At 42.3% G+C, this 144179-nt stretch overlaps 2 protein-coding genes and 1 long non-coding RNA gene across 5 annotated transcripts in view; 1 reads left to right on the plus strand and 2 right to left on the minus strand.

Annotated features, from left to right (window-relative positions):
• Nucleotides 1–1827: 1827 nt before the first annotated feature.
• Nucleotides 1828–62429, minus strand: ift57 (intraflagellar transport 57 homolog (Chlamydomonas)). Its single transcript, XM_039753988.1, has 11 exons — nt 61984–62429; nt 58237–58399; nt 46153–46271; nt 34671–34761; nt 28612–28686; nt 26108–26230; nt 19313–19384; nt 13807–13938; nt 12634–12696; nt 8872–8938; nt 1828–2578 (listed from the first exon to the last, which is right to left on the minus strand). The coding sequence occupies exons 1-11, from the start codon at nt 62136–62138 to the stop codon at nt 2409–2411; spliced, it is 1230 nt and encodes a 409-aa protein (XP_039609922.1). The 5' UTR covers nt 62139–62429; the 3' UTR covers nt 1828–2408.
• Nucleotides 62430–74104: 11675 nt separating this feature from the next.
• On the plus strand, nt 74105–77953 carry LOC120529816. Of its 3 annotated transcripts, XR_005633817.1 has the most exons (6): nt 74105–74338; nt 76563–76734; nt 77148–77199; nt 77292–77345; nt 77734–77794; nt 77885–77953. It is a non-coding gene; the product is annotated as an uncharacterized LOC120529816 (long non-coding RNA). The 3 variants fall into 3 exon arrangements; XR_005633815.1 differs by lacking the exon at nt 76563–76734 and having other exon boundaries at nt 74109–74338; XR_005633816.1 differs by lacking the exon at nt 74105–74338 and having other exon boundaries at nt 75968–76734.
• A 7494-nt stretch (nt 77954–85447) lies between these two features.
• The window catches only part of LOC120529938 (dynein heavy chain 5, axonemal-like), a 331615-nt gene continuing 272883 nt past the window's right edge, over nt 85448–144179 (minus strand). The window contains exons 61-74 of the mRNA XM_039754147.1: nt 143834–143989; nt 140543–140725; nt 134133–134303; nt 132850–133228; nt 130947–131218; nt 130287–130451; nt 122910–123177; nt 122681–122802; nt 114380–114727; nt 108461–108649; nt 95007–95139; nt 91335–91543; nt 89167–89388; nt 85448–85666 (exon numbers count right to left, since the gene is read on the minus strand). Of these exons, the coding sequence (XP_039610081.1) occupies nt 85448–85666; nt 89167–89388; nt 91335–91543; nt 95007–95139; nt 108461–108649; nt 114380–114727; nt 122681–122802; nt 122910–123177; nt 130287–130451; nt 130947–131218; nt 132850–133228; nt 134133–134303; nt 140543–140725; nt 143834–143989 (3036 nt within the window). The remainder of the gene's footprint in view (nt 85667–89166; nt 89389–91334; nt 91544–95006; nt 95140–108460; nt 108650–114379; nt 114728–122680; nt 122803–122909; nt 123178–130286; nt 130452–130946; nt 131219–132849; nt 133229–134132; nt 134304–140542; nt 140726–143833; nt 143990–144179) is intronic.

Consider the following 144179-nt stretch of genomic DNA (forward strand, 5'->3'; position numbering starts at 1 on the left):
CACATCAGATCTCAATGGGAAAAAGAAATCCTCCTGGATATCTATACTGATATAGACTGGGTAATGTGTTAGGAACGAAAGGATGCCACATCGTTTGATGGAAATGAAAATGATCAACCTACAGAGCCCTGAATTCAAAGACGCCCCAAAAATCAGAGTGAGAAAATGATGTGGCAGGCTAGTCCATTTTGCTAAAATTTAATTGCAGCAACTCCAAATTGTACGCAGCACTTTGTATGGCCCCTGTGTTCTTGTATACATGCCTGACAACATCGGTGCATGCTTCTAATGAGATGACAGATGGATCTCCTCCCAGATCTGGACCAGGGCATCACTGAGCTCCTGGACAGTCTGAGGTGCAACCTGGTGGCATTGGATGGACCAAAACATAATGTCCCAGAGGTGTTCTATTGGATTTAGGTCAGGAAAGTGTGGTGGCCAGTCAATGGTATCAATTCCTTCATCCTCCAGGAACTGCCTGCATACTCTCACCACATGAGGCCAGGAATTGTCGTGCACCAGGAGCCACTGTACCAGCATAGGGTCTGACAATGGGTCCAAGGATTTCATCCTGATACCTAATGGCAGCCAAGGTGCCTTTGTCAAGCCTGTAGCGGTCTGTGAGTCGCTCCATGGATATGCCTCCCCAGACAATCATTAACCCACCACCAAACTGCTCATGCTGAATGATGTTACAGGCAGCATAATGTTCTCCATGGCTTCTCCAGACCCTTTCACTTCTGTCACGTGCTCAGGGTGAACCTGCTCTCATCTGTAAAAAGCACAGGGCACCAGTGGTGCATCTGCCAATTCTGGTATTCTATGGCGAATGCCAATCGAGCTGCATGCTGCTGGGCAGTGAGCTCAGGGCCCATTAGAGGACATGGGGCCCTTGGGTCACCCTCATGAAGTCTTTCTGGTTGTTTGGTCAGAGACATTCACACCAGTGGCCTGCTGGAGGTCATTTTGTAGGGCTCTGGCAGTGCTCATCCTGTTCCTCCTTGCCCAAAGGAGCAGATACTGGTCCTGCTGATGGGTTATGGACCTTCTATGGCCCTCTCCAGCTCTCCTAGAGTAACTGCTTGTCTCCTAGAATCTCCTTCATGCCCTTGAGACTGTGCAGGGAGACACAGCAAACCTTCTGGCAATGACACGTATTGATGTGCCATCCTGGAGAAGTTGGACTACCTGTGCAACCTCTGTAGGGTCCAGGTATCGCCTCATGCTACCAGTAGTGACACTGACTGTAGCCAAATGCAAAACTAGTGAAGAAACAGTCAGAAAAGATGAGGAGGGAAAAATGTCAGTGGCCTCCACCTGTTAAACCATTCCTGTTTTGGGGGTCATCTCATTGTTGCCCCTCTAGTGCATCTGTTGTTAATTTCATTAACACCACAGCAGCTGAAACTGATTAACAACCCCCTGTGCTACTTAACTGACCAGATTAACATCCCATAAGTTTCATTGACTTCATGCTATACTCTGATTAAAAAGTGTTCCTTTAATTCTTTTGAGCAGTATAGTTTGCGGTATACGATTTAAACTTCCTCTGGGCTGTCTTTGCTCAATGGTCACTTCTACCACATCAGGTTGTGGACTCATCCCTGGCCATTATCAGCTGAAGTGGTGCCATTGCTGTAGTAAGGATGGTTTGGGGCTGTCACATGCATAGAGCACAATGAACTTCTTAATTGCCTGTGATGATCAACGTGGCATTGTGTTGCCACTCTCTGGCGCCATCAGTAAGAAGAATCAGCTTCCCTCCAAACGTCGGTCTTCCCATCCTGAAGCATCTCCGGTGGAGGGAACACCATTACGCTAAACTACGAAATGAAAGAGCATCATGTTTATTGTAGTTGTATACATTTACATAAAACACTTTGAATTAGGACATTACAGGCTCATATTTGATATTATGGAGGAAAAGCAGTCGTCACCTTGGAGGTTTTCAGTGATTTGATTTGAACACACAGGTGACATTGGATACTCAGGACAGCAGAAGAATCGCCGATTAACTCCAATCACTGATTTTTTCAATTGTTCTGAAAATCACTTGATCCATTTGGGGGCTGCAGGGGCTCACAACCTACCCAGCAGCATTCATTGCAAGGCAGGACCCAAACACTGGACAGGATGCCAGTCCGTCACAAAGGGGGGCACTTCTGATTTGTTGTTTCGCTCAGGGTCGCACTTGATTGTTTTATCACAATGATTTATCTTTATGGTAAAAATGAATAATTTATCCAGGTAATATTTACATGATGGGAGTAAAAATTCACATAAACAGGAACAACCATTCAGTCTATATGTCCACTGCAGAAATACCTTGCATGACCATGATATGAGGGGTCTTTTGTGAAGGTGTACCTCTTTTCCCAAGCACAGTAAACTAAGGAAAGTTTTTTCTGTTAATAAGTCGAATCCAACATAAAGGTGGCATGCATGTCTCTGGTCATGTCGGACCTTTCCTTCAGATTGGCTTGAAGAAGAGTGTGCTCCACTACTCCAATCCGAATGTCCATCTGAACGATTTCTTGTTTCAGCTTTGTTAAACTCTGCTTGATCCTCACCAATGGAGCTGTGAATAACAAATTTAGAAAAGGAGTGCAGAATTAATGCCCGTCAATACACACATACGGTGCCCTCAGGAAGTATACAGAACCCTTCACTTCTGTCACATTTTGCTGTGTTGCACCCTTATGGTAAAACAGTTTAACGCACTTTTTTTCTCCCCTCATCAAACCACACTCAGTACCCCCGAATGACAAAGCAAAAGAATTTCAGAAATTTTTACAAATATCTCTCATATATATATTATATATACACACACTCATATATAGTTAGGTCCATAAATATTTAGACAGAGACAACTTTTTTCTAGTTTTGGTTCTGTACATTAATCACCACAATGAATTTTAAATGCAACAACTCAGATGACATTGAAGTGCAGACTTTCAGCTTTAATTCAGTGGGTGAACAAAACGATTGCATAAAAATGTGAGGCAACTAAAGTATTTTTTAACACAATCCCTTCATTTCAGGGGCTCAAAAGTAATTGGACAAATTAAATAACTGGAAATAAAATGTTCATTTCTAATACTTGGTTGAAAACCCTTTGCTGGCAATGCCAGCCTGAAGTCTTGAACTCCTGGACATCACCAGATGCTGGGTTTCCTCCTTTTTAATGCTCTGCCAGGCCTTTACTTTCAGTTGCTGTTTGTTTTTGGGCCTTTCTGTCCGAAGTTTAGTCTTCAACAAGTGAAATGCCTGCTCAGTTGGGTGAAGATCAGGTGACTGACTTGGCCATTCAAGAATTTTCCACTTCTTTGCTTTAATAAACTCCTGGGTTGCTTTGGCTGTATGTTTTGGGTCATTGTCCATCTGTATCATGAAACGCCGCCCAATCAATTTGACTGTATTTAGCTGGATTTGAGCAGACAGTATGTCTCTGAACACCTCAGAATTCATTCGGCTGCTTCTGTCCTGTGTCACATCATCAATAAACACTAGTGTCCCAGTGCCACTGGCAGCCATCACACTGCCTGACTCCACCGTGTTTTACAGATGATGTGCTATGCTTTGGATAATGAGCTGTTCCACGCCTTCTCCATACTTTTTTCTTGCCATCATTCTGGTAGAGGTTGATCTTGGTTTCATCTGTCCAAAGAATGTTTTCCAGAACTGTGCTGGCTTTTTTAGATGTTCTTTAGCAAAGTCCAATCCAGCCTTTCTATTCTTGAGGCTTATGAGTGGCTTGCACCTTGCAGTGCACCCTCTGATTTACTTTCATGCAGTCTTCTCTTTATGGTAGACTTGGATATCGATACGCCGACCAAGCCCTGGAGAGTGTTGTTCACTTGGTGGGCTGTTGTGAAGGGGTTTCTCTTCACCATGGAAATGATTCTGCGATCATCCACCACTGTTGTCTTCCGTGGACGTCCAGGTCTTTGTGTGTTGCTGAGTTCACCAGTTCTTGCTTTCTTTCTCAGGATGTACCAAACTGGAGATTTTGCCACTCGTAATATTGTAGCAATTTCTCGGATGAGTTTTTTCTGTTTTCGCAGCTTAAGGATGGCTTCTTCACCTGCATGGAGAGCTCCTTTGACCGCATGTTGTCTGTTCACAGCAAAATCTTCCACATGAAGCACCACACCTCAGATCAACTCCAGGCCTTTTATCTGCTTAATTGATAAGACATAACGACGGACTTGAACACACCTGCCATGAAATAGCCTTTGAGTCAATTGTCCAATTACTTTTGAGCCCCTGAAATGAAGGGATTGTGTTGTTAAAATACTTTAGTTACCTCACATCTTTTTGTTCACTCCACTGAATTAAAGCTGATATTCTGCACTTCAACTGCATCGGAGTTGTTTCATTTAAAATTCATTGTGGTAATTAATGTACTGAACAAAAATGAGAAAAAAGTTGTCTCTGTCCAAATATTTATGGACCTAACTGTATCCACACACACACACAAACACACACACACTAGGGGGCTCTGCCCCTTGCTTGCCAACCCCCGGGTGGGCGTGATGTGCCAGACACTTTGTGTCTTTGCCGCTCGCGTATGTGAATTTTATTTTCACCGCACAACAAATCTTTTAATTCTCGTGGATACACCTCTTCATTAGGAAGAAACACTACTTTTCCCTGTTGGCAACACCAATTAGATGATCTACAAGTCTCCGATTTAAAGTTTTATTCTGAAAAGTATATTTGATCTCTTTTCGCTGTTCCATTATCTCACAGAGTAATAATTTCCATTTGTTTGCGCCACTGCGATCTTTTTGGAGATTTTCGAATTTTTATACTTTCATTCCACACTTTGCTCTCGCCATCACTCTGATGAGGTTCATCTTTGTCTCGTTTGTCCACAAGACCTTTTCCCAGAATTCTGCAGGCTCTTTGAAGTCCTTTTTTCACAAACTGTAATCTGGCCATTCTGTTTTGGTGGTCTTCATCTTGTAGTGTCCTCCTCAGTGTTTCTGTTCATTAAGTCTTCTGCTGATAGTCGTCTCTGACACGTCCACATCAGCCCTCTGAAGTCCGTTTCTGGTCTGTCAGACAGGTGTGGGGGGGCTTTTTCTTGACCATAGTAAGGATTGTTCCGTCATCAGCACTGGAGGTCTTCCTTGGCCCACCAGTCCCTTTGCGATTACTGAGCCCATGAGTGTCTTCTTTCTACTTCCCGATATTCCAAACAGATGATTTCAGTCATCCTAAGGTTTTACTGAAGTCTCCAATGTTTTTTTTTCTTGTGTTTCAGCCTCATGATGGCTTCTTTGACTTTTCATTGGCACATCTCTTGTCCTCGTGTCGAACAATAGCAACTACAGACTAAAGAGTTGAAGTAAGCCGAGGTCTTTTATCAAGCCATGAAACCCACCTAAGGAATCACAAACACCTGGGAAGAAAATTGCCCCAAACACTATGATGCCCTGAAATGAGGGGACGAAATGTTCAAAAGTGTTACGTGTCCAAAATGCAAGCACATCCCCTTAAATGAAAGTCTGCCAGGTGCGCTTTAATGACGTCTGAATAGTTAGATTATTACTTTTATATTGTGGAGCAGACGGGTAAATTAAGGACAAATGGGTCTTTGTCTCAAACATTATGGAGGGCACCATACAATTAATTAGTCCCTTAGGTTAAACACCGTGTTACAGGTAACTTTGTAGCGGTGCTACTGGGGAATGAAACTTCAACTCCCAGCAGTCCCTGCAGTGGCTCTGATTGGTGATCTGCTGAGGGTGCAGGGGCTGCTGGGGACAAGGAGGCCGGCGTGAGATTTAAAAGGAGGCCAGTTCTACAGGAAAAAAAAGTGAAGTCTTTTGTTGTTTCGTGTCTGGAGTTGCCTGTCTGTTTGCCTTCCCATTTTACTACCTGTGGATTCTTGTTTTGTCCCGGATCATCTCCTACGTGTGTCTATGGACTGTCTGGTGTCTGCCTGCTGCGTGAGGACCGATTTGGATTCTGTGTCGACCTTCAAAGAAAAGGAGCGCACCGGTCTCCACCATTCGTGAAATTCAGGAAATACTGGGAGGACTGATCTTTACATTTATATACAGCGAGCTGATCTCTGGACTATCTACCTTCATCATTTCATTTCATCAGTTGCTGTTTTCATGGACTTCACTGTGTGTGGTTTTTGTTAGTGGTTTGTTATTGCTGAATTAGTTTTTATTGCATTTCACCGTAAAGGGAACTGGGGTGGGATCGTTGTAGTTTGTATAGTTATATTTTGTTTATTATCGTTTAATACAGTCTTCTACAAACCAGATTCCAAAAAAGTTGGGACACTAAACAAATTGTGAATAAAAACTGAATGCAATGATGTGGAGATGGCAAATGTCAATATTTTATTTGTAATAGAACGTAGATGACAGATCAAACGTTTAATCCGAGTAAATGTATCATTTTAAAGGAAAAATATGTTGATTCAAAATTTCACGGTGTCAACAAATCCCAAAAAGTTGGGACAAGTAGCAATAAGAGGCTGTAAAAAGTAAATTTGAGCATAACGAAGAGCTGGAAGACCAATAAACACTAATTAGGTCAATTGGCAACATGATTGGGTATAAAAAGAGCTTCTCAGAGTGGCAGTGTCTCTCAGAAGCCAAGATGGGTAGAGGATCACCAATTCCCACAATGTTGCACAGAAAGATAGTGGAGCAATATCAGAAAGGTGTTACCCAGCGAAAAATTGCAAAGACTTTGCATCTATCATCATCAACTGTGCATAACATCATCCGAAGATTCAGAGAATCTGGAACAATCTCTGTGCGTAAGGGTCAAGGCCGTAAAACCATACTGGATGCCCGTGATCTCCGGGCCCTTAAACGACACTGCACCACAAACAGGAATGCTACTGTAAAGGAAAACACAGAATGGGCTCAGGAATACTTCCAGAAACCATTGTCAGTGAACACAATCCACCGTGCCATCCGCCGTTGCCAGCTGAAACTCTACAGTGCAAAGAAGAAGCCATTTCTAAGCAAGATCCACAAGCTCAGGCGTTGTCACTGGGCCAGGGATCATTTAAAATGGAGTGTGGCAAAATGGAAGACTGTTCTGTGGTCAGACGAGTCACGATTCAAAGTTCTTTTGGAAATCTGGGACGCCATGTCATCCGGACCAAAGAGGACAAGGACAACCCAAGTTGTTATCAACGCTCAGTTCAGAAGCCTGCATCTCTGATGGTATGGGGTTGCATGAGTGCGTGTGGCATGGGCAGCTTGCATGTCTGGAAAGGCACCATCAATGCAGAAAAATATATTCAGGTTCTAGAACAACATATGCTCCCATCCAGACGTCATCTCTTTCAGGGAAGACCCTGCATTTTTCAACAAGATAATGCCAGACCACATTCTGCATCAATCACAACATCATGGCTGCGTAGGAGAAGGATCCGGTACTGAAATGGCCAGTCTGCAGTCCAGATCTTTCACCTATAGAGAACATTTGGCGCATCATAAAGAGGAAGGTGCGACAAAGAAGGCCCAAGACGATTGAACAGTTAGAGGCCTGTATTAGACAAGAATGGGAGAGCACTCCTATTTCTAAACTTGAGAAACTGGTCTCCTCGGTCCCCAGACGTCTGTTGAGTGTTGTAAGAAGAAGGGGAGATGCCACACAGTGTGGAAAATGGCCTTGTCCCAACTTTTTTGGGATTTGTTGACACCATGAAATTCTGAATCAACATATTTTTCCCTTAAAATGATACATTTTCTCAGTTTCAACTTTTGTTCCGTGATTTATGTTCTATTCTGAATAAAATATTAGAAGTTGGCACCTCCACATCATTGCATTCAGTTTTTATTTACGATTTGTATAGTGTCCGGTTTGTATTTCTGTTTTATTACCAGTTGCTTTTTTTTTTTGTTGTCTCAGTGAGGGAGTGTGTGCGAGTTGGGCCAAGGCTGGGTGCGTTCCTGGGATTCCCACTGAAAAAATAAATAAATCACCATCAAAGGTGGAGTGAATCTTAGCTGCTACAGATTTTGTTCAACCGTACGCAACAGCCAGAGGGTGGGGAATGTAGCAGTGCTACCATGGGAAGAACTCCATTTCCCAGCATTGTTATGTTAAAATTGTATCGACGCAGGAGAAAGGGGAGGTTTGTCTCATTGTATTGGGTTTTCCCCATCTAATATATTATTTATTCATTCGTTGGTTTTGTGTTTCTGCCTGTGAGTGTGTGCGGGTCAGGCCAAGGCTGGGTGCGTTCCTGGAATCCTCACCGGAAAAAATAAATAAATCACAGTCTTATTGACGGTGTGAATCTTAGCGGCACTGGACCACAGCAACTTGCTACTGAATGGTGCGACATAGAATTTAAGATTTGCTGGATCAGTCCCCCACCATTAAGCCCCTGAGTAGCCCCACACAAGTCATATATCCTCATTGAGCTCTGATTGCAAGATTAACTTTAATGCACATGTAATATGCTGTACTTCTACAATTTCACTTTTCCGTGGGGCAGAGCTGACAGTTGTAAGGCACTATATAACAACTTTGGTTTGTGCATTTAAATCAGGGCAAGCCGTTTCAAAGCAGTATGCTAACCACTGCCCCAAACCCACACCGAACCATATTATCATTATGGAGGACACAGTAGAAGCCATCAGGACATACGCCTACAGCTCCCCCTATTGGCCCCAAACCCAGGTGTGAGGTCTAGAGGTCGGAAATGATTTTCCATAAGGAGCAGTAGTTGGCTGCTAAGTAATAAAGTGGCTGGAATGAAAACCTGCAGCCATTCAAAATTGGATTTTGAGAACCCCTGGCAGAGAGCGCCCATGATACGCACCAGACATGCTGGATAAGTGGCTTATGTGCTGAAGGGACGGAAGAGTCAGGCTGGCTTACCTCCATCAGACATGCTGCTTCCCTTTTCTTCCATTTCCTGTTTAATTTTTTCAAGATCTTCTGAAATCTGACAATGAAAGACATGAATAATTAAAAAAAAAAAAATAAAGAAATTCAATTAAATGACCCGCAGCTGGACTGTCTCTCTGTTCTTCTGACTCTACAGCATATTTCATATATAAAAATACTGAAAGCATCACCATTTTGTATTGCGTTTGGACTGTCCAATGAATTAACTCCTATAATTTGTTATTTCCCAGCATCTCAATACGCTTTATAAGAACTTGACTCGTCATTCATTTAGGGCTTTTAAGGCACAAATTAAAGGATCACTCCACGCATTTTTTTTTTAATCTGTTATTTATTTACGCTGTGTTGTTTGTAGTAATGACAGCAGTGGGTGCGTACCCTGTGGCCTGTGGGTTGATGCCAATGTCCCAGTGCAGTGATGGGGAAGACTGCGCTGTAAAAACTGATGCCATAGTTCAGATGAGACATAAAACTGAAGTCTGGACTCCCTGGGCATCCTTCATAAAGAAAAGGGTGTCCTGGCTAAATTGCCCACCGTCTGTTCTAACCTCTAATCATCCCCTGCCTCTAACTGGCTAACAATCTCTCTCGCCGCCACATAGCTAATGTGTGCTGACTGGACTGCTGCAGGAATGGCTGCCGTTGCATTTTCCAGGTAGATGCTACAGGATGGTGGTGGCTCTCACCTGTCCATGTAAAGCACTCTGAGACTTAGTTAGAAAAGCATCATATACATGTAATTATATACCACTGTACTATTTGATGACTAAGAAAAAATGTTAAAATCTTATGGTTCACTAACAGAATACCAATACCTGACAGTGCCTCCCCTTTTGCTCTCAAAGCAGCCTCGATTCTCCATGGAGTGGATTTCACAAGACCCTGTGCTTAGCCGTTTTCCCATGTGGTGTTGGCATGTTCTTCTTGTACCTATCTGTTATTTTCCTGCCACATCGTTAAAAATGTTGGGGTTAGATAAACCTGGGAATTCTAAATTGTTCTGTAGCCATTAAGAAGGCTCACAGAATGTCAGGTTATATAGCACCTTGATGTGTGGAGCACAAGTCACAGGAGGTTCTGCTCAAGCTTTATAACACACTGGTGAGGCCTCATCTGGAGTCCTGAGTGCAGATTTGGCCTCCAGGCTATAAAAAGGACATCACAGCACTAGAGAAGGTCCAGAGAAGAGTGACTAGGCTGATTCAGGGCTATAGGGGATGAGTTATGAGGAAAGATTAAAAGAGCGGAGTCCATCTCTTGCATTAAGTTTAGGTCTTGTTAGGACTGAATACATAATGGGAGGTCTGAAAATCAAAAGTACACCCCATGAGAAGGACTTAGGAGTCATAGTGGACTCGACAATGTCAGCTGGCAGACAGTGTTTAGAAGCTAACAGAATGTCTGGTTATATAGCGCCTTGACGTGTGGAGTACAAGTCACAGGAGGTTCTGCTCAAGTCTTTATAACACACTGGTGAGGCCACATCTGGAGTCCTGGGTGCAGTTTTGGTCTCCAGGCTACAAAAAGGACATAACAGCACAAGAGAAGGTCCAGAGAAGAGCGACTAGGCTGATTCAGGGCTACAGGGGATTAAAAGAGCTGATGAAACATACAAATACACACAACTTTGACCAAATGCATAACAATAGTGCACTATTCGACACCGTACTGCCAGCTCCCAGAATTAAAATATACAGTATCTCACAAAAGTGAATACACTCCTCACATTTTTGTAAATATTTTATTCTATCTTTTCATGGGACAACACTGAAGACATGACACTTTGATCCAATGTCAAGTAGTGCGTGTACAGCTTGTATAAAATTGTAAGTTTGCTGTCCACTCAAAATAACTCAACACACAGCCATTAATGTCTAAACCGCTGGCAACAAAAGTGAGTACACCCCTAAGTAAAAAATGTCCAGATTGTGCCCAATTAGCCATTTTCCCTCCCCGGTGTCATGTGACTCGTTAGTGTCACAAGGTCTCGTGTGTTAAATTTGGTGTTATCGCTCTCATACTCTCTCATACTGGTCACTGGAAGTTCAACATGACACCTCATGGCAAAGAACTTTCTAAAGAGCTGAATAAAAGAATTGTTGCTCTACATAAAGATGGCGAGGCTATAAGAAGATTGTCAACACCCTGAAACTAAGGAGCAGCACGGTGGCCAAGACCATACAGCGACAGGTTTAACAGGACAGGCTCCACTCAGAACACGCCTCGCCATGGTCGACCAAAGAAGTTGAGTGCCACGTACTCTGTGTCATATCCAGAGGTTGTCTTTTGACAATAGATGTAGGAGTGCTGCCAGCATTGCTGCAGAGGTTGAAGGGGTGGGGGGGTCAGCCTGGCAGTGCTCAGACCATACACCCGCCGCACATGGCATCAAAATGGTCTGCATGGCTGTCGCCCCAGAAGGAAGACTCTTCTAAAGATGATGCACAAGAAAGCCCGCAAACAGTTTGCTGAAGACAAGTAGACTAAGGACATGGATTACTGGAACCACGTCCTGTGGTCTGATGAGACCAAGATAAACTTATTTGGTTCAGATGGTGTCAAGCGTGAGTGGCAGCAACCAGGTGAGGAGTACAAAGACAAGTGTGTCTTGCCTACAGTCAAGTATGGTGGTGGGAGTGTCATGGTTTGGGGCTGCATGAGTGCTGTCGGCACTGAGGAGCTACAGTTCATTAAGGGAACCACGAATGCCAACATGTACTGTGACATACTGAAGCAGAGCAGGATCCCATCCCTTCGGAAACTGAACATGATAACGACCGCAAACACACCTCCAAGACGACCACTGAGGGTAAAGGTGCTGGACTGGCCAAGCATGTCTCAAGACCTGAACCCTATTGAGCATCCATGGGGCATCCTCAAAGGGAAGGTGGAGGACCACAAGGTCTCTAACATCCACCATCTCCGTGATGTCGTCATGGAGGAGTGGAAGAGGATTCCAGTGGCAACCTGTGAAGCTCTAGTGAACTCCATGCCCAAGAGAGTTAAGGCAGTGCTGGACAATAATGGTGGCCACACAAAACACTGACACTTTGGGCACAATTTGGACATTTGTCACTTAGGGGTGAACTCACTTTTGTGGCAAGCGGTTTAGACATTAATGGCTGTGTGTTGAGTTATTTTGAGGGGCCGGCAAATTTACACCGTTATACAAGCTGAACACGGACTACTTGACATTGGATCAAAGTGTCACATCACCAGTGTTGTACCATGAAAAGAAATAAAATGATTTACAAAAATGTGAGGGGTGTACTCACTTTTGTGAGATACTGTAAATTTGGTCCAAAGGGGTGTCTCAATCTCTTACTATAAAGAATCTGAAAAAAACCCCTACATTTATCGAGGTGCAACAAGGTCATTATATACCATTTCCATTGATTCTTCTCCTTGGAGTTCTTCTCATGTGACAAGCACGTAGGACATTCAGGGCAGGTTGACCAGTTATCCTAAATTGGCCTGCTATGAGTGTACGAGTGGCTGTGTGACTTTCACTTGAATAGACTCCTGTATAGACCCTTTTAAGCAGGTTCAGCAAATGGGTCGATGGGTTTAGAACATTAATGAATAAATTTACATTTTTTCAACTGTCTGTTTGTTCATCCTCTGATTCCAATTTTAAAATCTGCTGTTTCCTTCATAAAGCGCCATATATTATCATCATTACATAAAAAAACAGAAATGTACACTTATAGAAAAATACCCAGCATGCCTTACCTCAGCTAATGCCCGGGTTCTTTCTGTTACTCCACCACTCACTTGCTGGTAACGATCCTTTGCCTGTTACAAGAAAACACACAAAATGAATCAAGGATTTGAATTAATGCAGCATGGCGTCCGAGTGGTTAGCACAGCTGCTTGAAATTTCTGGTGTCCTAGGTCAAAATTCTGCACCTGGTTGTCGTCTGTGGGTGCGTTTACATGTGCTTTAATAACCCGGTTATACACAGAAAACCTGCTTTCTAAAATGCCATGGAAACCCCCTATTCCAGTTGGAGAGACCATGTAGATCTCTCCGCAAGTAACTCGGCTCTGTGGCCATACACTGGACATAAAAATACCAAACGCTAAACTTTAGCCTGTTTTGAGATGACGATGTGCTGATTAATTTTTGAGCCAAATCGTGCAAGAGAAAGAGGCACTCTAGAGGAACCCTCAGATTAATTTCTGATAATATCTCGATAATTATGGCAAATACCATAACTTTGCAATCAATTATGAATTCTTCTCCCCAATTGCTATTACAATGAGCTATTTTACGTTCAGAAAGATTAGCATCAGAGCGGTAAATAATTGGTTCATAGGGCGCAAAGCTGACGCTCGCGTCCAAATTTTTATATAGAATATAAAAAAATATTATAACTCCAAATCCTTCCCACAATAGTACAACACAAAATATTCTGGTCTCCTTCCACAAACACAAAATCTTTTTGCTTTATCCAGTCTACTCCCCACTCTGACATCCAGGAAACTTGGCATCTTCAATGCTAGACCCAGCAGTACTTCCAGTGCCACGTAGTTGCACACTAGAAGAATTTACTTCCGGGTCAGGTGGACGTTCTTTAAAGCGGCGACAGTCTGTTCCTTCAGCTCCCTCTGGTGGCACAGATGGACCACCACAGAGCTGTCCAACGGTACTGCAATTCCCACCCTGCCCTATAGGTGTCCATACAGGCACCGTAGCCCAAGAAGACTGCCACCTATTGTATTGGGGGAACAAATAGTCCATGTGATTAGTCTCCCACTGTCATTTTTAATCTGGCCTCCCCACCAGGTAAGGAGCCTTAAACCATCCCCAGTCAGAATGCCTCTTAAAATAAAAAAATAAAATAAGATAACAAAAGAAAATGATATATCAAAAAAAAGGCTGTTCTTTAGAAATGCGAGTACCTCGCTGAGATAGGACTGGGCCCCACGGTACTCCTGGATCAGATCCTTCACCTGGTTGTTAATGTACTTTTCCCGACTTGCTACCTTTTCCAGAGTCTTGCTGATTTCATCTTGGAGTTTATTAAGGTAAGTCTGTTAAACACAAAAAAATGCAGAGTGAAAATGATTTTGTTTCCACCAATAATAAACTGTATTATGGATAATAAATGAAAACTGAAAGTACCCTGGTGGCAAGGTGGCGCAGTGGTAGTGCTGCTGCCTCGCAGTTAATGGCGCTTTTCCACTGCATAGTACGGCACGACACGGTTCAGTTCAGCTCACTTTTGGGGGGTTTTCCACTGGGAACAGTACCTGGTACCTGGTCCTTTTTTTAGTACCACCTCAGCCAAAGTTCCAAGCGCGCCGAACCGTTACCAAAACGTGACGTGTAAACTTTGCTGTTCACTGATTGGCCGGAGAAACTCGTCATTACTGCGTCACTGGCTATTCTTTTCTTTAAAGGTACACACACGCGGAAGTTTGTGTCCCGTCTCGCCATCGCTGGACGCAGTTTGTTGCATAAGTGGATGAATGTTTCTTCAAACATTCGAAAGTTCTCCAGCCACTGAGTGTTTGTAAAACCGGGAACAATCACATCCCACCACTCTGAAGCACGGTTAAATGTCCAAACAGATGGTCTGTTGCGCGACTTTTTGCAAAATGTGGAAGATCTGTAATATACAGAATCAGCATTTTAATGTTACACTGGCAGTTAAGTTCATTTTATGCTTTGCAACAGTGATAAAAGTTAGCTAGTGATGTGCTTTTTAGATGCTTACCCTTGCGCGTCGTCGAGCTAAAGTGTTGTCGTTGTCTGCGTGTTGTTGTAAAAGTTCCACGGTGTCACGGCAGAAGAGGCGGCGCAACTATAACGACACGTGAATAATCCCGCCCACTCTAAAGCGGTACTAAACTGCAGTCGAAACGCAAACCGAGCCGAACCAAGGTGAGCTGTACTGAACCGTGCTGTGCCGTACTATGCAGTGGAAAAGCGCCTTAAGAGACCCAGGTTCACTTCCCGAGTCCTTCCTGCGTGGAGTTTGCATGTTCTCCCCGTGTCTGCGTGGGCTTACTCTGGGTACTCCATTTTCCTCCCATAGTCTAAAGACATGCCGTTTAGGTGGATTGGTGATTCTAAATTGTCCCTAGTGTGCGAGTGTGTGCGCCCTGCCCGGGGTTTGTTTCCTGTCTTGCGCCCTGTGTAGGCTGGGATTGGCTCCAGCAGACCCCCGTGACCCTGCAGTTAGGACATAGCGGGTTGGTTGATGGATGGTTGGAAAATTTTTCCTTCAAAATTTATTTAAAATTACTTTTCGGGTAACTTGTCCATCATTGGCTGCATTAATAACGATGGCAAGTCAGGGAACAGGAAGGTTCTGAAGGGCTTTTGTCGTATGGTGCAGGTCTCGATGTCAGCAAGACAAAAGAAATGGTGGTGGACTTCCGGACATGCCAAGAAGCTTCTGAGACCAGTCACCATTCAGTGTATGTTATTACAAAGACACACCTACACCATGACCAAAGTAACACTCAGGCCTAATGCTTATGTAACACACGCCTATACTGTCGACCGAGTAAGACTCGGAATTAATGCTGTTAGCACTTTCATAGCCCGAGTAATCTTTGGATCGAACGCTTATGCAAAACGCATCTACACCTTTGCCCAAGTGACACAATGAACTAACACTAGGGAGGTTCATTTATATGGACATCTGTCTCTTGACTATATGGACATTGATTTAAATCATTTAAGTTGTATGTTGTTTTCTTCTCCTTCTAACTTCTAGTATTTGATTCTTGGTTTCTGGGACCATTCAGGGGGAAGATTTGGAAGTGGTGCAGAGCTACAAGTACCAGCAAACTGGACTGGTCTTTCAACATAGTGGCACTGGACAAGAAGGGCCAGAGCAGACTGGACTTGCTAAGGAGGCTCAGGTCTTTTGATGTGTGCAGCAAGCTGCTGGAAAGGTTCTAACCAGTCCATAATAGCCACTGTGGTGCTCATACACTGCGGTCACCTGGGGTTTAGTACAGTGGTGTGAAAAACTATTTGCCCCCTTCCTGATTTCTTATTCTTTTGCATGTTTGTCACACAAATTGTTTCTGATCATCAAACACATTTAACCATTAGTCAAATATAACACAAGTAAACACAACATGCAGTTTTTAAATGATGGTTTTTATTATTTAGGGAGAAAAAAAAATCCAAACTTACTTTTTCACACAGGGCCATGTAGGTTTGGATTTTTTTTTCTCCCTAAATAATAAAAACCATCATTTAAAACCTGCATTTTGTGTTTACTTGTGTTATATTTGACTAATGGTTAAATGTGTTTGATGATCAGAAACATTTTGTGCGACAAACATGCAAAAGAATAAGAAATCAGGAAGGGGGCAAATAGTTTTTCACACCACTGTACCTTGCGTTCAAAAGGAGCACAATTCCTTAACATCATAATCAGGAAAACCTACTCCATCACAGTATGAACAGTGGACACACTGGAAGCTGTTGTGGAAAAAGAGTATAATGGAAATATCACATGCCATGCCATCGTGAAAAATCCCTTTCAGGATGCGCTCTCTTGGAGTATTTTTAGCCACAGGCTCATTCCACCACAGTGTGCTATAAAGAGCCTCTGCGGGTTCTTTTCTGCCCACTGCTATCTGGAAATTCAATGCTCATATGCAATGTACTCATTAATTTATTCAATTATTGAATCATTGATTGAACGATTGATTGATTGGCTGTATTACCTGTCCTGTGAATCTGTATTTGTGTTTTTTATGTTTCTACTGCTGTATGCCTTAAATAAAGTTTATCTAATCTAACAGATTTTGCACTAATATTATTTACCCGCATTGGCGCAAATACACTTGACTTGAGCATTCACAGTTTTCCTATTCTTTCTCTGTACATTTATCATTCAATTGCTCAGAGGTTAATGTGCTTGCTGCTTCCGGAGCAGCTCTTCTTTTCTCCACCCTATTTACCAAGCTTCTTCTCTCCTTAAGTCGGCATCTTTTTGCGTTAAAACTGATTAAGTCAGTGTTTGTGTTGCAATTACTTAGTACGTTTTCTTTAATTTTTCACTGAAGCTGGCAGTTAAGTCTTTAATCGGCCTCAAGAATGATTTAAGATATGAAGAGTTAGAGGAAGTGACGGTGAAGGTGGTAGGGAATGAGAACGGTGCCCGTACGCATGCACCACACGGCTGCCCTGCTGGCCGCTGCCGAGAGTTGATTCTACAATAAAATAAAATAAAAAAGATGAATAACCTTGGAGGTCAATCATCACTACGAAAGCGGATAGTAGACGTCATGTAGTATATGTGTACCAAATTTCAGGTCAATAGGTCAAACGGGTGATTTAACTCTTTGAGGGCTAATATTTTTTTCAAAAAATAAATCTTTCTGAAAAAGCACACAAAGCAATGATTTCACACATAAATCAACATAAAACGTCTGTTGCTACATGCTGTGGATGCTGTTGGTGCCCGTTCGGCGTCTCGATGGACAACAGGACTGGCTGCCTGGCTGTTTTCATGTGGCAGGTGGGCGACGTTGGAGTAGCAGTGAGATGCAATCTGGTTTGTACATCATTGTCGTAAGTGATGATCCTACCAGGCAAATGTTACCGTAGGCCCATCAGCTACATGATCAGCTCATGCGAGTACCTCACTTTCATTTTCGATCTTCACCTCCAGATCACTTGCATCAAAATCGGGGTCCATGAAGTCAGAATCCAATTCAGCGATAATACACAAAATGTTTTGCACTGAGTATTTTGGTTTGAGCGTTCGCTTCGGTCTCTCGCCAGGTGTCGATGCCGTATAGGTTGTTTGCTCTTCGCTACTCCTGCATGCACAGGGAATCGAGGTTCAATTAATAAAGCTATCTTTCCTCCTAGCAAAGAGAATCAAACTTAAACGGTGAGTTTTTGCGCAGTTTACAGCTAATTACCGTCTTCTAACCCTGAATTTCGAGAAAAGTCGACATTGGCCCTGAAAGAGTTAAAATCCTGGACAGACAAATGAACAGCCACGGTAGCGTACTACATACAAAGATTACTCTTTTCTATGGTGCTTGTATATGCTAAATAATCAGTACAGCAAACATAACAAAATGTATCAGAGTTGTCTAATCAAGAAAGTCACCAAGCAGCGTAATATTAAGACATATAGCAACCAACTGAGGGCCTGCACTGGCAGTTTCCAAAGGAGGCTAATGGGACCTGGGGAACAACCCGAAAATAAAAACCTCAAAACTTACAGATGAAGTGGCAAAAGTTTCGATATAAGAGAACATGCCTTCTGAGTTTGCAAAAGCAAAAGAGATCTGCAAATAATCATTATGTCGAATATTCCTAGTATTAGTTTTCTCCGCTAAGGATTCGTTTGTGTGAGCTCTCACATAAATATGGAAGAAAATCAAAACAAAATCAAGCAAGGGGCATGAAAAGTTTACTGTAATTTGGTCTTCTGAGAAGAAGCCACGTCCTGGTGGGGTTAAAGATTATTGCGGAAGAAGACCAACCCTGAGGTGCCGTGCACAGCTGGTCTCATAATATTTCTTTTTACCCCCAACCATGACAAGTGGGCAGCACATGGTGGCGCAGTGGTAGCGCTGCTGCCTCCCAGTAAGGAGACCTGGGTTCGCTTCCTGGGTCCTCCCTGCGTGGAGTTTGCATGTTCTCCCCGTGTCTACGTGGGTTTCCTCCCACAGTCCAAAGACATGCAGGTAAGGTGCATTGGCGATCCTAAATTGTACCTAGTGTGTGCTTGGTGTGTGTGTGCGTGCCCTGCGGTGGGCTGGCGCCCTGCCCGGAGTTTGTTCCTGCCTTGCGCCCTGTATTGGCTGGGATTGGCTCCGGCAGACCCCCCCGTGACCCTGTGTTAGGATATAGCGGGTTGGATAATGACTAACTAATTGACAAACATGACATGTATAAACTATTTTGCAATGTGTGTGTAATCACAAGATGAGGATCAATACTCGACAACTGTCTTGGATGTATTCTGTAAGTTTTTATGCTTTTATTGCCTGGTGGTGTCCCATACCCCATTATCCTCCATTGTAAAGCGCCACTGCGGGCAAGATTTATTTTTTTTAATTATTGAAAATGCTTAACTTTAGAATACAATTTTGCATGGCAAATGCATATATACCATATTCAGGAAAAAGTAACTTTGACTTGAAAAATACCAAGCCCCAGGGGACAAATAAAGTTCTGTCTATCTATCTATTTTTTTCCTTTATTGCACAGACAGCACTGTTAACTCTCTGTGAAGATGAGATTCCTAGCTTCATTTTTAAATACAGTGCCCCTTAATTTCCACTGGCATCTGTGTGTTTGTGATTCATTCTGTATTTAAATAAAATATGAATCTGTTCATGGCCTGGACACAAATCCATTTAGCTTTGTGTTCAGATGAAGAATAATGATGCATTCTGGGGAAGAACAACACACCTTTGTATCCTTCAGAGATGATTCAATCCCGTCTTTGTGCTGATGCATTTGGTCTACGTGGATTCTCCAGTCCTGTAAAAATTGAAATAGAAATTAAAAATATAACAAATAATTAATTGAATTAAATTTGGTGCACTCACAGGTTGGCGATAACACACCAAGCCGAGAGGGGGCGCTGCCTCCACTAACTACCTTGTTTTCTCTTTATACCATAGCACAGAAAGACCATCCATTCTGCTCCATTGACTGTAAATTTAAGACCACACTGAGGCAAGTTTGACCAATAGAGTCATATACAAAGAAGCCCAATACCAGACTGCTGAGGGACTTGCTTATTTTGTTAATATTGTTCGCTATTTCATATAGCCCTTAACATACCAAGCCTAAGTCGTCAACGTTGATTACCAAGCTGGGGTCTTCTGAGGACCCCATTTTTTTTTATTTCTCAACTGTTTGTTGTGGAAGGTTACTCAAATTAGGTTTTTTGGGTGCTTGAAAATATATTTCAGTTATACAAGCATTTTGAGCATCAAATCTTTTGTTTATTTCAACAGTAGTCAGCTAACAGTAGTTAGTTCTTCATAAAATTGTATACTTTTGCGTTTGTATATCTGAATGCGTAATTTTAACAATACAGTGTGTACATTTTCATTTCTGATTACAGTGGAACCTCGGGTCACGAACGTCTCTGAAAACGTACAAATCGGGTTACGACCAAAAAGTTTGCCAAACTTTTGCATCTGTTCACGACTACACACTCAGGTGACGAACAAGCCAGTTTTCCTTCCAGTTCGTACACGATGATGATTTCCGCATGTGTTCAGTCTCTCCCTGTGTAGCGAGAGAGAGAGCGTGAGAGAGAAACAGAGAGCGCGAAAAGGCAGTTAAAGAAGGCACCGGGCTTGTTTTTAAAGAGACTGCTTCGAGCATTGTTTTAATCTCGTTGTATTTAATGAAGGCTTTTTTTATTGGATTTTAACCTCCACTTCACTTCTGTTTTTATGGGATCATTTATTTATTGAAGGATTCTGTAAGTACTGCACTTTATTTAATTTGAACCTTACAGTATTTTTGATTGTTGTTTTATTGATTTTAATAAAAGCACTTGGCACTTTTTGCACCATCCGATTGCTCCATTGTAGTGCCTCACTGTCGTGCTCATCGGTAACATTACCGACGGTGACGGGTTTAAGGGCTCCTGGAAGCGAGATGGGAGCGTGCAGCGATCCCGCATCGTTACAGACTTTTACCTCACAACTATAATCTCCTCCTCACTTCCTTCAGTTTTCTTGGTTGTTTATGGTTAGTTTTTGTATAAGTTACGGATTTCTCAAATGATCATTGTTTTCCATGTGTTTAAAACTCATTAAAAAAAAGTGTTTACAGCGAGCAGTTCGTAAGGCTGTAGCATCAACTCTTGCAGTGTTAGTTTTCTCTGTTCAAGGTTTTCTCAGTGTTATTGAGTGTTTTTACATTTAGTTTACTATTACATTGTGCATTATATGGTATACAGTAATCCCTCGCTATATCGCGCTTTGACTTTCGCGGTTTCGCTCTATCGCAAATTTTATATGAAAGCATAACTAAATATATAACGCGGATTTTTCGCTGCTTCGCGGGTTCTGCGGACAATGTGTCTTTTTACTTCCTGTACATGCTTCCTTAGTTGGTTTGCCCAGTTGATTTCATACAAGGGACGCTATTGGCGGATGACTGAGAAGCTAACCAATCAGAGCACGCAGTTAAGTTCTCCTGACTGAGAAGCTAACCAATCAGAGCACGCAGTTAAGTTTCTGCTTGCTGAATGCAGTGTGAACCAGGAAGTCTCGTCTCGCTCATTCAGCATCAACGTGTTTCGCTGTGTAAAGAGTTGTGCTCTTTGTGTTTATCTTTGTGCGTAGTCAAGCCCTTCATTATGGCTCCAAAACGATCTGCTACTGCTTCAGGGGGCCGTGCCCAAGCGCATAAGCGGAAGATGTTAACAATTGCGGAAAAGGTAAACGTTTTGGATTTGTTGAAGGCTACGATTCTTTTTATTTAAAAAGTAGGAAAGGAATATAAGATCCACGGCCGCAGTGTCCTTTTAACCAGGGTGCAAAACAAGTTGTAAGTGGATGTAATAAGGCAGTAGTCTGGATGGAATCTGCTTTAGGGATATGGATTGAAGAAGAACAACGGCAGTGCTACACAATCGCCTGAAGTGGCTCCTTTAAGGGCTGTAACGCTCTCCTTTGTTGTGCAGTAAAATAAAACTCATTGTTATCGGACAAGTCATCGTGTCATTGTTGGTGAGTAACCATAATTAATTTTCTACTTATAGTACTTAGTATATGTACGTACGTTTAGTGTCACTGTACACACACATTTACTGTATACTATTTTTGTTGCATTGTACGTATTTATTGCTGGTGGCCTGTCTATCGTAATGGCTGTAACATATGTGATATCGGAGACACTCAATATCTTTAAAATAATATTTAGGTTTTACTGTATATAAACAGTGTGTTTATATACATAATTTCAATGAATCTTACCTAATATCTAAGAGAATACAAAGGGATTATGCTGTATAACTCTGCGGAGAATATTTATAAACAGTGTGGGAGAGTTTATACGGGCTTAAAATATATAAAAATAACCATACAAACATATGGTTTCTACTTCGCGGATTTTCACCTATTGCGGGGGGGTCTGGAATGCAACCCCCGCGATCGAGGAGGGATTACTGTATTTTATCGTGGAAGACGTTAGACCTATCTTAAAATTTAGATTCTTTATTATATAGACCCACACATGGCTCCTCCACCCAAGCCCTTGTCCTCCTATCACTGCACTCAGGAGTCCCAATGCCCTTCCACCTGGGATGAGGGGTTGGCTTCACCCAGGGTTATCTGCTACTGAAACTTCGGACCCAGTCTTCACCTATCGCGGGGGGGGACTGCAACGCAACCCCTGCGATCGAGGAGGGATTACTGTAATTAACTATTTTTGTGCTTAAAATTCTTTAAAAAAATATATATATTTACATACAGCTCGTACAGTCCGGAACGGATTAATTGTATTTACATACAATCCTATGGGGGTAATTACTTTGGGTCACGACCAAATCGGAGGTTCCACTGTGTATGGAGAAGTGTACATTTTTCTATCTGATTATATACAGTATAATATTCATGTAAAACCAATTATATAATTTCACGAAAACAAATGGTACAGACTCATTTGTTGCCATCGCTACAATCCTTAGCATATGTCACGATTGTGCTGATCTTCCTGTGTGTCTCACAGACAAAACGTTTGCATTCACAGCAGACTGTGTTGACTTTCCTGTCTGTTTCTAGGAAAGTATGAGCATCTTCCCCTCTTGTGGATCTGCTGCTGCCTTGATGTTGATGGTGTGCTTTGGGCTTCAGTGTTGCGTGCAAAAACTACTCCCGCAACTTCAATATCTCTGACAACTGGAAGATGGAGACCATTAGGATTGCCCTCCGCAGAATGTTGGGTTTTGTCAGTTCTTTGCCTAACTCCAACAGGAATCGATATCTGCGATTTTTCTGGTGGTGGTCCCAGTCTTTGTTTTTCGACATCCAAATTATGAAATCATTCATGGCTCCAATATCAAGCAAGTTCATGAAAAGGCTCAGTGGCCATCTTGAGGTACGTCTGGCACAAGAATATTCTCTTGTCTGCATTGTCCACCCCGCCTTTGGTACGGTTGTATTCAAGTATCATGTTGGGCTTCTTGCGACTTTCACTGGATACTGAATCATCAAGAAATTGACTGGAAAGTACACAAACTGTTTTGTTTTTCTTTGGGACGTAGCTGACCACTACTACCTCGTCTGAGAAGATGAATTTTGATGTAAAAAACAAGAAATAAATCAATCCAAATTTGTAACGTAGTATACCAAGCGGGATCCCGCCGGGACCCACAGTGTGTTTTTATTTTTTTACGTTTTTTTGAAAGAACACATTACAAGTCTAATTATATAATATTTATCTTAAACTGATCCGGATCACATACAAAACTCAAGAATAAATTGGTTGTTATAGCTATGGCAGAATCACCAAAAATCACTCCTTTGGTATGTTAAGGATTAAATATTTTGACAAGTAAACGAGGACAGCTTTGCTTGGCACCCCAAAGAGCTGCCATTGTACTGTCCTATTATTCCGCGGATGACCACAACACTTTATTGTGTTGTAGATTAAATCATAAGTGGATAAAAATTTCCAATTTTTACCCATCGGTCTACACTCAAAAAAAAACATTAACGACAAAGTAAAAACAGGTTTTCAGAATGGTTTGAAAATGTATTAAAAATCAAAAACTGAAATGTCTCATTCATTTCAGTATTCAGACCCTTTGCAGTGGCACTCCAAATTGTGCTCAGGTGCATCCTGTCTGCTTTACTTCTCCTTGAGATGCGTCGAGAACTTGATTAGAGTCCACCTGTGGCAAATTGAACTGAATGGGCATACATAGACCGTCCCACAAATTACATTGCATGTCAGGACAAGACCAAGCCATGAAGTCCAAGGGACTCTCTGTAGACCTCCGTGATCAAATTGTGGTGAGGCACAGGTCAAGGCAAGGGAATAAAACAAGTCAGGAAGTGGATAACCTCCTAGCGGTAACACACACTACAAGGAGATACTGGGTGACTTGAAAGTTGTAGAGGGAGAAGTGCTGCTCAGATTAAAATGGCTGAAATCAAACAAATCACCAGAACCAGATAATATTTATCCTTGAGTGCTTAACAAGGTTCGTGGGCACAGATATAAACCCTTTACGCATATTTTTAGGAAGTCACTGCTCACTGAGAAACTTCCAAGGCACTGTAAAATGGCAAATATTTGCCTATTATATAAAAAGGACGATCAGGCCGATCCAAGTAACTATATGCCAGTAAGCTTAATGTGCATCACACATTAATGGAAGGAATTATTATGCCCAAGATTGAGCAACAAATGGAAAGAACAGGAGTTTTACTGAACAGTCAGCATGGGTTCAGACGAGGGTTGTCATATTTTACTAATATGCTGGAATTGTAGGAGGAAGCAACAAAAGGATACGACCAGAGTGGAGCAAATGATATTAATTTATCTCGACTTCCAGAAAGCATTTGATAAGGTGCCACATGAGACGTTGGGCATCAAACTAAAGGAAGTGGGAGTTCAGGGTATGGGGTGTAGGTGGGTGTAGAATTGTCTCAGACTGAGGAAGCAGAGGGTGATGGTGCAAGGAACCTTATCTGAATTGGGTGTATTTAAGAGTGGTGTCCCTCAGGGTTCAGTGAAAGGGCCGCATTTATTTTTAATATACATGAATGATTTGGAGAGGAATATACTGTAAATAATAAGCTGGTTAAGTTTGCTGATGATACCCAGCTAGGAGGACTGGCAGGTAATTCAGAATCCGTTGAATCATCATAGAGAGAGTCTTGAACAGCACACAGGATTAGGCAGATTTGTGGAAAATGAAATTTAATGGCAGTAAATGTAAAGTATTATATGTTGGAAGTAAAGATGTGAGGTTCGAATACACAACGGGAGGTCTGAAAACCAAAAGTATACCTTATAAGAAGGATTTAGGAGTTGTAGTCGACTCACGTCTATCAACTTCCAGGCAGTGTTCAGAAGTCATTAAGAAGGCTGACAGGTTTTGATGTGTGGAGCACAAGTCACAGAAGGTTCTGCTCAAGCTTTATAACACACTGGTGAGGCCTCAGCTGGAGTCCTGTGTGCCATTTTGGTCTCCAGGCTACGGAAAGGACATAGCAGCACAAGAGAAAGTCCACAGAAGAGCAACTTGGCTGATTCCAGGGCTACAGGGGATGAGTTATGAGGAAAGACGAAAAGAGCTGAGCCTTTACAGTTCAAGAAAATGAAGATTAACAGGAGAGATGACTAAAGTGTTTAAAATTATGAAGGGAGTTAGTCCAGTGGATCGAGACAGTCTGCTATGTCAGAGTCTATCCAAGCAATACTGAGCACCAATCCATCAAGTGCACACCAACGCCATTAACAGAACACTTTAAAATGAATTCAACAAGAACACGGGGACACGATTGCAAAATTGTTAACTGTAACTTTCACACAACCATTAGGATGTTTTTCTTCACACTGAGAACCACAGTCACACGGAATAAGTGACCAAGTAGTGTGGTAGACAGTAAGATTTTAGAGACTTTCAAAACTCAACTTGATGTTATTTTGGAGGAGTTAAGAGGATAAGACTGGCGAGCTTTGTTGGGCTAACTAGCCTGTTCTCGTCTAAATCCTCCTAATGTTCTAGTGTGCAACCCTTAAGGGACACAATTCAGGAGCTCAAGAATATAGGAATCCCAGCAGGCGTGCAGCTTGTGAGCAGAGTGACTTCTAAATCCTGCTAAGGTACTAAAGCGGAGGTAGGCAGCCAATGTGTTGCAGGCTTCTCTGTGAGAATAAAGCGCCACTGAGCATATAATGCAGTGCATTTTGGGTGAAGGGCACTGTCTGTGATGACAATGACTGCTGAGTGAATGTTATATCTGTAGGTATTGTGTGGTGTCCATGTAAATAAAGGCATTTCCAGTATTAGCTTGTTCAACAATATAAAAAAAAAAAAACTTAAGACATTAAAGTGGGTTTTGTGGGCATTTAATCACAATAAAACAATAGTACTAGAAAAAAATAAAAAAATACAATCTTACCATATGACGCAAGGCACATGATAAACTCATATGATGAATAACCAGTGCAGCATCCCGTGGCCTTGTAGACAAAGTGTGTGCGAGCGAACAAAATACCAACCTTATTATCAGTCCTGATGGTGACCTTCAGCTGAGGTAGAACTCTTTCTACTTCCAGGTTCCACTCAGTGGCATCCGTAGAAGATTCCAGGATCTCATCTGGCTTTGAAGACTCCATGATTTCCTTAAATTGAAAAGCGGTTTGGTCAGACTAACATAACAATGATTTAAGATAATGATTCTCAAACTCACTTAATCTAATTGAGGAAGCTGGTATGCCAGAGTCAATCCAAGCAATACTGACCACAGGACAGGAACCAGCCCAGACTGGGCACCAATCCATCATGTGCACACAAATGTCAATTAACAGAACGCAAAATGCCAGGTAGGACAGAAGGGCATACCAGCCAGAATGAAGATGGAAGTTCTTGTCCGGACTTAATGGGAGGTCGGCTGGACACAACCTGGACAGAATGCCTTATAATCTTCATCACGGCTGGGATCAGACAATAATAAATGGACTGGGAGAATGTGCATTCTGGAAACAGTTCATACCCCCACACAGAAAGTGGCAGCATTTCTCAAGGCTTTTCCCATTCAGGACACCTGCAGGGTTGCATGGGAATTGGAGTGAGAAAGTGCAGCCCTGTACTGTTGGTGTCCTTAGGTGCTGCCAGAGGGCGCTATCAGGGACAGCATTACTGCTCTTCCCGTGACCCGGATGTGCTCCCGAGATTCAGTTCGGTGACATGGAAGCAGTCTCAGGTCTGGCCTGAAAAGGAGCCTGCCCCCTTCACATTCGAGGAGTTAGGGAGGCAACAGACAACACTACTGGAGGAAGGAAGAAATGACAGAATTTTGTATTTGATTACTGATCTTTTGACAGGTGATTGATGGAAAGGTGTGGTTGATGAATAAATGTCTGTTATTTAATATCAGAACTGTGTTGGGCATTAGTGTGTCAGCAATTTGGAGCTTGGAAGCACCCCCTGTTGTTACAGGATGTAGACGAAAAATATGAGCAGCTGGGAGAAGACCCGAATAGAGGAAGAGAAAATGGATGAATTACACACAAACAACTGGGCAGAGAGTTCACATCGAGAACATTGGATCTGGAAGAGGCATTGCTTATCAACGTGCCTCTATGCCACTCTTACTTGGCATTCCGCAGAAGGCTGCAGCCAAAAAAAAAAGAAGTGTTTATCAGTTTGTCAACAGCATACACATATAAGGAAAAACTGGAGAGAAGATCATCAACAGAGCAGAATAGATTCAGAGAATAAACACACAAAATTAAGAAGGGAGAAACAAAATGGAAACTGTAGAAGAAGTGAAGGACAAAAACAAGAGACATCATAACAGAAGAAGAAAACCACAGAGGCAAAAAGAAGAAAACGTCAAGGCTCCCTAAAATAATGGCATAATTAGTAGATGGCCCCTTCAGGTTGAAACTAATTGTGCAAGTACACTACTGGTCAAGAGTTTTAGAACACCTCAGTTGTTTTCCAGTTTTTCGTTAAATATAAATCAGTTGAAATGCAATGAATGACGTAAGATGGTGAAAAGGTAAGCAGTAAACTGCCAGAGGTTTAAATTTAAAGTTTAGGTTAGCAAAAAGTGGAAAAAAGGAAATGTCCGAATATTACAAATGGGCCTTCTTCGGGGAACAACTAATAGGTGACAACCTACAGAAATTCTGCAGCAATTAAAGTAAATGAAGTCTTGCAAGTTGAAACAAACAATTTGCACAGGTGTCCCAACTTCTGTTGATTACTTAAAAAAACAATGTCTGTCTTAAAGCAAACAGTGTTAATACGTCCTCTGAAGTCCTACTTGGACAATATTCCAGTGATAATGGCAAGAAAATGGCAACTAACAAATGAAATAAGAAACAGTCTTATTACCGTTAGAAGTGTAGGCCTTTCATTTAGAGAAATTGTAAAAAGGAAAAAAAAATCAAAGTGTCAGGAGACTTTGTGCTGCAGGTTTGACAAGGCGAGTGGCAGGAAGAAAGCAATTCCTTAAAGGACAAAATTGAGCCTTGAAATACCAGCTGTGGACTACTGCAGACTGGAAGGTAGTCCAAATTTGAAATCTTCAGTTCATCACGCAGGGTGTTTGTATGCCGTCGAACTGGTGACAGGATGGTTCCTCAGTATGTGACACCAACTATCAAGCATGAAGGAGTGAGTGTGACAGTCTGGGGTTCTTTTTCTGGAGGCAGAGTTGGTGACTGGCACAGAGTGACTGGCATTCTGAATCCAAATGGTTACCATGGTTTGGATGTTAGATCAGCAAAAGGTGCAGGCTACTTTGATGAATCAAAACTTTGAATGCAATTTTGTACACTTCGTGATTCCTTGGCTTATTTTTATTGTCATTGTTTATTTGTCCTATGCCTTGATTTCATGACACATTAAGACATTAAACTGTGTACATTTCCATAAAAGTTGAAAAAACTGAGATGTTCTAAAAATTTTGACTGATAGTGTAACCAAGCAAGCTGCAATGAACATAATGCGAATCAACAGTGAAAAAGAAAAGGCAAGACAGCATTACACTTACGCTTTTATGAGAGCGTTCTTTCAAAGCCTCTATGCCTATGACATTTTCATCTTCATAATCATCTGGATCTTCGTGCTAGAAAAAAAAAAACGTAGTATGGAATTTAAAAAACAAGAAAATAGACGGATGAGCATCAAAAACACATGTTCCTTAAGCCTCATCGCTACATTCTATGCATTGAACTTATGGATGAGCATTCATTGGCTGGTTTGGTTTTCAGTTCTCCTGCGTTCACAGCCCACCCCTCCAACTAACGAGAAAATTAAACCTGTCTCATCTTATCGTAGCCACTTGCAGACTAGTTGGTCTCACTCATTAGGGTTGTCACATTAGACGATTGGCTTCACGGAGATCACCTCCATCTGCCTCTGACTGGCTAAGGTTAGTTAAACAGAGGCTAAGACTGAAAATCACTGGAAGTGTCGACTAATGCGACATGGGCTTAACTTGAGTTGTATTCTCATATTAGAAAAGGAAATAAAAATTATAAACACTGTAGCTGTAAGAACCAATCTTAGAAAATTAATGCTTGATGTTAAATTTCTATGTTTGCTTAATTTCAATAATAGAATATCAGTTTCTTGTAGCTACCTAGAATATGGCATAGCCTCTCAGCCCCTATAAGTTAGCATGAAACAGAACTTTGTTCGCTATAATTTTAGAACAGAGTGTTAAGTCAAGTCAAGTTGGAGAGCATGCACTGGTACAGCGTGTTGCTGCACCCACTACACATCGAAACAGCTTGGGATCCCGGTTGGCAATGCCCGAGGCAGACACGTGGTCCAGTCCTACCCTCCGGAAATGACCCTCTATCTGTCGCAGCCAGGTGTTACGTGGGCGACCCCTTGGCCTGGTCCAGCCACTTGGGTCCCCAACAATGAGGATTTTATGAGCCAGATCACCCTCGGGGAAACGTGCCACATGGCCGTAGTGCCGTAACTGACGCTCCCTCAAAATTCAGGTCATGTGCCTCATTCGGGACTCCATGAGCAACCGCTCATTCGATACGAAGTCAAACCAATGGTACCCCGTTTTCCGGAGAGACACAGTACCAAAGGAGTCCAGTCTTCGTCTCAGGTCACTGGATAGCACCCATGTCTCACAACCATATAGTAAGACAGGAAGCACCAGGACTCTAAAGACTTGGACCTTGAGGCATGTATGACTGTATGACCAAACGTGAAGAAATGAAACAAGATATGTACGCTTTAAACAGAATTTTTCTTAAACAAGAACGTTTCTTTAATATCAGTTTTTTTTGTTTGAACTGTTTTGCTTTGAAATTTTACTAAAACTTTTAAAATGAAGATATTTGGTCTGTGGAATTATTCGAACATGCGTCACACTGTTAAATGAATCATCCTATGAGGTGAACTAAAAGGTGTAAACTGTTGGTAATTTTGGATAAACGCATTATCACACACACGAGCATGGGAGGCAGCTAAAAGGCCTGAATGAAAGTAATGCCATGCCAGGCCAGGGGATGGCGAAGTATACAAACTCCTTTTCTTGCTTATCTGCAGTTACGGGAAATTCCACCTGGCCCCGATGACATCACTTGCGATTCTGGGCCTAACGAGGATGTAATTTCCAGTCCCGAACTCTATGATGTCACTTCCAGTTCCGGCCCCTATGATGACGTCATTTCCTCAACTGCCCTTTAAAACCGCCATCTTCGTGCCGCAGCATCAGTTCTATCTTGGACTCAAACCTGTACACATTGTACTTACTGATACCCAATTTTCTGCCAGGGAATAATATACGGGTGGCCGCCCCAAACCTTTTTGATGTCTCCAGTCATTTCTTGTGACAGCAGCTACAGTAATATTAATACATTCATCATAGTGAATGAGCGCAACTAGTTGCACAGTGAAGAATGAAAACAACAGAGGTCATGCTAGATGGCAACACCTCACCTTCTAGTTTGGGTGAGCTCAGGTCGATGCTGCAAAAGATTGTTGCGTAAAATTTGTGGCTCTTTGTTAACCACTGCAAATTTTTCCACTAGCTACATCTTAAATATGCTCTTGTGACTGATGGCCCACAGAAGTCCCGTAAGTTTTTATGGAACCCAATTTAAGTCAAGTCAAGTACAAGTTTATTTATAGTGCACATTTAAGACCAAAGCAGTGGTTTCCCAAAGTGCTGTACATGAAAGTGGGAAAATAAAGTCAAAGACTCGTTAAAGTAGTAAATGACTTGTGGGTAAATGTGGACAGTGGCCGTTTATCTGTTCTCACCCTTTTAGATCGGAGTGCCGCATCCGATACCATTGACCACAATATTATTAGAAATAACCTTAACTGATGGGTGGGCCTCTCTGGCAGGGTCTTAAATTGATTTGAGTCCTACCTGGCAGGTAGAAAATTTTTTGTTAGTTGTGCTAATTATACTTCAAAGACACATGATATTCTCTATGGTGTTCCACAAAGATCTATCCTGGGTCCGCTGCTCTTTTCGATCTACATGCTTCTGTTAGGTCAGATTATCTCAAGGCATAACGTGAGCTACCACAGTTATGCTGACAACACACAACTGCATTTATCAATAGCGCCTGATGACCCCGACTCCCTTGATTCACTGACACAATGTCTTACTTGTGTTTCTGAATGGATGAGTAGTAATTTTCTTAAGCTAAATAAGGAAAAAACAGAGATTTTAGTGATTGGCAAAAATGGACATAATGAGAGTATTAGAAATAAATTTGATCCATTAGGATTAAAAGTCAAGATGGAGGTAAATAATTTAGGGGTACCTATTGACTCTGACCTGAATTTTAAATCACATATCAGATTACTAGGACACCGTTTTTTCACTTAAGAAACATAGCTTGAAAAGTTTCATGTAAGCGATTATCCTCTAAAAATGCATACAACTGATCAAGTAACAATACTTTCCAGGCTCTTAGACATAAAAGGTAGCTGAGATATTGGTCTAACATTTGACAGTACAATTGGATCAAGGTTTGTTGTTTTTTTTTTTTTTTTTTTAAAAAGAGAGGGCACACTGCAGCATGTTTTAAAACAGGACCGGGAATGAACCAGTTCTAAGGGAGGTAATTAATAATGGTCATAATAAAAGGCCCAATTTAAGAAATACTGGAATGTGGGAGCTAAAGAGTTAAATGGTTAAAAGTGCCATGCATAGAAAACGGTCTCCTTAGGAGTAGGGGCTGCAGCTGTAAGGTAGAGACTGGTTCAGGGTCACAGCACAGCTTCAAAAAACAAGCAGTCTGTAAATTTCATACACAGACATCAAGCTGACAACTAAAGGCCAGCAGCTACGCCTGCCAAAGTGACGGACTGCGAAGGTTTGAGGGAATGGACTTTAACCATCCTCTTTAATAAAAACCCCTGTGTGCGTCCAGGTGTCCGTGTGTGTCTTCTTTTGAAGTGAGCATGCACAGGGCCACACGGCACGTGTTCAGTCTCTTCCTGTGCATTCCCTGTGCAGAGAGAGAGACAGACACACGCACAGGCGCGTGAGAGACAGTCACACACACAAAGAGAGACACATAGGCGCGTGCAAGACAGACACTCACACACAGGTGCGCGCGTGAGACAGACAGACACACACAAAGACAGACACACAGGCGTGTGCGAGACACACACACAGGCGCCCGCGAGACAGACAGACACACACACAGGCGCAAGCGAGACAGACAGACACACACTCACAGGCGCGCGTGAAACAGACAGACACACACACACAGGTGTGCGCAAGACAGACAGAAAGACAGACAGACAGACACACACAGGCGTGGTTTTCTTAGTGTTATTCAATGTTTTTACATTTAGTTTACTATTATGTTGTGCATTCAATGGTATAATTAACTATATTTGTGCTTAAAAACTTAAAAAAATATATATTTACATACAGTTCATACGGTCTGGAACGGATTAATTGTATTTACATGCAATCCCATGGGGGAAATTACTTCAGTTCCACTGTATTACTGTCAGACAAAATTACAGGCACTTAATGGAAATACAAACCAGTATTACTGAGAGAGAAAATGAAAGGCCCACAATACAGTGACGCATATTACAGCCACATACAAGGTCCCTTGCCATTTAATATAGACGGTTCCTACTAATATTTATGCACTACTGTTCTAGCACCCGTTATTGTAACAGGCTTAATGTCTAGTTTAGAATAAAGCAGTTCACAGCGCTTGATTTTTGTGGTTTGCCACATCAGTGAAGTATTATCAAGGTGCCTTGTATTTGTAGCCAATAAGATGTATTTTTTTTTTTTTTAATATCATACCAGTAACAGCGGACTGCACGATAACATGCAGTGAATACACTTGACTCATAGTTTTCATCCTCTTTCTTTCTCTGTACCTTTATCATTTGTTTGCTCAGAGGTTGATGCACTTGCTGCTTCGTGAGCAGCTCTTGTTTTCTCCACCCTAGCGGCCCACTTCTTCTCTTGGCATCTTTTTGCATTAAAACTGATTAAGTCAAAATTTGTGTGTTGCAATTACTTAGTATGTTTTCGTCATTTTTCACTTAAGGTGGCACTTAAGTCTTCAATCTTCCTCAAGAATGATTTAAGATATGAAGAGGTAAAGGAAGTGACGGCGAAGGGGGTAGAGAAGAGAACGGTGCCCGTACGCATGGCCATGAGTTGATTCTACAATAAAATAAAATAAAAATCATCACCTAGAAAGCGGGCAGTAGAGGTCACACAGTATAAAAGTGTACCGAATTTCAGGTCAATAGGTCAAACAGTTTGCAAGCTAAAGATGATTTAAAATCCTGGACAGACAAACGGACAGCCACGGTAGCGTATTACATAAGAAGATTATCGAGATACGCAAATCTGTTATTTGAGCTGAGTGGGTAAAACTCAAGACTCTGTGTCATTGTTAATCTGTTAACTGCAGGGATCTTGCTTTTCATGATAAATAAATACATGTACAAAGGACAAGCTTCCTCCTGCCTGGTTCATACAATTGTCCGATAGACAGAAGCAGATCCGTTTTCTTACACACCTTCTTGATTGCTTCTGTCCACCGTTTGGTCTAGCATTAGACAGACCACCATGTAGCGGATGCCACATGTGCTATTATTCTGTGGGCGGTTGCTGCCTCTTTGGGTGCATTACAGGGAAAAAGGATGCTGTAAATACACCTTTAAGGGGGAGGTCATAACTCGGACAGGGCGGTTGGTGTTGAAAACTTAAAAGCCGGAAAAGAAGGGGGGAAAGAGAGACATCTTGTGGCGGAGCAAAGAGAAAGACAAGGTAGCGCCAAGAAATGGATCTGCTGGAACAAGTTCTTTTTCTTTTTGGGAGACTCAGCGACACAAGGGAGACGCGTCTCTGAAGACGGACTCTTTTTTCTTTGATTTCGCTGACGAATATCTTGGACCGGTAGGACTAAACTTTATGGTTATCGGCTCAACAGCCGGCGTATTCCGTTAGGGTTTCTCTTTGCCCTGAACAATAAGGACAGTAAACCCATTTGGACAGTCTGGGTTTTCTTCTTTACGAACATCACGTGTTTAAACCAGAGAGTAGGGTTTTGATTGTTAGGTATTTATTTGTTCGTTTGTTTTTCTTTATATATGTAAAATAATATATTTGTTCTTTAGCTTCTTCTTTATTTGGTGTCATGGCTTGTGGTTAATGCTAGCCTGGGACAGGTGGTGGGGGTCAATAAAAGGACGAGCGTTGGTCACGTTGTTCGATAGATATTGAACTGCTTTACACTAGCAGTTTTCTAATCGTGCCTTAACTCGGGGTTTAGTTGTTTGCCCCGGGGATAGCGGTACAGATTAGTGGTGGCCCATACGGGGATCGAACCCGAGGTTATGACCTCCCCCTTAAAGGTGTATTTACAGCATCCTTTTTCCCTGTAATGCACCCAAAGAGGCAGCAACCGCCCACAGAATAATAGCACATGTGGCATCCGCTACAACCACTACTACTCCCATATCTTTCTCACAAGGAGTTTCTTAAAGTTCAAATTGTCCATCGTGTATTCAAATCTAAAAAAAACAGAAAATGAGGACAGGATTTTTTTTATTTTCTTTTTTTTAAATGGAACTTACTGCAATCTCTTCTTCCAGTTTCTCCAGCGTTAGCTCGGCATCATCCTCCATCACAGTCTCGGATTCGGGTGCTTCGGATGGGTACTTAGGTCTGACATATGGTGAGAGAAATTCTTATTAGCAGAAATTATTTTACTAATAAAAATCACACTTAAGTGTCAAATGGTGTGAGATCATGAGACTAGTTTATTAAATTTAATTTTAAAAAACACAATTTCGTTTTTTTTTTTTATTCAGGGATGGTATTTAATGTACACAATAAAAATGTACCAAAGGTGCTTCCTATTAAGATTACAGGAGTAGAGCTTACCTGAACAATAAAATTTCCATATTAAACATCATTCCTGGATGCTTTACAGGTGTAATATAAAACAATTGTTTTTTATTCTACAGTGAGTTAGGCGTTGTGATTCACTGAGCCACCTTGTAATTTTCAGTTCACCCCCTTAATTACCAGGGGGCACACCATCTACTGATGCAGGAAAAAAAAAACAAATTCATGTGGTCGCGTCTGGTGTGATTTTTGTAACATTATAGTGCCTCCTGAAGCAGCACACATTTGACTTTCAATGCAACCAAAATGTAAAAAATCTGATCACCTGACTTGGAAATTACATGATCAGTAAAGCAGACATCACATTGTGAGACTTCTAGTCATTGGGTATGTCACAAAACACAAAATCAAACCCTTTTAATCGTGTCAGAGGAAATCATTGGGTATGTAAGATTACGCGACTGATCTTCATGGGAGCGCAATGCTGAAATGAATTGGCTAAGTTTGTATAAATGAAGGCCGCAACTGCAAATCGCTGGTCAAGTTGTGTAATCAACACCATCCAAACTCTGCTCCTTAGGGACAAGCTGACAGAGATGGGAGTAGATTCACACCTGGTGCCATGGATCGTGGACTATCTTAAAGACAGACCTCAGTATGTGCGACTCGGGAACTGCAGGTCTGACATTGTGGTCAGCAATACAGGAGCGCCGCAGGGGACTGGACTTTCTCCGGTCCTGTTCAGCCAACATATATCGGACTTCCAATACAACTCGGAGTCCTGCCACATGTAAAAGTTCACTGACGACACTGCTATGGTGGGCTGCATCAGGAGTGGGCAGGAGGAGGAGGACAGGACCCTAATCAAGGACTTTGTTAAATGGTGCGACTCAAACCACCTACAACTGAACACCAGCAAAACCAAGGAGCTGGTGGTGGATTTTAGGAGGCCCAGGCCCCTCATGGACCCCGTGATCATCAGAGGGGACTGTGCAGAGGGTACAGACCTATAAATAACTGGGAGTGCAGCTGGATGATAAACTGGACTGGACTGCCAATACTGATGCTCTGTGTAAGAGAGGACAGAGCCGACTATACTTCCTTAGAAGGCTGGCGTCCTTCAACATCTGCAATAAGATGCTGCAGATGTTCTATCAGATGGTTGTGGTGAGCGCCCTCTTCTACGCGGTGGTGTGCTGAGGAGGCAGCAGAAAGAAGAAGGATGCCTCATGCCTGGACAAACTGGTGAGGAAGGCAGGCTCTATTGTAGGCACGGAGCTGGACAGTTTGACATCCGTGGCAGAGTGACGGGCGCTGAGCAGACTCCTGTCAATCATGGAGAATCCACTGCATCCACTGAACAGGATCATCTCCAGACAGAGGAGAAGCTTCAGAGACAGACTGCTGTCAAAATCCTGCTCCACTGACAGACTGAGGAGACCCCACACTATGCGACTCTTCAATTCCACCCAGGGGGGAGTAAACATTAACACTATACAAAGTTATTCTCTGTTATACCTGCATTGTTATCACTCTTTAATTTAATATTGTTTCTTTGTATCAGTATGCTGCTGCTGGATTATGTGAATTTCCCCTTGGGATTAATAAAGTATCTATCTATCTAATGTGGCACAACCTTAAAGCATAGTATAAAATAACTGCTTCAACAGCAATAACTGACGACTTCTTATTAAGCTGGGTTGAAGCAAAAACCTGAAGCCACTATGCCACCCAAGGACCAACTCTGCAGACTCTTGGACTAAGGCATTGAACTATAAGGCCACTTTCATAATGCACTGGTTTGACTGCAGCATTTCAGCAATCTCATACAGCAGGGGTGTCGAACTCCAGTCCTGGAGGGCCGTAGTGGCTGCAGGTTTTCATTCTAACCCTTTTCCTAATCAGTGACCAGTTTTCTTTTCCCTTCATTTTAATAGCCCTGGTTTTAAGGATTCAGTCTTCTAAATTGATTCTTTTCCCCTTTAAATGGCAGCCAAACAGAAATGTGACATGAAATGAGCCGACAGATGACCACGTAAATGGAGGCGTCAAACTCCAACCAGTTTCTTAATGAGAAGCCAATTTTTGCTGGTAATTAACCCTGTTATTTAATTCCATAGCTTGTTGCTGCTCTAATTCTGCCACAGCAGACATTTACAAAACAGTGGATGTTCAGTTTTTTCTAAGAATGTTTTGGTGACCTGAGCAGATTAACCTTACAGAGACCTTCACCTTTCTTTATTTTCAGATACTGTGGTTAGCTGGTCACACGGCGGCTTGTTTTGCATCTCGTAATCGTTAGGCTGATAATTAAAGGAAAATGAACAACTAGGAGGTCCAAGTCAAGTTAATTAAAACTAAGGCAAAAGAAGTTAATTAGCAGCAAAAACTGGTCACTAATTAAGAAGAAGGTTAGAATGAAAACCTGCAGCCCTCCAGGACCGGAGTTTGACACCCGTGTCATAAAGCAAGGAATATCGAACACATAACTCCAGTTCTTAAATCCTTACACTGGCTCCTGGTTAAGTTTAGGGCAGATTTCAAAATCCTCCTTTTAACATATAAAGCATTAAATGGCCAAGGTCCGGCTTACTTGACTGGACTTATCATGACTTACAAACCTGAGCGCACATTAAGATCTCAAGATGCCGGTTTGCTTAGGATTCCAAGAATTAATAAAATAACAGTGGGAGGTCGAGCTTTTAATTACAGGGGGGCCTAAACTGTGGAGTGGTCTTCCTGCTTCTATAAGAGATGCCCCTTCAGTCACAGCCTTTAAATCCCGGCTGAAGACTCACTACTTCAGTTTAGCACACCCTGACTAGAGCTGCTGATTAACTGTACAGACTGCATCTCTGTTGTCAGTCATTAGCACTAAAACATAAGTAACATGATAATTATAATTTGTTAGTAACCCTCACCTATTCTATTTCTGTTCTCGGTACTCAAATGTGGCAACTGGTGCCACGGCCCACCTGCCAAGTTGTTTGCCTGCCTAAGGTAAAGTCATCCCTGATGGAGGATCACAGGAATCATCGGGAAAAAGGGGTCCTTTCATCGGATTGGCTAGCCGAGCAACATTTCAGCCGTGGAATGGCCAAATGGGGAGGCAGCTTGATGGATGAGGTCTCCAGGACTCTAAAATTATCCAAATCTTATTATGTGATATCATCTACTGTTAAATTCCGCTCCGTACTTCTAAAATTTTTATTATTATGCTGTATTAAGGATTTGTTCTGTTCTGTGTATTGTATTGGCCCCCTTCTTTTGACACCCACTGCACGCCCAACCTACCTGGAAAGGGGTCTCTCTTTGAACTGCCTTTCCCAAGGTTTCTTCCATTTTTTTTGTTTTGGGAGTTTTTCTCTTGTCTTCTCAGAGAGTCAAGTCTGGAGGGCTGTCAAGAGGCAGGGCCTGTTAAAGCCCATTGCGGCACTTCCTGTGTGATTTTGGGCTATACAAAAAATAAACTGTATTGTATTGTATCTGGCTCATCCACAGAAATCAACTCCATTCCATGCCCCCTACCCATTTTTCTTTGTGGAGGTAGTATGGAACTTCACAATAAGGAGGGGCCTGGGAGAGACAGCGAGAGAGCTAAGATAATGTCACCAGAAAGTGCACTCCATACAGCCTTGTCCTTGCGTAAGAGACAACACGGTGGCCGATTCTGAGGACCATTTGAATCCAGACATCATAAGTTCCTGGGTGGCTACTGGCAGTTATCACATTGCAAATCTGCAAACTAAGAAGGACTGCGGTGTGTGTGTGTGTGTGTGTGTGTGACAGAACACTTGGCGTAGTCAGCAGTTATTTGCATTATACTGTGTTGGACTATGGATGCGGTGTAAAGCTCAGTAAAGTGGGGGCTGAGAAAAGGAGAGTGTGAACTCAGCCAACATCACCAAGAAGCAACCTACTCCATTGTTCATGTCCATGCACAACAGATAATGGAGTTTCTCCTTTTACCTAGACCAGTGGTCCTCAATCACAGTCCTGGACGGCCGCAGTAGCTGCAGGTTTTTGTTCTAACCCAGTGGCTTAATTAGAAAGCAATTCTTGCCAATAATTTAATTTCATGGCTTGCTAGAGCGTTAACTCTGCTATCTCAGGTAATTCTCATATCCTAGATTTTCTTCCCCTTTCTAAGCAGGGCTCTAGAGTGCGACCTAATTTCTCAATGGTGCGACTAAAAAAAAATCAAAGGTTGCACCGGTGCGACCAGCCGTTCGAGGGGGAAAAAAAACGAAACTCCGTGACTCTTAACGTCTCCCTGTTGTTCAACAATAGGCCCATATCGTAGTCTAAACCAATCAGAGATAGTGAAGGGCGGATCCCGCCCCCTCCCCCGGATTGGCCGTGGTCCAGATATTCCTGTACGTGTGTACGTTCGAAAATGCATGTGATGCAGTCAGACAGAGAGAGGTGAGTAGCCGATCAGGTAAACAGTGGATGTAGCCGCGGATTATGAGAGAAGATGAAAAGAACGATTGACAGCTTTTTCGTTAAGAATGTTAAGTTAGGGCCTGATCCGTCCGAAAATCATAACCAATGCTCTGACACGGAGCCATCAACCTCCCAAGATATAGCAAGCCCTGGTCCGGAGACGGCATTAGATAATGAGCCACATACGATCGAGTCCGAGCCCACTGAAATTAAAAGGGTAAAGTGTATACATTTCAAAAGAGTGGCTCACCAGTTTCCCTGGTTAAGATACAGTAAAGCCGATAATATAATACTAGAGTGTGGGAAGACCATGGCCGGCAGTAGTGCATTTGTGACTGGTTCTAATACATTTAGAATTGAAACGCTGAAAAAGCACAATGCATCTATAAAACACATTACATGCCACGATAAATGCACTGCTCAAGTGTCCTCTCGCCCCGCTGCTTTTCAGCGGCAGGCAGCAGCAAACAGACGAGGCCGAGATGATAATTAAGTTTAACGTTGCCTACAATATTGCAAATGAAGAACTTCCCTTCACTAAATTCAAGTCCGAAATAATTCTTATGAAGAAAAATGGCTTGAATGTAAACCCGACGTACAGCAATGATGTCGCGTGCGCCCAATTCATAGGAGTCATCGCAGATACATTGAAAAAAAAAGACGTCTGTGCAAATTGCGAACAGTGCGTACATGGCATTCCTGATCGACGGAGACACAGATATCGCCACAAAGGAATGTGTCATTCTGTACGGTCGTATCTTGCGGAGAGGAAGACCGGTGAATATACTTATTGGACACATTGAGGTCGAGCATGCTCATGCCCAAGTCTGGAAGATTTTGATGCTAGAGAGAGTGTGGCCAGCTGGTTTAGTCAAGGCCAAAGATCAAGAAGGCCAAACTACAGGAGTTGGCCATCCGAGGGGCATGTGACTGCAATGGAGGTGTAATGGAAGGATTTTTCTAAAGAGAGGGGGGGATCAAGAGAGCAGATGGCCGTTGGTCGCTTCAGCGCGAAACCCAGCTGCATTACTAATGTTTTGGGAGAAACAGCCGGGAATGTTCTAAAGATACAGCCAAGGTTATGCGGACTTGTTTTTTTTTTTCCACTTCAAAAGGGCTTTTACAGCTCATATTTTTGTGTGTCTTTTAGTACCAGGTGCCGTCTCCAGGACCAAGTGCAAAACAACACCGCGTCCCGTGGAAAGGTGTGTGTGCTGAAACTGATCACTTCTGTATACACTGCTTGCACGTAAGCCGCTTTGGGCAAGGACGCTCAATTAGTATATAAGGGAAGGTTTCGCCCTCAGTTTCTTTGGAGGCTCAACCGTGGAGACTGCGCACACCGCCCAGTCCTTGACAGGCACATGAGTTGGTCCTCTGACGAGACTGATAAGTGATCAGTCTACTGGTCTAGGATGATGGCTCTGGGTCTTTTGATATTACTGTAAGTATTGTTTTGTTTTTGTATGTCTATCGCTACTGCATTATATTGCATTATATGTGTTTGAATGTTATAATTGATTAAGTAAATAAAATAGAAGTATCTGACCTCTTCTCTCTGATTCTTTGCCTACTTATGTTCTAATCCCTTGAACCATTTTCCCAAACCAAAACAGGAGGATAGTCCATAAGACATTGAGCCATGATATGTTCAGTTTGAAGCCATTAAAACACTTAATTTAGATTTTTTTTTGAGATTTTTTAAGTTTAAATTTCAGCTCAGTAAAGCACTTTAAGCACCAACACTTTTTCAGTAAGTTACCTTTCTTGTAGAATTGTGCTTGCCTTCAAATAAAGAACTTTATATTGACCAGATTGTTAGTTAAACATTTACAAGTCAATATTGCCTATATGGACAGCGATTAAAAAAAAAAAACAAATAAATAAATAAAGTGAACTTGTAAAACTGTGGTGTTAAATGTGATGCGGTTGGAAATTTGGGTGCACCTAACTTTTGTGCTGGTGCACTGTAAGAAAAAAAATTAGGCGCACCAGTGCAACCAGTGCAAAAAATTAGTCTAGAGCCCTGCTAAGTCAAAGTGAACTTTATTGTCATCTCAACCATATGTAAGTATACAGATAGACGAAATTGTGAAACTCAGGGTCCACAGTGTAACAATATGAAGTACAAATAATAAATTAAAAATAGAATTAAAATTTAAAATTAAAACCAAAAGAAGACAAGACACTGTGCAAAGCCAAGACAAGGAAGTAGCAGCAATATTTACGTGTAGTAAGCAATATCACCCAAATGATTTGAAGGCTAAAATGGAGGAGTAATTCTCAGTTCACTTTTTCCTCTTCACTTTCCTTCCAAGTATTTAATTAAACCCAACAGTGCTGCAGGTGGAAATGGAAACAAGCTAAATGGAGAACTGCTGGTCTCTTTTGTTATTTGCATGTTACTGCTAATTAGGAGCGCTTAAAAACCAAGAATAGCAGCGGTTTAAAACTAAAATATGCACTAAGGGTTCAAAATCTTGAAGCGGAACTGGACCATGCAACATGACAATGAGACAACTAAAGTGAAGCAGAAGTGTTACTTGAGCAATAAGTGCTTCTTATTAAGCAGCTGGGTTGGAGAAAATAACCTGCAGCCACTGCAGTTTTCTTTGTTTAGTTGGCTGTATTGTTGAAACCAGGACCGTGATTGAGGACCCCTGGCCTAGACCGGCCATTAGAATCTAGGCATCACCGATTCACGGCTGGCAGTTACCACAGTGAAAATCTGTGAACTGAGAAGGCTAGCGGTGTATGTGTGCAAACCCTTGGCAGAAGAATATCAAAGCAGAGGAGTCAAATGTTTAAAAAAAGAAAAATCCAACATACTGTACCACACATTGCTGCACATCCACCAGTGGAAGGGACCGATTGAAATCGCATGAGTGAACAGCTTGGGAGACGTATAAACCTCTGTATGTGAAAACCCACATAGATTAACAAGGACAGAAAATGTATGCATAAATCTGATGCTAGCCTGCGGTATCAGTTCACTCCCCACCAGAGACTGACTATGTGATGTGGCGGACAACCGGGTCCCCATGCCGGGCGGCAGGGGCCCTTCTACATCTGTTCCGGGGAGCAACCATGGGCAGCTCAGTACTTCCCCCGGGACGCTTGGTGGCAGCCTCCCTGGCCGATGGTGATTCCCCAACTTCCCGCAGGGAAGTCCTCCATAGCCTGCTTGGAGCTCAGGGTGGCCGCTAAGGGGTGGGGGGCTATAAAAAGTGCCAGCCACCACCACTCAAGGAGACAGGTTTGGGAGGAGGAAGACTACACTTGAGGAGGAGTGGTGGTAAAGGAAAAGGATTGTTGGTGTGTTTGCTGTGCTTTGTAGTGCTTGGGGACTGTGTATTGCCTGTGGGTCACGGGGAAGACATGCGCCCACGGGTGAAGAAAAAATAAAGTCTTGTTTAGTTTATATGTGCCTCTGTGTCCATCTGTGTCGGGTCGGGCGCCTATATAGCGCCTTTGTTACAGTGACAATAACCAAGTCACTAAGACAGTGTTTCCCGAAATTATTGTGAGACGCAAGGAGACAAGGAGATGTCGCATCAGGCTGACTCATAATGAGGAACAGGCAATGGTCAGAACCGAACAAATCATAATGGCCAACAAACAAAACAAAAGAGAAGTCAGGAACAGAAGGAAGTCGAAAATCAAAATAAAACCTGGTGTCCCACAGGGGTCAGTGTTAAGACCACTGCTATTTTAATATATAGAAAAGATTTAGATAGGAATATAAATAATAACGACAGCTAATTTTGCAGATGATGCCATGCTGGGTGGATTGGCAGGTAATCGAGAATTTGTTGAATCACCACAGAGGGATTTGGACAGCAGACATACAGGCTGGTTTGTGGAAAATGAAATTTCATGTCAGTAAATGTAAAGTATTACAAGTAGGAAGTAAAAATGTTAGATATGAATACACAATGGTTGGTCCAAAAATCGAAAATCCACCTTATAAGAAGGATTTAGGAGTTGTAGTGGATGATTCCTCACGATTATCTGCCAGACAGTGTTCAGAAGCCATTAAGAAGGCTAACAGAATGTCAGGTTATATAGCGCCTTGATGTGTGGAGTACAAGACCAAGGAGGTTCTGCTCAAGCTTTATAACACACTGGTGAGGCCTCATCTGGAGTCCTGTGTGCAGGCTACAAAAAGGACATAGCAGCACTAGAGAAGGTCCAGAGAGGACCAAGGTCCAGCTTACTTGTCTGAACTTATCATGACTTACAAACCTGAGCGCACATTAAGATCTCAAGATGCCGGTCTGCTTAGGATTCCAAGGATTAATAAAATAACAGTGGGAGGTCGAGCTTTTAGTTACTGGGCCCCTAAACTGTGGACTGGTCTGCCTGCTACTATAAGAGATGCCCCTTCGGTCTCAGCTTTCAAATCCCGGCTGAAGACTCACAACTTCAGTTTAGTATATCCTGACTAGATTAGCGCTATTTCAGATGTGGAATGGCCAAATTGGAGAGGCAGCTTGATGAATGAGGTCTCCAGGACTCTCAACAAATCCAAATCATATTATGTGATATCATCTAGCGTTAAATTCTGCTCCGTACTTCTAAAATTTTTATTTTAATACCGTATTGAGGATTTGTTCTGTTCTGTGTATTGTATTGTATTGACCCCCTTTTTCTTTTGACACCCACTGCATGCCCAACCTACCCGGAAAGGGGTCTCTCTTTGAACTGCCTTTCCTGAGGTTTCTTCCACTTTTACCCTACAAGGGTTTTATTTGGGAGTTTTTCCTTGTCTTCTTGGAGAGTCAAGGCTGGGGGGCTGTCAAGAGGCAGGGCCTGTTAAAGCCCATCGCAGCACTTCTTGTGTGATTTTAGGCTAAACAAGAAATAAATTGTATTGTATTGTAAGAACAACTAGGCTGATTAAGGGGCTACAGGAGATGAGTTATAAAGAAAGAGTAAACAAGCTGAGCCTTGACAGTATAAAGAAAAAGTAGATTAAAAGGAGTTTAATGTGTTTAAAATTATGAAGGGAATGAGTCCAGTGTGTTGAGACTGTGACTTTAAAATGAATCAAGCACAAACATATACAGGGTGGTCCAGATCTAATTATGCCGATCCAGATTGTCTGGATGACTTTGATTTATGTGGGGACAATTGCAGTTCGGCACAAAGACGATTCTTCATGTTGTCAGTTCGCACACTTCTCGATGGTCCGGGATTTTTTCAGGTGATTTTCTATGTAATAAAACTTAATAAGTAATAGCGTAATGAAAATTGCATAATTAGATCTGGACCACCCTATAGACACAGTTGGAAGCTTGTTAAGGGTAAATTTTGCACAAATATTAGGAAGTTTTTCTTCACACAGAGAACCACAGACACATAAAATAAGTGACCAAGTAGTGTGGTAGAGAGAAGGACTTTAGGGACTTTCAAACCTCGACTTGATGTTATTTTGGGGAATTAAGTGGATAGGACCTTTGGGCTGAATGGCCTGTTCTTATCCAGTGTGGACTATGGCCGACCAGTCATCCCGGCCAATAACCCCAGGCCGCCAGGTGGAGCCCTCCCTGCAGCATGGAGGTGCCCCGAATACCAACAGGGAATTATGGACAATGGAGTTTTCATCCACAGCCCTGCTGGATACCACAGGGGCCACTAGAAGGCGCTGCAGGGAGGAGCAACGAGTATTTTACATACAACCTTGCTTCTGGGTTGAAGAACAGCAGTTTTCATCTGACCCAGAAGTGCTCGGAAATCACATGGACAAGGGTTCAGAAGCACTTCCGGGTCACAGACTATAAAAGGACTGTGGGAGATCCCAGACATTGAGCTGAGCTGGGTGGCAGGGTGGCAACGCGTCTGGGAGTGGAGGATTTATTGAGAAATGTGTATTGTGTTTATTTATCAGTATAGTGGAGTGGAGGGTGCTTTGTACACGTATTTGTTCAAATAAAAATTATATTTGGACTTTTATCTGGTGTCCAGTCTGAGGGTTCAAGGGGACGACAGCATCCCCTATCTGTCACACCAGATTTTTCTAATGTTCTAATGTTAAGCCAACTTGATAGATAGACATTATCTAAAATTCTTCTAGAGTTGTTAATCACAAAGGGATGAAGCAACATTGTGACATTGACGCATTTATAGCAGAACCTCTGCTTACATAGTCAAAGCACCACCGATGGTCATGTGACAAGTAACTGCATGTCACATAAACAAAACACAGTCATAAAAACATAAAAATTCAACTTTGTCCCCATGGGATAAATAAAGTGTACCTAATCTAATAACACAAAAGGAACAACATTTATTTATGGTACTTAATCAGCCAGTTAAAAATGTCAACGTGATATCTTGGGATGAAAACAGAAATAACAAAAAGAAAGTTATTTATTTATGTGTACTATGATGGTATTTCTTGGCCCTCCATGTTCTTTCACTGCCTTCTCCACATACATAGAGCATCATTTGTCCCCTATCTATCTATCTATCTATCTATGCCATGTCTTACAAAACTTTTTGATTCCATAGGCTTCTTCTTCTTCTTCTTTTGGCTGTTCCCGTTAGTGGTTGACTCAGAGCATAATCTGTCCACATATGGATTTGGCAAAATTTTACACCGGATGCCCTTCCTGACGTAACCCTCCCCATTTATCCGGGCTTGGGACCGGCACAAAGAAACACACTGGTTTGTACATCCATATTAAAAAATATATTTTTTAAACATTCAAGCCTATTCCACACTCTGATTATAAACGGTAATTTCAAAGATACACATACTTGTTCCAGATGAACCGCGTCTGCTTTAATGCTTCCTCTGCCAAGCGATCCAAAACATAACACACATGCTCTCCATTGCCAGCCTTCAGCTTTGAAGGTGGAAAATCAACAACTCCACCCTAACACAAAAAAAAAGAACAAATAGAAAAATAAATAAAACACAATACATCAACATTTGTATGTTTCACATATTTGTATGGAATTACCCTGCATTACTTGGGAAAGGCTCCCGAGTGGACTGATTGGTTAAAAGACTAATAACAATCAGGACGTGGATGGTGGAGAGGAGAAAAAAAAAAAATTGTGAGTGATCTCCCCTGGACTTTCTCGTATATTCAGATATGGGGATGGATATTTGAGAAGTAAACTGCAAGACAATGATTATATTTTTATATTATGTACATTAAAATACTGAACAATTCTTATAAAAGTTGAATACATCAGACTCTGCAGCTGCATGAATAAAAAAGTACCACTTGTGGTTAACAGAAATAGCTTACAAACTGATAGAAATCTATGTTTTGTACCTAATACTTGTACGCAAAATGTGGTTGACCTAACTGAAAATGCACTCAAGTTATCGTGTTTACATATACACACACACACGCTTACATATACACACACACCAATTTTCAGACGTGTTTACATTACAATTACAAAATTGGTATTTTCAGACAATTAGGGATCTAAAACATCGAGATTCATCAAAATCTCGAAATTGAATTTTAGGACGATTACAATACTTTCCCTACGAGAAAGTAAATCTGACTCAGGGAGGTCTAGAACGTCGAGATTCATCAAATTGTCGAGGTCGAATTTTTGGACGATTACAATGCTTTCCCTACACTTCGTATACAAGACAATAAAAATATGGAATTTTACGAGGCTGCGGTGGGCTGGCCCGGTTTGTTTCCTGGCTTGTGCCCTGTGTTGGCTGGGATTGGCTCCAGCAGACCCCCCCGTGACCCTGTAGTTAGGATATAGAGGGTTGGATAATGGATGGATGGATTTTACGAGGTCTTATTGGCCGATATACAAGTCTATCCCAAGCAATCAAAGAGGACTGAAGAAATGGGAGTGCGTTAAAAGACGAGGAAAGTGGAAGAACTGGATTTGATATCTTTCCTTTTAAGAACATAAGAAATTTGACAAAGAAGAGGTGAGTATTTAGTCCATCAGGCTGCCCCAATATCTCATCCAAATTCATCTTAAAGGTTGTCCAGGTTTCTCCCTCAACTCCATGCCTTAGTCGTCTGTTCCAGAGTCCCACAGCTCTTTGCATAAAGAAGTGCCTTTTGGTTTCAGCCTAAAATGCACTTCCTCTAAATTTCCGTTTGATGTCCCCGAGTATTTGATTCACCCTTAAACTGAAAGAATGTTGTTCGATCTCCTTTATCAATGCCTTTAAGGATTTTAAATACTCTGATGTGGTCCCCACGCAGTCTCCTCTGCTTGAGACTAAACAGGTTTAATTCTCGGAGTCTGTTAAGAGTAGGACATGTCCTTAAGTCCCATGATGCACCTGGCTGCTCTCCTCTGCACAGCTTCAAGTACTGTTATGTCTTCTTGTACCGTGGTGACTAAACCTGCGCCCCAAAACTCCAGATGCCGTCTTACTAGTGCATTCCAGAGTTTGAGCATAACGTAACTGGACTTAAAAGAGGTGCCACTCTGGACTCTAACAAAAGCTGTGTTAGACTCTCTGGTGGGCAAATCATTTTACCGTTTTGCTGGGAATGCTTTCAAATCATTGACAAGATGTGCCGAGTTTATCCATATTCTAGTTATTGTACTTTCTGTTTTCATGTTTTCGTCTGTATTATAACTGTCAGGGCGAGGGTATGTGTTATTTTGTTGTCTTGCTAAAAGACTCAATTGGTGTCATTTAATACATTATTGTTTTTCTTAAGATACTGTGGTGAATGTATTGTCTTTCTTGGGCGTAGTGTACAGGGTTATTGAGGGCTTAATATTCGCCCTGTGTTCCAAAATCTTTCCAAATAAAACCTCTATCAGCATTAATAGACTCACTAGCCAAGTGCGCCAGCCAGGGGTGTTACACATTAACCCGGATCATGTAGCTTATCTCCCTGGACAGTGACGTGGACAAATTCAGTCCATATTTCAAAGTCTAGGTCGCATGCATTACTTTTAATTATAATGTACTCACTTTGTGTAAACAATTTACGTGATAATTATATTTGTAAATTTAACAGGAAAAAGGCATATACTGTAGATTTACTTTACATTGATTCATTGAGATTTTCTCAGTTTGCTTTCAGAGAAGAGCCAAGCAAAATGACACCTTTTATTGGCTAACTAAAAAGATTACAATATGCAAGCTTTCGAGGCCACTCAGGCCCCTTCTTCAGGCAAGATGTGATACAGAAACTGAAGTTTCCTGTGTTTATATCCACACACTAGGACAAGAAACAACAATGGTAAATCTTAAAATGAAAAATCTTAAATGTAAAAAATTAATAGGTTCACTCAGTCTAAGATTATTTTAACAAGAGAGAGAAGAACAATGTATGGTCAAGAGCTTTTTGGATAACTGTCCAACAAAGTCCTTTGAAGTCTGTGATGAGTTTTTCAGAACAATATGGGTCTGTAGACAGGTTATCTGTGTCAGTCTGAGAGATGCAAACAGTCCTCATACCTGGCCATAAGACCCATGTCTCTATTCAAGCCATGCTGTAATGTATTAAATTTTAACATGAGCTTAACTTCCCATTCTTTTCTCTCTTGCTGTATTTTGAAGTTGCCCATAAGCCCTGTGACTTTAAAGTCCCTCTCACAGTGTCCATGGCTGTTGAAGTGGGCCGCTACAGGAACATCTGTGTCGCCACGTTTAATGTGGACCCTGTGTAAATTTATTCTCTGGCGGAGTGTTTGTCCAGTTTCTCCCACATAAGAGTGCAGTGTCAGGACATTTCATGCAGAGAACTAGGTAGACAACATTGGATGATCTGCAGGAAAATGATCCCTTTATTTGATGTTCAAGTCGGCAGTGTGGTATAACTATACGGTCTGTATTGTAGATGTGGGCACACGTTTTACATCTTCTGTAGGCAGGGAGATGTGCCATTTGCTGTCAGTTCATTTAGGGAGCTTCGGACATTACGTTGCTGAAGGTTTGGTGGTTGTCTCTATGCCAGGAGGGGAGGTTCAGGAAATACATTTTTCAGTGTTTGGTCGTTGTTTAGCATTGGCTGAAGTTCTTTTATAATTTTTCGAAGTGTTTCAAGATGTGGGTTGTAAGTGACAACAAGGGGGATGCGGTTCTTGTTGTCTTTGTTTTTATATTCCAGAAGGTTGTCTCTGGGTATGGCAGTAGCTCTTCTTATTTGAGTGTCTGTTGTTTTGGGGGTATAACCTTGTCTAATGAAATCTTGTCTGAGCTCCTGCAGTTGTTGATCCCGGTCTGTCGGGTCTGAGCAAATACGATTGTATTGAATTGCTTGGCGAAAAATAATGGAGCGCCTTATATGCTTGGGGTGGAAGCTGTCACTTCTTAGGTAGGTCCGTCTGTCTGTTGGTTTGTGAAAAACAGAAGTTACAAGGGTGTTGTTTTTTAGTTGAACGGTGGTGTGTCAAGGAAGCTGACTTCCGTTTTTGAGTAATTCAGCTTTAGCTTTATGTTGGGGTGAAAAGAATTATATTCATTATGAAAATGGAAGAGGTCCTTCTCACTGGCAGTCCAGATTATGAAGATGTCATCTATGTAACGAAGATATAACATTGGTTTTAAGAAGCACATTGACATGAAATCTTCCTCCAATTTTGCCATAAATGGGTTATCCAAAAATCTCTTGACCATACATTGTTCTTCTCTCTCTTGTTAAAATAATCTTAGACTGAGTGAACCTATTAATTTTTTACATTTAAGAATTTTCCTTTAAAGATTTACCATTGTTGTTTCTTGTCCTAGTGTGTGGATATAAAACACAGGAAACTTCAGTTTCTGTATTACATCTCACCTGAAGAAGGGGCCTGAGTTGCCTCGAAAGCTTGCATATTGTAATCTTTTTAGTTAGCCAATAAAAGTGTCATTTTGCTTGGCTCTTCTCTACATTCATAATGGCTAACACGGTACAACACCCTAGTACTTCAGTTTGCTTTCCTAATTTCTAAATTCTCTGTGCCTGATCCAGAGGTGACTACAGGTAACACGTGCTGCCAATTAGGGCACAGGGCACGAGGAGAACATGAAAACTGTACAGTCAGAAACCAAGAACTGAAACCCGGTTCTAATGAGGCATTCCCTTTGAATGGGGAAAGTCAGAATTACCAAGTTCCCAGGAGGAGGTTTAAACCGGAACACCCCCACAAATTGGATTTCCTGCTCGGAAAGTCTGGCGAGCCTCAACAACCTCGACCTCAAAATTCACAATTGCTGCATCGCACACCAGCAGAAGTGATAGCTGTAATATTATACAGCTGTGGAACCTCGGTTCATGAACGTCTCTGAACATGTACAAATCGGGTTACGACCAAAAAGTTTGCCGAAATTTTGCATCTGTTCACGACCACACACTAGGTTGACGAACAAACCAGTTTCCCCTTCCGGTTCGTATGCGCCGATGATTTCTGCACGTGTTCAGTCTCTCCCTGTGCATTTGCTGTGAACTGTTTGTGCTCTATTTCGTTTCCCTTCCAGTTTGTATGTGCCGATGATTTCTGCACGTTTTCAGCCTCTCCCTGTACTGTACATTGTTCTCGGTGCATCACGCAGAGGGACTCTCCCTCAAAACTGTAACCTCTTCTCAACTCAGCTTCTTCCTGTGGTATAGCGGGTCCAAAGCTCCCGTCAAAAAGGCCAGTTTTAATAAATAATCACTGCACTCGCGGCTTAGCGAGGGGACGTGGTGCTGTGTGGCCGAAGCGGTTCCTGAGGAGTTCGTGATGTGGGAGTTTCTCACCTAAATGCACAGGTGAGAAGTGGTCCGCATCTGTAATTGTTCCCAGGAGCTGCTGATTGCCACGACTACCACGCCTCTTCATGAATAGAAGCGCGAATCGGCTAAAGGGAAAAAGAAGAGAACAGGAAAGAACGGGAGGTTGCAGGAGAAGGCAGGAAGCAGGAGGAGAAAACCGGTGCAGGAGGGAAGGAGAGAGAGAGCGCGAGCAGCTCAGCAGTGGGCGTGGGTGTTTGTCTCAGTGTTATTCAATGTTTTTAAATTTAGTTTACTATTACATTGTGCATTCTATGGTATAATTAACTATTTTTGTGCTTAAAAATCTTTAAAGAAAATATATTTACATAAAGATTGTACGGTCTGGAATGGATTACAGTAATCCCTTGCTATATCGCGCTTCGACTTTCGTGGCTTCACTCTATCGCAGATTTTATATATATGCATATCTAAATATATAAAGCAGATTTTTCGCTGCTTCGCGGGTTTCTGCTTTGACAATGGGTCTTTTTACTTCCTTTACATGCTTCCTCAGTTGGTTTGCCCAGCTGATTTCATACAAGGGACGCTATTGGCGGATGGCTGAGAAGATAACCAATCAGAGCATGCAGTTAAGTTCCTGTGTGCTGATTGGCTTAGCGACGGAGCGCCAAATTCGATCCTGCGGCGTTAACGAGGAAGTCTCGTTTCACTCATTCAGCATCAACGTTAGTTGTGTAAAGAGTTAACTTTTGTCCTCTTTTGTGTTTATCTTTGTGCGTAGTCAAGCTCTTCATTATGGCACCAAAACAATCTGCTACTGCTTCAGGGGCCGTGCCCAACGGCGGAAGATGTTAACGATTGCGAAAAGGTAAAAGTTTTGGATATGTTGAAGGAAGGGAAAAGCTACACCGCTGTAGGATGCCATTACAGTATCAATGAGTCCACGATTCTTTTTATTCAAGAAGGAGGAAAAGAATATAAGATCTACGGCCACAGTGTCCTTTTAACCAGGGCGCAAAACGAGCTGTAAGTGGATGTAATAAGCGGTAGTCCGGATGAAATCTGCTTTAGGTAGTTGGAATGAAGACTGCCGGAAGAAGAACAATGGCGGTGCTACACAGTCACCTGAAGAGGCTCCTTTAAAAGAGCTGTAACGCTCTGCTTTGTTGCGCAGTAAAATTAAACTCCTCGTTATCAGACAAGTCATCGTGTCATTGTTGGTGAGTAACCAGAATTAATTTTCTACTTACAGTACTTAGTACATGTATGTACGTTTAGTGTCACCATACACACATTTACAATATACAATTTTTCTTGCATTGTACGTATTTATTGCTGGTGGCCTGTCTATCGTAATGTCAGTAACATATGTGATATCAGAGACGCTCAATATCTTTAAAATAATATTTAGGTTTTACTGTATATAAACAGTGTGTTTACATACATAATTTCAATGAATCTTACCTAATATCTAAGAGAATACAAAGGGTTTATGCTGTATAACTGTGCGAGGAATATTTATAAACAGTGTGGGAGAGTTTATAAGGGCTTAAAATATATAAAAATAACCATACAAACATATGGTTTCTACTTCACGGATTTTCACCTATCGCGGGGGGTTCTGGAACGCAACTCCCGCAATCGAGGAGGGATTACTGTAATTGTATTTACATACAACCCTATGGCAGAAGATTACTTCGGGTCACGACCAAAGTTTTGGAACGAATTATTGTCATGACCCGAGGTTCCACTGTATGTTATATATATATATATATATATATATAAATATATGGGCGATATGGCCTAAAATCAATATCACGATAAATTGAGCAGTTAACCTCGATAACGATAAATGGGCGATAACCACCCCAAGTGCCAAAAACTAACTTTTTTTTTTTTCCATTTGATGGGGCTGTGGCAGGCAGCATAGTTCCTCCAGTTATTTTGATAATATTATTCCCCCTAGACCTATTCATTGCAATTATATTATTACCACTTTAAAGGACTGTAAAATGTCTCTGAAAATAAATGAAGACAATAGTAGTAAGTACTTTTAGTGGTTAAGATTTATTAACTGAACAAAATAAAAAAAGTGTAGGATACAATATGTAACCATGCTCTCTAAAAATGTGTATCCCTTGTAAACAAAATAGTTTAATAATAAATATGTTTCACATTGGCTATTCACAAAGTAAACAATGATTGTGCAAATGTAATGCCATCATGGACAAAGGCCTATCTCTGCTAAGGCCTTGAGGTAGCATATCTATCCAAATCTTCACACCCAACATCACCCCAATTCATGGTCTAATTCTCAAATAAAGCAAGCAAAATAAAGTAAGAATTAAATAAGACCTCTCAGACCATATTTACAAAATTAAAAAGGGTTGGCACAGTAATAAAACATTTTAAAAATCATGTATTTTGCTACATTTCACAGCACAACATGATCAACACTGGCTCACAATAAGTCTTCTGTAAAACTTTCTGGATACACTGCTGCTCAGCAGTCTTAAGTATTTTATGCCTATATAAACATTATTCAAACATTAATACTTTCAATTTTGAATATGACACACAGAATTAAAGTCACTTTAAAACACACCAGATGTCACCACCCAAATATATTAAGATGTACACACTTACCGACTGCCAGGTGCAGCCTGTGCCCAAAACATTGCACCCGTGTCCATTTATTGAGCTTGACAGCTTTCACAATATTTGGGCGTTGTCAGTTGTTATAGCAACAAGGTCCTCTTCACTGATGTCCCATGCAGACAGCATCGCTCTCAACCCTGTCCAACCATCTCCCCCGTGTGATCAGATGGAAAATAGGCCGTCTCGAGCACTCTGGTACGCAGCTCCCATTTGTTGTCGATGTAATGAACTGTGAGACTAATATACGGCTCCATTGTGCGGCTGGACCAGAGATCGGATGTGGCTGCAACGTGCTTAACGTATCTCAATTCAGCAGCAACCTTTTTCCTCTCTGTGCTGTACATGCTGGGAATGATAGTTTTGAAAAATATTTTCGTGATGGGAGTTCGTATCTCTTGTCAATTATTTTCATGAAGTGTCTGAACCCGTTGCGTTCCACTGTAGCAATAGGAGCCATGTCTTTTGCTATGTGGTAGCCTATAGCATTTGTGATTTCTTGCCATCTTTTTGAAGTTCGCTCATATAGTTGAGTACTAGCAAATGCTTCGGTTATTGACCGCTGCCTGGTGGAGGAAGACGTTTTTGCTGGTCCTCCTAATCTCTTCTCGCTTTGAGCTTTTTATGTCTTGAATTGAATCACATGGTTGTGCTGCAGGTGGTGGAAGAGGTTGGTTGTGTTACCTTGACTTGGCAACAGTCTTTTGCAGAGTTTACATTTAACAATTTTTGATCAATATCATCCTTGTTGAATCCAAAATGTTGCCAAGCGATTGATGATGCATTTTTTGTTAACAAGCGTCTCCTCTTCCTCCTCCACCAGCTCTACCTTTCGCTGCTGCTTCAACATTTAAATCGTCCTCCATTTGTTCACCTGTGTCTCGTCTTGTTACAGGTAGTAGAGTCATGTGACTCCACCCCGTCAAGTCTGTAACGTAGCACAGCGTCTTAAAGGGACATGAACATCGCCAACCTGCACATGCCTTTTCTTTTTTTAAAATACGAATTTACCGACATGGGCAAAATGACGTCGATGAGAGTCATAAATTTCGGTAACGATAAATTTTTGATATATCGCCCAGCCCTAATATATATATATATATATATATATATATACTCACACACACACACACCCTTCTATTTACACTGATTTGAAATGACACAAAATCAGTCGTATTCACAATCCTCTCCAACTTCCATCTGTGAACATGTTGCTGCAGTGTTTGGATGCACAAAATACTGTGCAAAGCGTTTTTCAGTAGATCCAAACCAAGGTTATTATAGTTAACAAAAACTAAAATCAAAACTGAAACTTTCATTAAAAAAACATTTTCGTAAACTGTAATAAAGTAATTAACAAAACCAAAATGAAAAACTAAAACTAAACAAAAATATTAAAGTAGCTGGAAAGACTAACTGAAATAAAATAATAATCTACTAAAAAAAATTGTAGTTTTGTTTTTGAATGAATATTCTTGCCGTTAGTCTTAAACCCACCACGAGCCGTCCTATGTATTCATTCAGTGAACGGCGGTAGTGATGAAGGGCGGCTGTTCACACAACATTTGCGGTGACAGAGCGAGCTGAACACGCAGGCGTAAAGCGTGTGAAATAGAAAGCGATTTACTGGGCCGCCTTTCTTTGCGCTTGCTGTATATCAAGATGTAATGCAAACGCCTGAAATCGGAATGTGCTGGTCAAGAAAACCTTTACCGTATGCGACAGAAAAAAAAATGACGAGTGAGTAACGTTTCAGTTTATTTCTCAGGTGCCTGCTTTTTGTTGCTGCCTCTTTGTAGACATTTTGAGAAAAAAAAACTTACAATTCAAATAACTTTCATTACAAAATTGACCCATTGTGGGCAATAAAAGGACAAGATAAAAAGTGCCAACAGTCAGCACACATTTGTTCAGCACAAATGACATAGAAAATATTTTAAAAGTTATAAAATTGCATACAATTGTTAAAATTCAGTATCTGGTTTTTTTTTTCTGACAAAAACAAAACCAGATAATAAACCAGATCGTGTAGTAAGCTTCCACCAACATTAAACTCATATTATATCCAAATCCGTTAAGTGTACAGTTCTTTTTTTTTTTTTTTTATTAATTTTATTACAATCAATACATAGCAATCAAGTTTTACAAAAAAGAATTATGTTAAGAACAGATCGATCCCCACCCCTGAGAGAGAGAGCAAGCCAAACCGTGTAAAATTTAAGGCTTGTAAAAATACCTAAATTAATAAATTCTCTGTGCTTTATAAACTTATTTTAAAATATTACTGATTAGATCCTTCCATGTTTTGAAAAAAAGTCTGTACAGATCCTCTAACTGAGTATTTGATTTTTTCCAATTTTAAATAGTATAACACATCGTTTCCCACTGACTTAAAGAGGAGAGTTTGGGTTCTTCCAGTTTAGCAGAATAAGTCTGCGTGCCAAAGTGTTGTGAATGCAATCACAATTTGTTTGTCTTTCTCCACTTTAAGCCCCTCTGGAAGAACCCCAAACACAGCTGTTAATGGGTTAGGAGGGATTGTGAGTCCAAGGCTGTCTGAGAGGTAATTAAAATTTTTTTTCCAGAATAATGTTAATTTGGTGCAGGCCCAGAACATGTGACCCAGTGAGGCTGGGGCTTGGTTGCAACGTTCGCAGGTTGGATCTCGCCCTGGAAACATTTTGGAGAGTTTTAGAAGAGACAGGTGTGCTCGATATATAATTTTGAGTTGTATAATTGTATGCTTTGCGCATATGGAGCTTGAGTGAATTCTCTGCATTGCTACTTTCCACTCCTTTTCTGATATATTAATTGAGAGGTCATTTTCCCAGTGTCCTCTTGGATCTTTGAAAGGAAGGGATTGTAAAATGATTTTATATATTGTAGAGATGGAGTCTAATTCCTCAAAATTGAGCAATATTTTTTCCAGCGTGGATGAGGGTGCAAGATGAGGAAAATCTGGAAGGTTCTGTTTAACAAAGTTCCTGATTTGAAGATAGTGAAAGAAATTTGTAGCTGGAATGTTAAATTTGGAATGTAATTGTTCATAGGATGCAAAGACGTTGTCTATATAAAGATCTCTAAGCAAGTTAATCCCAAATTTTTTCCAGATATTAAAAACTGCATATGTCTGCGAAGGTTGAAAGAGGTGGTTCTCTTGCAGAGGCGCCACAGATAAAAGCTTCTCCGTCTTAAAATGCTTTCTACATTGATTCCAGATTCTAAGTGAGTGTACAGTTCTGTCTGATTGTGACACAAAACTAAACTCTGTAGTAGCTCCATGCCATAATTACTAAAGCTAAAACTGAAACTAACAGGTACAAAAATAAGATAGAAAGGTCTTTGTGAAATAAAAATTAAATTTAAACTAAAAGTACATGATTAAACTAAAACTAAACTGAATTTCCAAGTAAGGTCAGAAGTAAAAAAATATAAAAAAGACAAAACTATAATAACCTTATTCCAAATACAACGGACCCTTGACTTACAAACTCAATTCGTTTGCGAGGGCTGGTTGTACCTCATGTTGGTTGTAAGACTATTTTTCCCATAAACAATAATGGAAGTACCCATAATGCGTCCCGAACCTCCCACAGCAACACTTACTTAACCTTTTCATAATAAAAAAGGGTTGTATAATGTGCATAATTTACCAAAAATACCAATAATTTTTCTAATGTACTAACCAAAAAGTTATAGAAAGTGCCTAGCCTACCAGAAACAACAATTTCATACTGTACACATCATTTCAGTTGACATCTCCGGCTTGCAGAATGAGAGGAGGAGGAGAATGAAATGGAAGGTGGTTAAATCTTCTTTGTAAAATTGTCGAGATGGTGGATTTCGACATGCTGTACATATTAGCGAGATTGGTCACACGAACGCCACTCTCATATTTCCGCACAATTTCCTTCTTTGTTTTTATTGTGATTGCGTTCTTTACCTTCGTTACCTTCTCTTCCTTCCTTAGCTTCTTTTCTAGTTTTGTGGGGCTATTTTGATAGCAGTTATCGAAATTAATGATATAAATCACTGCACTGACTGAAATTACGTCCACAAACACACGTATCTGGACTCCGACTGACACTTACGAACGCTCTTGGCTCTTTCTTTACAATCGCACAAGCGGATACACGTGACCGCATTCGGGTCGTAAATAAAAACAAAGATTTTGGTCGTAAACCAAGTTGTTCGCATGTCAGGCCTGGTCGTATATCGAGGGTCGACTGTATAGGTTTCCTGAAGGCGTCCATATTGGTTTTCCAAATGTTTTACCGAAACACGGTCAACTTGAGTGTAAATTCATTTCCAGCGCCAACATCTGATTTTCGCAGTAAATGGAACACAACATAAAACTACTGATAGTAATCACTGTGCTTGCCGACTAATTTGCAAAACACACACTGGCTCCTTGAACGTGTTGTTTTACACCTTAGTGAAACTGAATACGTGTTGATTAAGGCGAACTTTGTGTACGACTGCACTCTGACCACTTTAATTGGACATAGCCAATGTTACAAATCCTACTTACAAACTTTCGGAGCTCCATCAGTATGTTTGACACCGTTGCGTTGGGGTCGTCGTACTCCTGCGGCTGTTCAAAGTGGGAGCCGGCTTTGTTGATGAGCCAAGCGGCGATAGCGGTGAACATGAAGAACTGCTCTCCTGGATTAGTGGGAAGAGCAAAGTAGTGTCTACAGTGGGGGAAAAAAAATGAGACGGAATAAGAAATGAAAATACGTTAGAAGGCAGGAAGTAAAAAAATTACAGAATCTGAACGTAAAACTAATACTACAAAAGGGACATCGTTTGTGATTTCACTGCACGGTAAAGCTGCACTACTGGCTAGTAGAAAGATGTCACCTGTAACAGCAAAAAGATACTCATCAGTCTGTCCTTCATCTGACTCCACTTAGTCCAGGGGTGTCCAGCTCCGGTCCTGGTGGGCTGCAGATTTTCATTCTAACCATCTTCTTAATTACTGAGCCGTTACATGCTTTGCCTTTGTTTTAACTGACGTGACTCAGACTCCTTAGTCGTTTCTTTTTCCTTAATAAGCAGCCAAACAATAAATGAGACACAAAACAAGCCGCCACATGACCAGCTCAGCTGAAAATAAAGAAAAGTGAAGGTCTCGGCCACGTGGGTCTGCTCTGGTCACCAAAACATCTTGATGGTGGTCTTAGAAAAAGCAGAAAATCAACAAGCCTGCTGTGGCACAATGAGAGCGGCAACACATCATGATATTCAATAATGGCAGGAATTGGGTTCTCATTAAGAAACTGGTTGGTATGAAATTGACTTTGACGTTCATCTGTTGGCTCATTTCATGTCTCATTTCTGATTGGCTGCCATTTAATGAAGAAACGAATCAGTGCAGAGGACTGAAGACAGGGCTATTAAAATGAAGGAAGGGAAAAGGAGTTCATTAGCAGTGGAAACGGATTAGGAAAAGGGTTAGAATGAAAATCTGCAGCCACTGCGGCCCACCAGGACTGGAGTTTGGATACCCCTGACTTAGTCGACTACCCAACGGGCCAAATTGTTGAATTTTTTTGTCATCAAATGTAAGAGAAAAACGTAAACTCCAAAATGTTAACATAAATACAACAGGAGAGGTCTGCCCAGTGTCCACTGCTGCGCTGAGGCAGATTTAGTGCAGGTCCTTCATGTCACATGTTTTGAAGGTGTCACCAACGTACAGTCAGTGTTGCAAACGGGACGGCAGACGTGCGTTTCTTTGGACACTTTTCTTATATTTTTTCTGTTGCTTGCACATGAGAAGACAGAATGTCATCACCTGACCTGCATGATCACTGAGCCTCTTGTGTTGGTGTAGACTATTACAGAAAAATGCAGAGTGACTTCCAAATATCCCCAGACATGAATAATGACAGTTGCTGCATTGTGAGGAGTGCTTAGGGTTCAAACATTTTGCTTGTCTTTGCATTCAATTGCAATTACTTTGCATTTTTGTCATGGAGCTACCATCACACCAGACGGAAGCTTCACCCAGCAGGCATATCATGGAGGTTCAGTCATGCAGTTTCATTTCCCGAGTTAATGTCTGATGAGCAATTCGAATTGGCATCACCAACGCTCGATTCGAGAAATGGTTAAGTTTCACTTTGTTTCTACAACTGTCTTTGCCATTATCATTTTAATTGGAGGCTCCACCCACTCATAAATATTGATGAGGTACCTTAGCGTTACTATGCAGTGGCAGATATTGTTTTTTCTTTTAGCAGTATGCTGTTATTTCATCCACAAGATGGCAGAATACTGTCCCAAACATTATTCCAGCCTTAAATTTGCCACTGTGTTTTTGTTGGAGGCTCCGCCTTACTCATGAATATTGATGAGTTGCCATAGAGTTACCACCCAGTGGCAGATTTTCTTTTTTTAGCAGAATGATGTTATTTCATCCACTAGATAGCAGCTGAACAGTGTCCCTAGTGTTACTTGGGCATAAAAATGTAAAGCGGATCAGTACATGTCATGCCGAGTCTGACTCGTGGTTAACTGTAATTGAATAGAATTCCACTCCTGAGTCACGCTTCGTGTTTAAGGCTAAGGAGCACAAAATCAGGGTCTATCCTGACAGCACTGCCTACAAGGCAGGAATCAACCTTGGATGGAAAGCCAGCACATTTCAGGGTATGGCAACACATACCCACCCAGGGCTGACTTGCATCTGCCAAACAAACTTCATCCATCCATCATCCAATCCACTATATACTAACTACAGGGTCACGGGGGTCTGCTGGAGCCAATCCCAGCCAACACAGGGCGCAAGGCAGGAAACAAACCCTGGGCAGGGTGCCAGCCCACTGTAGGGCACACACACACACACGGGACAATTTAGAATCGCCAATGCACCTAACCTGCATGTCTGTGTACTGTGGGAGGAAACCCACGCAGACAAGGGGAGAACATGCAAACTCCACGCAGGGAGGACCTGGGAAGGGAACCAAGGTATCCTAACTGAGAGGCAGCAGCGCTACCCACTGCGCCACCGAGCTGCCCCCCAAACAAACTCAAATATGCATAATATTTTACTATATTATGTATATACTCTCCCAGTCAACAGTACAGTCACACCTAGAAAATGTCATGTTTTTGATAAAAATCTGATACCTTTATGATCATAATATAATTAAACTGATTAAAAAAAAGATAGCCAAGACATTACTAGTGTTTCTAATGAATATGAATATCATGTTAAATGAATGTAAAGCCCCATTTTCAGCAGCCATTCCTTCAGTTTCCTAAATGTCAACTTCCTTAGCTAATCCTTTAGCTCGGCATGCAGAGATGTTAATTGGTTATAAGAAACCTCTGCAACTGTAGTAGCACCTCTGAAACCCGTTATTCTGTTCATTTGAATTTCAAGGTACAACAATATGTATAAAATTATTATATATGTATATACACACATACATATGCAATAAATCAAAATGATATATGAATTATTAAACTGTAGATTTGTGAGTTGGACCCAATCAAAAGAATCGATTAATTTACACAGGTAGTTCAAAGTATTGGATCAGTAAAGTGTCTCGAATACGAACCAGTGAGCCGAACCACACACCACCCGACACCAAATGTTAACCAATCACTTCCACCTAAGAGGATGACAGCATTTTGGCATTTATCTGATATCGCTTTTAATGATTTTAACAATTTTTGGCTGGCTTTCATTTCATTTGAACTTATGTTTGCATCATTGTTGGGTGTTTTATTCTACAGCTTATCCTGCTTCGTGTGTACATATTACTCTATATTACATATTGTTTTGTTCACTTTGCTATTTAGATAGATAGATACTTTATTAATCCCAAGGGGAAATTCATTTACTGCTTAATTGGTCTTTTCTTGTTATGGCTTGCAGCGCATTGAGTTAAGAAAGTCTCATTAGAAATACTTCTTGTTTTTATTATTAATCACACCACTCAACCTCAAATGCTAACCACTCACAGTACTCAGCACCACATGCTAACCAACCACAGCGATCAACACCAAATATTGGCCAATCACAACAATCAACGATTCAGCCGAACCAATCATAGCACTCACAACCGAACACCGACCAATTACAGTACTAACAGTCTGCGTAGTTAACTCATCGCCCTCACGCACGCCTTATTTTACTGTACTGATGATTAACTAAATAAAGCCTCGCCAGCAGAAACGAGTTGAATGTTTATATTAACGCAGTTCCCCGATAGCCAAACGTCCCCCCCAGACCTCCACGTCTGTGTACGCCCGTCAGCCTTACCTCGACAGACTCTTCATGTTGTTTTTCCGGAGAACCTCCTCCTCGTAGTTCAGCAGCTTTAATTTATCCAGCAAGTCCTCCATGACAACGAACATCTGATAGGAAGACCCCGGACCGCGGTCGTCCTCTTCGGCTCTTCGGTTTTCCTCTGACATGGCAGTATCAGGGGAGAAGGCACAGTGATTTGCAGATTTTATCCTACAGAGCACGCGGCGATTTGTGTACGACGAAGCGTCACGTTGTTAGGAAGCAACATCAAGTTTTTAAAAGCAACGCGTTAAGAATCGATATGAAAACAAATGACTTGATGTTTAGGGAAAAAAAAACGTTAGTTAATATGTAAAATAAAAAAAGAACTCGAGCACTGAGAAAATAAGTTCTGCCAGACGGCAGAAGGTTTAATGCACAGCTACCGGGAAGTTGTCACTGCCATGGAAACCAGCGGACGCGAGTGTGGTAAGCCACACCTCCAATGACGCAAGACTCTGTTGGAAGCATTTAAAACGTAGCAGATTTCATGCCGCGGGGCGGGGGCTCAGTCTCGCTGTCAGGATTACACGTTGTAGGGTTATAGCCAGAGCTGGGCCACAATTAAGGTAAATTAGGTATTTTATGTATCGATCAGTACATAAAGAAATTTCCAGGTTGTAATTTCCAAATACCTTCTTTATTACAGCAAAATCTCCATCTCCTCTTCTCCCATCCTGCTCCCAGATCTTTTTATATCATTTTGTACAGTGTCATCTACTGTCCAAAATTAATAACACCAATAACACAACATAGCAGTATTCGTCTCAAGCGCAGATCATAGTGGGAAGTCAAAAACCCAACCGCATGGGTTAGCTACCGAACAGTCGGCGTGCGCACTAATTAAACTTGGCTTAGGGTGTAAAATAACGTAGCACCGACACTGGTTGTAGCGATTAGAATTGTTTGTTTAAGTAAAACGATTTTATTTACTTTAGTTATAAGTGCACTAAAAAGCAAAACATATTTTTTTCTTTAACCACAATTTTCATGGTCGTACGTGACTAAATAAAATCGTGGGGCGCACATAAATTAATTGATTCAAATAATTTTTGGAACTTGTTTTTTAACATTGTGGGGGATTACAATGTTTTTATATAATATGATTAAAGTATCCATTCTATTAATTCATAGTTTTTTTGCCTTTTACTGCATTTATAACTAAAGTAAATAAAAGCCTTTTACTTAAAAAAATATATATATTATTTTTTACTTTTTAGTTTGAGTATTTTGCAAATGATTTTTCTGTAATCGTTTTTCATGAACGGTAAGCTTCTTTAAAAGTATTAAGTAATATATCTTCTTTGCAGAATTAAGTGAACACTATATATTTAATAATTATATTTTGGTGTCTATTTTTTCTGTTCAAGCTCTTATGGGATTAGCGTTCGGTCGCTGCGAAAAAAAATATCGACAACAGAACGGTGATCACCGCGATCATCAAGGCTACTTCTTCGCAAGAATCAACGAGTAAAGCCGGCACACGTACTTAACGACTCCACTCACTGGAAGAGGCAAATGGGGGGCAATCCAATGCGTCTATCACTTGTCTGCTCCTTTATCGGGAATCCCAAGTCTAACCCAGGCCAGGCTATACAATAGACATCAGTTTTCTTGTACAGGCACAGATTCAAAAAACAAGCAAACACCATTTTGTCTTGGAATTTGTTATGAATGAGGTGACAGTGGATTCAGCTTTTCCACATACGCTACATTTCACTCTTAAATATTAATCTCAAGACAACCTCTGATAAAGTGTGGAACAACACTTCATAATAAACCATGTAGTTCTATAATATTTATATCAAAACAAATGTGCAAAAAGCACTGAACCACACAATGTAGTTGTCAGTGGCATCCACAGAGATTATGATTGCAATTTCAACTGTGAGTCTGGAATCTCCACAGCTGAGCCGCTGTCCGTGTCTGGATGTCAATGCTGAAGATTCTTTCACAAAGTTTGAAGTATTGGTCAAAAAAGACCACTTTGAATTTCTTCAATAGACAAAAGACTCAAGAAATGTCTCAGTGCCACAGAACACTGTTGAGCATTTTTTAAAGAATGCACTTAGCAAACAAAAAACTATGAAATATTTCGTGTAGCCTATTCAGTCCCAAATGGCGCTAAGGTTTAACTGTTAGAGCGCGAGAGACGCACTTTATAATATTCAAATCAAGTAAAAACAAGACGCTCATTAACAAACTTATCATGAAATAAGGAACAACAGGTACATTTAAAAACTCAAATCATTCCACTAACATACGTGGTTCATCAATAAAAGATAAAATAAAACATTTCGTGCAGCCTATTCATTCACTCTGAGGAAAAACGAAGCCTCGCGAAGCTTAGAGGCTTTCTTTCTGTTTGTGCTGAAGAAGATTCAAAGCTTTGACGTCTCAGCCCCAGTATGAACAGCGACATCTGGTGGTTAACTGAGGTCAAAGCAAGCTCTCAAGAGCGCAAGTCAAGTAGAGCTCACTGTTTCAGTCTCATGTCACCCGTAAAGGTCAGAAAAGTCTGTATTCATTTTATTCTGCTAAGGTCCTTGTCCATTTATACGATTTAACTTTTGAACGCCGTTTTCCGTTGTTAGTCACCAAAGCTTTCCTAATCTCTTCTCTCCTCACAGCCCAACATTGTTGAATGAGAATGATGCATTTTATACAGGCTGCCTATTAATTTAACACCAAAGCTGTCAAACCAATGAAATGCTCTGTGAAGCACTGATGACGTCCAAAGCTTTAACGTCACACGTCACGTGACCGCGGTGTTATGTCACAAGCTCTGACTCAGTGATTCGACTCACTACGCTTCTGATTCAATGACACAAGCTTCGACGCTTCATTATCAGTTTCCCATCACTATTCTGAGAGAAAAAGGGAAAAAACACGTGTAAAATGTGACTGTACGCTACACTTCAATAAAATCCATCAAGCCATTATCCAACCCGCTATATATCCTAACTACAGGGTCCCGGGGGTTTGCTGGAGCAAACACAGGGTGCAAGGCAGGAAACAAACCCCAGGCAGGGCGCCAGCCCACCACAGGGCGCACACACACACACCAAGCACACACTAGGGACAATTTAGAATCGCCAATGCACCGAACCTGCGTGTCTTTGACTGTTGGAGGAAACCCACGCAGACACGGGGAGAACAAGCAAACTCCACGCAGGGAGGAGCCGGGAAGCAAACCCTGGTCTCCTAACTGCAGAGGCAGCAGCGCTACCCACTTCCCCACCATGCCACCCACTTCAATAAAATTTGAAATAAAAATAAAACAAATACCAAAACCCATACAACATCCAGATATAATTCAGAGCGTATTATAAACTTTTAAACAATCTTCATACATAACTTTAATAAAAGCACCAGACGTGCGCACCACTCATCCTTGCGCTCCTGTTTAGCTGTCAGAGCACGAGACGCATGCGAAGACAAAACTTGACTTGAACAAAAACAAGAAACCCTCCGACCAGAAACCAAAACAGAGACCCTCCAACGTTAAACCGAAAAGATTTGTGCCTACTACAGAGTAATAACGCCAGCTCGCTTTCCGTTGTAATAACATTATATAATTTCACCATTAGTTTATTTCACTGGTTGCTCTGAATGCCATGCCAGGCCAGGAAGCAGGCCACCGGGCTTGTGAACATCCGTCCAGCTTTGTCTCTCTCCGTCATTGTTGTAAGTGCATTAATTGGAATCGCATAACCGTTGATTATGGCAAAATTTGTTAAGTAATTGCATCGGGTTTGACCGATTATTGTACTGTCATCGATACTGAAAACATATGCAAAATTACAAGAAATTCGCTTGGCCAGAAGCGGGTTTAAAACCAGTTGAAAGATTTGACCCTGACAGACAGTGGAGTCAAGTGAAATAAAATTGTTTAATAATAATAATAATAATAATAAAAAAGGGACAAGCTGCCATTTTGGTAAACTACATGATAGGAGTAGGCGTAAGAAAGCTAAAGTTTTTATAAAACTAAAAATCAGACACCGTCGCAATTTGATATGCCTAAGCGCTCTAAAGCAGGGGTTCTCAAACTCGGTCTTGTGGACTCCCCGTGGCTGCAGGTTTTTGTTTTAAACAGCTTTGGACTCCTGGGCTAATTAAGTGAACCATTATTTCTCAGATTCTGTGTCTTAGGAACAGTATAGAAATTAGAAAACTAAGTTTGGTAAAAATAAATAAATAAATATCAAAATTTCAATTAATTAGCTGGTATTTTTTGTTCTCTTCATTTATTGTACAGGGTGGGCCATTTATATGGATACACCTTAATAAAGTTACGTTAAAACCAAGCACACCATTGTTTTTCTTGTGAAATTCCCAATAAGTTTGATGTGTCACATGACCCTCTTCCTATTGAAAAAACAAAAGTTGGATCCAAAATGGCCACCATGGTCGCCACCCATCTTGAAAAGTTCCCCCCCCTCACATATACTAATGTGCCACAAACAGGAAGTTAATATCACCAACCATTCCCATTTTATTAAGGTGTATCCATATAAATGGCCCACTCTGTACATTTAGAAAGCACAGCAGCATGCTTTTTACATCTATAAGACAGCACTTTGAGCTACCATTTGTATGAAAATGTGCTATATAAATAAATGTTGTTATTTAGAAATATTTCTATTTTTGCGAGAGATTTAAATGCTTAACTGTTGTGTTGATTTCATCATATTTTGCTCTTTCTCTGTGCCGTTTGCTCCCTTCATTGTATCTTAATAACTTCTTCTTCTTTTGGCTGCTCCCGTTAGCAGTCGCCACAGTGGATCATCTTCTTCCATATCTTTCTGTCCTCATCATCTTGCTCTATCACACCCATCACCTTCATGTCCTCTCTCACTACATCCATAAATCTCCTCTTAGGCCTTCCTCTTCTCCTCTTCCCTGGCAGCTCTATCCTTATCACCCTTCTCCCAATATACCCAGCATCTCTCCTCTGCACATGTCCAAACCAATGCATTCTCACCTCTCTGACTTTGTCTCCCAACCGTCCAACTTGAGCTGACCCTCTAATGTCCTCATTTCTAATCCTGTCTATCCTCGTCACCCCCAATGCAAATCTTAGCATCTTTAACTCTGCCACCTCCAGCTCTGTCTTCTGTGCCACCATCTCCAGCCCATATCACATAGCTGGTCTCACTACCGTCCTGTAGACCTTCCCTGTCACTCTTACTGATACCCGTCTGTCACAAATCACTCCTGACACTCTTCTCCACCTACTACACCCTGCCTGCACTCTCTTCTTCACTTCTCTTCCACACTCCTCATTACTCAGTACTGTTGATCCCAAGTATTTAAACTCCTCCACCTTCGCCAACTCTACTCCTTGCGTCCTCAGCATTCACACACGTGTATTCTGTCTTGGTGGTCCTACTGACCTTCATTCCTCTCCTCTCTAGAGCAGATCTCCACCTCTCCAGGGTCTCCTCAGCCTGCTCCCTACACATCACAATATCATCAGCAAACACCACAGTCCACGGGGACTCCTGTCTAATGTCATCTGTCAACCTGTTCATCACCATTGCAAATAAGAAAGGAGCCGATCCCTGATGTCATCCCACCTCCGTCACTCCTACCGCAGACCTCACCACGGTCACACTTCCCTCATACATTTCCTGTACAACTCTTACGTACTTCTCTGCCACTCCCGACTTTCTCATACAATACCACAGCTCCTCTCAGTCACCCTGTCATGTTCTTTCTTCAGGTCCACAAAGACACAATGCAACTCCTTCTGTCCTTCTCTAAACTTCTCATCAACATCCTCAGAGCAAACATTGCATCTGTGGTGCTCTTTCTTGGCATGAAACCATCCTGCTGCTATCTAATCATCACCTCACTTCTTAACTGAGCTTCCACTACTCTTTCCCATAACTTCATGCTGTGGCTCATCAATTTTATTCCCCTGTAGTTACTGCAGTCCTGCACATCCCCCTTATTTTTAAATATTGGCTCCAGTACACTTCTTCTCCACTCCTCAGGAATCCTCTCACTTTCCAAGATTCCATTAAACAATCTTGTTAAAAACTCTACTGCCATCTCTCCTAAACACCTCCATGCTTCTCCAAGTATGTCATCTGGATCAACAGCCTTTCCATTTTTCATCCTCTTCATAGCTGTCCTTACTTCCTCCTTGCTAATCCGTTGCACTTCCTGATTCACTATCTCCACATCATCCAACCTCTTCTCTCTCTCGTTCTCTTCATTCATCAGCCTCTCAAAGTACTCTTTCCATCTGCTCAACACACTCTCCTCGCTTGTGAGTACGTTTCCATCTTTATCCTTTATCACCCTAACCTGCTGCACATCTTTCCCAGCTTGGTCCCTCTGTCTAGCCCACTGGTCCTTTTCTCCCTCCTTAGTGTCCAACCTCTCATGATCCCCCTTTTCTTTAGCCTTCGCCACCTCTCTCTTCACCTTGTGCCTTATCTCCTTGTACTCTTGTCTACTTTCTGCATCTCTCTGACTATCCCACTTCTTCTTTGCCATCCTCTTCCTCTGTATACTCTCCTGTATTTCCTCATTCCACCACCAGGTTTCCTTTTCCTCCTTCCTCTTTCCAGATGTCACACCAAGCACCCTTCTTGCTGTCACCCTTACTACATCTGCTGTAGTTTCCCAGCTGTCTGGTAACTCTTCACTGCCACCCAGTGCCTGTCTCACCTCCTCCCTAAACTCAACCTTGCAGTCTTCCTTTTCAACTTCCACCATTTGATCCTTGGCTCTGCCCTCACTCTCTTCCTCTTCTTGATCTCCAACGTCATCCTACAGACCACCATCCTATGCTGCTTAACTACACTTTCCTCTGCCACCACTTTGCAGTCTTCAATCTCCTTCAGATCAACTCTTCTGCATAGGATGTAATCTACCTGTGTGCATCTTCCTCCACTCTTGTACGTCACCCTATGTTCCTCCCTCTTCTTAAAATACATATTCACCACAGCCATGTCCATCCTTTTGGCAAAATCCACTATCCTCTGACCTTCTTCATTCCTCTCCTTGACACCATACCTACCCATCACCTCCTCATCTCCTCTGTTCCCTTCACCAACATGTCCATTGAAATCCACTCCAATCACCACTTTCTGTCCCTTGGGTATACTGTTCATCACTTCATCCAACTCACTCCAAAATCTTCTTTCTCACCCATTGCACACCCAACTTGCGGGACATATGCACTAACAACATTCATCATCACACCTCCAATTTCCAGCTTCATAATTATCACTCTGCCTGACACTCTTTTCACCTCCAAAACACTCTTGACATACTGTTCCTTCAGAATAACTCCTACTCCATTTCTCCTCCCATCCACACCATGATAGAACAATTTGAATCCACCTCTGATCCACCTGGCCTTACTCCCTTTCCACTTAGTCTCTTTAATGCACAATATATCAGCCTTATTTCTCTCCGTCGTATCTGCAAACTCTCTCCCCTTTACCAGTCACATTGCCAACATTCAAAGTTCCTACCCTCAGTTCCACTCTCTTTACTTTCTTCCTCTCCTCCTGCCTCCGGACACGTCTCCCCCCTCTTCTTCTCCTTCGGCCAACAGTAGCCCAATTTCCACCAGCACCCTGTTGGCTAACAGTACTGGTGGCGGTTGTTGTTAACCCGGGTCTCGACCGATCCGCTATGGAAATTTGTATTGTTGTCCGCATATTGATTTGGCAAAATTTTACACCGGATGCCCTTCCTGACGTAACCCTCCCCATTTATCCGGGCTTGGGACCGGCGCAAAGAAACACACTGGTTTGTGCATCCCCTGTGGCTGGGTTGGAGGTTAAAAATACAACCCGGTGCCTTCTTCCTTTAGCTGGCGGCTCCCCTGCTTCTCCCATATGGGCTCTGCAACAGGGGAGTCGCCCTACCTGCAGGTGCAGCTGCCCTCCACACTGCTCTGGTAGCCTTCCGACTCCTGGCTCCATTCAGCTCTCGCCGGACCAAGGCTCGGGTTCCCCAATGGCCTGGGTGCTCACGTTGGGGCTCTCACTTCCAAGCTCCCCGACTCCCGCTGCCTTCTCTGACTTACTCATGCGGCGCGTCGTCTATGCTGCCGGTCACTTCAGCTCCTCCAGAATGCTCAGCTGGGACAACTGATTCCTACTGTGCCCTCACCGAGTGTTGGCCAAACACACCTTCAGAGGGGTTCTCCTCCCAGGAGCCTGCTTGCTTACTCCCGCGCTCTCTCTCTCTCTCTCACTGGCTCTCCTTCTCCATCCTTCACTTCTCTTTTTTTTCTCTTTCTCCCTCCGCACTCATGCTCCTCCTATTTGTAATGGGGGTCATGGCACAGGTGTGGTGATTAGCAGCTCCCGCCATTAATTACAGCCATGGGTGATCACACACCTGTACACTTCAGTGCGGAAACGGCCATGCCCACATCGCACCGGGGAACTGCTCTGGTCACGCTACCACACCCCACCTCCTTAAGCCGTGAGTGTGGTGATTATTTCAAAAAACTGGCCATCCTTTTTGACCCTCAGACTCGCTGTATCACACAGTGGCCTTAAGTTTTCTTATAGTACTCACCTCAGGCTACCTTCTGAACAAAGCAGACAAACGAGCCTTTAGTAATTAATGATTAGAAAGCCTAAAGCTAGCTAATTCAGCCCGTTTTGCTTTGATTGGGAATGCTTTGATCCTGAAGTTTAAATTCTCTGTAGAAGCAGCTTATCCAAATCTGACTCATTCTAATCATCAATACCAATTTAATCAATTAGGCTAACTCCACAGCCATGATCTTTTTCTTTCCTGGCACACACTGCAGTCAGGTCCTCTTCCTCCCGACTCTGGCTAATGAATGGTGGGGACTGGCCCATTTTTATAGGGCATCCGGAAGGATCCCAGGTGCTCAATGAGTTTCCACCGGCCGCACTTCCACAGGCCGGGCCCCAGCAGGGTTGAGCGTCTATGCACATGCCCCATGGTTCCGCTGCAAACCAAGAGGGATGCCCTCTGTCGGCCCGGGGGGAGAAACGTTCCTAAAAATACACTCAGGTTCCGGCTGTCTGCCACAATACTTAAAACCAACTTTTGCAGGAGTGAGTTGCAGTTCCTGTTATGAAATTTTGGGGCTCTTGGCAAATTCTTTTCGTATCAAATGGTCAGTCCTTGGGCTGGACAGTCCTGAACTAATTAGCAGTTGTTTGAAATCTGCACCACTTTATACTGTAGATGATTTTCCTCACAGTGGAATGATTCCTTTCAAATCTTTTGGTGATATTTTATAAATCCCTTGTTAGACTCTTAGGCATTGTCACAAGAATAACATGAAGGCATCAAAAAGGTTTGGGGTGGCCACCCATATATTGTGCTCTGGCGGAAAAAGGGTTGTTTTTTGATGTATTCAGGTTTGAGTCCAGAACAGAACCGCTTAGAGAGTGAGATTATGGGGGCTTTAAAGGCCAGGACAGGAAGTGATATCATCAGGACTGAAACGAGAAGCAACATTTTCAGGGCCGAAAGTGACATCATCCATGGTGCCAGAAGTGATGTCTTCAGCACCAGATGTGACATCATCAATAACAACGGCGCCAGAAGTGACGTCATCAATGGAGTCGGAGCCAAGTGCGATTTCCCGTGGTTGGACTGCAGAGGATTGAGAGAAAAACTCAGTGCAGCTCTCCACCCCCTGGTCTGCCATTGTACTTCTATTATTTAGGCCCTTTAGCTGCCTCCCAATCGCACGTGTGTGACAGCATCCACCATCTTCTTTCTGAGGACCCCAGAGAGCTCTGTTGATCTTGGCCTGTTGACAACACACACATTCATAACAAGGAGAACAGCAGACCATCAGTTTGAATGCGACAGTCAGGTCCACCTGGCAGACTCTACAAGGAGGTTCCCACCACTGGAACTTCATCTGATTCTAATTGCATGGATGTGACATGGCAACAAATGGAGGGGGTGGCCCTACTTTTTCCATGTGACATATCTGCATTTTTCTTCATTTCGATTATGAGAATGAACGCACCATGTCAATCTGATGTGTCACTTGTTCAAGTAGGTCACCTTTATCTGTAGGCACTGTTAGCGTGAAGAGCTGGTGTTTGCCTGTTTAACAACTTCCACGGGGTGCACTTATTTTTTCACACGACTACGGGTTATGTAAAGGTTTGAAAATCATCTGTATGCTAAACCTGGACTGACATGTCATATTAAAATGAAAATTCGAATGTTACCTGTGACCATAAGGGGGCACCCCAGAGCCCCGGCCTCCAGCCACAAGTGCACGCACCCAGTTGTGATTCAAATAAAGTGAAATGTTATGATATAAAAGTACCTTTCTTTCTTCAAACACATGAGTGGTCACAACCTAATGATGAATCTCCACTCTCCTCCAGGTAAGCTTTGTCCTCTACCTCCCAACTCCAACTAGCATGGATGAGGCGGAGTGGTCTCCATTACACTTGACTGATTTGGACTTCCAGCACTTCCACATTGCACTTGGAAAGCACTTCCGTGTCAGGCTGACGCCTTATACATAATGATTGCTTCATTTCAAATCCACTGTGGCGACGTACAGAACCAAAAATGCTGAAAATCGTGTCACTGTCCAAATACTTATGGACCTGACTGTAAAACAGGCACAGCCATTCTCTGTAGTGGTCCCTGGCAACACCCATGGAACCCAACAGGATCATTCTACAGGACTACAGTTCCCAAGATGCCCTGTGGGTATCCATAGAAGAACCGCAACCAAGGGAAGAATATGTCCTGAATAAAAGGTTCCACCCCCCTCCGAGATGCCAGTCCCGCATGCCATCCGTTACAACATACAAATGAACACTTTTAAAGACCTGGGATGCCCATTCTCCTCCTACAGTAAATAAAGAAATAAATATACACGCTCACTTTGTCTGAACGCACACCTGATGACTATAAAGCAAGAAAAATTCAAAAGAAAAGAAAGGTCTGACTTGGCAGTCACAGTCATAGTGAGAGGCTATGCAGGCGTATTGCTGTTGGTGTAAAGGAGCCCCCCAGTCTCGTTTCTTGACATTCTTCTGCTGAATGATTAGTTGGCTGAAAGTTGTCAGTGTTGGTGTGTCACAGAGAGGATGTGCAGTGTTGTCCATAATGGCACTCTGTTTTGTCTTCATTCTCGCCTCCTTTTCTACCACGAGGGGATCTGTCCTGAATGTGTCCTGTATCTGAGTCTGCCCTTTTAATAGCTGCCTCCCAATCGCACGTGTGTCACAGCATACACCACCTTCTTTCTGAGGGCCCCAGAGAGCTCCGTTGATCTTGGCCTGTTGACAACACACACATTCATAGCAAGGAGAACAGCAGACCATCAGTTTGAATGTGACAGTCAGGTCCACCTGGCAGACTCCACAAGGAGGTTCCCACCACTGGAACCTCATCTAATTCTAATTGCATGGATATGACATGGCGACAAATGGAGGGGGTGGCCTTGCTTTTTCCATGTGACAAATCTGCATTTTTCTTCACTTAGATTCTGAGAATGAACGCACCATGTCAATCTGATGTGTCACTTGTTCAAGTAGGTCACCTTTATCTGTAGGCACTGTTTGCACGAAGAGCTGGTGTTTGCCTGTTTAACAACTTCCACGGGGTGCATTTACTTTTTCACACGACTACAGATTATGTAAAGGTTTGAAAATCTTCTGTACGCTAAACCTGGACTGACAGGTCATATTAAAATGAACATTTGAATGTTACCTGTGACCATAAGGGGGCACTGTGGTATAGCGTGTCCACAGCTCCCGCCAAAGGGCTGCTTTTAAAATAAATAATCACTGAGCTTGCGGCTTGGCGAGGGGGCATGATGGTTGTGTGTTTGAAGCAGTTCTTGGGGCGATTCGCGATGTGGGCATTTCTCACCTAAGTTCACAGGTGAGAAACCACCCGCATTCGTGATTGTTCCTGGGGCTGCTGATTTGCCACAGCTGCCATGCCCTCTGGATTTATAGAAGCGCGAGTCGGCTAGGGAGGAAAAAGAGAAAGAAGGAAAAAAGAAAGAACGGATAGGAGGTTGCAGGAGGAAAGCAGGAAGCAATGGGGTGGGAGAGAGAAAGTCATTGCGGGAGAACGAGCGAACGAGTGCAGGCTCTTAACAGCTGATCAGGGGAGAAGCATCCACTTGCAGAGCCACAGCACCATACGTCACCGCAGTTTCAGACCCGCAGTTGTAGACCCGCAGTTTTAGACCCGGAAGTGACGTTACCATTTCTAGGCAAGGCGAAAACAACGCCTCCATTTATCGAACACAAGTCTTAGTTTTTAGCACGAGCGCAGCATTTTTGAGCACGAACAAAATATGACAGAAAACAGCACGGTATTATTGTTGTTGTTGTTATTATTTTTATTATTATTACTACTGTTATTCTTAATATAATTATAAACCTGTACATTTTGCAAAACGTTTTTCAGAACAGTTTGAAAAGTTAACTTTACGTTTACATGTATGTAATCTTTGGCTGGCGAGCTAATTGTTAATGACTGCAACACTGGTTACGGTGGTTTGCCTCGTAAAAACTGGAGAAATCGACACTTAATGTTGCATTGTCAGCAAAATACGATAAAAATGCATTTTGCTCAAAGTTCAGTCTATGTTCTTGATGAACGGAAAATTCCCAATACTTTAAGACGATATTTAACCTAAATTAAGATCTTTTAAGTTTCGTTTTGTTGTTTGTAATATATTTTATAAATTGTATTCATCTATCCATTCATTTCCTAACGAATGTTAACGTAGTGTTTATTTAACTTTTAATTATTTTCTTTTTTGGGGGGTGGGCGACTTTTTAATGAAAATGAAACAAACATATTCCTATTCGGTTAAGAAGTGAACATTAAGTCTTCAAATGAGAAAGTAATCTAGGTATAAGCTTCAAAATTCTACACCACTTTATAATAAATTATGTTTTCTTATTTAGCCAGTGAAGTAGTGTCAAATGATGTTGCTTTTAAGAAAGCTGAGAAATTAAAATCCTTTGCCCAAATTGAATGTTCAGAATTTGGTGCATTAGTTAACAAGTCTAAATCTTCCTTCATTTTCTTACTACATTTGTGAAAGATCTTTTCTTTCTCTTTGGTAAGCCACATTTAAGTATTATAAATTAGTTTTTAAATCTTGGATGTGTACCTACATTATTTATATTGGCTAATAACCTCTTCTTAATGTAAAAAAAGAAATCTTTTTAACTGTGATCTATCAAATTATAGACCAATTTTCTAATCTTTCTTGTATTTCTGAAATTTAGAGAAAGGTGTAGGTAAGTGGTTCTCTATATTTTTGCAAATAAAAGTAATCTCTTGTAACATTTTCACCCAGGTACTGCTTTAGTCAAAGTATTCAATGATTTGCACTCCACTGACGAAGGTTGCATTTTAGGCCCATAGTATTACATCTACAGTAAGTGCCACATTTGATACTATAGACCATGATATTCATCTGATCAACTACATGAACCATCTCAGTGTTCTAAAATAGAGGTTTACCTGTTAGAAAGTAGATTCCTTGAAATTTTCATTTGTTGAATTCTAAAAACAGAAGTGCTAGTCATTGGTTGAAAGCTGCTAAAATGTCAGTCTGAATGTAACATGTCTGTTGATGGCACCCCTATCACTCACAATGCACTAATTCTAAACTTGGATATATCTACAATGAAAATGATGATCTTTCATTTGATACACATACTAAACATGTATCTAGAGTAGTCTTCATTTTACTTAAGAAATATTGCAAAACTTAGATTATGTTAGCATTCCATGATGCTGAATAACTTATCTGTGCTTTTATTACTTCTACATGGATCACTATAAGGCTTTGTGGCTGATAACAGACTTAATTTAGTTCAAAATACAGCGCTGAAGAGCTTACAAGAGCCAGGAAATATGAACAGTATATATCACCCTGTTTTGCTTTCTTTACATTTTCTTTCTGCAAATTTTGTATTGTATTGAATTATTAGGTACTGGTGATCACATGTATCACTTTGCATAGTTAAGGATCTCAATATTTGAGTTACCTTTTAATTCCTTACAATCACTCTTACAGGAAGTGGAATATCTTGTTGTCTCTAGAATAAAAAAAGCTGTAGCTGGAAATAAAACAGTAGTTTGTAAAGCACACTGTTTTAGGAACAACCCTGCCAAAGTGGTTTGAGATTCTGACAGTCTGTCAGCCTTCAAATCTAGGATAAAAATATATTTGCTTAGTCAGTCCAATAAGTAAAATTTACAATGAATCTGCATTCCTATTTGTCCTTTGTCTTTTCTTTTTAAACTTGCTATGTTATTTTTAATTTGTGTAAAACAAAACAGACCATTTTTTATTTTGTTCAATTATAATCTGGTACTGACACCAAGATTTTTGTCTCCAGGTTTATGGCCTGGAAATAGTTAAAGCTGCTTTGTGACAATACTAATTGTAAAATGCACAAAATAATTCAAATTTGATTGCTTGATTAAAACAGTTATTTAGTATTGTGAGTGATTACTGTAGATACAGAATTTAAACTTGCTAAAGCTATCCTGCTTTTTTGTCATTTTTATAGAAACACATAACTATTCAATTGGGAGAGTCAGTACCACTGCTGACTCAATGCAACAGATGTTGCACCTTGTTCCATTGTCCTTTTTGTAGTGGTAATGTTTTTAAGCCCTCCAAACTGGAAAAATTAAAAAAGCATTTGAAGAGTCATTTCAAGAAGGCAGTTCTCCATGAAGGTAAATTCATTTGAGAGTTTATTTTTAATGTATGTCCAGTACTGGTACATACTGTATACTTTTAACTCGGTATTCTACATTATAACAATTTATACTGTTACACATTTTAGGTTTTGCCATCCACAGATGTGGTTTAGACTGCAGACCATCACAGCATTATCACTGCCCCTACTGCCAGACTACAATATTTTATTTAATTCAAGTGTATATTATAAATATTTAAGTTATCCATCCATCCATCCATTTTCCAACCCGTATATGCAAAATGCCGTCATATTGATAACACATGCCTACTTTAAGAAGTTGTGCTTATATTCTGCTTACATCAAGATTTTCTTACTCTACCTAAATATCAGCACATATTGGATATTTACATTTGTATGTGTAAGACTTGTTTGTTTGTTTTGTTACAGTAACATGACAAAACGAATATCTTCAGGCACATGGATACTAATTAAAAACAAGGTTAGTTTATAGGAATGTCATTGAGAGGACTACAAGTAATGGACATTCTTTTGTAACTTGCAGTAGGTGATATGAATCCATTTCAATTTCAGAATCTTCCACAGCAGTTGGTTGGGTCAGTGGATTGTGGAGTATTCATGTTGATGGTGAGAAAATCAAAGAAACTTATTTTTTAGGTTGGGAATTCTTTAGAATCACTATAAATAAATTGCAATAAGTAGAGTGTGCACTGTACTGTATGCAAATAGATTAAATATTAATTTAAGATAATTCTTTTGTGTGCTCCACAGTATGCTCTGCACCTTGTCTTGGATGCCATTTGACTTCACAGCTGTAAGCTTTCACTTATGTCTCTGATTATTTGTTAATATCTGTTACTGGTTTTAATGTACTTTGTTTTTTCCATCTGCATGGCAGTGTGATTTACCCTTGATCAGGAGGTGGTGGTGCTTCATTCTGTTGGAGAATTTTGCTGTTGAAAGGTATCTCTCTCTCTCTCTCTCTCTCTGGCTAACGTGTGAATATTTCTTACAGGACAAAGGCGTTCACTAAAGGGGCACTGGAGAGTGTGAATGAGACCCAGAGCAGTGAGGAGGTATATACTGTATGTAATATCTAATATTATTTAAATAGGCATGTAGAAATACATGTTTTGTTTAATTCTCTTTGTGGTCTTTATCTAAAGGAACCACTAATAAAAAGGGACCTCCACACTGCAGTAAAATGGTTGCACCAACATAGACAGTTGTTCAGAGGTGCGTGTCTGAGCCCCATTTTCTGGAGATGGAGGAGGAGGACCAAAGCCGAGCTCTCCAGGACATCATCGATGCAGTTGAAACTGAAGATTTAATTTTGGCAAAAGAACCCTTTATATTTATTTTTCAGTTTAGGGATGATATGGAACTTTTCACTCAATGTCGGGATAAAATGAAACTTAAAGTAAACTGCATATTTAATGAATCAGTATAATTATTGTCTGTTGCTACATTGATTGTTACTTGTATTTTATTGTGCATTAATACTCTGTTGATTTCAGTTTATAATACTTTGATTTTTCTGTTTTCCTTTGATGGTGGGTAGTTTTGAAAATAAACAATTTAACTGCAAGTCTTTTTGGGTCTATTGCTCATTTAAAGCCCACTTAGTGCTATCTAAAGGCTCCTTTAAAATATTTTTTAAAAATAGTTCATCACAGAACAAACACGAAAATTAGTAAAAATGTCTCCTTTTGGAGATAATGTAGTGTTTTTGAGGGTTTCCTTGGAGGACAGAACATTATTTTGGTACAGCAGTGAAAGATTTGAGGTCTTGGACATTATGAAGATGCTGATGTGCAATAATGTAATATTGTGGTTTTCTAAGTCACTAACACATTACTGAAGTACACTCAATGGTAGTTTTAGATAGCCTCACACTTCAGTCCTTCACAAATACAGTAGTTTACAAACCTCATATTTTAATTTCTCTTTGAGAAGCATGAAAGAATTGTGTTGAATCTCAATTTATGATTACATTTTTTCTACGTATGTACTATTGGGACTTTTTTTTTAAATCAGAAGGTCACTTTAGTTTAACAAGCAATGTAAATAACCTGTTTACTCTCAGATCACATTCTATGTGTTTATCAAGCAGAATTTAATATTTTCATTTTCTACACAATACTGTAATAACTGTACAGTTCACACAGTGAGAAACACAAACACACTCACTATGCATACACACTACAGGTACCATCATTGGTTCCTCTGTGGATTGGACTGTTGAATCGACACAATGGCTGTACATGCTGGGGTCTTTGGCACATGTCATCCCAGTAGCATGTGAGGTGTCACCAATGGTTTACTCTGCTCCTCAAGATGGCTCTGTCTTCTCCCTGTTCCAGCCTCGGTTCAAGGTTGCCCAGATGACAAAAGTATTTTTATGAGATGTTCAATACGTTGAAAAAATTGTCTGTGGCCAGCATCCAGCGTAATGTTTTGTCTAAATTCTCCACTCCTCTTTTTGTAGAATTAGCGTCCATTATCATTTCTGGCCATGGAATCTCCTCTCTCTGTGCAGGTCACATTGTGCACCAAGGATGTGTCATTTGTTTATACAAACGTGAAGGTCTTCACTGGCCTATTCTGTGTGGCCAGCAGTTGAGATGGGAGCTCTGGCTTATTTTTCCTTATTGAGCTAAGCATTGTTACCTTCATCTTGAGGAGCTCCTGTCCCAGTTTGTGTAAAAGTAAAAGTTATTGCATATGGCGTTGTGGCCATGCAGCTTATGTCATGTCCAGGGTAAGCCTCATGCCTTAATTTCTCACAGGAGTTCCTCCATCTGACTTCCCCTTGTTAATGAAATGACATCCTCTGTGCTTCCCCTTGAGCAAGTTATTTGTAGCTTTGGACTGGCTTATCATTTTTATGCAGATGATGTTTAGATCTGTTTCAATGTTAAAAGTGACACTTCATCACAGCCTTCTCAGCTCACAATTTGCTTCAGTGAAATTAAATTAAAATTAAAACCTGAACAGAGCAAAACTCTTTAAAATTAAATTGCAACATAACTTATCTCCTGCAAAGCGGCACTAAAGTGCAACTTAAGAAAACAAGCTCCTCTTCAGCCATTCTGGGTGATGGTCTCATCAGACCTTCTTTTACTGCAAAGAATCTCGGTGTCACTTTGATTCCTCCTTTTCTTATTTCAGCCATGTAAGCCACATTAAGAAACTACCACCTGTGTCACATTTCTTATGTTTGCTCATTCCCGTCCTTTTCTAATGGTGAAAATCTTGTCCCTGCTGTTATCACATCCAGCATTGATTATTGTAAGTCACTACTGGCAGGTGCCACTTCTAATCTTACTGTATATCACAGCTCCAGCTGATTCAAAACTCAACTGCAAGAGTCCTGACAGGGACTGGCAACGGCGAGCACATCACAGCCATCCTGCAGCTTCACTGCTCCCTGTGTCTTACAGGATTGAATATCAAATTCTGTTCTTGACCTGCCCACTGAGGTCCTCTCATTCTGTGCCCCCCACTAACCTGCACTCTGTGGGTGACAGCAGGGCCTTCAGCTGTATATAGCGCCCTGACTGTAGATTGACATCAGCCGACTCCATTCATTTGTTTTTAACTCATTCGTTTAGGAAGACATTAAACAGACCTGACATTCTGCCCTTTCAGTTTACCCCCTCTATCTGTCCAAGTACTCGGGGTTTGCCTTATCACAAATTATGTTATTTGTTCAAAAATTTGTTGTAGTATTATATGTTGTATATTAGTCTGGATTATTGTTTTTTATTCTATTTGAATGTTTTGTATATCCTGTATTTATCTTTATTTAGTGGAGATATTTGTAGCCAATGTTATATAGGTCTTGTTGTTCTTTCTGAATTTTGGGCATAGGAAGGGTGCTATATAAATACATTAGGGTTATTAATAATATTTTTTTGGTGGCTTATAATAATAAGTGATAAAAACTAGAGAAGTTCAATGTAAGGCAATTAATATATAGCATAATTCAGTGTATAACGTATTGCCGTTTTCTTCACATACATGTTTAAAAATATTAGATTGGCTAAAATGTTTATTCTTTAAAAAATGTAATCACTTTTATTATTAACGTTTTACTAAAATCTAACGTGGTGCAAACATTGTAATTATACTGTATATTTCGTTTCATGAATGTAAACGAAAAACTATTTTCAAATAACACAGATCTTAACGATTTTAATTTTGTCGACATGTTAAAGAGACCTGCCGAAACCTTCCAAAAGTTATCTTCCGATTCTCCGTTCTCAAACTGCGGTGACGTCAGTTCTGACTTGGAGAAGACTTACTTGCCGAGACCTGCCGAAACCTTCCGAAAGTAATGTTACGAAGTCAGTCCTGAAACGTCACTTCCGGGTCTACAACTGCGGGTCTGAAACTGCGGTGACGTATGGTGCTGTGGCTCTGCAAGTGGATGATATTGGATCAGGGAGCTTGGGTGTTAGGCTGATATGGCGTTATTTCAGTGCCACTATTCTGAGCGCACGTAAAAAAATATTGCAAGTGCAAGTGTTGCATTTTGAGGAGAAATTTATTTTGAGCGTACAAAAGCTGAATTTGAGTGAACAAAATTCATTGCTGCGTGCAAAAAATGTATTTCAGTGTTTGCACTTATCCATATACACACACACAATAGCACCCCCTCTCGCTCAGTTTTTTCATTTGCGCTTTGCTGCAATGTGTTGCTTGCGCTCACAACATTCTCTGCTGCAGCGCTCAACTCTCTGTACACCGTTATAAGTGTGCCACAAAACCAACCAATCACAGACTTGGTTTCAAAAATTCTGATTGGCTCTTACGGTCTCCAATCAGCTCGCTAGCTGCTGCATTCCGGAAACAGTCGAAATGTAGCAAAATCCAGCTAAACTCAATTAAACCCCAATTTCGGATAATATCTTTAATTATTTTATTTTAAAATATATTATTTGTTAAGACTATCGTTGGTGTAGTATAATGTAGTTGCATTATACAACCATATAACTGACTGTTTCTGGAATGCAGCAGCTAGCGAGCTGATTGGAGACCGTAAGAGCCAATCAGAATTTTTGAAACCAAGTCTGTGATTGGTTGGTTTTGTGGCACACTTATAACGGTGTACAGAGAGTTGAGCGCTTGCAGCAGAGAATTTTGTGAGCGCAAGCAACACATTGAGCAAGCGCAAATGAAAAAACTGGCGAGAGGGGTGCTATTGTGTGTGTATATGGATAAGCGCAAACACTGAAATACATTTTTTGCACGCAGCAATGAATTTTGTTCACTCAAATTCAGCTTTTGTACGCTCAAAATAAATTTCTCTTCAAATGCAACACTTGCACTTGCAATCTTTTTTTACGTGCGCTCAATATTTTTTTACGTGTGCTCAGAATAGTGGCACTGAAATAACGCCATAGAGGAGTAGCAGTAGTGGTCGCTTCCGCAGAGTTTGTTTTGAAGGGCGGGAGTGACCGGAAGGCAAATGACTCTCCGCGTAAGGCCGCAGAAGGCAGCGGGAGTCGGGACTTGGTGTCCCCAGCGTGAGAGTCCTGATCGTTGGGGAATCCCAAGTCGCTGTTCGTGAAGCCTACCGGAGCCAGGGATTGGAAAGCGACCGATCAGTTTGCGAGTGAAGAGAAGGCCAACTGCAGGAAGGGCGACTCCCCTGTTGAGAAGCCCAGATGGGGGAAACAGGAGCCGCCAGGTAAAAAGGCACCAGGCTTCTCGTTGTTTCTAGCAAGAATGCTTCCTGCTGTATTTTAACCTCGTTGTTTTTAAGAAGACTTTCTTCTATTGCTTTTAACCTCCAAATTTTCACTTCTGGTTTTATTGGATTATTTGTTTAAAGACTGTTTGGAAGGCACTGCACTATTTATTTGAACATTGTTTTGATTGTTGTTGTTTTAATAAAAGCACTTTGCACTTTCTCACCATCCCCTTGCTATGTTGTTGCCTCACTGCTAAGCTCATCAGTAACATTACCAAAGGTGATGGGTTTAAGGACTCCCAGACAGAAGATGGGAGCATGCAACGAACCTGCATCGTCACAGGCACCCCAGAGCCCCAGCCTCCAGCCACAAGTGCACGCACCCAGTCGTGATTCAAATAAAGTGAAATGTTATGATATAAAAGAACCTTTCTTTCTTCAAACACATGAGTGGACACAATCTAATGATGAATCTCCTCCACTCTCCTCCAGGTAAGCTTTGCCCTCTACCTCCCAACTCCAACTCACCTGGATGAGGCGGAGTGGTCTCCTTTACATTTGACCGATTAGGACTTCCAGCACTTCCACATTGCACCTGGAAAGCACTTCCGGGTCAGGCGGACGCCTTATACATAATGATTGCTTCATTTCAAATCCACTGTGGTGACGTACAGAACCAAAATTGATGAAAATTGTGTTACTGTCCAAATAATTATGGACCTGACTGTAAAACAAGCACAGACATTCTCTGTAGTAGTCCCTGGCGGCACCCATGGTACCCACCAGGACCATTCTACAGGACTACAGTTCCCAAGATGTCCTGTGGGTATCCATAGCGGAACCGCAACCCAGGGAAGAAAATGTCCCCACCTCTATCCGTTATACTGGCCTCCCAACTAGGTAGGGAATCAATGTTCAGTCTGGCTGAGATGCCAGTCTCTGCATGCCATCCATTACAACATACAAATGAACACTTTTAAAGACCTGGGATGCCCATTCTCCTCCTACAGTAAATAAATAAATAAATATACACACATACTTTGTTCTGAACTCACACCGAATGACTATAAAGCAAGAAAAATTCAAAAGAAAGGAACGGTCTGACTTGCCAGTCACAGTCATAGTGAGAGGGTATACAGGCGTATTGCTGTTGGTGTAAAGGAGCCCCCCAGTCTCGTTTCTTGACATTCTTCTGCTGAATGATTAGTTGGCTGAAAGTCGTCAGTTTTGGTGTGTCACAGAGAGGATGTGCAGTGTTGTTCATAATGGCACTCTGTTTTGTCTTCATTCTCTCCTCCTTTTCTACCACTAGGGGATCTGTCCTGAATGTGTCCTATATCTGAGTCTGCCCTTTTAATGAGCTTCTCTTAAACTACAACTCCCAGCATGCCCTTTGGTGAGTGTGGATCTTGGTACACCGGCCCAAGAATGCTGCTACCTAATGCACCAAAGGTGAAAGTACTCTTGCTAGGCTGCTTCCCACTGTCCACTTACCCAGGTGGGCAGGAATCTTTGGCTGAATCCCACTGGGATGCCAGTCCATGGCCTGTCCCTGCCTATCTATTACTCTGGCCTCCTGGCCAGGCAGAGGAGCAGGGCCCACCTCAGCGGGGATGTCAATGCATCCCAGGTGTCCACTACACACCATATCCATACACTGCATTTTATATTTACACTGTTTTATTCATTATACACTCATATATTCATAACATACTAAGAGAGTTAAATGTGAGCAGCAGCTTGGTTGTGTGTAACTCTAACTGATGGGAAATGCAAAAGTGACAACAATGGCAAAATAACAGCAACAGAAAACAAAAAAACAAAACAATAGCCCCAACACAATTTATAATTTTATCCTTAGCTTGTATTAAAGAATCATTCAAAGCAAAGTTCACATCAAATTGAAACCTCAGGAAAATTCAGGAAGGTGCTACAGGACCCCCATTACCCCCCTCGAGCGCAGTGCTCTGGTCCTCTTCTTCTCCATTTGCTTTCAAAGGTGCAGAAGTCCAGCTGGTGGAAAGTCTCAGGGCTGAGGAGGTCCGTAATGGTGGTGCCGCAGTAAGTGTCCACGATCCAGTGGCCGTGCTTGTAGATTTCCAACAGCCAGGGTGTGGCAAAACTTTTCTTGAAACTTTAAGATAATATTGCATTGGTACAATAAACCCAAGAATGCGCTCCACCATAATTTGCTAGAAATGTCCGGTAACAAAAAAACTGTGCCAACGTTCCCCTGGCGGAGGTCAAGATATACTTCATCACGGACTGACAGGGCACAGCAGTGGAAGCAAAAAGCAAGAAGGCTAAATAAAAATGAAAACGACTACTAATAGGAATTGAAAGTCATGGCAATATAACAATATAGCAGAATCAACTTGAAAGTGTATCTTTATCTGTAGTCAGATTTCAGATTCTATAATATAAGAACTTATAATCTACATAATATTCTAGACATTCAGTCAGTGATTAACGAATATATCGTCCAAAACTGACTTCTATATCCTAATATCCACTTCAGGAAATGAAAACCAGCAAACTGCAACAGTGGCACCTGTGGCATCGATCAAAATCCATCCATCCATCCATCCATTATCCAACCCGCTATATCCTAACTACAGGGTCACGGGGGTCCACTGGAGCCAATCCCAGCCAACACAGGGTGTAAATCCCAGGCAGTGCGCCAGCCTACCGCAGGACACAAACACACACACACACCAAGCACACACTAGAGACAATTTAGGATCGCCAATGCACCTAACCTCCATGTCTTTGATCAAAATACATGTGGCCCAAAACGGAGGCGACTCATGAAAATAATTTCAGATTCAGCAAAGTGACTCACTTCTTGCTCCAAGCTTTCACTCTTTGCATCGGTTACGTCTTGACCGCCATCAACTGTCCAGTTTACCTTTCGAGATGGTTACTTTGCTCATCATCCTTAAAACCCGTGCTGCTTGAAAAAGACCAAAGCACAAAGCCACATGCAAAGAGTAGAAAGGAAGCCCCGTCAGGCGAGGGGTCGGCTCTTCTCTTATTTGTTGTCACAGAGCAGGGCCACACCTCGGAGGGTCCAGTGGTCGGCGTCTTGTGCTGTTCTCAGGTACAAAGAGAAAATGAACGTCAGATCTGTGCGCCGTGGCTTTTTATATACGGGGCAGGAGTACAGGTTGCCTTGTTGCTTCTTTGAGTCTGCCGGGCTTGTAGTGCTAATGGCGTACACGTGGACTACAGGCAACAACGTGAACAAGACCTGCAAGACACAAAGAGGACAAAAGGAGAACTCACAATCTACTATATAATAAAAACACTAAGCTCTGTGTGTGTGTGTGTGTGTGTGTGTGTGTGTAGGGGGTGTGTCCAGTCCCTCAGAGCAATCTGATTGGTCAGGTTGGCTTTGGTGTGATTGGTCAGTTTGGTTTTGGTGATGCGATTAAAAGATTTAGTGAGAGTGTGAGATGCACAGGGAGAAGTAAAGGTGTAGATGGCACGGTGAGGGAGATGGGAAGGATAAAACCGCACAGGAGACGAGAAAGGCGCCTCGAAAATAAGCAGGGACTTTATGGGAATGAGTGCCAATGAAAAGACGTTCACACACACACAAACAGATATAGAGGAAAGGCACTGACGAGACAGCAATTATTATAATTATTACTGTATACACTCGCGTATAAGTCGGGTTTTGACACCCGAAAAATCCATCATAAAATCAGACCCTGACTTATATGGCCATTCAAAAATACGACACTTACATTTTTTTTAACATCTTCTTGCCTCCTCCCATCTCGCACCAGTTTCTCAGACACATCGAATTTTGTTGCAGCAGCACAGTTACCAATTTCTTTCACCACTTCAACGACTTTTAATTTAAAACCAGCTTCATATTTTCTTCTGATGGAACACTTCATCGTAGATAAGAGATGCTCTTACGGTAAAGGTGTATGAGGGTGTGAGATACAAAAAAACACTAAACAGTGCAAACGTTACTTCAGAATAGTTCGGGTATTACCGTGTGGTCACATGGGCACAATACATAGAAATAAAAAGGCGGTGTGCTCCGTGGTTACTCACTCAGGCGGGTGTTAGCGTATCATAATCCCTTGGACCAATAGCATGAGTTTTCCGCATTCAACTTATACGACCGACATTATAAAATACCGGAATTTATACGGTAAAATCAAGCCCCGATTTATCTGTGGGATAACTTAAACGCGAGTATATATGGCATTTAATTATCTGTCTTCAACAGGTAATATTATTAGTAATAATAGTAATTTTAATAACGAAAATTACATTAAATTATGGGGTGGGACAAATTTGATGACCTACTGTACCCATCAGTTTAGGTCCCCCCTTTATTATCAGTTCAAAAAAAGAATTAAAGTGATGAATTAATGCCATTAAAGTGATAATGCTAACCATGCAATCGTGAGGCACATTTCTTTCCCCGCCTCCAAACAGAAGGGCGCGTTGCTTACCCCATAACTTACTAAAAGTGGGGCTTTCATTTCCACCGGTTTGCTTCAGGTGCCGCATTCAGTTCGGTCCCCATCAAGTTTGGTCCCCACATTATTTTTAGTTCAAAAAAAGAATTCAAAAGTGATTGCTTGTTTCTTTAATGCTCTGAGATACAAGAATGTTTGAAATCTAAAACATGTGTGTACTGATTTATTATTCCTTATCGATACATTACGTTATACTGAGAGTCAGTAGTAGTTATAGTAAAGTAGTAGTTAGTAATAGTCGTTCAGGGCAACTGGGCAGCAGACAACTAGGCGACAGACAACTGAGCGACAGACAAGTCGGTGAAAAGACAACTCGGCTTAAAGACAACTTGGAGACAGGCAACTCGGCGAAAAGACAACCCAGTGAAAGACAACCTGGTGAAAAGACAACTCGGCGTAAGACAATTCGACGAAGAAACAACTTGGCGAAATACAACTCGGCGACATCCTTTACCAGTTAGGTAATAGTTAGGTTCAAAGAGATTTCTTAATGATATTTAAATGACAACATAAGGAGCCGGAAAATCCACAGAATCACCTGCTTTATGAGAGTCCCAATACGTTGCGAGTAAAGACATTCCTTAAGCCGTACTCACAGGTCACCTTTTGTATTCTAAATATCGTTATCATTCGATTACAATCAATACAATTTATATAAAGGATCAGCAATTTTGGTTGCAGAAGATAATGTAAGATAGAGTTTATTCCATCTGCAGAATAAAGTTTGTTCGTCAATTATATAAATTCATTTAACATTTTAAATCATGTTGTCATTTAAATATAATTAAAAAATCTCTTTGAACCTAACTTTTACCGGTAAAGGATGTCGCCGAGTTGTATTTCGCCAAGTTGTTTCTTCGTCGAATTGTCTTACGCCGAGTTGTCTTTTCGCTGGGTTGTCTTTCGCTGAGTTACTGTAACTGTTGCCTAGTTGCCACCGAACCAGTAACAGTAGTATAGTAGTATAGTAATAGTAGATAGTTAGTAAAGGTGCAAAACACACACTGACAAAGTCACCTTCAAAGATGGAAAGCATAAAAACGGAAAGGAGGCAAGAAAGGCGCCTTGAAAATAAATTTTATGAGGCATTGGGCACCGGTGAAGAGACGTTCAGACACATGAATAAGGAGGAAAGGCACTGAAGGTACACATAGGGCAAGAGGTGGCAAATATTATTCAATTATTCTATTGCCTGTCTTCAAGCAAGTGATAATAATTTTAATAACTAAAATAAATGTCATTTTCTTCCCAGTGTGTGCTGGCTGCTTTTAACTGGCAACTCACCGGTTTCCTTAGGTCTTACTGTCCAGTGGTCAGAGCTTTATAAACAATGTGAACAGTTCCAAAAAGGGGCACCAGGAGCGGCACTCACTTTGCCTGGCAGTTCATCAGGATATTTTTGGAGAAATGGTAGAACAATTCCAAGGGCTCTGACTACAACAGGAATAACACAAGTCTTTGTGTGCCACATATGTGCGTCATCTCAAGCATGGTGGTGACAGTGTTTTGCTGTTAGGGACAGGGAGACTGGTCACAACTGAGGGAATGATGAACACAGACAAATGCGGAGAGGTCCTTGGATAAAAATCTGCTCCAGACTTCATACAAGCTCAGACTGGGGCGGTGGTTCACCTTTCTGCATGACAATGGCCTGAAGCACACAACCAAGACAACACCAGAGTGGCTTTGGGACAAACCAGCACCCAGACTTTAACCCCACACGACATGTGTGGTGAGACCTGAAGATGGCAGTTCACAGACGCTCCCATTCCAATCTAATGGAGCTTGAGGGGATCTGCCAGAAAGAATGGGATCAACTCCCCAAATCAGGTGGGCAAAGCTTTTAGAAAGAGACTTACCTAAAAAATCTCAAAGCTGGAATTGCTGCCAAAGGGGCTTCTACAAAGTACTGAATTAAGTTTCTGAGTACTCCTAACGAATGAAAATGTTTGATTTTTCATAAATTTTAAACATGTTTTCACTTTGTCGTAATGGGATATCCCGCGACCCTTTTCTGGATTAAGCAAGTTAGAAAATGACATGGCATTATGGGTTACTGAGTGCAGACTGATGGGCAAGAATGGCAAATTTACAATAAAATGTGCAGAAAGTGAAAGGTCCTCAATACTTTCTGAACCCACTGTGTATATTCTACAGATGGCAGAATGTTAAAAAGTCTCTGAAAACGTGAAGTCTTCATGGAAGTCCCCAGAACACAGTCTAATAGCAATCCCCCATGATGACTAACCTTGGGTGACGACTCCATAAGTTTCGTGTTTTTTTTATCCCATCCAGCTCCATCCAGGAAAAGCCCATAGACGTAGACTCCACCAATGTCAGCGGGAGGGGAACACGTGACATCTTCTTTCATCATCTTTGTCACGTCATTGTAGAGGACAACGCTGTCCAATGCCCAGCCTTTGGATACATTCATACGAGTTGTTTCTTGACGCATAGCAGTTAAGAAGCCCTTTGGAAAGAAAGTGTAAAAAAAACAAAAAGAATTGAACTGAATTGTGTTGAAGCAGAACTTCTCCACTGTGGTTCTTTGGAATCAAAAGCATTTGTCATTCTTCATTACGGCTCATACATTAAACAACTGACCAACTGATTTGGTCCAAAGACAGTCCCAAATTAAAACATCAAGTAAGCAAAGCATTCCATGACTCTTAACTGGACTAAGCATGGATGGTGAAGCGACAGATGGATGAATGGAGACGCAAACCAGAATTAATTAAGAGCTTTATAAAAAGGGCTCAAAAATGGAAGGATAAGTAGGAAGCAGCCAATTAAACTTCGTCGATTTACATATATGAAACACCTGATTATTTTCATAAAGGCTCCAGAATCCGTACTAATCATTGCTTTTCTCTGCTGTTCTTTTTCCGGTTTTCTGTGGTGCCATTCTGCGCCACCACTACCTGATGGTGTGGGACGTTTATCAGGTTAGAGGAGTGACATCATCCTCTAATGTCACACTATCTATCTATCTATCTATTGTGGCAGATGGCTGGGGGCTGTGCCCAGCCAGGATGCCTAGAAGGACAGAGAGAGGGACTATGCCTCCCTCTGACCACGAGAGGGCAGCCTCCCTGGTTTGTATGGGGGCCACGGGAAATGAGCATGGAAGCTCAGCCCTATAGGGGGGCGCCCAGTATGAGTAAGGAGCACTTCCGCCACAAAAAGAAATACCAGGGACACCTGGAGTGCTTCCGAGTGCTCATACGGCACTTCCGCCACACCAGGAAGTGCCGCAGAAAGCTCATCAAGGGGCACCTGGAGCACGTCCAGGTGGGAATAAAGGGGCTGCCTCTCTCCAATTGTCAGCTGGAGTTGGGCGGAAGAGGAAGAAGCTCGGCGGAGATGAGTGGAGGCGGTGAAGGCAGAACTTTGAGAGGCCCGGACTTGAGGGTGTTTGGTGTTTGAGACTCTGGGTTGTGTGCGGGACTTTATTAATTTGTAAATACTGTAAATAAACGTGTGTGTGCTTGAACCATCGGTGTCTGCCTATCTGTGTTCGGGCTGATTCTCCACAATATCTATCTATCTATCTATCTATCTATCTATCTATCTATCTATCTATCTATCTAAACTAATGCACAAAATGGACATATTTGAGGATGTGTGGTGTACGAAAGGGGTACCGTGTGCTATAGAGGAGGGAGAATTGAAAATCCATTTATAACTCATTGTTGGAAAATTGCAAAAATGGAAGTTATTTGTAGCAAGTGATACTTTGTGAACAACACTGGGAATCGGGGCTGACTGGGCCTTAGTTTTATTTATTATTAACATAAATGAGGAGGGCACTGGGGAGGAGATGAGAAAATATAAAATATTTATGATAACTGTGTGCGGGGTTACACAGGGTTAATAGGAATTTAATATTTGGTAGTTTTTATTCTACTTTTCCTTTCTTTGTATAGGTTATTTATAATACTTTTTGTTGTATGTGTACTTTTAATATATTGATGTTCTTGTTATTTTTTTTTTGGTTCAATAAAGTACTTTTAAAAATAAAAAAAAATCTATCTATCTATCAATCTATCTATCTATTATATAGTGCCTTTCACATCTATCTATCTATTATATAGTGCCTTTCACTCTATCTATCTATTTATCTATCTATTATATAGTGCCTTTCACATCTATCTATTATATAGTGACTTTCATCTATCTATCTATCTATCTATCTATCTATCTATCTATCTATCTATCTATCTATTATATAGTGCCTTTCACTTCTATCTATCTATCTATCGATGGACATAATGTTTAAAAAAGATATGCTATTATTGCCTTGAAGTCAAATTCAGAGGTGAAGAATGGAGCTCAAATCACTGTTCTTGCTAGACTATTGTTTCATGCCCAGAATGCCGCAGCTCTTTTTTTTTTCTTCTATCGTTTCTTTCATACCTGTGGGTTAAAGAATCCTGTCATCCAGAACTGGTTGGGTCGTCCTTCGAATATCCAGGTATGAAACTGTTGGTTTCTTTCTAAGAGTTCAGTGAACCAAAAACCCAGGGTTGCAGATTCCCAGGATACTTTTTGCCACAGTTTTGGTATCCTAGCGTCATACAGGTTGTCTAGAGCATCCCTCAAGTCTTCAGACATGATGATGGTACCTGAAAAAGGAGAATTGTGAATATTCAGGCTTACAGTATCAATGGAGTAGCATCGGATTAAAAAGGATAATCATCAATTGCTAAATATTTTTATTAGGTAGCTCAATAGCTACTGCTCCAGTCTCTCAGAGATCAGCATCTTGGATTTAATGCTCACATCTGTTTTCTGTGTGTATGGATTTTAAAAATTTTACTTGTAGGTCATGACTGGGGTACACCCAGTTTTCCTTCTACAACAAGGATGTTCAGACAACATCAATCGGCAAGTCCAACTTGCCACTGAGAGAGGGCATGACAAAGTGAGCTTTGCATTAGATTTGCCCCCTATTCAGATCTGGTTCCTGCTTTGTGGCTAGTGTTGCATCGATAGGCTATGGCCACAAGTAACACTGAACTGGATTAAACACGTTTGACTGTGCTCTGTATCTTCTAGGATTAAAAGCTCTATTGCTGTACAGTGGTTAAGCAGCTGTTTCAAGGATCTGACATTCTGAGTTAAAATCATGCAACTGGTCCCTACTTGAGAATAAGGCGACTCGTGCCATGTCTCTGTAGATTTTTCTCTTCATACTTGAAAAAAACAACACAAGTTTCAGACACTAAACAAATAATGGCATTCCTGACAAATGAGGCCTTGGAAAAGAGGGGCGGTGCGCAGTTGAGTGTAGTGCGGTGGAAATGAGGATCAGCACCTCCAAGTCTGAGGTCACGGTTCTCAGTCGGAGAAGGTTGGCATGCCCTCTCCAGATAGGGAGAAGGTGTTACCTCAAACAGAAGAGTCTACATACCTCAGAGTGAGGGAAGAAATGAATGAGAGAGTGACAGGCGGATGCGGATTGGAGCCAGGGACGTGCGGTCAGGGGAAGCAGGTGAGGCTCTCATCGTGAAAAGTAAAATAAAAAAAAAAACTAATAATGATAACATTAAATAAATGTGTCCACTGGTCTGTGCTATAAATTTTGTTTTCTGTATGATTCCAATAATTTTATCATTTTTATAGACAAAGTAATTGACTTTGTGCATTTCCTGTTCAAATACAGGGGAGAAACACGAGGTGCGGCAGCGACAAGCCTCACCTCACCTCGGACTGCACTCTCCCTCAAACATGGGGCTGATGAAGGCGGTTGGCGTGTGCCTGTCGCCGCTCTCTGTATGTCGCCAATAGAAGGTTTGCAGACACGTTTATGATACACCCTGACTTTCCACAGTCTGGCAGATAGCTTTAATGAATGTGTGTGACATATTTAGTCTTGCTGATCTGACATAAAACCGCAGTGAAAAGGCACAAGGTGAGGCAGACAGTACCGTGCCACCATGAAGGGGGTGCATGTGAGCCCAACAGGCGCTCATGGCTGCTGTTCTTCTACGCAGAAGTGCCAATAAGTTAGCGACATCAAAAAAAAGTCAAGTGCACTGCAGCGGTCCATTTATTGTTATTTTTTAGTTCCGACTGACTGCCAAAATGGAAGATTAAGACTTTTAAAAACTAAAGGAAAATAAGGAGGAGTTTTACAAGAAAGTGACAAGAGATTTTCGTAGAGAAGAATAGGCTCATGGAGGTCATTTACAAATAAAGGTAAGAGCATAAATGGTTTTCAGTTTTATAAAAATGGGCTCAGACTAAGAAAAAAAAACAATCCAATACTTAAAAACAAAATGTTGACCTTAAATAAAATATTCTTTTGTTTTTCTTGTTATTCTTTTGTTGAACAGTCTGTATTAAAATTGATTATAACATCAGAATTAAAAGTTTTTTAAAACAACTAAATATTTCAATTAAGGTCAAAATTCAAATTCTTTTTTTTATACACCTCTCTATACTTTCATTTGTACTGAATGAGTTTGAATTGTGTAATTGCAATGGCAAATTTAGAAAACGTGAAGGGTGCCGAGCAAATGCGCTCTCTCCACTCTCTCACCGTTACGAATGTAACGTTCTTTCTTAGCCAAATATGAACCTTACCTGTGTGTGTGTAAAGAATGCTGATGACATATGAAACATAACCAGTAGTCAATATGCATGCTGGCTGCCAACTAAAAATAGTCAATAAGCGACTCTTTGGGGTTCATATATTTGTAAATCTCACTCTGAAGGAGTCAGTGCCTCACCAGCCATGAACCTCACCGCACGTCATTGATTGGAGCTGCAGCTTCAGTTATATGGACGTTGTATCAGTGAAGAGAGAGCTGCAGTGAAATGCAAAGTTCTCCGTTTACTAGTCAAGCTAAATTCAATCCTCCATCTTTGACCGTGAGCTTTGTGGATCACGGATACAATTGAGTGAAATGGACTTCCTTCTCAGGGTGTCCGGGCTCAGCCTTTGAAATAGGGTGAGGAGGACAGACGTTTGGGAGGAGCTCAATGTAGAACTGCTGCTCTTCTCCACATCGAAAGGAGCTATTCTGCCTGGAGGCATGAGGAGGACCAGGAAACAAAAAGTTCTTTAACCAGAAACCAATTGAAACCATAAGACTAAACCTAACACATCAAAGGCAAATTTTAAACCAGAAATCAAGGTCAAAGAGAGAAACCAGAAAGTCGTCTCACTTGTTTTTATCCAGTTCATGGATACCAAAAGAGTCTTTGCACTGGATTTAAAGGGTCATGCAGATAACGCAGTGTGCTGGTAATGGGAATATTAAAATGGGGGCATTTAATCGTAAAACACAATAATGTTGCGGGACCGTGAATACTTGTGTTCCTGAATGTAATGATTAACTGTGAGGAAACCACACTGAATGGTGTTAGATAGAAACCAGCCAAAATACCCATGTAAAATATTGTTCTAAAAATTTCTGACGTGATTGTCAGTATGCTTTGCGCCCCCAGGAACCAAGTTAACCGAACTATTCTGTAACATTTCAGTAATTATTTACTGCTCTGATGCTAATCTTTCTGATCATAAAATAAGTCATTATGATAGCAACTGATGAGAAGAAGCCATACACTTTGAAGCCGAAGGACAAATGAGTGATATCGTCATCCGTCCTGAAAATCCTTTCAGCGCAGCGACGGAAAATGGCAGACTGTATACATCAAGTTCCCACCTTGGTATTGTCTTGCTATGGCTTCCTCCATTTGTAATGCCGTGTAAATCGTCAGTAAAGAAAGCAAAGTTATTTTGTCTTATGTGATTTTTACCAGTGTATCATTATGGGAGGGATATCGCCTTTTAATATCATATCTCTATATTTTTCGGTTACTTAAAACGCCGCAATTGCAAAAAGAACATATTCCAGAAGAGCTAGTGCCTCTTATCCGGACAACACGTGGGCAGAGCTGCAAGGGGACAGCTAGTTAAGAAAAATGAAAGGAATTTGCAATCCACTGGTGTCCGACTGCGACCAATTTTTGTTTGAGAAACGCTGGTCTAGAGTAAGGAGTCATGAAGAAGACCCACAATGCAGGAATACATTCTGAAGACATCTGCACCCATTCAGCCTCTTTATTACTCCCACTCACCATCTATAGCAAGCTTGAGGTCAGTGAGGGTGGTCCGCACTCTGCCGATGATGCGCTGCATGCGGTCGAGTTCTTGGCGCAGGAAAATATTCATTGGCTGAAAGGGACCCATTCTCTGGAGACGAGCTCTGACCTGTACAGAAACAGAAGCCATCATTAGTCTACAGCAGATGTCAAAAGGAGGAAAAGCCATTAAATTCTGAGGAATAGTCAGCTTAATCTTCACGTTTCATACCTCGTTGTTTCATGTCTGGACAAGAAGCTACATGAATCCATTGAACCCTAATTAATTATCTATCTATCTATCTATCTATCTATCTATTGTGGCAGTAGGGGGCACTAGTGCTCCCTTGAACCCTCAGGGATGACTCCAGACACCGGGTAAAAGTCCAAGACTTTTTATTCTTTTCCACCGTGCACAAAGCACCTTCCACACTACTCATACACTATGAAATACAACACTATAATCACTATTCTCTCTCCTCCTCACCCAGACACTTTGCTCCTCTACCTCCCAGCACAGCTCAGTGTCTGGACTGAGGCACCGTCCTTTTATAGCCCCTGACCCGGAGGTGTTCCTGTCCCAACAGTCCACAGTTCCTTATTCCTTCTGGGTCAGGGCAAACAGTCCTTTTTTTCAACCCAGGAGCACGTCGTTCCTTCCCGTCACATGACTGTGACGTACTTCCGGGTCATAAGGCACAAAAGAGCCCATAAGCCCTCCCACAGCGACTCCTAATGGCCCCCAAGGTATCCAGCAGGGCTGTATAACGACATTACATAGTCCATAAGGCCCTGCTGGAACTCGGGCACGATCCTGCTGTCGGGAGAGCTCCTCCTGGCGGCCTGGGAGTGAGGGCTGGAGCACGAAGCCGGCAGTCCTCCACACTATCTATCTATCTATCTATCTATCTATTATATAGTGCCTTTCATATCTATCTATCTATCTATCTATCTATCTATCTATATAGTGCCTTTCATATCTATCTATCTATCTATTATATAGTGCCTTTCACTATCTATCTATCTATCTATCTATCTAATTCAATTTTAGACTTACAATATTATTTTACTTTGTCAATTTTGTACTTCAGCTTTGTGTTTCCCTTACCTGCTTTGTTGTGTCACTTAACATTTAAATGCAAAAGTAACAACAAAAGGCCAAAAAAACAATATATATAAAAAAAATACTTTTTAAAAATCACACTTACGTTCAGGCGGCACGGTGGCGCAGTGGGTAGCACTGCTGCCTCGCAGTTAGGACACCTGGGTTTGCCTCCCGGGTCCTCCCTTCGTGGAGTTTGCATGTTCTCCCCGTGCCTGCATGACATGCAGGTTAGGTGCATTGGCGATCCTAAATTGTCCCAAGTGTGTGCTTGGGGTGTGTGTGTGTGCCCTGTGGTGGGCTGGCACCCTGCCCGGGGTTTGTTCCTCCCTTGCACCCTGTGTTGGCTGGGATTGGCTCCAGCAGACCCTGCAGTTAAGATATAGTGGGTTAGATAATGGATGGATGGAATGATATTAAGTTAAAAGTGTGCTAAAAAGTAAGTCTCTCATACATCACTCGTAAAATAAAAGCATGGGCGCTTTTGCTAAGATTTTATGGATTGATGAAAAGCGCCCACACTTTTATTTTACGAGTGATGTATAAGAGACTTGTTTTTTATTTTTTAGTACACTTTTTAACTTAATATAAGCATGGTTTTTAAAAAGCATTGTAGCAGTAGGGGGATCTATCGCTCCCTTGAACCCTCAGGTACCACGCCAAACACCCAGTAAAAGTGCAATAATTCCTCTTTATTATAATAATTATGTGCACTAAGCACCCTCCACTCCACACTACTTATTAATAGACAAATCACAATAATCACTAATAATCAATCCTCTACTCCCAGACGCGTTGCCCTCCTACCACCCAGCTCAGCTCGCCGCCTGGGAGCTCCCACAGTCCTTTTATAGTTCATGACCCAAAAGTGCTTCTTAACCTGCAGTCCATGTGACTTCCTAGCACTTCCGGGTCAAATCAAAACTCTTCTTTTTTTGTCAGCCCGGAAGCATTTTATTTCTTCCGTCCTCGTGACCTGCAAGTACTTCCGGGCTGTAGGAACACCAAATGTCTCTGTGCCTCCCTGCAGCGTCCCCTGGCGGGGCCGACATTATCCAGCAGGGCTGTGTATTACAACTCCATAGTCCATGATGCCCTGCTGGAATTTGGGGCATCTCCACATTGCAGGGAGGGCTCCATCTGGCGGCTTGGGGGTCTTGGTCGGTATAAGCTGCCGGCCATAGTCCACAGCATATATATATATATATATATATATATATATATATATATATATATATATATATATATATATATATATATATATATATATATATATATATATATATATAAACTGCTCAAAAAATTAAAGGAACACTTTGAAAACACATCAGATCTCAATGGGAAAAAGAAATCCTCCTGGATATCTATACTGATACAGACTGGGTAATGTGTTAGGAACGAAAGGATGCCACATCGTTTGATGGAAATGAAAATGATCAACCTACAGAGCCCTGAATTCAAAGACTCCCCAAAAATCAGAGTGAAGAAATGATGTGGCAGGCTCGTCCATTTTGCCCAAATTGAATTGCAGCAACTCCAAATTGTCCGCAGCACTTTGTATGGCCCCTGTGTTCTTGTATACATGCCTGACAACATCGGTGCATGCTTCTAATGAGATGACAGATGATGTTGTGGGGATCTCCTCCCAGATCTGGACCAGGGCATCACTGAGCTCCTGGACAGTCTGAGGTGCAACCTGGTGGCATTGGATGGACCAAAACATAATGTCCCAGAGGTGTTCTATTGGATTTAGGTCAGGAAAGTGTGGTGGCCAGTCAATGGTATCAATTCCTTCATCCTCCAGGAACTGCCTGCATACTCTCACCACATGAGGCCAGGAATTGTCGTGCACCAGGAGCCACTGTACCAGCATAGGGTCTGACAATGGGTCCAAGGATTTCATCCTGATACCTAATGGCAGCCAAGGTGCCTTTGTCAAGCCTGTAGCGGTCTGTGTGACCCTCCATGGATATGCCTCCCCAGACAATCATTAACCCACCACCAAACTGCTCATGCTGAATGATGTTACAGGCAGCATAATGTTCTCCATGGCTTCTCCAGACCCTTTCACTTCTGTCACGTGCTCAGGGTGAACCTGCTCTCATCTGTAAAAAGCACAGGGCACCAGTGGTGCATCTGCCAATTCTGGTATTCTATGGCGAATGCCAATCGAGCTGCATGCTGCTGGGCAGTGAGCTCAGGGCCCATTAGAGGACATGGGGCCCTTGGGTCACCCTCATGAAGTCTTTCTGGTTGTTTGGTCAGAGACATTCACACCAGTGGCCTGCTGGAGGTCATTTTGTAGGGCTCTGGCAGTGCTCATCCTGTTCCTCCTTGCCCAAAGGAGCAGATAATGGTCCTGCTGATGGGTTATGGACCTTCTATGGCCCTCTCCAGCTCTCCTAGAGTGTCTCCTAGAATCTCCTCCATGCCCTTGAGACTATGCAGGGAGACACAGCAAACCTTCTGGCAATGACACGTATTGATGTGCCATCCTGGAGAAGTTGGACTACCTGTGCAACCTCTGTAGGGTCCAGGTATCGCCTCATGCTACCAGTAGTGACACTGACTGTAGCCAAATGCAAAACTAGTGAAGAAACAGTCAGAAAAGATGAGGAGGGAAAAATGTCAGTGGCCTCCACCTGTTAAACCATTCCTGTGTTGGGGGTCATCTCATTGTTGCCCCTCTAGTGCACCTGTTGTTAATTTCATTAACACCACAGCAGCTGAAACTGATTAACAACCCCCTCTGCTACTTAACTGACCAGATTAACATCCCAGAAGTTTCATTGACTTTATGCTATACTCTGATTAAAAAGTGTCCCTTTAATTCTTTTGAGCAGTATATATATATATATACATATATATATATATATATATATATATATATATATATATATATATATATATATATATATATATATATATATATATATATATATATATATATATATATATATATATATTATTTTCAAATTTGTAGTCTTGGCTTTTTATTTTAGTATATTTTTGTAATCAATATTTTAACACTTCCTTTAATATTTCTATACATTACTGGCACCATCTATTGGTGAAATCTTGAACTATTCTTCATACGAAAATTTCATTTCTTAATTAACATGATTAATTGCTCAATTAGTGAAACTGATTATTGATTCATGTATTGTCATCAGAAGTGAGTAAGTGTGTAAAATTTCAAGTCCCTTGGACAATAGGAAGTGGGTTAAATATTGATTACATGATCTGTACCTGACAACAAACAGGTGAAGTTAAAAGAAGCCTGGTAATAATAATAATTAATAATATAAAGGAGCAAGAAGTTGGAAAGACTGGAAATACACAAAATTCAATAACAAAGCCAACCTGAAATCACGGAACAGAACCAAAAATTGAAGAAGCCAGGAAATAAAATAACCCAAAAAATCTGAACCAAAGCACAAGAAAAAGAATTCAGAAAGGGAGCAAAAGTGCAGCCTCACTTCTGAGACAGGAAAGTGTCACAATGCCAACGTCAATAGATGGCTAATGATGAGCAAATATCACCTAGCTGTGAGTTTGTCGAAATCACAGAAATGTTCGGGAACTTTGCTTGAACTCCATGAAATGCATTGAAGTCAGTGGGGAAGGAGAAGCTGAAGCTGAACTCGTTTTGAGTGGACTATAATGGTGCAATGGTCTGTAGCAGGTGGGCTACAGCAGCTGGAGACCACACCGAATGTCACTCCTGTCAGCTAAGAACAACTGAGGCTACAATTCACACGGGCTTAGCAAAACTGGGCAACAGAAGATTGGAAAAAAGCTGCCTGGTCTGATGAGTCTCGATTTCTGTTGTGACATTCGGATGGTAGGGTCAGAATATGGCGTCAACGACATGAAAGCAGGGATCCATCCTGCCTTGTATCAAAGATGCAAGCTGCTGCTGGTGGTGTATTGGTGTGGGGGGAATATTTTCTTGGCACACTTTGAGCCCCTTACTACCAACTGAGCATTGTTTAAACTAACCTGCTCTCATCTGTGAGCAGCATGGGGCACCAGAAGTGGACCTGCCAATTCTGGTATTCTATAGCAAATGCCAATTGAGCTCCACAGTGCCGGCTGGGCAGTGAGAACAGGGCCCACTAGAGGACATGGGGTTCTTAGGCCACCCTCATGAAGTCTGTTTCTGATTGTTTGGTCAGAAACATTCACATCAGTGGCCTGACTGCAGGAGGTCATTTTGTAGGCTCTGCCCAAAGGAGCAGATACCAGTCTGTCCTGCTGATGGGTTAAGGACCTTCTATGGCCTCATCCAGCTCTTCTAGAGTACCTGTCTGTGTTTCTACTGGAATCTCCTCCATGCCCTTGAGACTGTGCTGGGAGATACAGCAAACCTTCTGGCAATGGCATGTATTGATGTGCCCGCCATCCTGGACAGGTTGGACTACCTGTGCCACTTCTGTAGGGTCCTGGTATGGCCTCATGCTACCAGAAGTGACACTGAGCATAGAAAAATGCAAAATGAGTGAAGAAACAGATGAGGAGGGAAAAATGTCAGTGGCCTCCCTCCAACTGTGAAACCATTCATTCCTGTTTTGGGGGTCGTCTCATTGTTGCCCCTCTAGTGCACCAAAGCAGCTGAAACTGATTAACAAGACCCACTGCTACTTCACTGACCAGATAAATAGCCCAGAAGATTCATTGACTTCATGCTATACTCTGATTAAAAATTGCTCTTTTAATTTTTTTGCGCAGTATACATATTATATATATATATATATATATATATATATATATATACAGTATATTGTCACAAAGATGAGACATGCTCAAGATAAAGGTTTGGGGCAGCCACCTGTATATTCTCATATCCCGGCTGCAAAGTCGTTCTTTCTATAAAGTTACAGCACTGAAGTGCATACAACGAGTCCAAGACAAGACTGAGGGAAAAGGGAAAAAGGACAGGCTTTTAAAGGGGAAGACAGGAAGTGAGATCATAAGGATCGGGCACATGTTCATCACTCATTGGATCAGGCCCGGACGTGACATCGGGGGGCCGGAGCTGGTAAGGTCTGTTTCCATTGGTTCGGTCCCGGAAGTGATGTCAAGAGAGCCAGGTGGAGTCTCCCAGGAATGGTCTACAGGGAAGTGAGAAAAAGAATCAGTGCACTCTGCCACATCCCAGCATGCCTCAGAACTGCCTTCACTCAAGCCCTTTAGCTGCCTCCCATGTGCATGTGTGTGACAATATATATATATATATATATATATATATATATATATATATATATATATATGTGGCATCCGGCCGGGACACCCAGGAGGACCGGAGGAGGGCTTGTACCTCCTCCAGACCGCGAGGGGGCGACCGCCCTTGTTATGTTGGGGGCCACGGGTAAAGGGCTTGGAAGCCCAGCCCTGTAGGGACCCGTGGCCACCGCCAGGAGGCGCCCCGGTGCCTGTAGAAGTCTGGAGCCCAGCACTTTCGCCACACCAGGAAGTGCTGGGGGGAAGAAGACAGGGGACACCCGGAGGGCTTCCGGGTGCGCAGCCGGCAATTCTGCCACACGGGGGTGTGTCTTCGGAGGAATGCCGGGAAGCAGCTGAAGTCCATCTGGGTTCCTATTTAAGGGGCCGCCTCCCTCCAGTTGAGAGGGAAGTCGGGTGGAAGAGAGACGGAGCTGGAGAGAGGATTGGAGGCAGCCAGGAGAAAGGCACAAGGACTGTGAGGCCTGGACATTTGTGGGAATGGTGCTGGAGGCACTGGGGAGTGCACGTAAAGAACTGTGTAAATATTGTAAATAAAGGGTGTGTGTGGTGAACTTAAGATGTCCGTCTGTCTGTGTCTGGGTTCAAGTCCACAATATACACACATATACAGTATATACATACATACATACACATATATATATATATATATATATATATATATATATATATATATATATATATATATATATATATATATATATATATATACATACATATCTCTCTCTCTCTCGCTGCACAGGGAGAGACTGAACACGTGAGGAAATTATCGGGGCATATGAACCGGAAGGGAAACTGGCTTGTTCGTCACCCGAGTGTGTGGTTGTTAACAGATGCAAAAGTTTGGCAAACTTTTTTGTCGTAACCTGATATATACGTGGTCTGAGACATTCGTGACCCAAGGTTCCACTGCATGCATGCATGCATACATGCATACATACATACATACATACTGTGAACGCTGGCCCCGGCACAGACAGACGGACAACATATTTTCACCCATCACACTTTTATTTACACTATGTACAGCAAGTTATCATGCACTCACAAAACCCCAGTGCCTCTTGCACCGATTCCCCAAAAGTCCAGGGCTCACAGTCACTGTGCCTTTCTTCCTGGCCGCCTCCAGTCCTCTCCCCAGCTCCGTCAATACTGCCTCCCGACTTCCACCGCTGACTGGAGGGAGGCGGCCCCTTTTATGGGAACCCGGATGTGCTCCAGCTGCTTCCCGGCACTTAGCGGTGGCCACACCCCTGTGTGGCGGAAGTGCCGGCTGCACACTCGGAAGCCGTCCGTGTCTCCCCAGTCGTCTTCCCCCCGGCACTTCCTGGTGTGGCGGAAGTGCGGGCTCCGGGATAAACAGGCACTGGGGCGCCGCCTGGCGATGGCCACGGGTCTGTACAGGGCTGGGCTTCAAAGCCCCCTACCCGAGGCCCCCTGCATAACCAGGACGGACGCCCCCACTCGGTGTGGAGGAGGCACACGCCCTCCTCTGGTCCTCCAAAGCGCCCGGCCGGGCTCCATCCCGCCAAAGACCACACGGGTAAACCGGCATCGGGGCGCCGCCTGGCGGTGACCACGGGCCCCTACAGGGTAGGGCTTCCATGCCCTCGACCCGTGGCTCCCAACAGAACCAGGCCGGACGCCCCCTCGCGGTCTGGAGGAGGCACAAGCCCTCCTCACGTCCTCCTGGGCGTCCCGGTCGGGGACCACAGTGCCCCACCGCTAGCGAGGACACGTGGGTCCAAACGACACAACCCGAAAGGGCAGCACGTCCCCAGTGAGGGTCCTACTATGCCCCCAGGGTCCAACATGGCACCCTGGGACATCCGTCTTTGGCACCCCCTCCGGCGCAAACGTGCCCCTCTGGTCTGCGCCGCTCTCGCCCCCACTGTTCCCTGCAGCGGGGCCGCTCTAGGCCTCCCAGCGTGGAGCTCTCCCGCGGAGCAGCCCGTTCCAGGAGGGCAGGTCCCTGACGACGTCGGCACTCACCCTTCGGTTCCTCCTTCTTCTCTTGGACGCCCCGACGGTCTGGGTGTGAGCACAGCAAAAGCTCAAATCCAGCCCCGTCTGCGTCCAGGCAGAGCGACAGGAGACAGCTGCGGGCTTGAAGCACAGGGCGCTATGACCCAGGGCACTCAGCAGCCCCGATCCTACCAGCCCTTCGATCTCCCAGCCTCGCTAGCCATCTGCACCGCCGTGTCCGCTGTTGGGAAGTTGCCTACTTGGAGCCGGTCGTCCCGTAAACGGTCACGGCCATGTTCGGCGAACCCCCCCCACTTGCTTTACGGGAACAGCAACACTCACCACTCCCGCCGTGTTCTGCCGGCCTCCGGTTCCAGCGGCGCGCCGATCCACCGTCTCACGCGGCGTCTCTCCCGACGCGACCGCCTTCCCCATCAGCTGCTCACACTGAGCGGCAAGAACACTCAGCAAATCTGCGAACTGCGACTCGGCGGGCCGAGGGGATTCCCCCGACTCACGTCGAGCCGCTGATGGAAACAGACGTCAGTGAGCTTACCTGTCTATCAGCTGCACTTGACGCCTGCCTCCTGTGGGCCACTCCCTCTGGACAAATCGGGTCTCGTTTCGGCACGAGATTGCCGTTCCTAGGTCCCGCCTCTGTCTAATCCTCGGCGGGCACACCAGACACACCAGCCAACCCCGTGCCTGTTAGCGGGCCATCTTGCCTTCCCTGCTCCGAGTGCGGAGACGTGCCTCCTCGCCGCGTTGTGGCTGCGGCGATTCCTTGAGCCGCAGCGCTCCGCTGCAGCCTTCTTTGCTGCCGCCGTTGCCGCGCTGCTGACAGCCCGTGGCCCGCCGTGCTCCTGCCACGGACGCGGATCCGGTTCGTCCCTCCCTGTAGGAATAAAGGTAAGACCGACCCCGAAGGGCCGATGATTGCAGGGCAGGGCACTCACCTCCCGGATCCCGTCATGCCGAGGCCCCCCCTGGTGGCCTTCTGTGCTGCCATGCCGGCCTGGCTGTCCGTCTCGACAGCGCGACTGGAGCCCGCTGCACTCCGGCGATGTCGGGTCCTCCTCCGCACCCGGGGAAAGCCATTTCGCTGTCCGGCGGCGGTTTCTGGGGCGAAACGCTCCCGCGGGGTTGTGCACGGTCCGTTCCCGCGGCCAGTGTGTGGGGTCCGCTGCTGCGCCGGGCCGTTCACAGAATATTTTGTTTTTGATGCAGGTCCCCGCCTTGCACCAGGCGGAGCATCCTACCGGCTACGCCACTGTGAACGCTGGCCCCGGCACAGACAGACGGACAACATATTTTCACCCATCACACTTTTATTTACACTATGTACAGCAAGTTATCGTGCACTCACAAAACCCCAGTGCCTCTTGCACCGATTCCCCAAAAGTCCAGGGCTCACAGTCACTGTGCCTTTGTTCCTGACCGCCTCCAGTCCTCTCCCCAGCTCCGTCAATACTGCCTCCCGACTTCCACCGCTGACTGGAGGGAGGCGGCCCCTTTTATGGGAACCCGGACGGGTTCCAGCTGCTTCCCGGCACTTAGCGGTGGCCACACCCCTGTGTGGCGGAAGTGCCGGCTGCGCACTCGGAAGCCGCCTGGCGGTGACCACGGGCCCCTACAGGGTAGGGCTTCCATGCCCTCGACCCGTGGCTCCCAACAGAACCAGGATGGATGCCCCCTCGCGGTCTGGAGGAGGCACAAGCCGTCCTCACGTCCTCCTGGGCGTCCCGGTCGGGGACCACAATCCATCCATCCATCCATCCATCCATCCATCCATGGTGGAGTGGTGGCTCTGAGGCTAAGGATCTTCGCTGGTATCCCGAAGGTTGCCGGTTCAAATCTCCGTCACTGCCAAAAGAGATGCTACTCTGCTGGACCCTTGAGCAAGGCCCTTAACCTTCAGTTGCTCCAGGGGTGCTGTACAATGGCTGACCCTGCACTCTGACCCCAAGGGGTATGCGAAATCTAACAAATTCCTAATACAAGAAATTGTATAAGGCGAAATAATAAGTAATATATATATATATATATATATATACTGCTCAAAAGAATTAAAGGAACACTTTTTAATCAGAGTATAGCATAAAGTCAATGAAACTAATGGGATATTAATCTGGTCAGTTAAGTAGCAGAGGGGGTTGTTAATCAGTTTCAGCTGCTGTGGTGTTAATGAAATTAACAACAGATGCACTAGAGGGGCAACAATGAGATGACCCCCAAAACAGGAATGGTTTAACAGGTGGAGGCCACTGACATTTTTCCCTCCTCATCTTTTCTGACTGTTTCTTCACTAGTTTTGCATTTGGCTACAGTCAGTGTCACTACTGGTAGCATGAGGCGATACCTGGACCCTACAGAGGTTGCACAGGTAGTCCAACTTCTCCAGGATGGCACATCAATACGTGTCATTGCCAGAAGGTTTGCTGTGTCTCCCTGCACAGTCTCAAGGGCATGGAGGAGATTCTAGGAGACAAGCAGTTACTCTAGGAGAGCTGGAGAGGGCCATAGAAGGTCCATAACCCATCAGCAGGACCAGTATCTGCTCCTTTGGGCAAGGAGGAACAGGATGAGCACTGCCAGAGCCCTACAAAATGACCTCCAGCAGGCCACTGGTGTGAATGTCTCTGACCAAACAACCAGAAAGACTTCATGAGGGTGACCCAAGGGCCCCATGTCCTCTAATGGGCCCTGAGCTCACTGCCCAGCAGCATGCAGCTCCATTGGCATTCGCCATAGAATACCAGAATTGGCAGATGCACCACTGGTGCCCTGTGCTTTTACAGATGAGAGCAGGTTCACCCTGAGCACGTGACAGAAGTGAAAGGGTCTGGAGAAGCCATGGAGAACATTATGCTGCCTGTAACATCATTCAGCATGAGCAGTTTGGTGGTGGGTTAATGATTGTCTGGGGAGGCATATCCATGGAGGGTCACACAGACCGCTACAGGCTTGACAAAGGCACCTTGGCTGCCATTAGGTATCAGGATGAAATCCTTGGACCCATTGTCAGACCCTATGCTGGTACAGTGGCTCCTGGTGCACGACAATTCCTGGCCTCATGTGGTGAGAGTATGCAGGCAGTTCCTGGAGGATGAAGGAATTGATACCATTGACTGGCCACCACACTTTCCTGACCTAAATCCAATAGAACACCTCTGGGACATTATGTTTTGGTCCATCCAATGCCACCAGGATGCACCTCAGACTGTCCAGGAGCTCAGTGATGCCCTGGTCCAGATCTGGGAGGAGATCCCCACAACACCATCTGTCATCTCATTAGAAGCATACACCGATGTTGTCAGGCATGTATACAAGAACACAGGGCCATACAAAGTGCTGCGTACAATTTGGAGTTGCTGCAATTCAATTTTGGCAAAATGGACTAGCCTGCCACATCATTTTTTCACTCTGATTTTTGGGGTCTTTGAATTCAGGGCTCTGTAGGTTGATCATTTTCATTTCCATCAAACGATGTGGCATCCTTTTGTTCCTAACACATTACCCAGTCTATATCAGTATAGATATCCAGGAGGATTTCTTTTTCCCATTGAGATCTGATGTGTTTTCAAAGTGTTCCTTTAATTTTTTGAGCAGTTTATATATATATATATATATATATATATATATATATATATATATATATATATATATATATATATATATATATATACATACATATATTCCAGTTTCAGAGCATACATTGGTCACACTATGAAGTGACAGTGTTGGGACTGGCTCCTTCTTGTTTGAAGTCAGGGGCTCCAGGCACAGCAGGAATGTCTTTTTCATTTCCGATGTGTTTCTAGAGACCCTTCACAATTTTTCCTCCCATCAAGAAGAGAGAAATGTTTTGGACATAGTAATAAAATGATCTTTCATTATTATTATTTTTATTTCAGGGGGTCTCATTCTGACTCTAACTCAAAAGGGCGACACATGGCTAATTATGCATTTTGGATTAAGGCAAAGAAAATCATTAATGATACCAGCCAACCCAACAATAGCCTCTCTTCTGTGCTGTGGTCAGATAGACACTATTGTGGCCTGAAGTTCTGCTCAGAGAGACTGAGGAGGAGCTCCTGTCCACAGGTCATCAGCATCTTGAATGAAGAAAGTGTCTACATTTACATGGTGCCATATTTTTTACTCTCTTATATTACATTATTTAGTTATTATTTATGACCTATTTAAAATTCTGTTAATGAGTTCTGATATTTATAAAGTCATTATTGTTTAATGTTATTATTTTTGTCCTTTTATATTCTTCTTAAAGGCACAGCCATTGGAGTTAAGCAACCTCACACTTCACAACATTTTGAACTGTATGTATAATTTGTACTGTATGTTACAAATAAAATTTGATTTGATTTGTTTATTTTTATTCCAAACGCTCACCTGCTTACTGCACCTGATGCAACTCTAAAAAGCTCATCATCCCTCATTACTCCTACTGTCTCCATCTGCAGGCTGCTAATTATCAATCTCCCGATTATTCAGCTAAAATGAGACTGGTAGGTGTATCATACTTCACCTCTGTAAAACATGTGAAAGGAAGCTCAAAAAATGATTCCCATTGCTGAACCTGTGGCACACCCAACCACATGTTCCAGATTTTCTTCTGAACTTTGTACAGGGCTGATCCGCTAGTTAGTGGTTACTGCTGCCAAAGCAGGTTTGACCAGTCGTTAAATCCAAGGGTCAGGTCAGGTCAGATCAGGTTGGGGAGCATGCACTGGTACAGCGCGTTACTGCACCCACCACATGACGAAACAGTTCAGGATCCTGGTTGGCAACACCCCCAGTCCCAACCTTCAGAAATCTATTTGCCGCAGCCAAGTGTTATGTGGGCGTCTCCTTGGCCAGGTCCAGCCGTTCAACAATGAGGTCCACTAACTTCTTCACAGGACTCTCTGAATGTTTGATGGGTGCGTTCAATAGAGACATGATAGACTGAAATTGATTGTGTGTTATTAGCACAAGCTAATCAGATCAGATCAGATCACATTTTATGACCAATTAGTACCGAAAACCGGGACATTCCAAGGGATTCACAAACTCACAAAATGTTTTTTGCCCCTGCAGGTCACCTTTTCATTTTCTATTTTTTTTTTCCTTTTCTTTTTACCTCATGAGGTATGTAGTCTGGTGGCAGCTTTTCCAACATCTCATTGGCTAATCGCTGAACGGTGGCTTCTCTGGTCTCGCCACCCCCACCTCCGCTGTCTTTAGGCTGAATGTTCACAATTGTGCTGAGTGTCACATTGGCCATGTTGGTTTGGTACGTGATATCTGCATTTGGGTGAAGACCAAACACCTGCAGAGGCAAGAAAAACACAAAGAGTTTACCAATTGAAATGGCCGAGACAGTAATTTTGAGCCACAAGCTCCCAAACACCCAGTTCTGCTTCATGATGGGGACTGCTGTAAGGCAGGGGTCTCCCACTCCAGTTCTGGAGCACTACAATGGCTGCACATTTTCATTCTAACCCTATTCTTAATTAGTGACCTGTTTTTGCTAATAATGAACCCCTTTACATTCATTGGCCTGCGCCACCTCCACCTACTCAAAGCTTCATGATGCTCCAACAACGATGGATGGATTTAAAGTCAGAAGTCTACGTGACCATCATCATCATCAAGCTCTTCCGTGAGAACCCTAAATCCAAAAAGGACTGTTTCATTTATGTTAGGTAGAATGCCCAGAGGGGACTGGGCGGTCTCTTGGTCTGGAATCCCTACAGATTTTATTTTTTCTCCAGCCGTCTGAGTTTTGTTTTTTCTGTCCCCCCTGGCCATTGAACCTTACTCTTATTCGATGTTAATTAATGTTGATTTATTTTGTTTTCTTACTGAGTCTTTTATTTTTCTATTCTTTATTATGTAAAGCACTTTGAGCTACTGTTTGTATGAAAATGTGCTATAGAAATAAATGTTGTTGTTGTTGTTATTTTAATGGACTTGCTATTTAAGACTCAGCAGCCAAACAATAATGAGATACAAAACGAGCCGACATATTTGACATAGTGTTGTGTAGCACCAGAAAAAAGGATGTGGAAAGGAAGATGGAAGAACGAAGAAGGACTTTGGAAGATAGAGGACTGAAGATAAACAGGAAGAAGAAGAAGAAGACAAAAATATGAGGCGTAATTAGAACGTTAGAACACTCTGGACGAAAACAGGCCATTCAACCCAACAAAGCTCACCAGTCCTATCCACTTATTTCTTCCAAAAAAAATTCAAGTCGAGTTTTGAAAGTCCCTGACGTCTGACTGTCTACCACACTACTTGGTCGCTTATTCCAAGTGTCTATCGTTCTTTTGTGTAAAGAAAAACTTCCTAATGTTTGTGTGAAATTTCCCCTTCACAAGTTTCCAACTGTGTCCCCGTGTTCTTGATGAACTCATTTTCATGTCACCATCTTGATCCACTGTACTAATTCCCTTCATAATTTTAAACACTTCAATCAAGTCACCTCTTAATCTTCTTTTTCTTAAATTGTAAAGGCTCAGCTCCTTTAATCTTTACTCATAATTCATCCTCTGTAGCCCTGAATCAGCCTAGTCGCTCTTCTCTGGACCTTCTCTTGTGCTGTTATGTCCTTTTTGTAGCCTGGAGACCAAAACTGCACCCAGGACTCCAGATGAGGCCTCACCAGTGTGTTATAAAGACTACAGCAGCACCTCCTGTGACTTGTACTCCACACATCAATGCGCTATATAACCTGACATTCTGTTAGCCATCTTAATGGCTTCTGAACACTGTCGGGAAGTTGATAACTTAGAGTCCACTATGACTCCTAATTCCTTCTCATAAGGTGGACTCTCGATTTTCTGACCACCCATTGTGTATTCAAACCTCACATTTTTACTTCCTTTGTGTAATTCATTACATTTACTGACATTAAATTTCATCTGCCTCCAATCTGCCCAACCCTGTATGCTATCCAAGTCCTTCTGTAATGATATAACGGATTCCAAATTATCTGCTAATCCACCTATCTCGGTATCATCTGCAGACTTAACCAGCTTGTTCCTTATATTCCTATCTAAATCATTTATAGGTATTAAAAATAGCAGCGGCCCACGCACTGCCCCCTGCTGGTCACCACTCTTAACATCGGCCAGTTCTGATGAGGTTCCTCACACCGTCACCCTCTGCTTCCTGTGTCTGAGCCAATTCTGCACCCATCTAAAAACATCACCCTGAACTCCCACTTCTTTTAGTTTGATGCTCAACCTCTCATGTGGCACCTCATCAAATGCTTTCTGAAAGTCCAGATAAATAATCTCAGATGCTCCAAGCATGAGGATCAGGATTCAGCCTGCAGGGAAAGCCATTGAAAAGTGTGGAGAAGTTCAAATATCTAAGATCAGTGGTAGCCTGAGATGGAGAATTAGAGAAGGAGATAACCCATAGAGTGCGGCGTGGATGGAACAATTGGAAGGAGGCATCAGGATTACTGGTTGATCAAAGAATTATGATGAAGGTTAAAGGTCAAGTTTTTAATTAAGACATTTGTAAGACCAGCAATGATATCTTGAGCTGAGACATGGGCAGTAAAGGGAGAACAGCAGGATAGGAAGTTAGATGTGATGGAAATAAGATGGATGTGTGGAGTTATAAACATGGACAGAATAAGAAATGAGATAATCAGAGGTACAACAAAAGTTGAAGAGATATCTAAGAAAGTACAGGCAAGGAGGCTGAAGTGGTATGGACATGTGACCAGGAGAGACAAGGAGTACATGAAAAAAAAGAGTGACGGAAATGGAAGTACAGGGGCAGAGAAGGCAAGGGAGGCCAAAGAAGAGGTAGATGGATAAAGTAAAAGAAGAAGATCTGAAGGAAGAGAGCCTGACTGGCAAGGAAGTGCAGGGCAGAGCTGTATGAAGAACGTTAGTCAAGCACATCGACCCCACTCAGAAGTGGGAAAAGATGAAGAAGAAAAAGAAGAACAGGCCAATACATGACCCGCTAACCAGTGTCCATCACACAATATCTGAGAGTAAAGAAAGGTGACGGTCTCAGTCATGTTTAACACCGTTCTTAGTAAAAAAAAAAAAAAAATCAACCATTTTGGAATTGTCTGCTGTGCTAGAACGAGAGCACAAACAGGCAATGGAATTAAATAACTGGTTTAATTAGCAGCAAAAATTGGCTTCTAATTAAAAAAACTGGTTGGAGCTTCAGATCCCGACTTAGCTGGTCATCTGTCGACTCACGACACAGCTCAGCTCTGTTTGGCTGTCATTTAAGGAAAAAAAATGAAACAATTCTCAAAAATCTCAAAAAACACGTCAATTAAAGTGAACGGAAAACAAAAAGGTGAATTAGCAGCAAAAACTGGTCACTAGTCCTACCCCTCTGCCTCTGTGTTAACAGTTCTGTATTAAACTTCAACCTGATTAAAACTAAATGTACAGCTACGACTTTTGTTGAATTCCTGTCATTTGATTGCAAGCTACGTGCCGCACTTGACCTCTCCCTCAATAGTGGTCACTAGAAGACAGACTCACAAGTGTGCACAACGAAATCCCTTTTCAAGCGTTTCCCACCTGCAGTGCGCAGTACACAGCCGAGTCAAATCACAGTCCCAAGCACAAGTTGTCTTTCTTCTCTTTCTGTCTCCTTCCGCTTTCACCAATTACCCCTTAACCTTCATTTTAATTGACTTGCTATTTAAGACTCAGACTCCTTAATTGTTTCTTTTTTCCTTAATTAGCAATCAAACAATAATGAGATACAAAAAAAGCCAACATATTGACATTGTGTTGTGTAGCACTAGAAAAGAGGAAATGGGAAGGAAGTTTGAAGAACGAAGAAGGGCTTTGGAAGATAAAGGACTGAAGATAAATAGGAAGAAGAAGATGACTTTGACTCCCCAAACTGAGTGATGCGGCTCCTTTTATTCAGAATCCCGGGAGAACTTCCAGTGCCGCATATCTGTGACCAGTGTAAGGCAGAAGCTCTACATATGAGGGCTCATCAATTCCTGTAGCACCCAACAGGGCTGAGCTGACAAATGCTAATTCCAAAATAGCCCTGTGGGAATCCAAAGTGTCGTTACAACCCATGGGGGGCTGCAAAGTGAAAGTTCAGGGTAGACAGCGCCCATCAAAAGCCATCTCTCCCTGTCCTTCTTTTAAGGAGGCATCACTCACACTGTATAATATACAGACATACAGTCATATGAAAAAGTTTGGGACCCCCTCTCAGCCTGCATAATAGTTGACTCTCCTTTCAACACAAAGATATCAGTGGTATGTCTTTCATTTCCTAAGAACATCCGAGTACTGCAGTGTTTTCCGAACAAAGATTTTTAGTGACGCAGCATTTAGTCGTATGAAATTAAATCAAATGTGAAAAACTGGCTGTGCACAAATGTGGGTCCCCTTGTCATTTTGCTGATTTGAATGCCTGTCACTGCTCAATGCTGATTACTTGGTTGGATGAGCTTGTTAAGCCTTGAACTTCATAGACAGGAGTGTCCAATCATGAGTGGTCAAAGGTATTTAAGGTGGTCAATTTTAAGTTGTGCTTCCTTCCCTTTGACTCTCCTCTGAAGAGTGACAGACAGCATGGGATCCTCAAAGCAACTCTCAAAGATCTGAAAACAAAGATTGTTGAGTCTCCTGGTTTAGGGGAAGGCTACAAAAAGCCATCTCAGAGGTTTAAACTGTCAGTTTCAACTGTAAGGAATGGAATCAGGAAATGGAAGGCCACAGGCACAGTTGCTGTTAAACCAACTCAGCAGGTCTGGCAGGCCAAGAAAAATACAGGAGCGGCATATGAGCAGGATTGTGAGAATGGTTACAGACAACCCACAGATCACCTCCAAAGACCTGCAAGAACATCTCACTGCAGATGGTGTATCTGTACATCGTTCTACAATTCAGTACATCTGTATGGCAGGGTGATGAGAGAGAAGCCCTTTCTGCACTCACACCACAAACAGAGTCGCTTGTTGTATCAAATGCTCATTTAGACAAGTCAGATTCATTTTGGAACAAAGTGCTTTGGACTGATGAGACAAAAATGGAGTTATTTGGTCAGAACAAAAAGCGCTTTGCATGGTGGAAGAAGATCAAGAAAAACACCTGCTACCTACTGTCACATTTAGTGGAGGTCCCATCATGCTGTGGGGCTGTGTGGCTAGTTCAGGGACTGGAGCCCTTGTTAAAGTCGAGGGTCGGGTGAATTCAACCCAATATGAACAAATTCTGCAGGATAATGTTCAAGCATCAGTCACAAAGTTGAAGTTACTTGAGCAGGGGTTGGATATTCCAACAAGACGATGACCCAAAACACAATTGGAAATCTAGAAAGGCATTCATGCAGAGGAGAAGTACAATGTTCTGGAATGGCCGTCACAGTCCCCTGACTTGAATATCATCGAACATCTAAGGGATACTTTGAAACAGGCTGTCCATCAACTTGAACTGAACTGGAGAGATTTTGTATGAAGAATGGTCAGAAATACCTGCATCCAGAATCCAGACCCTCATCACAGGCTATAGGAGGACAGCGTCTAGAGGCGGTTAGATTAACAAAAGGAGGCTCAGCTAAGTATTGATGTCATATCTCTGTTGGGGTGCCCACTATGCACCTGTCTAATTTTGTTATGTCGCATATTGCATATTTTCTGTTAATCCAATAAACTTAATGTCACTGCTGAAATCCTATTGTCTCCATAAGGCATGTCAGATATTAACAGGGAGTTGCTACTTTGAAATCTCAGCCAATGAGAAACAAAAATCCAAAGAATTTAGAGGGGTTCCCAAACTTTTCCATATGACTGTAAACTGAACTGAAATGAAATGAATTCAAAATAAGTAACACTAACCATGCTGTACATTTAATACTGTAAGAATATCGTATCGTGAAGATGGGGTATGCGTATTGTCTCATGCCTGCCTATCATCCAGAGTTCCATGTCATTTAAGAGACTCTGAATGTTTGTGATCCATACTTATTTAAAAAACGTCTCATCGCAAACTAAACAAGTAAATCTTTACATGCAGTTTCAGTCACGTGAGCACATTACCTCTGGAGTATCAACAAGAGGCATCGACTCGATATGCTGCAGGTAGTCCTGGATGCTCTTTCCCCTCGGAATGTTGTATCCCTTGTAGAAACAAAACTTTTCGGAGAAAGTGTTCTCCCCAAACCAGACTCTTGCAAACGTTTTAAGCAAATGCTTATCCAGATCGTCTGTCACTCTGCCGCCATATTGCACCTCAGCCAGCATGTAGCGAACACAGGTCCAGTTGACCCCACGCTTAATGTCCATCTCATCCAAGTGATTCTGGACAAACTGCACGCTAGCAGTAAAATCGGCCTGATTGAATTCATAGGGAATGTTCCAGCCTAGAGGACCAAACTTACGCCTCTCCTGAAAAGAAATAAAAAAACAGGAAAATGATTACATTAGGGACAGGAGTCTGATCACAAAATGAAATTCTCCGTGAATTGTCACAGCTGAACAACTGTACATATTAGCACTTTATTGTTTTTTTTCCGAATGCTTTGACATCGGCTCAAATTTTTTTGTTTGTCTGGCATCTCCAGATGTTCGACTCATCTTCATGTCTAGTTATACACAGCATCAAGCTTTTTGGGGGTCCCATCTTTTTTTTGGCTGTTTAGATCCAAATAAGGTAGATAAGTAAGTAAATAAATAAATATGCACACATAAACTTTGGTCTAAACACACACTGGAGTTACTATAAAGCAAGAACATTTCATAAGAAGGAAAAGTTCTGACCTGGCTGTCCCATTCTCAGTGAGGCACTATACAGGTGTATTGGCATTGGTAAGAAGGACCCCAAAGTCGTTTTTCCTGACACACTTCTGCTGAATAATTTGTTGTCTGAAAGTCCTCAGTGTTGCTGTGTCACAGACATAGGATGCGTAGCGTTGTTCATAATGGCACTCAGTTTTGTTTTTAATTTCATTTTGTTCACAACAACCTCCAGGGGTTCCAGAGTGCATCCCATAACTGAGCCTGCCATTTTAATCAGCTTGTTGATTCAGTGGTCCTCTCCTGAAGTGACCACACCAGCCCAGCACACCACACATGCCATCACAGAGTTGTAGAAGATGTGAAGGATGTCACTACTCACATTAAAGTAACACATTCTCCTAAAAAAAATGAGCCTGCTCTGCCCTTTCTTCTCCAGTTCCTCTGTGTTCTGAGACCAGTGCAAACTGTTATTAATGTACAGTAGATCCCCCACGTAATTGTAGGAGTGGACCACCTCTACATCTATTCCCTGAATTGTGACTGGACATACAGGCTCTTTGCTTTTGTTAATGTTAAAGTTTAGAAAATTCTCTTGGCACCACAAAACAAACTTGTCCCCCTGACTCCTCTCCTTTGTCTCATCCCCCCTTATAAATACATCCCATAAGTGCAGAATCGTTTGAGAATTTGACCTGACCTGCTGTTATATTTCTAGTCTGAGGTGTACAGAGTGAAGAGAGAAGCGGACAGACCTGTTCATGTGGTCCTCAGGGTTGCTCACACAGTGTGGTCTACTGGACAGATAGTCCATCACCCAGGACAGCACTGGCTCATCCACCTGCATATCCCTGAGTTTACCTCTGTGGCGGACGGCTGGGACATCTTTTTTATAGAAGGAACAGGTGGGAAGCAACATCTCCCAAGAGAGGACAAACCCCCTGGATTGCATTGGGGCCACAGGCTTGGAGCTTGGAACCTCAACCCTGCTGGGGCCCATGGCCACCACCAAGGGGCGCCTGGACAGTTTTGGAGCCCTGGACTGCAGCACTTCCAAGAAGGGTCTGGCTGCAGCCACTGTAAGGTGTTGAGCACCACAGTAGGCAGAAACACGTGACCTGCATAGATACATTGGAAGCCGCGCAAGTGGATCGTAAAGGTCAGAGACAGAGTCATTCATATACAAATGTGCTGTTAGTAATCAACTAGTCCGCTTACACTGATCATGTTGGCACTTTGTATGCGTTACAACATGGAAATATTTAAAACAAAGGCCATTTTTAAACTTGTTTTTTTTTTATCGTGCTCCTTGGCAGAGGAACACACAGATATGTCTGTTTCCGGGCCCAGGTTTAAGTAAGAGAGCTGGATTAAGGGCTTCTGTGAGCGACATGACAAAAAGTCTCTGAACCATTTATTGTTGGCATATAGTGGTCAGTTTCAAATGTATTTGTTTTTGTGCTTCTTATTGAACAAGCTAGACATTAAGCCCATTAAAAATAACGGGCGCTAGAACAGTAGTGCATAAACATTAGTAGGAACAGTCTATGTTAGATGGCAAGGGACCTTGACCTCATTCTGTTTCTTGTCTTAAATTTTTTTTGGTCAAAAATATTTTTGCAAGAAGCCTAAAGTAAAATAATAATAAAAATAAAATAGAAACGTACATGACAATACAGTAAGTATAATTAATATTGTCTTAGTGTAAAACTTTGTAACAATCTGTAATACACAATATCTGATATTTAGGAAAAAAATTTTTTTTTTTTTACCTCATGGAATTTTTCTATAAAATTTCATTATAGACAACATTTCTTGTAAATATTCTGTCTGACTTTGGCAAGAGTTTGCCTTGTTCAGGACCTTGACAACAACATCTGGAAAACTTCTAACTCTTGAGAATGCAACATATAACTGACCGTGGCTGAATACCTGTGCTGGCAAGTAAATGCCAACTTTTTGTAAGGTTTACTCTTCTGAGTCTTTCTCTTTTAGCGTTTCTCTGACGCTCATTTTCTTTTCTTCAATCAATCTATTTGCTCGTATTTTTCTTTGTCTTTCAGCCTTTCTTTTGCTGTCCGTTCTTCCAGGAGATGTTGCTTATATAGGATCTGATTGTCTGTGTCTTTTTGTCTTTTGTCCTACTTGACGTGTCCTTTTTTTTTTTTGGTGGCATGTTGTTAGTAGATACGTCCGTAATATTTTCTCCTACAGTAATACTGGCTTGTACTGTATGTGGCTGTAATATGCGTCACTGTATTGTGTGCCTTTAATTTTCTCTCGCAGTAATACTGGTTTGTATTTCCGTAAAATGCCTGTAATTTTCTCTGACGGTAATTCTGGCTTTGATGTCCGTAATATGACTTTAATTTTCTGTCACAACATTGGGCAGTCAGCAGAGTGTCCCCAGCGACTGATGTAATGTGTGGCGTGCAGTTGATAATCGTGACTGTGTCGTCTCCCCAGCAAGTTCTGTTCAGTTCCCCAGCAAGTATTTTAATCTGTGCTGGCGTGTAGCTGATTATTGAATGTGTGGCGTCTCCCCAGCAACGGATTTTATGTGCGCGGCTGCGACTACCCAATCAGCACTCTCCCCAGCAATGATGTCTTTTATCACGCGCTGCCTCGGCTAGGCCATTCACTGTGTGCCCAGCTTCGAGTGTGTGTGCGTCCACGGTGCCGTGCGCACGGGCTGGGCACGGTGCAATGCGCGTCGCGGCCCCGCTCATGCACACTTCACCAGAAGTTGGACGCACACAGGGCTTTTATTAAAGAGGATTCACTTCAGTACTTTTCACTATCTGTAACATCAGTGTACATTGTTCCATTTACTGCATATTGCACTTATTCATGTCTCACATTCCACCTGCATCAACATTGTAAAGTTCTTCACAAAGAGATTTACAGTGGAACTTCGGTTTACGAGTATTTTGCAAGACGAGTTAAATTTTTTTAATAAATTTTGACTTGATAAACGAGTGATGTCTTGCAATACGAGTAGTATGGATACACTTTGTCTGCTGAGCGTCATGTGATCACAACTGAGCTGATGGTTCTTCTCTCGCTCGTGCGCGCGTCTCTCTATCTCTTCTCTTGAGGGCAATCGTCTCCTAATCTCCGTCTGAGTCTGCGTGCCTCACTCATACAGTCAAGATCCGTATGAGCGTATACTGTTTACTACAGCATTGTGACTCTCTCTGTGTGTGTGTGTGTGCTGTGAAGTGCGAGTCCTCATCTTGTGCCCCAAAACGGGAAGCTCAGTCTCAGTACTTTAACAACACCAGCTTTATTCAGCTTGAAACAGCAACAGCGCTGTTATTTATTGATGTTTATAATGTTCCTTGTATGACCCATTGATGACAGGCGCTTATAGCACGTCTGCGATCTTATTGGATGCGCTTATACGGCGAACTGCTACAGCGCTGGGAGACTGCGATTGCTTTGGGACGCTCTTCCGCGTGTCGTCCCGTTGGGTGGAATCCCACATGAGTTTAGAAACTCCCTCACAGCAGCCATGATTCTTTTTAAAGGTAAAGTGCTGGTTAATTTGTTTTATGTATTTTTACTTTATATTTTGTATTAATCATTTTTATATGAATAGTTTTGGGTTGTGGAACGAATCATCTGAGTTTCCATTATTTGTTATGGGGAAATTCGCTTTGATATACGAGTGCTTTGGACTGCGAGCACGTCTCCGGAACGAATTACGCTCGCAAACCGAGGTTCCACTTCTGTTCTCTATTCTATTCTCTACTGCTTTTTTATTGCCCAGTTTTTAGCTAGCCTTTGTTAAATTGTATGTCAATACGTACAGTACTGTGCAAACGTTTTAGGCAGGTGTGAAAAAATGCTGTAAAAAAAGAATGCTTTCAGGAATATAAATAATGATTGTTTATTTGTATCAATTTACAAAATGCAAAGTGAGCGAACAAAAGAAAAATGTAAAACAAATCAATATTTGGTGTTACTACCTTTTGCCTTCAAACCATCATCAATTCTTATAGGTTCACTTGCACAAAGTCGGGGATTTTGTAGGATTATAGTCAGGTGTGTTGTATGATCAACCAACTATACCAAACAGGTGCTAATGATCATCAATGTCACACGTAGGTTGAAACACAGTCATTAACTGAAACAGAAACAGCTGTGTAGGGGGCTTAAAACTGGGTGAGGTACAGTCAAATTATATGCCGGTGCAGGCTGCCATGTAGGACACAAGGACACTTTCACTGCCCTGTCTGTAACAGGACAATCATACGGCGTGGGGATATGACAAGGCATTTATTGTTATGTCAGTATTCTTCAATGCCAAGTTAGCCACCACTGTCAGGACTGCTCCCCGTTGCACTCTCCGAGGAACCTCGTCTCCCTCCCAATGTCCTTAAAATTAATGAAAATGAATGATATTAGAAATAACATAGTATATCCCTCCAACACAAAGGATCCTCCTAAACCCCAGCATCCTGTTATAAACAAATTAAACTCTTTCACTAGGATAGATTTACCTGATTTACAAAAAATAATATCTCAATTAAAACCCTCCACCTGCGTCCTTGACCCAATACCAACAAGGTTTTTCAAAGAAATATCAGGCGTGCTAATTGATAATGTTCTTGACATAGTAAATTCGTCATTAGATACGGGGTCTTCCCAGACTGTCTTAAGACTGCTGTAGTTAAACCCCTACTTAAGAAACATAATCTCGACCCCTCAGCTCTTGAAAATTTTAGACCCATCTCTAACCTGCCTTTCTTAAGTAAAGTTCTGGAGAAGGCAGTCATTATGCAGTTAAATGACCACCTCAATAAACATGCTATTCTTGATAAATTTCAGTCAGGTTTTAGAACAAATCACAGCACAGAAACTGCACTCGTTAAAGTAGTAAATGACTTGCAGGTAAATGCAGACAGAGGCCATTTATCTGTTCTCATCCTCTTAGATCTGAGTGCTGCATTTGACACCATTGATCACAACATTCTTAGAAATCGCCTTAGTCAATGGGTGGGCCTCTCTGGCAGGGTCTTAAATTGGTTTGAATCCTAGCTGATAGGGAGAAAAATTTTTGTTAGTTGTGGGAATTACAACTTGAAGACACATGATATCCAATATGGTGTTCCACAAGGCTCTATCCTGGGTCCGCTGCTCTTCTCAATCTACATGCTTCCGTTAGGTCAGATTATCTCAGGGCACAACGTGAGCTACCACAGCTATGCTGATGACACACAGCTGTACTTATCAATAGCACCTGATGACCCCGACTCTCTTGATTCACTAACACAATGTCTGACTTGTATCTCAGAATGGATGAATAGTAACTTTCTCAAGTTAAATAAAGAAAACTGAAATCTTAGTGATTAGCAATAATGGATACAATGAGGCTATTAGAAATAAACTGGATACATTAGGATTAAAAGTCAAGACGGAGGTAAAAAGCTTAGGGGTGATTGTTGACTGTAATCTGAATTTTAAATCGCATATTAATCAGATCACTAGGACAGCATTTTTTCACTTAAGAAACATAAGTAAAGTTAGACCTCTTATATCACTGAAAGATGCTGAGAAATTAGTTCACGCGTTTGTTTTCAGTCGACTAGATTACTGTAACGCACTCCTCTCAGGACTACCCAAAAAAGACATAAATCGTTTGCAACGAGTGCAGAATGCAGCTGCTAGAATCCTAACTAGGAAAAGAAAATCGAACACATTTCTCCAGTTTTATGTCACTACACTGGTTACCTGTGTCATTCAGGATTGACTTTAAAATTCTGCTTATGGTTTATAAAGCCTTAAATAATCTCGCCCCATCTTATATATCGGAATGTCTGACACCTTATATTCCAAATCGTAACCTCAGATCCTCAAATGAGTGTCTCCTTAGAATTCCAAGAACAAAACTTAAAAGAAGTGGTGAGGCGGCCTTCTGCTGCTATGCACCTAAAATCTGGAATAGCCTGCCAATAGGAATTCACCAGGCTGATACAGTAGAGCACATTACTTTAACATGGCCTTTCTATAACTTCAATTTAATCTTAATTTAACTTAATCCTGATACTCTATATGTTCAATTATCTCATAATAACTATTCATGGTGGCTCTAAAATCCGTACTGACCCCTACTCTCTTTTCTGTTTCTTTTTCCGGTTTCTTTGTGGTGGTGGCCTGCGCCACCTCCACCTACTCAAAGCTTCATGATGCTCCAACAATGATGGACGGATTATAAGGAAGAAGTCTACGTGACCATCATCATCAAGCCCTTCTGTGAGAACCCTAAATCCAAAGAGGACTGTTTCATTTATGTTAGGTAGAATGCCCAGGGGACTGGGTGGTCTCATGGTCTGGAATCCCTACAGATTTTATTTTTTCTCCAGCCATCTGGAGTTTTTTTTTTTCTGTCCCCCCTGGCCATTGAACCTTACTCTTATTCGATGTTAATTAATGTTGATTTATTTTGTTTTATAATTGTGTCTTTCATTTTTCTATTCTTTAATATGTAAAGCACTTTGAGCTACTGTTTGTATGAAAATGTGCTATAGAAATAAATGTTGTTGTTGTTGTTGTTGTCCTCCGTCCAGTGTCTAAACAGGCTTCGGAATCTTTGGCAGAACATTCATATGCTCTACCTTCTGTGCTGAATGAAACCGTGGCTTATGGGAAGTCAATAAAAATGAAATGCCCTTTTATTCCAATATATTGCAATACAGGATACAACACAAAAACAACATTTCGTGTGTGACGTAACTGTGTTCAAATTTGAAGTCACGTGTTTCCGCTTACTGTGGAGCTCAACACCTTACAGTGGCTGCAGCCAGATGCTCTTGGAACTTCCGCTACAACAGTAAGTGCAGCCAGGGGAGGATCCGGGTGCACCTGGAGTGCTTCTGGGTGCCTAAGCAGCACTTTCGCCACACCAGGAAGTGCTGCTGAATGATCGTCAGGGAGCACCAGGAGTGCAATTTAGAGGAGGCCATCTCACTCCATTCGAAGAGCCAGAGTCGGGAGGTGGAGGACAAAGCTTGTGGGAGAGGAGTGGAGGCGGCAGAAGAAAAAGAAAGAAGAGAAAAGAAAATAGAGAAAAGGACGAGAATGAACTGCTGTGGAGAACTGAGGGCATTGTGTGCTGTGAAAAGACAACAAAAAGAAAATAAAAGTGTGTGCTTTTGGACTTGTGTGGTCCGCCTGTCCATTTTCAGGTTAGGGGGCTGTCTGACCCCCAATATTCCAAACTCCTTAAAAGGGATGGCTGGATGGTATTGAAAGTTACTGGGGAAACCAAAAAACATCATTGTCACAGGGCTGCCAACTTTGTCCAATAAGCAATAAGCCTTGCGGAGCAGACAGATAACTGAATAACTGCGGACTCTCCTACATCGGATGATAGAGCGTTGAACTCTCAACACGGAATATCTGAGGCAGCAGCTGGGCTGCCTTTATTGAAATCATTGAGTGGAAAGACTTCAACTCCTGCACTCTTTTATAAAAGCACTAACTTTTGAATGGCAAATTAAATTGAGAAGCCGAGCTTGATGAATCACACACACGTAAAGGTTGGATTATATCCATTTTTACAATTACCAAAAACCTTCTTGGAGTAAAGTACTTGCTGACCTGTACAGTTGTGTGTAAAAAGGCGACGGTGTACAGCAGTGGTTTCCATTGAGGCATATTGCTAATGTCCAGTAGCTCCTGGCTGATGCCCGAATAGGTCCGCTTCAAGCCGGCTTTGACACCTGAAGACACAGAAACAACTCATCATACATCCTAAACTGTGAAGAAAGCCTCGCCGCCTTACCAGCATTGCTGACTTGGCTTAATTTGACTGAACATCAGTTCTCACCTTGAGGTGGTTCATTAGTAAATTTGATGGAGGACTGCAGCAGGTTGATTGGGAATTTCACATTCACCTCGGTGGTGATCCAGGTGCGGCAGTCCTCGTGCATGGCCTCGGAGGTGGTGATGGTGTCCAGGAGCTCTTCCAGGAAATCCAAGCCCAGATGGCAGTTCTGCAGCAGAAGCCAGCCTCCGTCCAGCATGCTCTGATTTAGCAGGCGTCTGGCGTGGACCTCCTGCCCCTGGCCCATTGAAATGGCGCGGCATGGAGTGTTCTGGAAGACACAGTTATACATCTTTTTGGTAATTCAGGTTTAATTAAGTGACTGCCTTTCAAGAGGTGGGACATTTGATTTAATTTGTGTTGTTTATCATTATCTCCTTTGTTGTTTCCTTTTTTTTGTATACGACAGTATATGGGGGACCTCCCCAAACCTTTGACAGTGTTTTGTGCTTATTTTACACTATAACTTAAGTTTATTATATCGAAAATAACCAGAAAAATCCCGGACCATCGAGAAGTTTGCGCCTAACTGGAATCGGCTCCGCATAAATCAAAGTCATCCAGACGATCTGGATCTGCTAATTAGATCTGGACCACCCGGTGTGTGTATATATATATATATATACAATATATAATATACAGTGCATCCGGAAAGTATTCACAGCGCATCACTTTTTCCACATTTTGTTATGTTACAGCCTTATTCCAAAATGGATTAAATTCATTTTTTTCCTCAGAACTCTACACACAACACCCCATAATGACAACATGAAAAAAGTTTACTTGAGGTTTTTACAAATTTATTAAAAATAAAAAACTGAGAAATCCCATGTACATAAGTATTCACAGCCTTTGCTCAATACTTTGTCGATGCACCTTTGGCAGCAATTCCAGCCTCAAGTCTTTTTGAATATGATGCCACAAGCTTGGCACACCTATCCTTGGCCAGTTTCGCCCATTCCTCTTTGCAGCACCTCTCAAGCTCCATCAAGCTGGATAGGAAGCGTCGGTGCACAGCCATTTTAAGATCTCTCCAGAGATGTTCAATCGGATTCAAGTCTGGGCTCTGGCTGGGCCACTCAAGGACATTCACAGAGTTGTCCTGAAGCCACTCCTTTGATATCTTGGCTGTGTGCTTAGGGTTGTCATCCTGCTGAAAGATGAACCGTCGCCCCAGTCTGAGGTCAAGAGCGCTCTGGAGCAGGTTTTCATCCAGGATGTCTCTGTACATTGCTGCAGTCATCTTTCCCTTTATCCTGACTAGTCTCCCAGTTCCTGATGCTGCCACCACCATACTTCACTGTAGGGATGTTATTGGCCTGGTGATGAGTGGTGCCTGGTTTCCTCCAAACGTGACGCCTGGCATTCACACCAAAGAGTTCAATCTTTGTCTCATCAGACCAGAGACTTTTGTTTCTCATGGTTTGAGAGTCCTTCAGGTGCCTTTTGGCAAACTCCAGGCAGGCTGCCATGTGCCTTTTACTAAGGAGTGACTTCCGTCTGGCCACTCTACCATACAGGCCTGATTGGTGGATTCTGCAGTGATGGTTATCCTTCTGGAAGGTTCTCCTCTTTCCACAGAGGACCTCTGAAGCTCTGACAGAGTGACTATTGGGTTCTTGGTCACCTCCCTGATTAAGGCCCTTTTTCCCCCGATCGCTCAGTTTAGATTGCCAGCCAGCTCTAGGAAGAGTCCTGGTGGTTTCGAACTTCCTCCACGTACGGATGATGGAGGCCACTGTGCTGATTGGGACCTTCAAAGCAGCAGACATTTTTCTGTAACCTTCCCCAGATTTGTGCGTCGAGACAATCCTGTCTCGGAGGTCTACAGACAATTTCTTTGACTTCATGGTTGGTTTGTGCTCTGACATGAATTGTCAACTGTGGGACCTTCTATAGACAGGTGTGTGCCTTTCCAAATCATGTCCAGTCAACTGAATTTACCACACGTGGACTCTAATTAAACATCTCAAGGATGATCAGGGGGACACAGGATGCACTTGAGCTCAATTTGGAGCTTCATGGCAAAGGCTGTGAATACTTATGTCCATTTGCTTTCTCAGTTTTTTTATTTTTAATAAATTTGCAAAAATCTCAAGTAAACTTTTTTTCACGTTGTCATTATGGGGTGTTGTGTGTAGAATTCTGAGGAAAAAAATGAATTGAATCCATTTTGGAATAAGGCTGTAACATAACAAAATGTGGAAAAAGTGATGCGCTGTGAATACTTTCCGGATGCACTGTATATATATATTGTCACAAACTCAAGACAGAGTCATATAAAGGTTTGGGGCAGCCACCCGTATAATTTGGTTTCCTGGCTGCAAAATTGCTTCAATAGATACAACACGGATGTGCACAAAACCGAGTCCAAAACAGAACTGAGGGAATAAGGGAAAAGGTGGAGGCTTTTAAAGGGGAAGACAGGAAGTGAAGTCAAAGGGGTCGGGCTCTTGTAGGTCTTCTGCCATTGGTGCGAGCCCGGACGTGACATCACAGGGGCCGGAGCGGCAAGGTCTCCTTCCATTGGCTCGGTCCCTAAAGTGACGTCAAGAGGACCAGGTGGGATCTCCCGTGAATGGTCTGCAGGCAAGGGAAAAAAAGAGTCAGTGCACTCAGCCACATCCCAGTATGTCTCGGGAACTGTCCTTACTCAAGCCCTTTAGCTGCCTCCCATGTGCACGTATGTGACAATATATATATATATATAAAAATCCAACATCTGTCTGTATGCATGTCTGTCCTCTTTTCACGAGAGAACTACTTAACGGATTTAGATTGGGTTTTTTGTATAATTTGCTTGAACATTCCAGTTGATTTTGAGACTTCTCTCATCACGCTAAGTATCATAATTCACTTGCAGCAGCGATTTATTCATGCTAATCCGAGGGGAGGGGGAAGCGTGACATCAGGAGTGGGGAGCTAGGCGGGGTTCTCCTCATTCATGCGGCAGCCTCCGTTTGAGTCACTCTACCTGTGCCACATGTTGGAGCATACCTTGCTCCCACTTAGCCAGCGATACCAGTTTGTTCAGCAGACACGATCATCAGAATGTTAAGGAGGCACGTTTAACGTTTTTGACAGAGAGATCAGAGCTAAGTGTGTGTTTTAGAGGGTAGCTGCTGATTGGCAGAGATATCATGGCTACGTGCTTTGGGGACTCTCTCACATCAGAGCTGCACACAATCAGATACAGCGGCAATGTTTGACATTGGACCGTACCTACCACCTGCATAGCCAGTGATACCTTGTCAACTTTTTACATTTTCGGAAAAGAGATCACACCTACATTCTCGCCCCTGATAGCAAAACCAAAAATAATGTATATCAAGAGGCCCTCAGATGCAAAAGCTATCAAAAGAAACTCTTCTCAATCAAAATTATTACATTTTGTTTTTTGATTGATTTTTAAAGTTTGTCCTGTTTCACTACTATGTGGGCAGAGTTGCGGGGGACAGCTAGTCTTTCATAAATACATCATAACAGTCCACAATTTTGGTTCAGTCACTGACTACAGTAATCCCTCGCTATATCGCGCTTCGACTTTTGCGGCTTCACTTTATTGCAGATTTTATATGTAAGCATATCTAAATATATAACACGGATTTTTTGCTGCTTCGCGAGTTCTGCGGACAATGGGTCTTTTTATTTATGGTACCTGTTTCCTCAGTTGGTTTGCCCAGTTGATTTCATACAAAGGACGCTATTGGAGGATGGCTGAGAAGCTACCCAATTAGAGCATGCAGTTAAGTTCCTGTGTGCTGATTGGCTCAGTGACGGAGTGCCGAATTCGATTCCGCAGCGTTAACCAGGAAATCTTACCTCGCTCAGTCAGCATCAACGTGTTTCGTTGTTTAAAGAGTTAACTTTTGTGCTCTTTGTGCGTAGTCAAGCTCTTCATTATGGCTCCAAAATGATCTGCTCCTGCTACTGCTTCAGGGGCCGTGCCCAAGCGCCAACAGAAGATGCTAACGATTGCTGAAAAGGTAAAAGATCTGGATATGTGGATGGAAGGGAACAGCTACACCGCTGTAGGACACCATTACGGCATCAAGGAGTCCACAGTTGTTTTTATTTAAAAAGGAGGAAAAGAATATAAGATCTACGGCCGCAGTGTCCTTTAACCAGGGCGCAAAATGAGTTTTAAGTGGACATAATAAGGCGATAGTCCGGATGGAATCTGCTTTAGGGATTTGGATTGAAGACTGCCAGAAGAAGAACAACGGCAGTGCTACACAATCGCCTGAAGAGGCTCCTTTAGAAGAGCTGTAACGATCTCCTTTGTTGTGCAGTAAAACTAAACTCCTCGTTATCGGACAAGTCATCGTGTCATTGTTGGTGAGTAACTATAATTAATTTTCTACGTACTTAGTACATGTACGTACGTTTAGTGTCACCGTACACACATTTTACTGTATACAATTTTTCTTACATTGTACGTATTTATTGCTGTTGGCCTGTCTATCGTAATGGCTGTAACATATGTGATATCGGAGACACTCGATATCTTTAAAATAATATTTAGGTTTTACTGTATATAAACAGTGTGTTTATATACATAATTTCAATGAATCTTAACTAATATCTAAGAGAATACAAAGGGTTTATGCTGCATAACTGAGCGGGAAATGTTTATAAGAGTGTGGGAGAGTTTATAAAGGGCTTAAAATATATAAAAATAAATATATGAACATATAGCAGATTTTCACGTTATGCGGGGGTCTGGAACACAACCCCTGCGATCGAGGAGGGATTACTGTATATGTTAATGTGTGAATTCTTTAAAACTTATTTTATAACCCTCCACAAATTTGATACTACCAAACTATATATCTGTCATATTGTTTAAGATGTCAACTCTGTGTGGGCAAAAGTAATTTTTTTCCAACAATGTTCACAGACCTCGGAGTATTTCACTTTTTATTGACCAAATCACAATTCCAGTGGATCACAAGTTTCCATACACTTTGTTAACTGTGCCATTACATAGCTTGGAAAATTCCAGAAAATTATGTCAAGCCTTTAGGCAATTCGTCAGCTACTGATAGCCAATTAGCCTTACCGGAGTCAACATGTCGATGGATGATAAGGCCGACCATCAAATTCACTGCCTCTTTGCTTGACCTTTGCTTGAAAAATCAAAATAAATCAGCCAAGACCTCAGAAAAAGCTGGTGGACCTCCATAAATCTCGTTCATCTTTGGGAACAGTTATCAAATACCTGAAAGTCCCACATTCATCTAAATAATAATAAGCAAGTATAAACACCACACAGCCGTCATACCGCTCAGGAAGGAGATGCACTGTGTCTCCTAGAGAAGAATGGACTTTGGAACAAAAAGTTCAAATCAATCCCAGAACAACAGCAAAGGACCTTGTGAAGATGCTGGAGGACACAGGTAGACAGGTCTGACATCGACATCACCTGAAAGGCTGCTCAGCCAGGAAGAAGCCACTACTCAAAAGACACTACTGAAAGGCCAGACTGCAGTTTGCAATGGCACATGGGGACAAAGATCTCACCTTCTGGAAAAACGTCCTTTGGGCTGATGAACCCAAAATCGAATTGTTTGGCCAGATTGACCATCGTTATGTTTGGTGGAAAAAGGGTGAGGCTTGCAAGCCAAAGAACAGGTATATAGGGGTGGGAGCATCATGTTGTGGGGGGCTGCATGAAGGACTGGTGCACTTCACAAATCAGATGGCATCATGAGGAAGGAAAATGACGGAGATACACTGCTGCAACATCTCAAGAGCTCAGCAAGGAAAACTCAGTCAGAAATGGGTCTTCCAAATGGACACGGACCCCATGCAGACCTCCAATGTTGTGGCAAAATGGCTTAAAGACAACAAGGTCAAGGCATTGGAGTGGCCGACACAAACCCCTGACCTCAATCCAATTGAACTGAAAAAGTGTGTGCAAGCAACAAGGCGTACAAACCTGTACCAGTTAAACCAGTTCTGACTGGAGGAGTGGGCTAAAAATCCCAAGCTTGTAGAAGGCGACTCAAAACATTTGGTCCAAGTGAAACAATTTAAAGGCAAAGCTACCAAATATTAACAAAGTGTATGGAAACGTGTGACCCACTGGAATTGTGATATGGACAAGAAAAAGTGAAAGAGTCGGAGGTCTGTGAACATTGTGGGAAAAAATGTCTTTTGCCCTGAACAGAGTAGTTGTCTTAAATGATATACCAAATGAATAGTTTGTTAGTATCAGATCTGTGCAGGGTTTAGAAAGTGAGTTTTAAAGAATTCACTCTCCATTCACAGTCAGCACAATGAACACTGGGAGAGGCTCACACAAAAGACGTAACATAACAAAGACAGAGAAACGATTATGGAAGCTGTTCAAGGTGCAGCAGTCAGGTGAGGAACAGTAATAACGAAGCAAAATAGTAAAATAAAATAATAATCTCTCTATTATAAAAGAAAATCTGAGACGAGACGAGACTATTGCCAAGAGATTTTTTCAAGTCCCACCCTCCTCTTAACCATTTATGGTTAACGGCCCACGCCCGCGGTCCTCTCACCTCTCATTGGTGTCAATGCTTTTGTCAGACAGGGTTCCTGCACTCTCAGGTCTTATTAATTTTTATGTTTTCCTCACTTTATGTTCCCAATAAAAGAAGACTTATTATGTCCAAATCTTATTGAAGAAATTCTACCGACCGGTTATCAACAGAAAAAATGAGTACACGGGCAATCCTAGCTCCGGGAAATGATGAAGTCAAACGAATTAACGTGAAAATTGTCAATCGGCTACACAGCAAATTGGTTAAATACACATCAATAGACTCTGCTGAAACAGCTGGTGATGATGGTGCGGAAGATGAAAACATCAACTTACAATATCATGAAGAATATCTACAACCGTTAACACCGTGTGGTCTTCCACCGGCTGAATTACTGTTGAAAGAAGGATGTATCGTAATGTTATTACGTGTAAAATTTTAACAGGCGACAAGAAAGGTAATGTAGTACATCTTACGCATATAACATTAGACACCAAAGGAGATCTTGATATGCCATTCGTATTGAAATGTTTACAGTTTCCCGTTAGAATAGCTTTTGCTATGACAATTAACAAATCCCAGGGACAATCATTCGAAAAAGTCGGTTTATTTAATAGTGAGAAAGAAACGATCTTCATTCACAGGCTGTTATATGTTGCATTTTCACGATGTAACTCCAAACACAGAATCAAAATTGATTGCAATATTGACGAAAAATTAACTCATTCACCTCAGACCTGTGAACACACATCCCAAGAACAACAGAGATCATTCTGTACTTAAAATAAATGTTGCACGCTCCTTAAAGAGAAGATGAAAATAATTTGGAAGAAGATTTAAATGGAAGGTACAGGTACTGTATTACCTTTGTTTTAGCAAGACGCTCAATATTTTCAGTGGGATCCGAACCCATTGATAAGAAGCAGATCATTGGGGTTTGGCTGTCACTCTCTGCCCACATTGCCTCCATATCCAAAATTACACCTTCAGCGTATTTCACTCCGAGAGACTCTGCAATGTAGTGGCGAGCCTAAAATAAAAATAAGAGATTTCCAGCCCATTATTTTAAAGTAATTCATCCAATATATTAAGACTTTTCATCCAATATAGACCTTTGGGTTATGAAAGCTAATGCCTTATAAGGATACAGTACATTAAATTACTTCAAAAGTTAGTTTACAGACATGCACTGTTATCTCCTGGATCCAACAACCTCGGTTCAATTCCCATGAATGACTATGTGTAGTTTACATGTTTTTCTTGTCCAATGTGGGTGTTTCTCAGGGTTTATGACTTTTCTCGCACTTCCCAAAGATGTTCACGTGAGATTAATAAATTGGCCCTGTGTATGTGAGCAGGTCTGGACTGCCAGCTCAGCAAGAATTAGCTCCTGCCATATTGGCCACCACCCCTAGTAATTCTGAACAGAACTTTTTCAACATATGTATATCATCACAAAGTCTTTGTATCTTCATGCCAATTAAAAACTAAAACTTTTACTGAGGAAGGAAAATGTAATAGATACCTGTGCTATAGTGCGATCAGGGGCCCAACTTCGGATGAGTAGGAGTTTACGAAATGTGTCAAGTAGACTGTCATAGCCATCTGGAGTGATGGCCTCTTCTGGGGCTTCCTCATCAAACCATTGCTTCCAGGCTTTATCATTTCTGGCAACTTGAGAGAGAAGCTGGGAGAAAGGGTTCAGATGAGACAGTTGTACCAAATTCAGCCAAGTCATGTCCAAAATCCATTTCCTAGGTTTGGGGTCAACAGAGTTGAGGTCCAACGATGCACCCCCTGTAAAAAACATAAATAAAATTTAAATAGCAAAGCTGATTTATGCATTTACTTACTACATCTACTTATATACATATATATATTGTAAGATATGGCCGGCCATGTACCCCGGCCAATACCCCTAAGCCGCCAGGTGGAGCCCTCCTTGCAGCATGGAGGTCCCCAGAAGACCAGCAGGGCATTATGGACCATGTAGTTTTATGCACCGCCCTGCTGGATGCCATGGGGCCACGAGAGGAGCTGCAGGGAGGACCAAAAGTTCTTCATGCCCTATGACCCGGAAGTTAGGTCATAGGAAGGCGGCGGCTTCGGGTGAGAAAAACATTATTTACCCTGACCCGGAAGGAATAAGGACTTGTGGACTGTTGGGAAGGAACACCTCCGGGTCAGGGAATATAAAAGGACTGTGGGAGCTCCCAGACGAAGAGCTGAGTTGGGAGGCAGGGTGGCTAAGCGTCTGGGAGTGGAGGATTGGTTTATTGTATTTGTGATTTATTGTTTATTGAAGAATTGTGGAGAGGAGCGTGCTTTGTGCACTTTATTATTATAATTAAATATCATCATTGGATTTTACCTGGTGTCTGACGTAGAGTCTGAGGGTACAAGGGTGCGAGAAGCATCTTATTCTGTTACAATATATATATATATATATATATAAATGGTGGTTTAGTATGAGCAAGGACTGAATCCAAACAAATGAGTGCCAGCTGGATCATTCTGTTTAATTCAAATGTAATGAAGACCATAACAAGTGCACAAGGGTGTAGAAATCTCTCTCTCTCTCTCTCTCTCTCTCTCTCTCTCTCTCTCTCTCTCTCTCTCTCTCTCTCTCTCTCTCTCTCTCTCTCTCTCTCTCTCTCTCTCTCTCTCTCTCTCTCTCTCTATATATATATATATATATATATATATAGTATATATCTATCTATCTATATAAATCTATATATTGTGGGATGAACAGCCGGCCAATACCTCCACGTCACCAGATGAAGCCCTCCTGGCAACATGGAGGTGCCCCGAATTCCAGCAGGGCATCATGGACATTGGAGTTTTCCTTCACAGCCTGGCTGGATACTATGGGGACCTCCAGAGGATGCTGCAGGGAGGCATAAGGATTTTTATTTGCACTATAACCCGGAGGTACATCCTAGTCACAGGGACAGAAGAAGTGATGTACTTCCAGGATGAAGAAAAGGAGTTTTCACTTGACCCGGAAGTGTTAAGAATCACATGGACTGAGGGATCAGGAGCACTTCCGGGTCAAGAACTTTAATAGGATGATGGGATACCCCAGCAGATTGAGCCGAGTTTTGGGAGGAAGGGTGACTGAGCTGCTGGGAGGTGTGGAGGATTATTGTTTATTGAGTATTGGATTATTGTTTATGATTATTGTGGAGTGGAGTGTGCTTTGTGCACATCTGAAAATATTAAAATCAAATTATTGGACTTTTATCCGGTGTCTGATCTGAGGGTTCAAGGGGACGACAGCGCCCCCTGTCACAATATATATAGATATATATATATATACATACTGTATCTAATCTATATATATATATATATATATATATATATATATATATATAAAACACGTGTACCTAGGGCATTGAGAACAAAAATGAAAAGCCAGAGCTCACCTTTGATAAGAGTCTGGAACTCCCCATGAGAGATCCTCTTGGATTGCAGGTCTATTTTTAATGCCATGAGCAGCGTGAAGAGAAACTTGTGATCTTCGTAGAGCCCTCGAGCCGTGTATCTGAACACTTCATAAGTGAGATACTCGATGATGTTGGCAATCCGTTTGGAGTTGATGGGAGACTTTACCGACCGTTCCATGGAGAGGTCAAAGATCCCCAGAAACTGTCGGAGTGACGTCTGGTACATGATATTCACCAGGCTCATTTCCACAATCAGGAAGTAGAGGTTGCTGCCCCTGGAGGCCACTGGCCGATACTCTTCTCTAGCGGCATTGATTTTAATTTCTGTTTCCGCAGCGATAGTAAGCTTTTTACTGACCTGAAAGGTTAATTGTATTAGAGGCAGAATTAGCATTAAAATTTCAGTGATTTCTGAAGACTGAAATTGTCTTTATTAAAGCCTTGTTAATGAACTTTTAAAAGGTTGTCTTGCTTCTAAAATCATGAACAGTGTAGAAAACTTTTTATAAACAGGAAAATTAACATAGAATATTGATGGCTGAGAAACCAGTAAAGCTCAATATTGTTCAAGCAACATGACTAAATATTTAACCCACTGTTAAGTCTGTGCACCATGAGGTGCCGGAGCTCATAGTGACTACCTGGGGAATGACACCGGTGTGCCACACTGTTAACACAGAATATCGTCATCAGCTTAATAAATTCAGTGCTGTTTACACGTTTACTTCCAATCATACATAATCAAATGCTAAGGTGTGCTGTATCTTATGACCAGATATCCATCCATTATCCAACCCGCTATATCATAACTACAGGGTCATGGGGGTCTGCTGGAGCCAATGCAGTCAATTTCGAATCGCCAATGCACCTCACCTGCATGTCTTTGGACTGTGGAAGGAAACCCACGCAGACACGGGGAGAACATGCAAACTCCACACAGGTAGGACCCAGGAAGTGAACCCAGGCCTCCTTACTGCGAGGCAGCAGCGCTACCCACTGCGCCACCGTGCCACCCTAGTTAAACATTATAAAGAAATTAAAATTAACAGCAAATATATATTTTTTTTTTTGTAAATTTTGGGGTCCCAAAGTGCAGAAGACTCAAAAATCATAAAGCCTGGGGCCTCAGGTCCGGTCACCTTGGTCACCTTGGACACAAGAGAAGCCCTGCTTTAACCAGAAAATTCCCTGATCACTTGCTAGCCAGTTGCTCTCTCCCACTCTGCTCGTATCAACATTAAAGCCCAATTTAGTTTACTGACCTCCTCTGCTGTAGATTTCGTGATGTGTAAAACTTCGATCAACGAGTCATCCTCCACCAGGGAGCCCTCGGTGCTTGTCAGGCGATACAAGAGGTTGTCTTCCAGCTCCTGCATCTTCCTTTTATTTGACGTTACTTCCTCAAGAAGTGTCACTCTCTCGGATTCCAGTTCCTAAACAGCAGAATGTAAAACTGAACGCAGACTTAGCAATGAGTGATACAAGAACACAAAATGTTTAAGGGCAATTCAACCCAGCAAAGCTCATTCATTTTTCTACAAAATTAGTGACTTGGGCCTTCCACAGGGAACAACTAATTGGTTTCAACCTGCAGATTTTCCGCAACAATGAAAGTAAATTAAGCCTTGCAATTTGAAACAAACAAATTTTCACAGGTGTCCAAAATTCTGTCGATCACTTTAAAACCATCCGTCTGTCGCTTAAAGCAGAGTTGGAACAGACTGTGTTACACAACACCAGCGGTTCTCAAACTGTGGGGCACGTCGAATAAATGAACAAGACATCAAAATGTATTTTTTACATTTTTATTTCAAATTTAAATTTGCAAGCATATAATCACAATGAATGCATAATAACTAAAACTAAAATAAAACATTTCTAAGGCACAGATCTAATGACTACTATGTGCCTGCTTTAAAGTACACGGCCTGTCCAGGTCTGGTTTGATATTCGAGATACGACACTCGGAGCTCCTTTTCTGTCTGAAGTTTGTTTCTATGACGAGCGGCGCCGCTACTGCTGCTGCTTTTATAGTCGCGTATTTTCAATTCAGAAAGTTCGAGACGTATCGGTATCTGTCATAAACATTCGGGTAACAGTAGATCAGGTGATAATGCGGCGTGACTCCACCACAATGGCAGCGTAGCCAATATTGACCAATTGAGTTCAATAATTTACGGCATATTAGGGTTATTTTCATGATACAACTAACAACGGTATAAAATTTGTTGGACGAAAATACGCTCATCTCACGCAGGTTGACTTCATCTGTGTCCTCGTTTACTAGAATTTTAAAATTAAAAATTAAAACATATTTAATCGTTTATTTACATAAAAAAATAATTAAATAAGAATATTTCACGAAATACGAAAGTGTCAGAACTGCTGCACTACACCACAGGTGGGTAGATTCAGTCCTGGAGGGCCACAGTGGTTGAAGGTTTTTGTTCCAACCCAGTTGCTTAATTAAAAGACAATCCTAGATAGATAGATAGATAGATAGATAGATAGATAGATAGATATGAAAGGCAGTATATGATAGATAGATATGAAAGGCACTATAGATAGATATAGATAGATAGATAGATAGATAGATAGATAGATAGATAGATAGATAGATAGATATGAAGGCACTATATAGATAGATAGATAGATAGATAGATAGATAGATAGATAGATAGATAGATATGAAAGGCACTATAGATAGATAGATAGATAGATAGATAGATAGATAGATAGATAGATAGATAGTGTGACGGACAGCCGGGTCCCATGCCCGGCCGGGGCACCTCTGCTGCATACGTCCCGGGGGAGCCACCATGGACCATGCAATACCTTCCCTGGGGTGCCTGGGGGCAGTCTCCATGGCCGTGGGTCCTTCCTCAGTCTCCTCTGTGGCTTCATGGGACATGGAGTCCACCACAGCCCGGTTGGGAGATGGGGTGGCCACTAGGGGGTGCGCTGGAGAGCCAGCCGCCACAACGGACGACTTATCAGCCCCACCCGGCGGTTCAATTAAGACCAGCTGGTCAGGCACCTGGAGCACTTCCGGGTGGGCTATAAAGCAGACAACCTCCCTCCATTCGGGGCCAGAATCGGGAGGAAGAGGACGAGGTTGTCTGGGAGGAGTGGTGGTGGCAGAGAGAGGGTTGTGAAGAATTGTGCTTTGGAACTGTGTGGGGCCTGTGGGACACAGGGAAGACGTGCCCCATGGCTGAAGGAAAAAAGAATAAAGCCTGTGTGTTTTATACACGTGCCTCTGCGTGGTCTGTGCCAGGTCGGGCGCTATATAGCGCCTTTTCTACAATAGATAGATAGATAAGATAGATAGATAGATAGATAGATAGATAGATAGATAGATAGATAGATAGATAGATAGATAGAAGTGTAAGACACTATATAATAGATAGATAGATAGATAGATAGATAGATAGATAGATAGATAGATAGATAGATAGATAGATAGATAGATAGATACTTTATTAATCCCAAGGGGAAATTCACATAATCCAGCAGCAGTATACTGATACAAAAACAATATTAAATTAAATAGTAATAAAAATGCATGTAAAAGCAGATAATAACTTTGAGTGATGTTAGCAATTACTCCCCTGGGTGGAATTGAAGAGTTGCATAGTGTGGGGAAGGAACGATCTCCTCAGTCTGTCACTGAAGCTACTCCTCTGCCTGGAGATGATCCTGTTTAGTGGATGCAGTGGATTCTTCATGATGGACAGGAGTCTGCTCAGTGCCCGTCGCTCTGCCACGGATGCCAATCTGTCCAACTTTACTCCTACAATAGAGCCTGCCTTCCTCATCAGATTGTCCTGGCGTGAGGCATCTTTCATCCTTACGCTGCCTCCCCAGCACACCACCGTGTAGAAGAGGGCACTCGCCACAACTGTCTGATAGAACATCTGCAGCATCTTATTGCAGATGTTGAAGGACGCCTACCTTCTAAGAAAGTATAGTCGGCTCTGTCCTCTCTTACACAGAGCATCAGTATTGGCAGTCCAGTCCAATTTGTCATCCAGCTGCACTCCCAGGTATTTATAGGTCTGCACCCTCTGCACAGTCACCTCTGATGATCACAGGGTCCATGAGGGGCTTGAGCCTCCTAAAATCCACCACCAGTTCCTTGGTTTTGCTGGTGTTCAGGTGTAAGTGGTTTGAGTTGCACCATTTAACAAAGTCCTTCATTAGGTTCCTATCCTCCTCCTCCTGCCCACTCCTGATGCGGCCCACCATAGCAGTGTCGTCAGTGAACTTTTGCACGTGGCAGGACTCCGAGTCGTATTGGAAGTCTGATGTATGTTGGCTGAACAGGACTGGAGAAAGTAAAGTCCCCTGCAGCGCTCCTGTGTTGCTGAGCACAATGTCAGACCTGCAGTTCCCTTTTAAATCCTTGTCAATTATTTAATTTCATGGCTTGCTTGTGCTTTAACTCTGCCATGTCAAGTTATTCTCATATCTTATATATTTTTTTCCTTTCTAAGGATATCATCCAAATGATTTGAAGTCTAAAACAGACGAGTTATTCTCAGTGCTTCACTTTTTTCTCTTCATTTTCCGTGCCAGTATTTAATTAAACCCAATAGCGCATGATAAATACACACAGAGGTGTAAATGGAAACAAGTGAAATGGAGAAATGCTGGTTTCTTTTGTCATTTGCTTCTTATTGCTAATAAGGAGCCATTAAAAAATGAGACTATGACTAAAATACGCAATAAGGGTTCAAAATTTTAACGAGCGAGACGACTAAAGTTAAGCAGAAGTGTCACTTGAGCAATAAGGGCTTCTTGTTAGGCAATTGGGTTGGAACAAAAACCTGCAGCCACTGTGGGCCTCCAGGACTGAATCTGCCCACCCCTGCACCACACCACCTGAAGCAGGGGTCCCCATTCTCCAGTCCTGGAGGACCACCGTGGCTACAGGTATTCATTCTAACCCTTCTCTTAATGAGTGACCTGTTTTTTCTGCTAATTAATTTCTTTTGATCTAATTTTAATTGACTTGCTTTTGAAGACTCAGACCCCTTAATTGTTTCTTTTCCTTGACTAGCAGCCAAACAATAGTGAGATACAAAATGAGCCAAAACAACTGGTGTCCATCATACATTCCATCCATCCATCATCCAACCTGCTATATCCTAACACAGGGTCATGGGGGTCTGCTGGAGCCAATCTCACCCAACACAGGGCGCAACGCAGGAAACAAATCCCGGGCAAACTGCAGGGCACACACACCCACACACCGAACACACACTAGGGACAATTTAGGATCACCAATGCACCTAACCTACATGTCTTTGGACTGTGGAAGGAAACCGGAGCACCAGGAGGAAACTCACACAGACATGGGGAGAACATGCAAACTCCACGCAGGGAGGACCCGGGAAGCGAACCTGCAGGTCACCTAACTGTGAGGCAGTGTCCAAAGACATGCAGGTTAGGTGCATTGGCGATCCTAAATTGTCCCTAGTGTGTGTGTTTGGTGTCTGTGTGTGTGTGTGTGCCCTGCCTAGGGTTTGTTTCCTGCCTTGCACCCAGTGCTAGCTGGGATTGGCTCCAGCAGACCCCCATGACCCTGTGTTAAGATATAGCGGGTTGGAAAATGACTGACTGATTAAATCAATAATACTAATAATAATAACATCAACAATCAGAAATATCTCCACCAAACCTCCCAGCAAGCTCTGTTACACTCCTCCCGAATCCGGCTTCCTTGCTGGGACTCCAACAGTCCTTTATATAGTTCTTGACCCGGAAGTTCTTTAGGTCTTCCGTCCACGTGACATTCCCACACTTCCGGTCAGCTGGAGAAGTTGAGTTTTCTGTCAGCCCACAGGACCGTCGACAGCTCCACCTGGTGGCACCCACGACACCCAACAGGGCTGAGTAACCAAACTCCAAGTCCCAGGATGCTCTGAGGGAATCCGGGGCACTGGGGTCTTGTTCAAAAAGTGGGCTCCATTATACACCAGGGTTCAACTTTAACATTAGGCACCCTTGCACTATTTTAAGATTAGGCACCTCATCTAAATTTTAAGATTGGGGACCCTGGTGTACCTGGCCTTACCTCCACGAACCTTAAGTTTGGGGTTTGTAGTAGGGGCAGACCAGTTTAACTCTTTGAGGGCTGAATATTTTTTCCAAAAAACATAGTTTTTTGAAAAGCACACAGAGCAATGATTTCACACTTAAGTCAACATAAAACGTCTGTTGCTATGTGCTGTGGGTGCTGTTGGCACATGTTCGGCATCTCTGGCGGCAGTGGCTGCATTGGGTGCACCTCAATGGTCAGCAGGAATTCACAGTGGCCCAGCTGCCTGGCTGTCTACGCACAGCAGGTGGGTGGTGGTGATGGTCACAGTGTGACACAATCTGGTTTGTACCTCTTATCATCATAAGTGCTGTGGGCACATCAGCTACATTAAAAAGTGTTCAGCACCATGATAACCTGGGGACTGATCAGATGATACTGGTACCTCTCTTTCGTTTTTGTTCTCCAGATCACTTGCATCAAACTTTGAGTCTGACAAGTCAAAGTCCGATTCAACAAAATTACGTAAAACGCCCACGGAGTATTTTGCTTTGCATGTTCGCTTTGGTCTCTTGCCTGATGTTGGTGCCATTTTAGAGGTTGTTTGTTCTTTGCTACTCATGCACATGTAGGTAATCGAGGTTAAATCAACAATGCAATGTAACATTCCTTCTAGCAAAGAGAGTCGAACTAAAACATAAGGACGAGTTTTACTGTAGTTTACAGCCGATTACCGTCCTCTACTCCTGAATTTTGACAAAAGTCAACATTAGCCCTGAAAGAGTTAAGACAAACAACAGGAAGGACAAGTTTAAGATTTGGTGTCTGATTTTTGAACAAGACCCCACTGCTAAACTCCAGGGGAGCTGCCATCTAGCATTTTGGGGGGAGGCAGTGTTGGCAAATAGCTGTCTTCCCCTATCCTTCCATTCCAGGGCTATCCCAGCCGGGTTGAGCCACCGGCCGTCCATCACACAGCCAAACAATAATGAGACACAAAACGAGCCACCATTTGACCAGCTTACCTGTGCCCATCACATAATATCTGAAAATAAAGAAAGGTGAAGGTCTCGGTAAGGCTGATCTTTCAGGTCACCAAACATCTTGACGATGTTCTTAGAAAAAACAGAAAAATCGATAGTTTTGTAAATGTCTGCTATAGTGGAATGAAAGCAGCAACAGGCCATGGAATTAAATAACGGGTTTAATTAACAGCAAGAATTGGCTTCTCATTAAGAGATTGGTTGTAGTGAAACTGGTTGGAGTTTGAAATCCCAGTTTAGCTGGTCATTTGTGGGCTCATTTTATGTCTCATTTCCATTTGTCTGCCATTTAATGAAGAAACAAATCATTTCAGAGGACTGAATCCTTAGAAACAGGGCTATTAAAATGAAGGGAAAAAGAGTTAACTGGTCACTGATTAAGAAAAGGGTTAGAATGAAAACCTGCAGCCACTGCGGCCCACCAGGCTTGGAGTTCGACACCCCAGTTCTACAACATTTCCTCTCCACACCATGTTATTAGTTATCGGACTGCTTCTAACATTTTCTACATAAAAATACAACATCTCTCTTTGCCCCTCCACCAGCCCCTCATCTCAAAATGGCCCCCAATTTCTTTCTTTCTTACCTGCTTCTCAGTGAGAATTACCCGGCCCAGCAGCTGATCCTCGAGTCCTCTCATGGTCACTGTGAAGTCAATGACGGCTGTCTTGGCACTGACCTCTGGGGTGTAGGCTGGGTTGGCTAGTTTGGTGGTTAGGTAAAGCTTGAATGACTTCATAACATCAATTTCTTTATCTCCAACTTTTACCTCAAAGAAACAAAGAAGGTTTAAAAACTCACCACCTGTCAACTTCAGAATTAGGGATGTTAAGGTTTAGCCAGGGCTTCTTACCTGGCTCATGTTAATATTTTATGTTATTTTTTGTTATATATTATTTTATACACATGTTTGTGTGGGTTGGCACCCTGCCCAGGATTGGTTCCTGCCTTGTGCCCTGTGTTGGCTGGGATTGGCTCCAGCAGACCCCCGTGACCCTATTCGGATTCAGCGGGTTAGAAAATGGATGGATAGATGGATGTTTGTGTGGGTTTCCGCCCACAGTCCAAAGACATGTAGGTTTGGTGCATTGGTGATCCTAAATTGTCCCTTGTGTGTGTGCTTGGTGTGTGTGTGTGTGCCCTGTATTGGGCTAGTGCCCTGCCTGGAATTTGTTCCTGCCTTGCGCCCTGTGCTGGCTGGGATTGGCTCCAGCAGACCCCCATGACCCTGTGTTAGGATATAGCAGGTTGGCAAATGACTGACTGACTGACTATAAATCTATCTATCTATTATATAGTGCCTTTCACATCCATCTATCTAGGTGGCACGGTGGCGCAGTGGTAGCTCTGCTGCCTTGCAGTTAGGAGACCTGGGTTTTTATCGCGGGTCCTCCTTGCGTGGAGTTTGCATGTTCTCCCCGTGTCTGTGTGTGTACTCCGGTTTCCTCCCACAGTCCAAAGACATGCAGGTTAGGTGCATTGGCAATTCAAAAAAATTGTCCCTAGTGTGTTCTCGGTGTGTGTGTGTGCATGCCCTGTGGTGGGCTGGCACCCTGTCCGGGGCTTGTTTCCTGCCTTGCACCCTGTGTTGGCTGGGATTGGCTCCAGTAGACACCCGTGACCCTGTAGTTAGGATACAGCGGGTTGGAGGATGGATGGATGGATTATTTTATATATTATGTTACTACTCTAGTTTTTACCTTTACGTTGTAATCTGTAGCGGGTGCAAGTGAGCCCTGTGTTGATAAGAAATGACGAATAGACTGGCCAGCTGAATGAAAAGATAACTTTGTGCCCAGCTGGTATAACATAATGGATGGACCAGTAGAAGCTGCAACTTGGGAGTGGTTCCATCCCATATGCGCTAGGTGGCAGTACCCAGTCAGGACACCCATAGGGGTGCTAGGGAGATGACAGCCCTGTAAGGGTCTATTGGGATTGATAGAGGGCGCTGTCGGGGAAAGACCATCCTACTTTGTCTATGGCCCAGAAGTGCTTCCTCGAGGAGATAGAATGGTACAGGACGCATTTCTGGGTTCATCTTAAAAAGCAGCCCACTGGCACACCTGGACGAGTCAGAGGCAGGAGGCAGTGAGCAAACTTACGAGAGAAGGAGGAAGAATTGTTGATTTGTTGTTGGTTTATTGTACAATTGTGGCTAATTTTTGGTAAAGGTGTTCATTGGAAGGTGCTTTGTGGAATAGAAACCCTTTATTTTATTCATATATTGTAGGATGCACTGCTGTGTCTATGGTTTGGGGCTCTCTAGCGCCCCTTGTAGTTTCACCCCCAAAACCCTCCAACACACCAACACCAACAATAATATCAGTTCAAATAATAATTTACTTTCACAAATACTTATACAGGCAGGTCAGGTTAGGTTGGGGAGCATTTACTAGTACAGAGAGTCACCAAACCCACCACATGACAAAACAGCTCGGGATCCTGTTTGGCAACCCCCCAGGCACACACGCGGTCCAGTCCCACCCCCAGGAAATGACCATCTATCTGCCACAGCCAGGTGTTACATGAGCGTCCCCTTGTCCTGATTCAGCCACTTGGGTCCTCAGCAATGAGGAACCTGGGAGCCAGATCATCGTTGGGGAATCGTGCCACATGGCCGTAGTGCCGTAACTGACACGGCTTCACAATGCAGGTCATGTGCCTCATTTCGGGAAGAAATCTAAGTATTGTTTGCAGTGCACCATGCAATGCATATGTTTCTGTTATATGCCATTTGTTGTGGGATTTATAAAAGTAGTGTTAATGTTTGTGATCTGTTAGAATTTGCAAAAGAAGTGTTAATGTTTTGATGTGCCATCTGTTGGAATTACAAATGCAAAGTATATGTCTCTGTTATATACCATTTGCTGTGGGACTTCCAAAAGCAGTTCTAATGTTTGTGCTGCACCATCTGTTGAAATGACAAGTGTGATGCGCCATCTGTTGGAATGAAATATGCAATGCATATGTCTCTATTAAGTAATTTGGCATGAGATTTGCAAAAGCAGTGTTAATGTTTGTGATCTGTTAGAATTTGCAAAAGAAGTGTTAATGTTTTGATGTGCCATCTGTTGGAATTACAAATGCAAAGTATATGTCTCTGTTATATACCATTTGTTATGGGATTTATAAAATTAGTGTTAATGTTTGTGATCTGTTAGAATTTGCAAAAGAAGTGTTAATGTTTTGATGTGCCATCTGTTGGAGAAGAAATCTAAGTATTGTTTGCAGTGCACCATGCAATGCATATGTCTCTGTTATATACCATTTGCTGTGGGACTTCCAAAAGCAGTTCTAATGTTTGTGCTGCACCATCTGTTGAAATGACAAGTGTGATGCGCCATCTGTTGGAATGAATTATGCAATGCATATGTCTCTATTAAGTAATTTGGCATGAGATTTGCAAAAGCAGTGTTAATGTTTGTGATCTGTTAGAATTTGCAAAAGAAGTGTTAATGTTTTGATGTGCCATCTGTTGGAATTACAAATGCAACACATATGTCACTGTTATATACCATTTGCTATGGGATTTGCAAAAGTAGCATTAATGTTGTGATGTGCCATCTGTTGAAATTACAAATGCAATGCATAAGTTTTTGTTATATGCCATTTACATTTAATTGCTTGGCAGACGCTTTAATCTAAAGTGACTTACATTTGGTATGGGATTTGTAAAAGAAGTGCTAATATTTGTGATGTGCCATCTATTGGAATGACAGAGATTCAGCAAACAGACAACACACAGAAAGACACATCCTTTAATTAAAGTGAATAAATGAATCACTACTTTTAATTTCTGCCACATTATAAACACTTCCCTACCACTTTCATTTTAAAGTATAACTTGCAATGAATTAGACCAAAACACACTTACTTTATACGTGGATCCTGATTTAATAAAATTTTTTTCAAGGATATTATCCAAAGCAGGGTCCAGTTCTTCCCCAACATCCTCAATGAGCAGTGGCCTCCCAAGTGAGAGACTGTCCTCCAGGTGGGTCCGGAAGTATTTATGATTTAAAGATGTCACCTGCAAAATTTTTATATGTTGCTTATTTAGAACTGGGCAAGCAGGAGGGGTCATTTGCAGTTGATGTTTTATGAGGAGAAGGGTGGACATATGCATGTAATTGTGAATATGCATATAAATATTAATAACAACACAAAAGGCTTCTAAACCTGAAAAAACATTAATGGCAGTGCACACTGTAACCTCTCTG

This window comes from Polypterus senegalus, chromosome 5 (assembly GCF_016835505.1).
Source record: "Polypterus senegalus isolate Bchr_013 chromosome 5, ASM1683550v1, whole genome shotgun sequence".
Classification (NCBI taxonomy): Eukaryota; Metazoa; Chordata; class Cladistia; order Polypteriformes; family Polypteridae; genus Polypterus; species Polypterus senegalus.

Excerpts from the sequence above, each read along its gene's own strand:
- ift57 (XM_039753988.1), bottom strand. The coding sequence starts at position 62,138 with ATGTCAGAGGAAAACCGAAGAGCCGAAGAGGACGACCGCGGTCCGGGG. Across the intron at positions 46,272-58,236 it reads TGATGGAGCTCCGAAAGTTT|GGTGGAGTTGTTGATTTTCC; the intron begins GTAAGTAGGATT and ends TTTTTGTGTTAG. Across the intron at positions 28,687-34,670 it reads AACTGGAAGAAGAGATTGCA|CACGAAGATCCAGATGATTA; the intron begins GTAAGTTCCATT and ends TTTTTTTTCTAG.